General features: G+C 33.9%; 6 protein-coding genes across 7 annotated transcripts; 3 read left to right on the top strand and 3 right to left on the bottom strand.

Moving 5' to 3' along the window:
* Positions 1 to 2,316: 2,316 nt before the first annotated feature.
* LOC132717773 (putative defense protein Hdd11) lies at positions 2,317 to 5,421 on the bottom strand. The gene is made up of 5 exons (XM_060701332.1): positions 5,275 to 5,421; positions 3,992 to 4,188; positions 3,621 to 3,733; positions 3,209 to 3,297; positions 2,317 to 3,085 (listed from the first exon to the last, which is right to left on the bottom strand). Coding segments are annotated over exons 1-5 (795 nt in total). The 5' UTR covers positions 5,277 to 5,421; the 3' UTR covers positions 2,317 to 2,691.
* An 8,735-nt stretch (positions 5,422 to 14,156) lies between these two features.
* LOC132717772 (uncharacterized) lies at positions 14,157 to 17,707 on the top strand. Its single transcript, XM_060701331.1, has 3 exons — positions 14,157 to 14,822; positions 15,684 to 15,827; positions 16,588 to 17,707. Exons 1-3 carry the CDS (start codon positions 14,471 to 14,473, stop codon positions 16,809 to 16,811), a joined length of 720 nt encoding a protein of 239 aa, XP_060557314.1. The 5' UTR covers positions 14,157 to 14,470; the 3' UTR covers positions 16,812 to 17,707.
* Positions 17,708 to 18,499: 792 nt separating this feature from the next.
* LOC132717778 (uncharacterized) lies at positions 18,500 to 44,598 on the bottom strand. Of its 2 annotated transcripts, none has more exons than XM_060701339.1 (17): positions 44,420 to 44,598; positions 34,636 to 34,890; positions 33,980 to 34,080; positions 33,113 to 33,208; positions 32,666 to 32,773; positions 32,042 to 32,146; positions 31,519 to 31,733; positions 30,620 to 30,698; positions 29,942 to 29,971; positions 29,633 to 29,751; positions 29,201 to 29,333; positions 26,580 to 26,825; positions 23,766 to 23,999; positions 23,122 to 23,172; positions 21,845 to 22,078; positions 21,387 to 21,452; positions 18,500 to 20,111 (listed from the first exon to the last, which is right to left on the bottom strand). In XM_060701339.1, exons 1-17 carry the CDS (start codon positions 44,509 to 44,511, stop codon positions 19,768 to 19,770), a joined length of 2,508 nt encoding a protein of 835 aa, XP_060557322.1. In that variant the 5' UTR covers positions 44,512 to 44,598; the 3' UTR covers positions 18,500 to 19,767. The 2 variants fall into 2 exon arrangements, with proteins under 2 accessions (XP_060557322.1, XP_060557321.1); XM_060701338.1 differs by having other exon boundaries at positions 18,500 to 20,114; positions 44,420 to 44,597.
* Positions 44,599 to 48,983: 4,385 nt separating this feature from the next.
* LOC132717777 (WASH complex subunit 1-like) lies at positions 48,984 to 69,223 on the bottom strand. Its single transcript, XM_060701337.1, has 5 exons — positions 69,164 to 69,223; positions 59,528 to 60,079; positions 56,796 to 57,007; positions 53,734 to 53,970; positions 48,984 to 52,951 (listed from the first exon to the last, which is right to left on the bottom strand). The coding sequence occupies exons 2-5, from the start codon at positions 60,052 to 60,054 to the stop codon at positions 52,482 to 52,484; spliced, it is 1,446 nt and encodes a 481-aa protein (XP_060557320.1). The 5' UTR covers positions 60,055 to 60,079; positions 69,164 to 69,223; the 3' UTR covers positions 48,984 to 52,481.
* A 6,713-nt stretch (positions 69,224 to 75,936) lies between these two features.
* On the top strand, positions 75,937 to 131,618 carry LOC132717771 (A-kinase anchor protein 9-like). Its single transcript, XM_060701330.1, has 13 exons — positions 75,937 to 76,171; positions 82,126 to 82,298; positions 85,491 to 85,574; positions 87,865 to 87,945; positions 89,820 to 89,927; positions 93,492 to 93,575; positions 95,117 to 95,200; positions 96,405 to 96,488; positions 103,461 to 103,544; positions 113,538 to 113,750; positions 122,305 to 122,401; positions 128,772 to 128,855; positions 129,158 to 131,618. Exons 1-13 carry the CDS (start codon positions 75,937 to 75,939, stop codon positions 129,160 to 129,162), a joined length of 1,416 nt encoding a protein of 471 aa, XP_060557313.1. The 3' UTR covers positions 129,163 to 131,618.
* Positions 131,619 to 140,784: 9,166 nt separating this feature from the next.
* On the top strand, positions 140,785 to 143,268 carry LOC132717770 (uncharacterized). The gene is made up of 4 exons (XM_060701329.1): positions 140,785 to 141,362; positions 141,706 to 142,142; positions 142,334 to 142,400; positions 142,965 to 143,268. The coding sequence occupies exons 1-4, from the start codon at positions 140,785 to 140,787 to the stop codon at positions 143,266 to 143,268; spliced, it is 1,386 nt and encodes a 461-aa protein (XP_060557312.1).
* Positions 143,269 to 144,179: the final 911 nt, after the last annotated feature.

Raw genomic sequence — 144,179 nt, 5'->3', positions numbered from 1 at the left:
TATTTGGCCCTTGATTACGTCACTACGCGGTACTATGAAGCACTATGAAAAATAGAAGGCGACTATGAACGGATTTCAATATAGTATCGACTTTTTTTCTTCTATGAAAATTAACACACATAATTTTTAAGAAATACAGCGTTTTCATTGGATGACAAATAAAGCTGGACACTAAATTCATTAAATGAGGCCACTCACAACTGCCAGTACTCAGTAGCATCTGATACACACGAGATTCGAGAATCAAACATTTACACGGTCTTTCAATCGCTTTCTACGCCATTAGGCATCCTTGTGTGAAATGTTGTGGTTCCGTTGCTATTGGCCAATCAGAAGACTCGTTACAAAATATCGAACAGCTGATTGACAATGGCGTAGAAAGGAATCAAAAGTCCGTGGAAAGGTTTGAAATTCGAATTACGCGTGTATTAGATGCTACTGACAGTTGTGAGTGGTCCAACTTAATGAATTTAGTAACATTATTTAGGACATTCAAGTAATTTTGACCCGTACTCAGCTGACAAACATGTATTAGTCTATGTTTACTTACCGAATCGTTGTGCCGCAATTTTGTCCACGAATTCGCTCGTTTCCTGATAGATTTTTCATGAACGGGAAGGGCTAAAGACTTGGGGTCGGTCTCTTTGGAAGCTTAATATAAACATGAAATAGTGATAAAAGTTTTTTTTAATTGTCTGGCCAACTGTTTTCACAACCGCCCGGGAAATGGATCCCTTGCTCGTAGGCTCGAATCTACTGGTCTGTTAGACCATGCCATTATAATATTCTAAAAACAAATTAAGACTAATGCTTGCAAAAAAATGTAGCTTTAACTTTTAATAGTTGGGGGTGGGGGTGGGGGGTCTGCGATCCGGGTGTCTTTGAACCATATATGGGTAGTTTCAATCGTTGTATTCGGGGTACTTTGGATCAACTATAAAAGTGATCGGGGAGAACGCGGAAAAAAATGAAAAAGGATTAATCTAGTAGAGGTTTCAAACATTTCATTTAAGACTAAACATTTCTTATAAGTAGATTTTTATGTAAGACAGGACTTAATTTGACAGAGGTAGAAAACACAACTAGGCATTTATAGAACTGGTGATAGGTTTGGGACTTAATATGCCGATTCAAATTTTAATGAATGCCACTTACATATACTTGTACTTAATCAACATTTATTTAAAAACACGTTGCTTTTAATGTTCATTTAGAAAATGAGACACGATGTTTTTATATGCTATATGTTATATTTTATATGAATTATGTAAATGTTGCATAGTCTTTATAATGATTGATGCCCGAAAGACATTATACATGAATGAATAATATCGCTAGACTGTGTTGACTTGGTTTTTACATACTTGTTACGTAAAGGATACAAAGAGGTGATATTCGTATGAAGATTAATTGGCACTTAACCTGTTGGACCGGAAGTGGTTAGCATCTGTCACCAGTGTAGAGCCAGGCCAGCCTGAATATATGTGCAGTATGACAAGACTATATATTGATGGTAGCTGTATTTTTGTATTTTGATATTAAAATCCCTACAACGTTGAATGGACTGTTCCAAATTCAAAGCAGGACAGAACCATTATTCACATTTAGCAGGTTAAGGGTTAAAACATTAGCATTTTGCTGAGACATTGTTATTCGTAATAAAATTTTCATTTACTTGGACCGTTCCGAAAAAAGACCAATGAAACTGTAGGGCAAAATTTTTTCTTATTTTTGTTTTAATTGGCACATTGTGTTTCCAAATCTTGCCTTAGACGTGCTCCGCTAATATCTGTCTTGTGCTCTTGATTAGCAAGAAGTGACCAATCAAACAAGCCCAAGATAGCGTTTGATATTTGAAATCGAACTGCAAAAGAATTAACTGCTACAAATACAAACCATTCAGTTCTAAAGATGTTAAAGGTTCATAAATGAAGTTAGACATGAGCATCAAGTTAGAAAATATTTGTTTTTGTTTGTAATGATCTTGTCATGTTCCATCGTATTTATCCGAATGTCCCTTTTCAGTCTCGCTCTGCATTTTAATGTACTGGTTGTACATTATAAGTAAATTCCTTTCCCACTTCTAAGGGATGACCGTCTTAAATTTATACTACGTGGTAAGAAAAAAATATAACAGGATTAAAAAAAAAGAACTAAAGACTTGCAACAAAAGTGTCCGGTGTTTTGAAGTTTTACCGTCCTCTGATTCGTCGACTCCCAAGAATACAACAGGTGTGTTAAAATTCAGATTAAAAATCAATAAATAAATCACAATCGATTTATAAACCAATCATTTCAAATAAACCAATGCAGATCCATCCATCAAACTTTATTACTTCTAATGCTTGAGGAATTACATTCTTACAGAAGCAACCATACATATAAATTCCAATAATCATTTTCATTAAAACAGCTTTCATTCAAAACAACCATTCTGTTTAATTCGTTTTAAATACATCCTTTTTTATTTATGTGAAAAGTATTTATTGAAAGTAAAATGTTAATTCTTATTTTTAGGTTCATTATAAGGATATTGACTCGTGATTGTCGGTTTGTCTTCATTCTTTCTCACATCCACGTTAAAAGTTATATTAAACAATTTCAAAATAATGAAACACGAGTTAGCGGCTATAAACTAAAGACTGACAACAAGTAAGTATTAACTTTAAAAGTCAAAGAGTTGAAAGACGTCTACAAGATCAAAAGACACACTACAAGTGAAAGCATAAATCCCGTCAATACAGATGTTGTGTGACCTATGTTATTACCATCACTGTCTCTAGTGTCTGTTGAATCAATACCCACACCAGTATCTGTACCATGAACATCTTTCTCCTCCAATTTGTTATCCAGTTTCGTATCCGGTACTTGATCCGTTCTCGAGTCTGGAACATTGACTCTTGTGTCCGGTACGTTATCTTTTCCAACATCTTCAGTGTTAATGACTGCAGTCACTTGTTTAACATCACTTCCTGCTTGTTCGGTCGCTTCAGTTCTAGACGGTTGACATCGTGATTTAATATATCTTAATGTAGTCGAAGACACATTTGTCCAGAAGTTTAGTTTTGTTTGAACAACAGTGCAGCTGCAAAAACAAACCAAAAACATAAATGTATATCTTTTGCAGAATCTTTAATGCAGACATAAACAGAAAGATAACTTAGAACTTCGGAAAATATGAAGACGATATACAATTGACAAAACTTACACAATATTGACAGACTGAGTTGTAAGTGGTTTCCAGATGAATGAGACACTTGATTTAATAGAATTGTCATCATGCGTGAGAGACGCCATCTACAATAAAGAAAGATATCATCATCATTTAAGGGAGATAACTCCTTGGTTTGACTATTTTATAGAAACTCATTCTCTCTAAACTAGTGCCATGCAATGAATAATTTTAAGAAATAAATGATTACATCTATTTGTACATCAAGTTTTGATTCTAGCTTTTGAGCAACATCAAGAAATCGTTTTGCGGAAACATGGTTCCAGATCGTAGAAACAAATTGTAATGAACCAACTAAATGGCTATTGACCAGTTACAATGGAAAGGCATAGGTTTAGAAAATTGAAAATCACTCGTATAAAGTAACATTTTGAAATGAAACTGATACCTGGCCACATTTATTTTGTTTTTGTACTGGATCCTGTGGATTTTGTAGCAACTCTCCGGTATTTGGAACGGGTTGGCAAAGAAAACCACGAAAACTGTTACCAGTTACCGTAACTATAGAAAATGAAAATAAAAGTGAAATGTTAGTATGCACAGATTTTTCTTCCCGTCTCTTATTCAAAATACAATGTTATAGATACATGAACGACGTTGCTGGTTCTCCTATGTGACAACTATTACACAAATGTGTTTAGTTCTAAAATACAAAATACGGAATGTTATCAGCACCAAAAGAAAACATTAAAATTGAATATTTCGAGAGAAGGAAAAATATCTTTTAACTTTTAAAGATAAAAAATCTATCAATCTGACCTGTAACCGTATCCCCTGGACAACTGAAGGTTGTTTTAGTTGTCATTATTCTGTAAGGGTTACTTGTTCCTGTTTGCGCTGGTACCCCATGTCCCGGTATCATTTGGCGGCAAGCTTCAGGCGGCGCGCCTGTCGGATATCCTCGGACAAAAAGTGCCATTGTGACAAAAAGGCAACTTATAGAAACGGCAATATTCCTAAAAAGATCAGTTGTACGAATGTTGTGAAAATATATTTTAATTTTACATTCTTTTCAAAACAATTTCATAATCTTCCTTTTTGTGAACCACAGCTGTTCACAAATGATAAATCAAAGCACAGAAGGCACTGAATTTGTTTGGGTCTCAGAATGTCAGAAAGGTAAGTGTTGTGGGATTATAAAACAATTTGTTTTTGTATAGTGCCACCAATGCTTTCCAGCATTTTAATTGTAGTAGATTGGCTATAAGACTAATTGCAACACTGATATTCAATCCAATGTTTATTTGACTTAAACAATTTGAAAAAAAAAATGAGTTGCCTCAACTGGGACTTGAACTCCAGACCTCTCGCTTCCTAAGCGAGCGCGCAAACCCCTCGGCCACGGTGAATTGATATGTTTACGGCCTGGAGAAAACCATATTATTCTAAATTACGGTTTGTAACGACGCTAACTGTTGTTAAACACTTCTGTAAATAATCATGGCGCTTACTATAAGCATGTATATCTATAAAGAATAAAACAATATTAGAAATCTTCGACGATTCGGGAATTATTTTGCTTGAAAATTAATGCGCATGTCATGTGACCACATTTACGCAGTGATCTCCCCTGAAGTTTTCGGCCTTAGTGTTACATATAAAGGGAAGTAACCGCTTCAAAAAAGCGGACTACTTTCGGCATTTGCAATTAACAGCATTAGAGTCTGAAATTTCGCTACCATTATTTGTTTGGTCTGACGACCCAAACAAATAAAAACAGGAAAGGGTTCATATTCTTAAAACTTCAGTATATAATTTATATTAGATTTTTCTCTGTATTGAATTTAGAAGGTTGATTGCGGTTTTTATCCTGATGTTTTGATCATTTTAATATTAAGTTTCTATAATCGCCAAAAATTCTTCCGATGTCATTGATATAAGCGGTACAAAAACGACAAAATAGTTCACAAAGTATAATTTGTTTTTTAAAATTTACAAATTGCACGAAATATTTCAGTCATTCTCGTGAGAAATGGATTTTTATAAACAATATATTATTATCTACATTTATCATGCAAAAATATTAATATAAATATACTCACATTTTTTCCTGAAAGTTTATTAACGTACGATTTTACAAAATATTGACGGCTACTAAATTCTAGTGATTTTAGGATTGACTCTACATTCTGACCAGTGTTATTCACCAGGTAAATTGCGTTCATTTGAATGATGACATCGATTTGATATCGATCTTATAAGATTGATAACTAATGATCAGTCGCGTTAACATGTAAAATAGTCATGTACATTTGTAATGCTAATTTGAAGGTTTGTTTTAGATTTTTTTTGCTTTATGCTATTGTTTTTATTTCATGGCATGGCCAACAATAATGGTTCTAGCCTATGTATTCTATTAAAATATCATTTAAAGAAAATACATTGTTCTCAAAATTCATAATTAACAATCACAACTTTACAAGTGTAAAAAGTTGAATGTATTTTCACCAAAATTAGTTTGACTATAACTACAAATCAGATATTCATAAGTCCATTATGTGAACATTGTCCCGTATAGAATGGATATGGTCATCTGAGTTGTCCCTTGAACAAAGCTAATGCTTATGCGAGTTATTGTCAGTGAAAATGTTTAAAGCTAGAGTGTGAAGTGTCCAATGCATAATGTTCATGGCAATGTAGTAAATGTTCAGTAAATACTGTTCATGGTTATGTGAGAAGTATTAAATGAACAAGGTTCAAGGTAGTGCAAGTAGAGTGCAGTTATTAATTTTCATGGTAATGTGAACATGTTAGGTAAGTAGAGTTTAGTGAACAATATTCATAGCTTTATAAGCATTCGTCAGTGAACATTGTTCATATTTATGAGAATACAGTGTTCAGTAAAAAAAAAAACTATGTGAGTAGCGCTAATTAAGTCTTGTCCAGTAGTAGATATTTAGTGGCAGTGAACAGTGAGCTAAGCAAAAAGGCATTTCAATTTATATAGGGAAGTCAAGGATCTGCTGTAATGCTCAGCTGTTTTGGGCATCTAGCAGGGCATTCCTAAATATAGTGTAAAAATGCTCTGCTGCAATACTCAGCTGTCTTGGCAATCTAGCAGAGCATTCCTAGCTTTAGTGTAAAAATGCTCTGCTGGAACGCTCAGCTGGCTAGGCAATCTAACAGTGCATTACTAAATATAGTGTTAAAATGCTCTGCTGGAACGCTCAGCTGGCTAGGCAATCTAACAGTGCATTACTAAATATAGTGTTAAAATGCTCTGCTGGAATGCTCAGCTGGATAGCTGAGCTGGCTAGGCAATCTAGCAGGGCATTACTAAATATAGTGAAAATATGCTCTGCTGGAATGCTAAGCTGGCTAGGCAATCTAGCAGAGCATTCCTAGTTATAGTGTAAAAATGCTCTGCTGGAATGCTAAGCTGGCTAGGCAATATAGCAGGGTGTTACTAAATATAGGGTAAAAATGCTCTGCTGGAATGCTAAGCTGGCTAGGCAATCTAGCAGGGCATTACTTAATATAGTGTAAAAATGCTCTAGTAGAATGCTAAGCTAGCTAGCCAATCAAGCCGGGCATTCCTAAATATAGTGAAAAAATGCTCTGGTGGAATGCTAAGCTGGCTAGGCAATCTAGCAGGGCATTACTAAATATAGTGTAAAAATGCTCTGCTGGAATGCTAAGCTGGCTAAGCAATTTAGCAGGGCATTCCTAAATAAAGTGTAAAATTGGCTTGCTGCAATACTCAGCTGTCTTGGCAATCAAGCAGGACATTACTAAATATAGCGTTAAAATGCTCTGCCGGAATGCTCAGCTGGCTAGGCACTATAGCAGAACATTCCTTAATATAGTGAAAAATGCTCTGGTGGAATGCTCAGCTGGCTAGGCAATCTAGCAGTGCATTACTTAATATAGGGTTAAAATGCTCTGCTGGAATGCTTAGCTGGCTAGGCAATCTAGCAGGGCATTCCTAAATATAGTGTTAAAATGCTCTGCTGGAATGCTAAGCTGGCTAGGCAATCTAGCAGTGCATTACTAAATATAGTGTAAAAATGCTCTGCTGGAATGCTAAGCTAGCTTGGCAATCTAGCAGGGCGTTACTTAATATAGTGTAAAAATGCTCTGCTGGAATATAAGCTGTCTAGGCAATCTAGCAGAGCATTAAGAAATATAGTGTAAAAATGCTCTGCTGGAATGCTAAGCTGGCTAGGCACTATAGCAGAGCATTCCTTAATATAGTGAAAAAATGCTCCGGTGGAATGCTCAGCTGGCTAGGCAATCTAGCAGGGCATTCCTTAATATAGTGAAAAAATGCTCTGCTGGAATGCTTAGCTGGCTAGGCAATCTAGCAGAGCATTACGAAATATAGTGTAAAAATGCTCTGCTGGAATGCTAAGCTGGCTAGGCAATCAAGCAGGGCATTACTAAATATAGTGTTAAAATGCTCTGCAGGAATGCTCAGCTGGCTAGGCACTATAGCAGAGCATTCCTTAATATAGTGAAAAAATGCTCTGGTGGAATGCTAAGCTGGCTAGGCAATCTAGCAGGGCATTCCTTAATATAGTGAAAAAATGCTCTGATGGAATGCTAAGCTGGCTAGGCAATCTAGCAGGGCATTACTAAATATAGTGTAAAAATGCTCTGCTGGAATGCTAAGCTGGCTAAGCAATCTAGCAGGGCATTCCTAAATAAAGTGTAAAATTGCTCTGCTGCAATACTCAGCTGTCTTGGCAATCTAGCAGAGCATTACTAAATATAGTGTAAAAATGCTCTGCTGGAATGCTAAGCTGGCTAGGCAACCTAGCAGAACATTCTGAAAAATAGTGTGAAAATGCTGTGTTGGATAAGCAATCTTGCGGTGCATTCTGAATTATAGTATTAATAAGCTCTTCTGGAATGCTCAGCTGGCAGACTGATTCTGAGTTCCAGGATTTATTGTTGCCAACGTTTTATTGACATTTTCGACTTCTAGGCACTTCTGAGGCACTCGCAGACTTTAAGGAATTTTTGGTGCCAATAGAAATAATGATATTTTTGACTTCTAAGGACCTTTAAGAGACTATTTCATTTACCTGCGACTTTTTGATGGACACTCGCAGACTTTCAGGAATTTTGGTGCCAATGCTGATATTGACAATTTAGACTTCTAGGGACCCTCAAGAGTCCATTTTGTTGGTCTGCGACTGATTCTCGGACACTCGCAGACTTTCAGGAATGGTTGGTGCCAATGGAAACAATCATATTTTTGACTTCTAGGGACCTTTAAGAGTCCATTTCATTGGCCTGCAGCGTATTGTTGGACACTCGCAGACTTTCAGGAAAGTTTGGTGCCAATAGAGATGATGGCAATTTTTACTTCTAGGGACCCGCCAGAGTCCATTTTTATGGTCTGCGACTGATTCTGGGACATTCGCAGACTTTCAGGAATCTGTGGTGCCAATGGAGATAATGACATTTTTGACTTCTAGCGACCCACCAGAGTTCATTTCGCTGGTCTGCGACTGATTTTGGGACACTTGCAGACTTTCAGGAATTTTGATGCCAATGGAGATAATGACATTTCTGACTTCTAGGGAACCGCCAGAGTACATTTCTTGGGTCTGCGACTGATTCTTTGAGACTCGCAGACTTTCAGGATGTTTAGTGCCATTGCAGATCATGACATTTTTTACTTTTAAGGACCCCTTAGTCATAAGCAGAGCATTTTTACTCTAAAATGTCATTATCTGCATTAGCACCAAAAATTCCTGAAAGTCTGCAAGTGCCCAATAATCAGTCGCAGACCAACGAAATAGACTCTGGATGGTCAAAAATGTCAAAATTGTAATTATCTCTATTGGCACCAAAAATTCCTGAAAGTCTGTGACTGTCCAAGAATAAGTCGCAGACCAAAAAAATGGACCCTGGATGGTCCCTAGAAGTAAAAAATGTCATTATCTGCCTTGACATCAAAAATTCCTGAAAGTCTGTGAGTGCCTCAGAATCAGTCGCAGACCAAAAAATGGCTTCAGGAAGGTCCCAATAAGTCAGAAATATCATTTTCTGCATTGACACCAAAATTCCTGAAAGCTGAGCAAAATTCCTGAAAGCTGAGCATAACAGCAGAGTATTTTTACACTATATTTAGGAATGCCCCGCTAGATTGCTTAGCCAGCTGAGCATAACAGCAGAGCATTTTTACACTATATTTTGGAATGCCCCGCTAGATTGCTTAGCCAGCTGAGCATAACAGCAGAGCATTTTTACACTATATTTTGGAATGTCCCGCTAGATTGCTTAGCCAGCTGAGCATAACAGCAGAGCATTTTTACACTATATTTTGGAATGCCCCGCTAGATTGCTTAGCCAGCTGAGCATAACAGCTAAGCATTTTTACACTATATTTAGGAATGCCCCGCTAGATTGCTTAGCCAGCTGAGCATAACAGCAGAGCTTTTTACACTATATTTTGGAATGCCCCGCTAGATTGCTTAGCCAGCTGAGTATAACAGCAGAGTATTTTTACACTTTATTTAGGAATGCCCTGCTAGATTGCCTAGCCAGCTGAGCATACCAGCAGATCATTTTGTACACTATATTTTGGAATGCCCCGCTTGATTGCTTAGCCAGCTGAGCATACCAGCAGAGCATTTTTTTGCACTATATTTTGGAATGACCCGCTAGATTGCTTAGCCAGCTGAGCATACCAGCAAAGCATTTTTACGCTATATTTTGGAATGCCCCGCCAGATTGCCTAGCTAGCTAAGCATACCAGCAGAGCATTTTTACACTCTATTTAGGAATTGCCTGCTAGATTGCTTAGCCAGCTGAGCATACCAGCAAAGAATTTCTACACTTTATTTTGGAATGCTCTGCTAGATTGCTTACCCAGCTGAGCATAACAGCAGATCATTGATTTCCCTATATAAATCGTAATGCCTTTTTGCTTAGCTCACTGTTAACTGCTAACTTCTCACATACATATTTAGTTATGACCATGGTAATAAAAGTATGTGGTTATGTAAAATGAACCATGTTCTTGGTAATGATACTAGTGTGCATTGAATTATGTTCATGGTAATAAAACTAGAGTGAGTGAATAAAGTTCATTGTAATGAAACAAGTCTTCAGTGAGTAATATTCATAGTAGTGAAACAAGTGTTCAGTGAATAATGTTCATTGTAATGAAACTTGTGTGCAGTGAATAATATTCCTTGTAATGAAACAAGTCTTGAGTGAATAATTATCATGGTAATGAAACTAGTGTGCAGTGAATAATGTTAATAGAAATGAAACTAGTGTGCAGTAAATAATATTCATTAAAATGAAACAAGTCTTTAGTGAATTATTATCATGGTAATGAAACTAGTGTGCAGTAAATAATGTTCATTGTAATGAAACTTGTGTGCAGTGAATTATGTTCATGGCAATGAAACAAGTGTGCAGAGATTAATGTTCATGGTAATGAAACTAGTGTTCAGTGAATAATGTTCATTGTAATGAAACATGTGTGCAGTGAATAATGTTCATAGTAATGAAACTAGTGAGCAGTGAATAATATTCATTGTAATGAAACAGGTGTGCAGTGAATAATGTTCATAGTAATGAAACTAGTGTGCAGTGAATAATATTCATTCTAATGAAACAAGTCTTTGGTGTATAATGTTCATGGTAATGAAACTTGTGTGCAGTGAATAATGTTCATTGTAATGAAACTAGAGTTCAGTGAATAATGTTTATGGTAATGAAACTTGTTTTTAGTGAATTATGTTCATGGTAATGAAACTTGTGTTTAGTGAATTATGTTTATGGTAATGAAACAAGTGTTTAGTGAATTATGTTCATGGTAATGAAACTAGTGTTTAGTGAATTATGTTCATGGTAATGAAACTTGTGTTTAGTGAATTATGTTCATGGTAATGAAACAAGTGTTTAGTGAATTATGTTCATAATAATAAAGATAGTGTTTAGTAAATTATGTTCATGGTAATGAAACTTGTGTTTAGTGAATTATGTTCATGGTAATGAAGCTAGTGTTTAGTGAATTATGTTCATGGTAATGAAACAAGTGTTTAGTGAATTATGTTCATGGTAATGAAACAAGTGTTTAGTGAATTATGTTCATGGTAATGAAGCTAGTGTTTAGTGAATTATGTTCAGGGTAATGAAACAAGTGTTTAGTGAATTATGTTCATGGTAATGAAGCTAGCGTTTAGTGAATTATTATCATGGTAATGAAACTTGTGTTCAGTGAATAATGTTCATGGTAATGAAACTAGCTTTCAGTGAATATTGTTCATGAATTGAAACAAGTGTTCATTGAACAATGTTTATGGTAATGAAACTATCTTTCAGTTAATAATGTGTATGGAAAGCCTTGACTGTCTTATGATTGTAAAAATAAACGTTGTTGTGTCACTCTTTCTTTATACTATGTGCACTCATGAATATATTATGTAGATGCATCCTTATATGAATTCAACTGAACAATATATGATGTCAATGTGTCCTTATATGATGTCGACCAATCATTATACGATGTGCATTTATGAATATATGATGTGGTAGAATCATTATATACAGTCAACTTATCAATATATTATGTCAATCTTTCATTATACGATGTGCATCTATTATTATACGATGTGCATTTATGAATATATTATGTGGTTGCATCATTATATACAGTCAACTTATCAATATATTATGTCAATCTTTCATTATACGATGTGCATCTATTGTTATACGACCGCTGCTTTATATGAAGTGCAAACATCATTATATGGTGTGCTTCTGTCATTATACTGATGGGGTTAAATTTACAAGGTTATATCTCACTATGCACCGTTCGTGGCAACAGCGGGAAAACTCAAAGTAAATTAAATCATATAGTGTTAAGCTGACTCTATATAAAGACAATTCTACATACTATAGTGTTGTTTTGACTCTATATAAGAATGGTTCCACATAATATATTCGTAATTGCACATCATATAATGAAAGATTGACATCATATAAGGACGTGTTGACATCATATAATGTTAAGTTGACTCTATATAAAGATTGTTTCACATAATATATTTATTAATGCACATCGTATAATGAAAGATTGGCATCATATAAGGAAGTGTTGACATCATATATTGTTAAGTTGACTCTATATAAATACGGTTCTACATAATATAATGTTGTTTTTACTCTATATAAGAATGGTTCCACATAATATATTCGTAATTGCACATCATATAATGAAAAACAGACATCATATAAGGACATATTCACATCATATATTGTTAAGTTGACTCTATATAACGATGGTTTCACATAATATACTGAAAAATGCACATCGTATAATGATAGAATGACATCATATAAGGACGCGTTGACATCATATAATGTTGACTCTATATAAGAATTATTCCACATAATATATTCATAACTTCACATCATATAAGGACAGATTGACATTATATATTGTTGTTTTGACCTTATATAAGGATGGCTCCACATTATATATTCAAAAATGCACAACGTATAATGATATATTGACATCATATAAAGGCACGTTGACATCATATATTGTTCAGTTGACTACATATAAAGATGGATCCACATAATATATTAATGAGTGCACATTGTATAAGGAAAGGTTGACTCAATATATTGCTATATGGACATAACAACGTTTAGGTTTATAACTATAAGACAGTCAAGGCTTTCCATAAATGTGCATGGTAATGAAACTAAAGTTCAGTGAATAATGTCATAGTAATGAAGCTAGCGTTCGATAAACAATGTTTATGAATAGTAGTGATCAGTAAACAATGTTCATGGTATGATAGTAGTGATCAGTTAACAATGTTCATGGGATCAGTTAACAATGTTCATGGTAGTCAGAGTAGTGTTCAGTTAATACATGAAAATTATTTTATGCACAATATTCATTGAAATAGTAATATTTAGTGTACAATGTTCCTGGTTATTTCAGCAGTTGTCAGTGAAAAATCTGTATGACTATATGGGTATTGTTCAATAAACACATTATACTGAGCTTAGTACATTTTCATTAATTTTTTTTTTGCTCATCTTGATCCACGCAGCTTTAAAACGCATGCATATATGTCTAGCAAAAAAACAGTTCAGTAGAAAAAAGGAGAAAAAAATATACCAAAGAGTATACATTGTACATGAATATTGAGATCATCTCACCGAGAAACATCGGCTTCAAGATTACTATAATTCATTTATGATAACATTAACTATAATGATATGCTGAGATATGCACAGTGCTTAATCAAACCGAGATTTATAAAAATTGAATCTCAATGATCTAAAATCTTGAATAAATTTGTATAGCAATGCCCATTATATGCGGTTTTACATAACTATTTATGACCAACAAAGGCGAAAGCTGAAATTTACGACTTAAAATAAAACAACATATTACAGAAGATGTTAGATATTGAGCTGTAAAATGTAGATTAAAGCTATTTTTGTATCAAATAATGTCTGCTGACATACATGTAATACTGGATGTATCGAATGTATTAAATATTGATTACCTTTTGTTGTAAAAATGTTTTCTTTTTCTTAAAATTTGTTTGTTTCTTAATATTAAACATTAATAGTTTTTGTTAATTCAATCTGTATATTCACAGTATGTGTGATATTACAAGCAGCCATCGATTGTTCTAACAGGGCTCTGAGCAGTGTAATAAAATGTTATATTTAACAAAGCCATTAACACTTTTGATCTTGATAAAGTCATTTGTACTATTATTATGTCATCAACAACCTAGGAAACTTGCTAAAGCTTTCACTGAATCTATGCTCAATTACCTAATATAAGAAAATCTTTGACATTCGGCTGAGATTTTCTCATTTATAAAGCTCGTATTTTTGTGATAAATTATCATTTTGAATGCAAAGTCAACCGTTCTTCGTCCCCTCTATTTTCCTATTCATGTTCAATGAGTTGTAATCTGTCACGGATAAGCAATATTTACATGCTATTTTGAATAAATAAATAAAAGAAAAGGTACGGACCAGTTATCGATACGTTAGTCTTGTTGAATTGTCGAAACTGATACAAAAATGTTTTGGAAATTATTTTAAAAAGGGGACTGTTGAAATGTGAAACTTAACTAAAAGAGGAAATATAATATTTATCTTATCTAGAGAACCGTTAAATTGCAAAGTATTCTTGGCAAACACATATTTGTTGTATTTTGAAACAACTTTGTGATGATCATATTTAAACTTTAAACGCTTTTTCTTGCAAGTAAAGGAATAATCAAAATAGAAATGGATATTCTGGACGAGGTTTCTGAGAACGAGTCAAAGAATGGTAAGGAAGAAAAAGTAGCAGACGATAAAGTGAAAAAGAAAGTTGTTATTGACGAAAATAATCAAGTGAAAACTATTGAAGCTAGAGAAAGCAAAGAAAAGGGACAATTACGTCAAAATTTTGAAACAACCGATTGGCTGTGGCGTATATCGGTAATATCGTTCTTGATTGGTTATCTCTTTCAAGTGCTTTCTTACGGGACACCTTATTGGTTAGCCGTTACAGATGCTACTGGTGACGTCATGGCTATTGGAATCTGGAGTTCTTGTCAGTCCATTTCAAGTTGCACTTTTCGAAACGAAGCTACAGGTAAAGTATTAATTATTAGATGAGTGACATTAAAAAATTTTCGCGCGACAAATTCGCCAGTAAATATATATTTATCAGCAGAATAATGTGATTTTTATGCAACAGAGAATAAAGTTCAAAATAAGCTACGCTTTACATTTATAGATTAAATCATGCCACCCTATAGGTGCTATTGAATTTTGAATAATGATAAAAACTATATCTTTAACAATTCCTTTTTTTTGAGTATAAACTTTAAGTGAAAAAAACACGTTCACTCTTTCATTTGCATGACAATTCCTTAGAATGTAATTAAAAAAATGCCTGATTTTATTTTTCGCAAGTGTACATTATATGGATATTATTAGTTATAAAATTATATGGTTCTGTTAGCTTATATAACCACAGCCGCTAAGCAAGGGTTATATTGCTAGCAACATTTCTACACGGCCATATAACCTTCGTCAGACCTCTTTAAAACGAATCTATTTTTATTACTTTACTTCATAATGATATTGACTAGAGCCACGTTTATATAAACGCCTCGATTATCCAATGGTAAGCAATGTTAGAAACGTGCAGTGTTATAAATTCTTTACTCATAATATATTTGATACTTTTTACAAAGTTGCAATAAAATAAGTGTTACAAAAACTTAAATAAAATGACTTTTATATCTTCTAGTATTGAAAAAAAAATTCTTATTCTTATTCGGAAATGAATTACATTGTGTTTTTTTGGCAATGTTTAGCTTAGAATTTCCAATGAATGAAAAATCATTGTCAAGTTGTAAATTTAAGTTGGATAGTTAAAGTTTCATTACATTTTCGTAGGAAATAATTTTGTAATTTACGTCTACACTTTCATTTAATTTATTTTCAGACTGTGTTAATTCTGTTCGAATATTTGGTGGTGTGGGTGTGATTTGTGGACTGGTTGTAACTATTCTGTTGTACATGCACATTAAAAAACCGGACAGCAAACGATGCCTTGGCATTTCTTGTGTCACACTCTCCTTTATCTCGGGTAATGTAAACAATATATGTTGCACAGATTTTGTATTATTAAGTACATGTACAAATGAATAACTTGTAAGATAATTACATGGTATCCTTAAGAAAAACAAAAACAAAATTGACGAACCTGAAAGGTATATACATGCCTGATGTACAAAAACCAGTATCTTGTTTCATCTTATCCATTATGGCTCATACGCTTTTCTCGACACTTTGTTATCTCGACTTTTCTTCGACGGTCCAAACGACTTAGAGATAACGGGAGTCGACTGTATTGATAATGAATTATAACCATTTAATGTACTACTAGAATAACTATTGTATAATATATAATGTATTCATATGAATAAGAATATAATTAGCAAATACAGTAGTGTTGAGAAAGTGTCTTGACAGCCATAGATAACTCACACTTGTTCTTTTAATTCAATGCTTAGCAAATACAACTTTTAACATACTTGTAAAATGCACATTTACGTCTATGTTTTACAATATGTTCTTTGATAGTTATTACTGCTCTAAAAATTCTAGGACTACTTTTTGTGGTGTTCTTGACGGACTACTTTAACCATAGAATACTACACTAGATATTCTACGTTTGATAATCTTTGTTATCCAGATGGAATGTTAGATTATACGTACTGTACTGCAGTAATGTAAAGGTAGTTTTTATTTATAAAATTATTGTTATGTGTATCTCTCATTCAGAATATAGTATCCGCACTCAAATAATGAAAACAAATCTATCAGAATGCATTTGTTATTTTTAGCACTATCAACACAGATATCCACGGCTATATTTGGTAGAACAATAGGCTGTTCCATGCCGACCCTCGAAGAATACAGTTGGACCTGGTCTCTGGCTTTAGCTATCACTGCTATCATTCTCACAGTGGCTTCCGGTTTAATGTTTCTAATTATAGTATTCAAGGACATATCACGCCAAAATTATAAAGGACGTATTTGGAGAAGACGCGGCGTGAATATCACATAAATATAGATCTATATGTTATAGATGGATGTAACATAAGTATATAGATTTCAAAGCTTTGTGTTCTACAAATGAAAGTCAATTATTTGCTTGCATCGGTATTATCAAGTTTGCCTGCTGTGCTGGTATCTAGCATTCTAACATATCTAAAGTCATGGTTCATGTAGATCACGTGACATATTCAACAAATCACGTGACATATTAAACACACAACGGAACAATCAGACAGTGATTAACACAATAGAAACATGAAGTACATGTCTCTTTATAAAAAAAATCGGCCGAGATTAATCTGCTTTTAATTCATGAAGAAATGTTAAATTTAATATTTAAAAAATGTGAGAAACTTTAGGAAAAAGTTCGTTTCCGGAATTCCTTTAGATTAATTAAAATTTAGACGCCTAAACCATTTCAGAAATCCTTGATATTACTTTACTTATTTTAGAATGGCCAATGAAATTCCCAGATTACAATTTGAAATTTTGAAATGACCAATGAAAACTCTACTTATATTCCACTCTTCCCTGTAAATCTTACAGGAAGTGAAACTAATTTTAGCCGGTCTTCGGCCGAAAAAAAACATCATTATATATACTTGGTATAGTTTTGAAGTGCAAGAAATTCAAATTTTTATATTTGGAACCACAGCGAAAGGGAAATAACTACAGTGTACGTGTCAGTTATAGTAAAGTAGCTCCCTTTTTGGTGGTTCATTGATTCCTGTTAAATAAATCTGTCATTTTTCATAATTATTTTACTAGATATTTATGTTAATTTACATACCATTTTCTAGATATTTAAAGATCTGATTGGAAATAGTAAAACATTGTACTTGTAATTTCATATCATTTAAATGACATTGATTAATTTGCTTATTAAGATGATAAAGCTTTATATGCTACTGTTGTTTGTCTTTCGATGTTCGATAAGAAGTATTTGATGACTTAACATTTTAGATTGTCGGATTCTGCCTAAAGATATGGATATTTATAGTTCTTACACATTTTCAGTACCTGAAACACCCTCCTATAATTATAATGTTTGTGAGGTACTCCACTTGAGTTATCCTTTATCTCTGGTGAATTTAAATGGATTAATTGTGAATTCTTGCCGTTAAATTAATCAGGCCTCTGAAACAAATATATTTCTCACTCTCTCACTCTTTAGAAATGCAAAATGAGTTTTATAACATTAAAATAATAAAATAATAGTTTCACGGCATATTAGATGCTCCTCACTTGACGAAAGAAGCGCTTATTGTGACATTATTTGTCAATAAAGTAACAAATGTAAACAAAGTACAAATTTAGTAAAACATGTATTTATATCTTCTGCACAAAATTCTTAATCACTTTAAATGTCCTTATTGCCAAGAAGCAAAAGAAAGTTCTGGTATTTGTCCAATAAGTATCACTTCAGGAAACTATATAACAAGACACCAAAATTAAAAGGTTTGAAAAAATGACAACAAAATCATTATTGGGGAGCATAATGGGCCTTTCATAACGTGTGCTTTACTTTGAAGTAATGTGAGCAAACGTGAATACCGACTTAATACTTAACAGATTTTAGCATATACTAATTTACTACTAGTAACTACTGTCGCCTGCAATGTGCTGCCAACATTTTCCAAACACTGGATTTTGGTACTGCACTGGTGAGTTCTAAAACAAAACCAAATTACAACCCAATAGAATAGAGAACAGCTTTATTAAATCTGATAGCAAAATACACAAAAAATACATACAAACAAAATAGACATAACAGACAGAAGTTTTCAAAAAACAACCAAACAACAACAAAAAAGTGCTTTGTTTTTTTCCAAATGAATATATTCGTTTCTGGGATGATTTATATATTATTTACTGATTATTTTCTTTATATCTGAAACATCGCTAAGAAACAACATTACTATGTTTTTTTTAAGAAATAATGTAAAAATGAATTTTTAGAAATTATAAAACAGTCAATACCCTCTTAAACTGCTGGATATTATAACTAGACATTTCCAGCTTCCACTTTAAAGCTGCATGCCTCAAAATGAGCCAAATATTTTCAGGAAAATCAAACTTGAGAAAATGCACAAATATTTCATGAAAAGGAAAAAGATTCAAGTTTCAAGTAAAATTTACATGTTATATGCGATTAATGGCTGACTTTGCAGTAAATGTCACAATATTTCTACTGCGTGAGTAACGCAATAAGGGCTACGAGCATATATTGACCTCCATTTTTATGGATTGTTAGTGCCGTTTGCAATGTGTAAATTTCCTTCACAGTATTTTACTTTTGAATACATCAAAAAAGCTCAATTTTTTATGAACATAAGCATGAATCTTGAGGCATGCTGCTTTAAATTTGGAATTGTCCATTTTGAGATGTCAACAGTATAGAGCCTGGCTAGACTGAAGGGATGTGCAGGCTGGCCTGGCTCTATATACGTGACAAAGCCTGGTCATTCTCGTTTCCTGAAGATTAACGGTTAAAATTAACAAATTATTAAAGCTTGATCTTGTTTGGATAGAATGAACACTAAAAGTAATAGCGATAATGATTTATTTGTACAAGCATTAGTAGATTGTAACGTTTCTGTGAAAGTTAAAGAATGAATAATGAGAAAAAAGAATAAATGGAAGGCATGTTGCAATGACAAAAAAACGGATTGATAACAAGATTTAATCATTGAGTTCATCACTCGTATGTGTTCGGCTTTCTTTGCTCCTTTCCGTACTTATAATCAATTCCATGGGCGCTTGACTATTACGGAAACAAGCGAAGTATGCCGTATTTCGGCAGCTAACGATATGACATTAACATGCTATATATAATTATTGTCATGACATGCAAAATAAACGAATAATGGACGCATTATTTAACATAGACAGTAGATCATTTATCAACGTAGATCTATAACAGTCTTTCTGAGATACAAATAAAACTCGAAACATGTAGAATCTGTTTACGTCACAACATCATAAGCAGGTGGTCGTTCGAGAGGAGTTTCAGTTTCGTCACTTCCATCATGCTGTATGCAGGGATTTACGTAAACTTCGTCATACGTTGGTGGATCAATTGCAGGACTGTATGGTGGTGGTTTTAGTGTCGGCACTATTGGACGTCCATCTAAACCTAAAGCAGTGCTCTCATACAAAGCGTTACTTATAGTCTGAATAGGAATTTGACCTCTGTTGTTGCCAGACCTACGCGACCTTGAACTTTGACATGGTTTTGTGCGGAACCGTCTGTACAGCATGACCGTTACGAGAATTACGACAAGAATCACCACCAGACACGACACACAGGCTACTGTAATGTAAATTATCATAACTCAACTCGTGTCACCATTACATGGTTGAGGTCAGCATGCATATCCATATAATATACTGATATTTTGCTACTCAGTGCTAGTAATTTTAAAGGGACTCCACTGAGGTTAAAAAGCCGAAAAACATAACATTTGAATTTCTTACATAAATAAGCTCGGGCACTTAAAACAGAAATATATGCAAAGATAGTTAAGAAATATACTTTGAAATAAATAAAAAATCGTATTTTTATGCTTTTCTTAGCCCGATTTGAGTGAAAAGTGTTTAAACGCTTTTCATTTGGGTCATTTTTTACAATTTGAATAATCATTCTTGAAAAACGAAGCGCGCGAATGATCTGAAATTGTTCACAAAGATTAGTTGTCTAAACCTTCCTCAAATGGTACATTTATCTGGAAAAAATATTTTCAGTCCCATCATGTCAAAAAACCTCTGTGGAGTCCCTTTACTGTCATTTGCGTTACACAATTTTAGCATGCTTAAGGCAAACTGTACCTATCAATTTAAAGGGTATAAAACTATATCTTATGAGATATAAAATATTTTTATAAAAATATATCAACAAAAAATCATATTGCTTGGTCGATTCTCCAAAGAGTGGTAACGTATGATGACTCTTTTATTTAAGGCACATTAATATTTTACGTAAACAGAATAAAATGCTCCGTACTAGTTTAAGTAGGAGCAGATTCCGTGCATGCGCCATTCAAATTAAAGGCAATTTAATTATTACCATATTTATCTCATACAAGCATTATGGGAATACAACGTATTCTTTTTCTTAAATTAAAACAATATTTTTTACAGCAGACATATAGCTTTATACACCCTAAAGTAATTTGCTTAAAGTAAAAAATGGCAGAAAGTAAACATCGGCTTCCAAATTTCGAAGACAAATGTGGAACATTTCGATTTCTTGTTACAGTCAATGACGAGTTATAATGATGCCTAATTACTTTTTGAATATTTGAAACTAAGTTACTGTAACAGAAATGAACAACATTTTCGTGTTTAACCATCCAGTTCTTGAAGAAATATTAATGTAATACTGGCTTTCAAAATAATCATCATGTAATAATGTGTACTGTACTTTACTTAACAGCACTGTACTGTACTGTGATTTACAGCACTGTACTGTACTTTACAGCACAGCATTGTATTGAACTGTATTGTACTGTGCAGTAATGCACTCCACTGTACTTTTACATCAGATGATAAACGAATAGACACGCTAATAAAAAGAAATACTCACCAGTAATTCGGATAGTATTTGTCATATGAGACTCGGTAGTACTGTCACTGTCTTGAGAGTATGTATCTAAAAATAGAAATGATATTCTTATCTGTATAACTGATGTTCAATGGTTACATTGTTTTACTACGACACCAGGGCTATTCCAATTTAATTTAGTAACAAACTTTTAGAAGATAATATTACTAACAGCCTACTGCAGTGGGTTGTCTCCCCTATGAATTTCTGATGACTACTATAGATAAATACATATTACATCTACTTTTTTGGGGAACATTAAATTTTGTTAAAAGTAGCTCGCTATGCTTTAAAATCGAGTCATATGTAATTTTATTTGTTACCAAAGCACATGTACATGTATAAAGGTATTTGATATTTGCTCCCGCCTGGGGTTCTTTATTACTATTCTTGTCAGTACACATATCGAATAAGCATAAATAAAACAAAATTAGGCCTACCTTTTTCGGAGACGTATATGCTGAAGGTGCAATAGCCTTTGTTGTTGTTGTAGTCGGTAGCTGTATACTGCACAGTTGTCCATCCTACCGGAAACACCGTATACGAGTCATAGTTGCTAACAAGAAACCGGATACCACTGTGATCGTACGCCATTGGCTCCCTCCAGGATACCAGCTCACCCTCGGAAACACGTATATCACTAGGGCATGATAAAAATATTGGCTCCGTATCGTCTATTAAATGAAAAGAGAAAAAAACCTAATATTTTATATCAAGATAAAAAAGTTCTTATTCATGCCGAAAGTATATATATTAATTAATTTCTAAATACAAAGCATATGAAATTTGCAATATGAATTTATATCTTAAAGTTCAAAAACAATTTATTAAGGAAATGCTTGTATTGTTTTTGCACCTGTATGATTTCATGTAAACTCTACATGTATACATACATGTTTAGTTTATACAAATTTATTTTAGTTCGATTATGTTGGAAACTATAAGCTTATTGAAACACGTCGAATGCGTTCCTGGGTATTGAGCAATGAATGTAAAGTTTCTTGCTCTAGGTACACATACGTGTTTGCTTGCAAATTTTAAGTAAATATGTATGTATAGCAAGATTTAATTTTGAAAAATATATTTGAAAAAAAAATTAAAAAAAATAATGTTTCAGGTTTGAAAAAAAATCCCAATTTGTACGGCTTCATTAATTATGAAAATTTGAAATGTTTTATGTCAAAACTTGAAATAGTGGTATGACAATACAGTTTTTTTCCAGTATTTCACTTGGATTGCACTTGGGCTGATTTATAGCTTGCGATTCTTATGTGCGAGGACGGACATATTGCAGTATTCCATACTTGCATTCCGTATAAACACATTCAGTTTACTTTTCCAAGGCCTCATTTGGAGATGTTGTTTTCTTGACAGTTGAGAAAGACATTCACTGCATGCATGACGTCATCATAAGACCGAAATTAGGTCCCGGAAAGGACTTTGTTCAATTTTGGAAATAATGTAAATGAAAATCTGAGTGTTTAACCATCCAGTTCTTGAGGATTAATGTAATACAGGTGTTCGCAATAATCATCATATAATAATGTGTAATGTTCTTTACTTAACAGAACTGTACATACTGTACTGTGATTTACAGCACTGTACTGTACTTTACAGTACATCATTGTATTGAACTGTACTGTACAGTAATGCACTTCACTGTACTTTTACATCAGATGATACACGAATAGACAGGCCAATAAAAAGAAATACTCACCAGTAATTCGGATAGTATTTGTCATATGAGACTCGGTAGTACTGCCACCGTCTGTAAAAATAGAAATGATATTATCTGTATGAATGCTGATGCTTTACTACGATGCCAGGGATAAATCGAAAACGGGCTATTCCAACTTAATTTACTTACAAACCTTTCAGTTGAGATTTTAGGTGATAATATCTGCAGTGGGTTGTCTCCTCTATGGATTTCTGATGACCACTATAGATAAACACATATTACATCTACTTTTTTTTTGGGGGGGGGGGGAGGGGCATGTTTTTTGTTGTTTTTTTTTTTTTGTTTTTTGTTTTTTTGTTTTTTTTTGGGGGGGGGGGGTTAGTTAAGGATATCTCACTATGATTTAAAATCGTGTCATGTGAAATTTTATTTGCCAAAGCACATGTACATGTATAAAGTTATTTGATATTTGCCCCGACTGTGGTTCTTGTTAGTACATATATCGAATAAGCATAAATAAGACCAGAAGTAAAAAATAGATTGAACATTTTCAAAAGTTATAATTGATACAAATTGTGGAAATAAATCTATTGTAAATACTTGTAAACCTTTAAATTCAGCCGGCGAAATCTATAAATTGCTAGATGTTAAAACATTCATAGTTATATTAAAAGTAGGCCTACCTTTTCTGGAGACGTATATGTTGAAGGTGCAGTGGCCTTTGTTGTTGTTGTAGTCGGTAGCTGTATACTGCACAGTTGACCATCCTACCGGAAACACCGTATACGGGTCATAGTTGCTAACAAGAAACCGGATACCACTGTGAGCGTACGCCACTGGCTTCCTCCAGGACACCAGCTCACCCTCGGAAACATATATATCACTAGGGCATGATAAAAATATTGGCTCCGAATCAACTATGAAATGAATAGAAAAACAACTAGTATCTTATATCAAGATAAAAAAGATTCTTATTCCGGAAGTATACTATATATATATTAATTAATTTCTGAGTACAAATCATATTAAATGATACTGAGAAATCATCTTAGCTAAATCTTGCATTTGGCCTGCAATATGAATGTATATCTTAAAGTTCGAAAACATTTTATTACAGAATTACAAATATTTTATCTAAAAATGTGCCATAAGGAAATTCTTGTATCGTTTTTGTACATGTATAATTTCATGTACACGTATACATACATACTTGCGTGCAAATTTTAAGTAAATTACTTTAAGTAAATATGTATATAAAGCAAGATTTAATTAAAAAATGAATCAGAAAAACTACCTGAGTCGCTCACCAGCAACAACTGCTTTTCAGTGTTGGAAATTATTTTTCAAATGAACTTGATGAAATGTTAGTTCAGCTCAACTTTAACTTGCGCCTCTAGTAATATACTTTCACAACACTGGTTGTTTTTATTCTTTTTCTTCATAATAAACAATAGGGCCACTAAGAATGATACAGACAAAGTTTGGTGATTATCCATCAATAATATAAGTGGGAGATGGTGTTCAAATGTTTTTTTTCTATTTTTAACTTTAGCTGCCCCTCCTTCTTTCTCAGTATCATTTAATATGATTTGTACTCAAATTAATACGAGCAAACTTGATAAAACACTACCTAAGAATGCTACAGACAAAGTCTGGTGATCATCCATCAATTACTTCTGTAGAAGTAGATGTTTAAAGATATTTCTATTTTAAGCTTTAGCGGCACCTATTAGAGGCCAATCAAATTAGTATGAGCGAACTTGATAAAAGACCACCTAAGAATGCTACAGACAAAGTTTGGTGATTATCCATCAATTATTTCAGAAGGGAATGATGTTCAAAGGTTATTCTATTTTAGATTTAGGGGCAAATCAAATTAATATGAGCAAACTTGATAAAGGACTACCTAAGAATGCTACAAACACAAAATTTGATGACCATCCATCAATTAGTTCTGTAGAAGGAGCCTTTTAAAGGTATTTCTATTTTTAGATTTAGCGGCCCCCTAAAAGGGCCGATCAAATTAATATAAGCAAACTTGATAAAAAAACTACCTAAGAATGCTACAAACAAAATTTGATGATCATCCATCAATTAGTTCTATAGAAGGAGACGTTTAGTGATCATCCATCATTTAATGTAGTAGTAGAAGTTGTTTACAGGTATTTCTATTTTTAGCTCTGTTGACCCTTAAAAAGGGGTCAATTGAAATGGCATGAGGAAATTTAAGTGTGACTGTCACAAGGATGCTACAGTCTAAATTTGAAGTAATCTGCCCATCGGTTTCTGTGTAGAAGATGATTATTGGCGCATGACGCCGGACGACGGACGACGGATGCCGGAGTATCCCCCTTTGATACTAATAGCTCACTATGTTTCAGGTTTTAAAATCCCCATTTATACGGATTCATTAATTATAAAAAATGAAATGATTTATGTCAAAACTTGAAATAGTGGTATAACAATACAATTTTTCAGTATTTCAAGTGGATTGCACTAGGGCTGATTAATAGCTTGCGATTCTCATGTGCGAGGGCGGACATATTGCAGTATTCCGTACTTGCATTCCGTATAAACCAATTCAGTTTACTTTTCCAAGGCCCCAATTTGAGAAATTGTTTTCTTGACAGTCACTGTATGCATGACGTCATCATCTGGCCGAAATTGGGTCCCGGAAAGGACTTTTTTTTCAATTTTGGAAATAATTTAAATGAGAAACTGAGTGTTTAACCAATAGGCCTACATATCCGCAATCGTCATTGGCAATGACATGTTTGTGAACATTCCTTATGATGTAAAGGTCATTCAAAGGTTAAGGTCATTTTTGAAATACTAAATGTTTTATATTAAATATGTTGTAATTCATGTTTTTTTATAAAAAATGTTCTTGGAACCAATTTTCTATTTCAAATAACGGTAACCTTAACCTTGACCCTAGCGAGCCCTGAAATAACCTCATAATAGCTTGCTATTTACTAGGTTTGATTACAATATCTTACTCCTATCTTTAGTTATTATCAGGAACATTCTTTTTCAGTTTTGAGTAATAGCTACCTTAATTTCGACCCTAGGCTCAGATCTAAAGCGATCCAGAGCGATGTCTCAATTTAAACTTGCTTTAAACCATTTCATATTAAATGTTGTATTCTGCATAAGTCGGTGCTAAAGGGCCATTAACTGTAGCTTGCATTTTCCGGAACCGTCGATGAACAATCTTAATCAAGTCGAGCCTGCAACATTTTCAATTTTGCCGCTTTGGACTTTCTTAAGGGATTCTATTTCTCTTCATTTTATAGTTTAATTAAAAAAAAACCCTCACCTTCCTGCATGATTAGGACGTTCAAAATTGAAAACTTGTTTAAAGGGCAAATGAAATGATTTGTTAAAACCTGACATTTTTGCAAAATTTATTTTATTTCCTATGAAGAAATTCGTTAATTCGGTGTGGATGTCGTAGTAAACACCCTTAATGGTTTATTCGTGTTTGATATACTAACCTGTAGGTTCTGTCCTGGTTACATTGATTATTGTTTGACAGAACGCTTGGTTACCGTCATAGTCGACGGCTGTACAGGAGATTATATGGAGACCAGGTGGAAGTGTTTGATCCGAGGGGTAACAATATAGGTGTTGTATACCAACATTGTCACGTGCTCTTGGTTGGACTGACGTCAGTGTGGCACGGTAATCTACTTTCACTTCCGAATCCGTTGGACAATACACAAACATGGGATGAGTATCGTCTGCAATAGAGGCAAGAATCACAGTATTTTCCAATATTATTTTGGTGAGCTTTTTCGTATTTTCTTTCGAAATCGATAAAGTATTTAATTTCGTTCGAGGCATTTTGTCGTGACGAGACCTTTCCGTGACTGTCCGCGTCCGTAAAAAATCGCTCATCCTGCAAAACGTCGCGGATGCCGTCGCGGAAGCGGATGGTAAACGGACAAAAGGAATATATTCAACGTATTCTTTGATAAGTGAATCGGTAGCGGACGCGGACCACTGATCACGTATAAATGGAATAGCGGCCTTTAACTTGAGTTTTGTTCCTAGACGGACACTTTGTCACCTTAGTGCAATAATGGATTAAATCCTAAATTTAATAGGAGTTAATCACTTATAGCACTATGGTGAATACTTGCAGTATAGATAATCTGTTATATACTCCTCATATAACTTCTGCCCATTATAGCTCTCCAAATGGTTTTATCCGTTGACTATGGTGATGAATTGAAACACTTTTGTGCGTCGTGTTGGCGCAAGCGACAACAGGACAAAGCGCCGAAAGGCGCATTGTCGGACTTTCGTCTTGTCGTGCTGTCGCTATAACGATGCACGCAAAACGGCGTGTTGTCGTGCGGCGTGTTGTCGCGATGTCACATTGTCGCACGGCTCAAATCGAAGGATTAGCTTATAAGCCAAGCGACAGGGTGACATCGCGCCGCACGACAACGCGAAATTTGGCGTGCTTCGCTAGAGACAGGACGACAAAACGACAGTGCGACAATGCCGTTTGGCGCTATGTCCTGTTGTCGCTAGCGACAAGACGAAAAGGCGATAACGATATCTACAACGCAACGCGAAATGTACCAAATCAGCCACAGTAGTTGACACCTACGTATAAAGCCCCTCCCAACTAAGGGTTTAAAATGGCAACTGATTCAAAATCAATTTTGAATTGCTCTTTATGCCTCATTTGCTCGGATAACATAACATGTTTAAATATTAAAAAATACCAGCTAATGTTGTATTCTCCAGTCGGATACATTTTCAGTTCGGTGATATGGGAAATATATGACGCTAAATATGTAGAATTAGTACAGTACATACCACAGGCGCTAGTCACATAATCAAATATTTTACATAACCGGTCTATATATGTATATAAAGATATAAGGCCCCCAACGGAACAAAAACATCATGCGGAACAAACAAGAACACTGCTGCAAGAAGCGACCAGATCACGGTTATCTCTTTGTGGTCGCCATTTGAAAGCATCAATCCAAGTGCTAACGCTTTTTATTTCATTAAAATCCCTCAAATAGCAAAGAAATTCGGAAAAGTTTCGCAAAATGCCATTATTTTCAATTCATGTCGTTTTCGACGTCCATACCATTCATGTATACAAACACGATTTCTGGTCGATTTTTACGAAATAAACAAAAAACGGCTAGAATTTCCACGTACGTTCCTTAAACAAACTCTTTTCCTATCGATCTGCGGAGTCTTAACTGATCAAAAGCCCTCTACATGCGTAATTCTTTAAAAAATATACAAGGACCTCGCTTGTGACAGTATTTTATCGCCATGTATAGCGCATGTATATACTGTTCCGCTCTGAATATCATACAAGGATTTGATTGGTTAAGATAATTATCGGAATACTATTGACCAATCGTATAATACCATTTCTTTGCTTTATTCAGCTGTCACTTCAAAATCAAAATGGCGCATTTTACTTGACCTCCGCTTCTACAACCAATATTTTTAAAATATTTACGTACATAAAGGGCTCTAGTTCAATTTAGACTTCGCAGATCGACAAAAAAAGAGTTTGTTTATGAATTTTATGAGGAAATTATAGACGTTTTCTGTTTATTTCAGAGGAATCGACCAGAAATCGTGTTTGTATACATGAATATATTGGACGTCGAAAACGACATGGATTGAAAATATTGGCATTTTGTGAAACTTTTACTCATTTCTTTGCTATTTGAAGAATTTTAATGAATTAAAAAGCGTTAACGCTTAAATTGATCCTTTCGAATGTCGACAGAAAGAGATAACCGTGATCTGGTCGTTTCTTGCAGCTGTGTTCTTGTTTGTTCATCATGATGTTTTTGTTCTGTTGGAGACCTTATATCTTATTATAATTTCTAAGCGTTACAAACGCTTTTCAGGTGCACGACAAGAATAATAAAATTCTATTGGACAGATCCTGTCTATTTGGTTTCTTTTTTGATATTTTATTATCATTTCTAATAACATAATTTCATTCATTCTAGACCACGGTATCTCACAATTCTGTAAAGTTTGACTGTTTTTTGCATTCCTTTGTAACAAAAATAATGATGTAGCAAAATTGCTAAGAATAGAATGGTGTATATTCACTTACCAACGACGACGACTCGTTGATAGCACTCGTTTGTGTGACCCAAACTGTCCTGGGTGACAACTTTAACAAGTTCGATGTTTCTTCTTGATAACGGAATTTTATCAAGGATTATAAACGCCGGGTAATACGTAACCTGAGAAAAAACAAAATGCATTCATCAATTAAAACTCATTTGATAGTTATAATGATTAACAGCTTCAAATTTTAACTGACTAATTTGACGTTAAAACAAGTAAACCCTTAAATATAACAGCTGTGGCGTTCCATACGTAAAGCCAAAGAAAATTCATTTGTTCACAGCTTCAAATACTGTAAAAAGCAGCTGCAAAATAATGTGAACGAGCTTCACATGCGAGGAGGAAAGTAAAAGATCTAGTATTTGAAAAGTAAGAACCAACCAAAATCAGAGGTTGCGATGAGATATTGATGTACCTTTAGTGATGTACCATTTTCATCTTTTGCTTGTATATGCAATGTCCTCATGTAGGCGAACTTTGAAAACCTGTAGACCGGAACTTGAATGACATCAGCACTGCAGTTTAATTTGGGCGCTTGTGGTGGAAAAAGTACAGTTTCAATTAAATAAAAAAACCTACATTTTTGAGGAAACAAAACAACAATAACTGTTTAAGGAAACATTGCTTGGTTTGTTAAGGTACAAATAAAGGGCTATAAAAAGGAAACTAGCTCCAAAAAAATTGTTTAATTAGTACCATTGTCAAATTTACGAAAATTACTCACGTTGATGTTGAGTCGGCTGCGATGTGTTTCCTGAAAATGAGACAAATCTAATTTATTGAGACAAATCTAATATATTATCACTAATGACTAGTTTTTTCACACAAATCTAAAAATCCTAAAATTGCGATAATCTTTAACAACAAGAACAACGCACCATATTTGATGTACTGAATACTAAAAACTACGAACGTTAGCCACTCATATTCTGAGAGTTGTCGTTTTCCGGAGTGAACTTTTCACTTTAAATTTCTTCCAGGAGGGAAAATAATTTGAATCAATAATAGTGAAATAATAGTTTAACTTTATTTACATGTGCATTTACAATTTTTTCAAAAACATTGCAGTCTGATTTTTTTTGAAAGTTTTGACAAATATACCATATGCCGATACATGCTATATGCTAAAGTGTTTGATTTAATAAACAAAATTTATAGAAATATAATTCCATCTTTATTTACCTTTGCTATATTAAATATAATAACTAGTATTCTCGTTTCAAAAACTGGGCCGGTATGTTCTCATTACATACACACGTGTATAGTGTTTGACATATCAGACCAATACAATATCATACATGTAAATCATATTTTGCATATTGGACCCCATATGAAGAACTGCATCAACATCTTGGCCCAAGATGGTAAATAATAGACATCATGCGATGTCAAATAAAGTTACCTTCACCACAGTACAAATCCGAATCTGACACAGGATTCTTATAACATTTGGTTGTTCCGTTTTGATAACACTTACACACCTGTAAAAGATACACATTACATGAAAACATATGAAGTTTCCTATTGAATAAGATACGAAACAATGGAATAGAATAGAATAGAGCAACAGAAACATTATAAGCTGAGTTATCTAAGAAATACATGTTAGTAGTAATTGTCTCCCCTGTGATATCAAGCGTGAGAAGATGCTAATTTAAGGAGTAGTATTGTCTCCCCCTGTATTATCAAGCGTGAGAAGATGCTATTTAAGGAGTAGTAGTGTCTCCCCTGTATTATCAAGCGTGTGAAGATGCTATTTAAGGAGTAGTATTGTCTCCCCTGTATTATCAAGCGTGAGAAGATGCTATTCAAGGAGTAGTATTGTCTCCCCTGTATTATCAAGCGTGAGAAGATCGTATTTTAAGGAGTAGTATTGTCTCTCCTGTATTATCAAGCGTGAGAAGATGCTATTTTAAGGAGTAGTATTGTCTCTCCTGTATTATCAAGCGTGAGAAGATGCTATTTTAAGGAGTAGTATTGTCTCCCCTGTATTATCAAGCGTGAGAAGATGCTATTTTAAGGAGTAGTATTGTCTCCCCTGTATTATCAAGCGTGAGAAGATGCTATTTTAAGGAGTAGTATTGTCTCTCCTGTATTATCAAGCGTGAGAAGATGCTATTTAAGGAGTAGTATTGTCTCCCCTGTATTATCAAGCGTGAGAAGATGCTATTTTAAGGAGTAGTATTGTCTCTCCTGTATTATCAAGCGTGAGAAGATGCTAATTTAAGGAGTAGTATTGTCTCCCCTGTATTATCAAGCGTGAGAAGATGCTAATTTAAGGTAGACAAAACAGCAACATACCGTGCATTTATCTTTTCTGAAAATATCTAGATGTTCATACAAAATGCCATTGAACAAGCACCCTGGTGATCTGGGTTTTACACATTTCATACAGCAGCCATCAGTGCAGCACACGTGACCGGATGTGCATGTCCCAGCGTAGCATTCATCTTGACAGTTAAGATTGACACATACGGTATTATTAGGTGGTGGACAAGTAGAATCGCCAGTGTACGCTGAAGTATACATTAATGGTGGCAACTACTGTTGGATTTTACCAAGTTTTCATTTCAATCGGTACCAAACTTAATGATATTTTATATATAATTATATATCTTTTGTTATAAATATTCTGATCTATTGAATTTCTGTGAGTTGTCAATGTTCTTGTTTTACAATCGTTTGCGCTATTCCACAGCAAAATGACATAAGAAATAACTCTGGCCCCATAGGTTATTCATCTAGCATCACAAATTAAATGAAATAACATATTTTTGTATTTCATATACATGTTAGAGTTTTAAATAAAGTTGAATATACGCACAATGGGCACAAGTTCTTCCGTAGTATCCATATGGACATTTGCATGTTGGTATTGGACCATCCAAGATACACTGTCCGCCATTTTCACACTTATACCGGCAACGAACTAGAATAAAGATTTGTTAAACTTTACATTTTACTTGAAATCATGACAATTTATTTAATTGCTCCTTGTTTCCTTATAATGCTTCTTGTTTCTTTATTAAATTAAAACTTTTTTTATGATGCATGCAACGGGAAAGTACATTGCTTTAAATGGTCGGTAAATGCAAATGTTTCTTTATAAAGTATCAGTATTTGATTAGAATGAGTGAGTTTGGCTGTTTCTAAAATATTGACTTTAGATAAAGGTCACTCGTGTTATTTGGTACTTCTACACATAGAAAAACAAGTAATTTAAACTTGAAAATCTTTTTTTCATCCTTATGTGACATGGAACGGAAAATAATAAAATGGAAAAATCATATCCGTGTATAATGAAGATCAAAATTAATGATATGTGTTCATAGCAACGCTGATTTCAACAAGAGTACCTGGAAGCTGACAGTCATATGGTATATATGTATTATGACTATTATCAGAATTCTTCAAAAGTAGCTATGAAACATTACAAATCTAAACTTACTTTTCTGACAATTATCTCCGTAAATTCCCGCCGGACATGTACACACATTTTCACCGTTAGCTCCAGGTGTGCACTGACCACCGTTAAGGCATCCTCCAGGGCACAGAGCTGCAAGAAAATAACATTTGACCACTTTTCTATTCTGATCTGGATTGTGTGAACATTTTTCATACAGATTCGATGACAATGGTACCGCCTCCTTTGAATATCCTTACATGCATGCTCATTACTGAAGTAACATTTATTTAATTCTATCTGATTCTGTATTAGTTGTCAAATTTTTATACCATCACGATTCTATACCATACTGTTGAAATCTGTCAAATTCAGTGTTTCAAAAGTTCAATATTATGATTTAAAAAAAAACCTCAACGTAAGGGTCTTCGACTGTCAAATTATCAAATATTACAGATATATACATATGCATCAAGATATAAAGAAACATACCTATTTCACATTGTTGTCCCGAAAATCCGAATAAACAAGCACAGTTTTTGTGTCTCCAGTTATAAGTGCCCCCATTCTGACACCTCCCGAAGCTGGCTGTTTGATTGAAATATGAAAGAATCCACCCAGTTATTAAAGAATGTGTCGTAACACAAAATCCAACAAGTTTTTACCACAACATAACAAGTTAGAAGAAACTTTTGGAGAAAAAAACACCGTGAATTCTAGACAAGTAAAATCTAATTGAACAGAATGGCACTCATTGTTTCTTAATGCAATACGTGACCATGTCTGACAAGAATGCCGCCAATCAAATGTGAAAAACGTGCTTTGTCTAAATTTTAAAAATATCCTTATCATACTAGTAATTGGTTAAACGGGTTTGCTTTACTTTAAAGGCACATTAAGCCCCTCTAAAATATCATAAGAAAGAGCAAACATGAGTTTTATAACGTTTAAAAATGATTTTAAAATAATCTAAGATGTTCTTCGCCTGAAGGTAGTGGCGTTGAATGTGAAATTATTTGTCATTAAAGTAGCAAAAAATAAACAAAGTAGTATTTTGAATGGAATGGAATAAAAGTAAAAGCATATTGAGGAATAATGGGTCTTTAATGCACAACAGTTGTTCTGATGTGAGATCAGTGACACGTTTTTATTATTTTTCTTTCCAAAAACGGGATATATCAACCGCTTTTTCAGTTGACGCCAAAGATTAAACATATCAAAATAATCAATGGACTCAAAGTTGAAAATGTAACACTTCGCACAGCGTTGTTTGTTTTTTTTAACAAACTTTTACCATGCAATAGTATTTTCGAACTAAAAATTATTCTAAGGCATTGATTATTTATCATATATACCCACATTTAGTACACTGGCCATTTTCGTCTTCAAACCAACCCTTGCAACATGTTTTCAAACACCGTGACTGTATACAAACACCTGGTTTTAACTCCACACACGATCTGTAAAATAACGATACAATGCCGACAACTCTTTAGAACCTTAATGTCACTTTCATGAAAAAATATCATGTACGATGTTACTTAAAGCGACAACACTACGATAGCCTGTATGACTTATGGCCACTGTTTCATTTTGCTTGTTTCAAAACCCTCTGCAAAATTTGTCTTTTGATCTAATGTGAAAGAAGATCATTTGCATTTCCTAAGCCTTGTCAAAGTTCACTGGGTCTAGTCATATATATTCACACCCAATTCTATTTCTATGTCTTTTATACGCATCATATATAGATCGATTATACTTCTTTTTAACAAAAACAAACCTCATCAGAAAGAAGCAAATGGTATTCAACCAATGTTGCACATTTGTGCTTAACGTAGCTTGACTGACGAACGGAAAGACATACAACAGAGCACGTGAACATTGCACTGATACAACCATTTCTGCCTTCAGACTTGCTCAATCAAAGGCATTGCTCATGATGACGTCATAAATTAATAAATACATTCATTTGATTTCAATAAAGGGAAGAATGTAATTTAAGAAAATTAGAATACCCTATTTTTCCTGGGCGATGTCTTTCTCCGTCGTTTCTATGGTAATATGCCTGTAGGTGTGTCCAGTTAGAATACCTGCGTGCTTCATTAACGTCACTCTTATTAGAATTGAAAGTTTGCGCCTGCCTCTTGCACGCATCAAATGCAATCCTCGCGTTAAAACACGAGACGTTAGTCACTTGAGTAACGTAGCACGTGCGGGTATCTGAATGTTTACCTCTGCAAACATCATATTCAAGAGGTGAGAATCCAAACCTGTAATGTAATAGAATTTTGCTTTTTAACGCGGAAAATGATAATATAAACTAAGACAACATGACGACTTTTCGATATATTCTTTTAAATAATGGCTGACAATGAAATCGAATACCAGCATTGTCATAATTGTGATGATTGAAGATTCTGTTAATGTACTTGTACATCTTAGGTAGATTGTATTGAAATATTTTCGATTATTCGCACAGGCAGGGTCCTAGTACCAAGACTTTGTAAATACGAGAGTCAATATGTTATACAATTTGAGCTATATTTTCTAATTTAGCTCGTGATCTATACTATGCTATGCTTCAAAGCATCTGCTTTCAAATGATACCAAAATCATGTGTGTAGTCAACCGATTAAGAATTTTATTCACATTTATATATACTTTACAATAGTAACTTCATGTAAAATATGGTTGGTAAACGCTCAATTAAAATTGCTAAAATACGAGCTATCATTAAGCTCGAGCAAAACTAGTAAATTCTGCTACAAATGTTTATAATGATATTTGTAATTATAATTGCAACAATGAAATATCTAATGCAACTGTTTTGAGGTGGATACATAAATTCCAAAATAGGAACGAGTCAAGCGATTGACACGTGTCAATAAAGTTATGTACATCCCGTGAAACTGAAATCCACATTCCTGCTTCTAAAGGCCATTCTGTGACATCCAGGTATTAAAGAAATGCCGTGTTAAGAACAATTGAAAAACACTTCAATACCGTTCATGAAAGGCCTTAATTTTCAGCTCCTGCACATGAGCTACTGTAATTGATTTGTTTCATCACCGTATTCGCCAGAATTGGCACCCTATGTCTTTTTCCTCTTCCCTAAACTGTAGAAACATCTTGCAGGTTATCGCTACAAGAGTTGAAATGAACTTTGGCCGCCCATTTTTCAGTTATTGAAATGTACTTGTATACTTAAGGAGGACTATATTGAAGCATTTAAAAATTAGATTTATCGTTTGAAGTCTATGTATTTCTGTAGGAGAAGATAATTTCGATGGGTTGAAAAGAAAAATTTATTGACCATCTTGCATTTTACATATAGACCACCCTCGTAATGACATGTTCACTTCACAAGTTCAGAGTGCTGAAATACTAGCAGAAAGGGGTAGCTTTTAGATCAAAATATGAAAATCGAAATACTATGTTTTGGAATACATGCATTTATCGCGTGTAACGTTATACTTACATGAATTATTATTTCCCCAATTGCTTGAAATTGACAATTTTGTTTATGATGCATCCGTGTTAAAATTTGTTATCAAAATACATCATCAATTTAAAATACATATTTAAGGGTAATTTAAATTTGCATTATACCTCAGAAATGCTATCATTTTTATTTCTCAAAAACGTTTGATTTTGGTGTCGTGTTACAGTTTCATAAAAAAATTCTCATTTGCCATAATTATAGATGAATTACCTTTACTCCTTTTGCTTTCCTTGCAATTGGTATAATAATAGTGAATAAGTATTTTGTATATTTTTTAAAGATTTTATTACAATATACATGTGGGTTATATACCTATGAGTACACAGTATACATAAATACATACATACAGAACATACTGAAACGTTATATCAAGGTCATTAAACATATACAACATCTATTTAACATGTATAATTGAGACTAAGTTTGGTTTAATATGAACAGAATAACCATATTATAGCTTGGTGTAATTGAAGCACAAGTTTCACATAATGACATTAATTCCAAATTTAATTTACAAGTATTAAACAATTGTTCTTAATTCGAACATTTTAAAGATAAACATCGGTAGTTTTCTTATAACATTTTCATTTTGAGATGTTATAACAATTCAATAAATTTTGGTATATTTGGTCTTTTCCAAATATGTTTATTAATAAGCTGTTTTCTCACAACATTGTACAGTGGACATCCTAAGAAGACATGAAATTCACCTTCTAATTTAGAGCAAATATTACATTTTCTTTCTTTATAAGGAATTGCTTCAGGTTTATGTCATCTACCAGTTTCTACTTTTAATTTATGCGAAGAGGTCCTGAAACGTGATAAAGATTTCCTAAACTTTTCAATATTAACCATTGACAGATATGATTGAAAGCAAAAATTACAAAATAATACATAACTTCTTGCTCTTGATGAGTCTCTTAGTGTTGTATACAAATTTTGTATAAATGTATCTGTTAATCTTTGCTTTACTACTACGAAAATATATTTACATCTCCAACACCCTAATTAATCCATACTTCATTGAAACCTAAATATTGTAATAAAAACATAACAGACTTAGCCCAGGACATTGAATTTGGTTTAAGTTCTAAATCTCTACACATAAGATCATAATACAACTTTGTCATATTTTGTATTACTTGACTGAACAACTTTTAACCAGTATATCATAACGTTAACAGCCAGCATTGTTTTTAAAGATATTCTTCCTAGTTCACCATAGATAAAATTATTTTGTGGTTGTCTTTTATCTCCTCACAACTTCTTACAATAATTTATATGTTTTTATCTAACATATGACTATCAAGTAATCCCATATACTTGTGCTCCATAGTTTAGAATTGGTAAAATAAATTTATCAAACACACCCAGTTTATGTTTGACTGACATACAAGAAAATCATATTAGCTCTTTTTCAAGTTATACAATGCATACAATGCTTGTCGAAAGTCATATAAAAAGATCTGCCTACAGGAAAAATTGTCTAGATATGTAGACTTTTTAACCATTTCCAGCGATTTGCCTTTATAATACAAATTCAAATTCTTAAATTTTTGAATTGCTACCTTTACGACGCAGTACTGCACATTCAAAGCTACTTTCCTCAGCTCTTAATTATGTAGCATGCTCTAAATCCATTATTTAAACATTATTAAATACATGTTTGACATTTCTAAAGAGTTGAAAATATGAATTTCTGATGCATAATGTGCCTTTAAAGTAACAATATTTCCATCAAAGCGTATATATTGAGTGAACAGGGGAAAATCCAAATAAGATTTCCATTCAATTTTATAATGCACTTCAGAGGAATGATTACTAATTTACGTGATCCAAGGAAATTTCTGTTATCATCCTTGGGATTTTTCCTGTTCCGTTTAATATATAGAAGGACAGTTATAATAATTATAAATATATACATGTATACATGTATATATACATTAGTCCGATTTATATTTTGTCCTTAACATTTTCCAGAGTATCAACTGTTGGTCAGTCCATAATAACGATACACCCAATCTTTTGACTCAGCTGAACTTGACATAGAAAATTGAGAAGTATGTATTCTATGTGTATGTATGGGTAATTTTTATTTGTTTTAAATTATTATTCTGCTATTTGCATAAAAACTGAAAATTAGTCATATGAATCAGCGTGGGATATGGCATGTTATAGTATCTATATTAATCTTCTTGGTACCATATCCTGTTATTTTGATTAAAGTTCAGATCTATTTATTTCTTACATGTAAACGTTATTTAGGAGCTGATTTTAATCAGTTCGTATACCCTGTAATCGAATTTGCAAATGAAACATTAATAGAACTGTATAAAGCTTCCACTACTTTGGCTAGTCAGTATAGTTCTTCCCATCATCGTGATATAAGAGCGGCGGAATTCACCATAATTTTAAATAGCAGAACTATAAGTTTATTTAGGTCTAGTACATGCGAAAATAAAAAAAGTTTGCAACTTTTAAATTATTTAAAAAATAATAAAAACTTTGTTCTGAAACAATAAAATCGTCAATTAATGATGAAACATCGTCAATCCTAAGATAACTTATATACCCATCCCACTAGCCTGGGTTCCAATCTGTCGATTTTTTTATGTGCTTCTGTTCGGCAAATTGTTGATTATTATCAATACACGATCGAGTAAGAAACAGAGCGTATGTTATGTTCATAACGCCTGAATCCCAGGCTACCATCCCACCCGCAAATGAATAAAGAAACACTAACAAACATTCATTTAACTGGCCACGAACAACACAAGATTGTCCTGTGATAATGTAACCCATTTTCTAACCGAGCAATGTAGAATTCATGTTTACTTTATGATAATGCACGTATAAGTAAATGTAATATACCTGATATTAAAGTTATTTCATCTATAAAGGAATATTGACAATCTTTTGTTACCATTTTCTGTTGATAACATTCCTTCAAACTAGATAAATAACCACCATTTTAGATCTGACAACCTCACCGATTGGTAAATATAGGATTGGGACTGATTAATCCCTCTCTCTTAACTTTAATACATTCCTGTTTTGGATATTTATAAGTTACAGAGAGCTTATTTAAATACAACATACCTTAAGTACATACATATGTGTGCACTGTTTCGAAATGAGAAAACTTACTGACCCTATTTGGCTATCTAGATATCGTTCATGTAATTCATGTTTTATAATTCATCAGAGATATATAAATATAACAGCGGTTCAAATCAAGTGATCACACTCACAAACAGAAGAATTGGCGTTACCTCTGCCAGATCTTCATCATAATTTAGGCGTCCGGTCATATCAAAATACCTCAGTGGAGTCCTGGAGTCCCCTAAATTTATCTAGCCTATAGTTAATTCATAGGTGACATGAAGTTAATTTGCATCATGGGAAAGAAGATATTGATTACGTACACGGTGTTCTTTGAAATGAATGACAATGCCAATGACAACGGTATAAAGTGAAAGTAAAATCATGAAGAAAGATCACGAGAAAGCATATCTCTTTTCCCTTCGTGTTATTTAGGACATGAATCATTAGCCAGATGTAAGTTGTGAATACTCCATGGGAGCAGCAAAGTATACAGAACTACGTAGAGGCGGATATAGAAGACATTAACGACATCTTGCGAAAGGGACACGAGTAAAGTAAAGTAAAGCAAAGTAAGGTAAAGTAAAGTAAAGTAAAAGTAAAGAAAAGTAAAGTAAAGTTAAAAAGGCCAAGTAAAGTAAAAGTAAAGCAAAAAGTTAAGTAAAGTAAAAGATAAGTAAAGCACAGCAAAGCAAAGTAAAAAGGTAAAGTAAAGTAAAATTAAGCAAAAGTAAAGAAGTAAAGTATTTAGCTTCCGTGTAAATGTGAGAAAATAAGCTTCATGTCACCGGAATAAATAAGATAGTTTGTCTATTGTGCTTCCTTTACACTATTTTTGACTACACGTAAAATTCTAAAAGTGCTTTTTATTTTATGTAAAGGCCATGCTGCCATTTTTCAGCTTAACAAAAGGAAGACTGATTTTCTTCCTCTATGTCACCCTGCAACCGAAATGTGACCGGATATGGCCAAATCAAATTCTATACTGATAAGTCAACAGGCAATAGGTTCTATATCCCGAAACTATATACCTATGGGCTAATTAAGTATGCCATGGTAGTTATTTTTCACAAATAGGATTATGTCTGAAAAATTTTGACAATGACGTATGAACTTTGTTAAGTATACTGTGGCATGCAGATATGTCAATTAGTAACATAGTTATCAAATATGAACATATCGTGATTATGAACATAATGTCAGGAACAAAAAATCAAGTATACCAGCTTAATTTATTCCGTTGAATCCGGATAATAAATTTCTCAGTGCTATGGTCTCGGGTGTTAGGTATATACATGTGTGTTTTCCTATATTTCACCAATATTTAGTTGCGAGTCCGAAAAGCAAACGCAGTTCAAATAAGATCTGACCTTCGTTACAATTAAGTTACTTTAAATGGGTTCATACATATTTAATTTGTGAATTTATAGAGGATATTCAAGCTTTTTCTATAAATACATGATTTATTTTCATCGAGTGGTATGAAAATAAATATTTCATGAGTGGCGGTAGCCACGAGTGAAATATGGTAATTTTCATGCCACAAGATGAAAATAAATCATGTATTTATAGAAAAAACTTGAATTTTCTGTTTATTATATACATTTTTCTCTTTTTTGACATTAAAATTGAAAAGACTTTTCCTTAAATTTTGTGTACTGGCAGAATTTAAAAGAAAGTAGTCCGGCAAGATACCAGTGAAAATACGGAAAATATGTTTCACTGCAGTGAAAAATAAATTTTTACAGTGAAAATACGGAAAATAAAAATACGCATTTTATTTCATCAATATTTCTCAATATTTCATTTATAAGTATATAATAAAATGATTTATTTCACACCTTATAAAATATAACCAATGCACTTTCAGCAGTTGCTATACTTGATGTTCCAATATAAATAATTATTGGATCAAATCTTATCGATTTAGCCCCGTTTTCATTTCAAGAGTCAAAAAATTCCATATCAATTCTATATCACATCTCATATAGCCTCATTTTCATTAAAGAGTAATAATAATAATAATAATATCTTTATTTAAAGAAGGTTACACATTAAGAACATACAATAACAATCATATATATCTTATTTCCAAAGTGGCCTTCTGAAAAAGAAAACAACAACAACAGGACATGCATAGGTAGAAAAATGAATGTATAATATGTAATTTTTAGAATAATACAACTCATAAACTTTCGACAGGCACTCAACATTTTTTGTTTAAACATATATGTATATTGCATCATTTGTTCGTTCGTTCATTCGTTCATATATTTATTCATTCATTCATTCACTCACTCATTCATTCATATGAACATCAAGATATGCTTTGTATTTTTCTTTAAAACATTTAAGGTTATTAACATTACGAATATTTAAAGGTATATTGTTCCAAATGTTTATGCCATAATAAGAAAATGTGTCTTTAATATAATTTGTTTTAGGTCTTTTCCATAATACAATATCTTTCCGTGACCTAGATCTTAAGTTATATATTTTGTTGTCGGATAAAGTCATCAGTTCTGTCATATATGTCGGTGCCATGTTATTTAAAGTTTTAAAAACAAGCACCGCCGTGTGGTATTTACATCTGTCAAGGAACGGTAACCAATTAAGAGTTTCGAATAGATTTGTTGACGGAGATCTTTGAGGTTGCTGTAAAATGATTTTAGCAATACGTTTTTGTAACTTACAAACATTATTTATGTAGTTTGTGTTTCCTTTACCCCATATAATACAACAATAGTCCATAATGGGCAATATATATGCATTGTAAAATAATAATTTCATATCAAAGTGCAAAAAATACGATATTTTTTTCAATAAGGCAATTTTTCCGTTAAGTTTTTTACAAACATTGTCAATTTGCAAGTGCCATTTTAGGTTGTTATCTATGCAAATACCCAAGACTTTTTGATCAGTTACATTTTCAAGAGCTATTTCATTTATCTTAAGAATTAATTTTCTCATAATATTTACTTTTTGTCTTGTGCCTATTACCATACATTTTGATTTATCTGGATTTAAGGTCATATTATTTATTTTGCACCATTTGTCAATGTTATTTAAATGATCTTGAAGTTTTATTTCTACTTTTGATATATTTTCTCCGGACTCATAAAGAGTAGAATCGTCTGCGTATAAATCAATTTTCATATCATTACCAATGAAAGCTATGTCATTTATGTATATTAGAAATAATAAAGGTCCTAATATTGAGCCTTGTGGAACACCGGAAATTATTTTCATTGTCTGAGATTGTAGATCACCTATCTTAACCAGTTGTATTCTGTTAGAAAGATATGACATAAAAAACTTAACGGCATTTTCAGAAAAATGATAAAGTTTAAGTTTATGCAAAAGTATTTCATGGTCAACCAAATCAAAGGCTTTCTTTAAGTCTAAGAATACAGTCCCTATAATTTTTCCACTGTCAACATCTTTTAACCAAGTATCTATTAAACTTATGAGTGCAGTATTACATGAATGATTTTTACGAAATCCTGATTGTTTATTATGAATAATGTTTGTTTTTTCAAAGAATGAGTGTATTTGTTTGGCAATATGGCGCTCAAATATTTTGGATATAGTTGACAAAATTGATATCGGTCGATAGTTATTTGCTTCATTCTTATCCCCCGATTTAAAAATAGGTATAACTCGAGCTCTTTTTAAATCATCTGGGAAAATATTAGATTTAATACTATTATTGATAATTGATGCAATTATTGGTGTAATATAATCTCCACAATATTTGATGATGTTTGGTCCAATTCCATCTAATCCTGTAGATTTTTTAATATTCAGTTTTTCAATAATAAGTTTTACTTCAAACGGTGTAATTAATTCAATATTAAATTCATGATGTATTAGCTTTTGGTCTAAAGTTTCTTTCAATTTTGAAAAATTTGTATTTGAAAACTTTGTTTTATGTATGACATTCGAGATATTGACAAAATACTTATTTAATTCATTTATAATATTAACAGTTCCGTAAATTTCTTTATTACCTGTCACTAGTCTGTCTGGCATTGTAATACAACCTTTTTTATTTAGATTTGAAACGTCCTTTAAATTTTTCCATAAAAATGCCGGGTCTTTGTTATTTTTAATAGCATTGTTAAAGAAATCTCTTTTACTTTTTTTAATCATTGATGTTATTTTATTTCTGAGCAATTTGTATTGTTCATGTTTCCCTACTTTATGATAGTAATCGCGTTCATGTATAAGATATTTTATCTCATCAGTAAACCATTCCGGGCGGTGTTCACGTTTGATACGTTTTTCTTTTATTGGTGCATGCTTTTTCAAGATAGTATTTAAAATGGAGTAAAATAAGCTAAGGGATTCATTCGGATTTATTATGTGCTCGACTAATTCAAGATCGGATAAAACAAGGTCTGCCTGAAAATCAATTTCATTGAAGTTTTTAAAACATCTATATTTAATCGAATTATGTTCATTAATCAATCGGGTACTACATGCTTTCGTTGATCTTGAAATACCTATCGGATAATGATCACTTAATGAGGTATCAGAAACAAACGATTCAATAATATATCTGCTACTGTTTGTATAAACATGATCTATAATCTTTTGGGTACGTTTTGTTATCCTAGTAGGATCTGTGATAAGCTGTTTCAAACCATATTTCGTTATCAAATCCCCCCATTTTGTATTGTCATATTTTTTCTTTTTATTCATTGGATAAAAGTTTATATTGACATCTCCTAGAATATGATATTCTATATTTGATATATCTATTATACTTAGTTGTTTTTCATAATCGTCAATCCAAGATTGGTGTACATTTGGTGGGCGATATATAAAATTTAAAAGAAAAGGTTTGCAATTTGGGTAAATAATTTCCAACCAAACAGATTCTAATTCGTCCGTTTCTATATCGTAATAATAAGAGTCCAAAATATCTTTATCAAATGCATTTCATACTCCATCTAGACTCCAGACTATCAAATTCTTATTGAAGTAACTAAGTTCAGAAAATGGTGGTGTGAAATAAAGAGGTCATTATAAACATGGCTGAGAACAATACTGATTCTATTAGACTCGTACAACACAAAACCGAGCGCCTTGTCCAATATAGTTTTGTAAGCTGTGTACCTGTCCAAAAGAACTCAGTATTTTACTCAACAATGGATCTCATAATATAGAATTGTTGAAATAATATATCTTACCCAGCCAAACCAGAAAGAACGCTCGAATTACATCCACAGAATAAGGCCACAAATAATATCACTGAAATTGTTCTGGTGTCTTTCACCTCCATGTTTGTTATTATGTTTCTTTTTTTCTTTTTAGTTGTTACTAGTTAACATATCCCTTAGTTTATTTTAATCATTGAAATGACACGGGTATAGTGTTTGCAAAAGATAACGTGTCATGATTTTTCGCATTCTCTAAAACGTAGACCTGGTATATACATTCAATTTTCTACATTTTAACAAAATGAGTCATGCGGAGGCCGGGCTCTACATTTAGAATTCACGTTTTTTATACAAAATGTGCGAATATTATCTTTTATATATGGTACAATGATTAATAAGTGTGTTCTATAAGACGTTACAATATTTGGTCGAACACGGCCTTGAAAACATAATCATTATCAAACATAAGTAAAAGTTCTTCATTTAGAGTGATCCATTAGAAATTGTTTCAAATCACAAGAAATGAAACCTTTCATATGACGAAGTTTTAAAGCCAGCATTTAAGCAAGATATCGTATGACGGGGAATTTAATGTCAATCGCAACATCTCGGCTATTATCAATAATTGACTGACGGAAATGGCCGAAAAGTTGCGATTGATTGGATGTGTTATTAAAAGCGGTAACAATACTTGGAGTGGCCTTATCAGCAAGGAAGTGGTACAAAATGGTGATCAATATTTTGTTCACAGTGTTATCGGCGTTCTCAAACAAATCTTCGTCATTTTAAATTGAACTTCTACTTCACCTTTTATCTCAAAAAATTTACATTTTAATATCCATACAGCGCTGAGATCGAAGTCCGTTTTTGAAACAAAATTACTATCATTTAAATGTAAATTCGTTCGCTGGGCAAAATAGTAAACTAATGAAACTCTATATAGCTAATGAACTCACTATTATTTATCAAGATAATCAATCGAAACACCTAAAAGATTATTCGAAGTTTAACGGAAAGGGGGAGAAGAAATATCTTAACAAAATCATTTGTTATAGGTAACTGTCCCGGGGACAGAAATTTAAAAACAGATGCTTAATACAATAAAAGAAACATCTGAGAACTAAGCTAATAATATGACAATGGACTGAAATATCGATGGATCAACACTATACATGTACAATATACTCCAAGTTACTCATATGTACAATATGTAGTTTTAAAATGATGATATCACGTTTTAAGATATCACTTATCAATTTATGTGGAACTGATTGGATTTAATTTCAAACTAGAACTATCGCTGAATGCGATTCATACCCCCACTAATGTCCTTGACAGAAGACGACTTGGAAAGGTGGTTAAGGGAATAGCTTTAGTGGCACAAATACATATACATAAAAAGAAATTATCTCTGGTGAAAAAAAAGACTAATTGTACAGGTTATAGTATAAATATATATTGTCAAATCATGTTCGAAGCAGTTACAAATAAGCTTTCATTTTCCCAATGTACTAAACATTTTATAAGTCAATTTTTGACTTTCAAGTGTGGCCTTGACCTTAAGCTGGCACAAGGGTAAGATGGGTTTTGCACATCGCCCAGTTGGGGTGAGCATTTGAGTAAAATTTGAAGAAAATCCTTCCATTAGTATAGAATTAATAGAGCGGACACAACATTTTGTCTAGTATTGATTGTATGTAAATTTAAAGACTTAAAAAGGGGCATAACTTTGTCAAAATGCAATACAGAGTTATGAAACTGGACCTGCATATCTTATTTGTGACACCTCATATATCTTTTAAGTTTCAAGCAAATACATGTGCTAGTTTCAGAAATATTCAAGTACATGTTAAAATTTGAGAACATTTTCTAAGTCAAGTTTTGACCTTCAAGTGTGACCTTGACCTTTAGCCTGCACAAAGGTGACATGGATTCTGCATATAACCTTGTTGAGGTGAACATTTGAGCCAAGATTGAAGAAAATCTTTCAATTAGTGTAGGACTTACAGAGCGGACACGACATACTGTCTAATATTAGGATTGTTTGATATTTGACCTTCAATTGTGACCTTGACCTTGAGCTGACACATGGGCAACATGGGTTTTGCACATCCCCTTGTTGAGGTGAACATTTGAGCCAAGTTTGAAGAAAATCTTTCAACTAGTGAAGGATTTACAGAGCGGACACGACATACTGTGTAATATTTGATTGTCTGATATTTGACCTTCAATTGTGACCTTGATCGTAAGCTGACACATGGGCAACATGGGTTCTGCACATCCCCTTGTTGAGGTGAACATTTGAGCTAAGCTTGAAGAAAATCTTTCAATTAGTGTAGGACTTACAGAGCGGACACGACATACTGTCTTATATTTGATTGTGTTTGATATTTGACCTTCATTTGTGACCTTGACCTTGAGCTGACACATGGGCAACACGGGTTCTGCACATCCCCTTGTTGAGGTGAACATTTGAGCCAAGTTTGAAGAAAGTACTTCAATTAGTGTAGGACTTACAGAGCGGACACGATATACTGTCTAATATTAGGATTGTTTGATATTTGACCTTCAATTGTGACCTTGACCTTGAGCTGACACATGGGCAACATGGGTCTTGCACATCCCCTTGTTGAGGTGAACATTTGAGCCAAGTTTGAAGAAAATCTTTCAACTAGTGAAGGACTTACAGAGCGGACATGACATACTGTGTAATATTTGATTGTCTGATATTTGATCTTCAATTGTGACCTTGATCGTAAGCTGACACATGGGCAACATGGGTTCTGCACATCCCCTTGTTGAGGTGAACATTTGAGCTAAGCTTGAAGAAAATCTTTCAATTAGTGTAGGACTTACAGAGCGGACACGACATACTGTCTTATATTTGATTGTGTGATATTTGACCTTCAATTGTGACCTTGATCGTAAGCTGACACATGGGCAACATGGGTTCTGCACATCCCCTTGTTGAGGTGAATATTTGAGCCAAGTTTGAAGAAAATCTTTCAATTAGTGTAGGACTTACAGAGCGGACAGGACATACTGTCTAATATTTGATTGTGTTTGATATTTGACCTTCAATTGTGACCTTGTGCTGACACATGGGCAACATGGGTTCTGCACATCCCCTTGTTGAGGTGAACATTTGAGCCAAGTTTGAAGAAAATCCGCCAATTGGTATAGGAGCGACCACGAACGCGACAAAACTTTGTGGTGGGGGTATAATAAAGGATACGCAAGAGTAAAAAATTGAATTTAAGTTTCAAAAATCTACTGAAAGCCCCCTTACGGTTATCCTATGCCATATTGTAGTTCCCGTCTGGAAAATGGGACTCTCAAACTACGAGAAAGTATTGCTAGTGGCATGGCACCACACAAATATATAGATACTTCCGTATGATCACGATTTCCCGGTAAATGACTGAAATGGTTGGGTTTTACGTCGCACCAACACAATATAGGTCATATGGCGACTTTCAAGCTTTACTGGTGGAGGAAGACCTCAGGTGCCCTTCTGTGCATTATTTCAGTAGAACAACCGACGTTCCGTAAGCTAGCTGGATGAAAGAAACAAAAGTGGTTATACAGGTACATTTGTACTGTTCTTTTTTCAAAAATGATAACTTGTCGTATATATTACCATGATATACTCTTAATATTTCATTGCAGATATTCTATGTTAGATAAACCACAGCCGTATAACATAATATCAATGGAAATATTTACATAAACAGTGGTTACATGTTTATTTACATTTTATTTTGTTGGGTTAAAATACTGATATAATTAGGATGTGGCAACTACTCAGCTATACAAACAAGGCATACCTAAACTACACATCTCTTAAGTATCACAGGCACAGCCAGGTCGGTACAAGAATAGAAGAACTAACATTCCTTTAGCTAGGTTGAAAGATTCGTGCCAACAGTATTACGGGGTAATTTTTGCAACATCATAAGACCCAAAATTCCAGATTATAAAGGCTGGATGGGGGTTACGTAAGACAGCAGATAAACCGTGTGTCATTTGTCGACTCTCGAGTAGAACAACCTGCAATAACCTGGTTGAGTACCTTCCTCAGATGAAATAATTCATCTTCCCTGGCAGGACTAAGAGAACTAAAGCACATAGCTACCTTTATTCATCAAGGTGTTCCAAATGCAGATAAATGTCCTGAACCTGATTTCTTAAACCTCACCAGCTTCCATGTTTGGAACTGTCAATTATCAAATTTGGGGATAGCCAGGTAAATCAGTTAACAAAATACAGCTTGGACTCTGCATGGTTATTCAATTCTACAATGGAGGCAAGGGTCTTTGTCAAATACTGGAGGCAAAGGCATCCTGGCCATTTACTGGTGAAAAAGGCGTCCCAGTCCTATACAGACGAGGGGGCTGTTTTTAACTGTAGACAACTGTTCCCTGGCAACCTATGTTATGTAATAATGGCTATATGCTATTTGTAGTTTAATGCCAAATAAAATATTGAATTGATGGCAAAGGCAGTCTGACTACACCGGCAGTATTAGCGTCCTGGCTCTATGCTTCTCAATTTCAGTTACAACAGTGTATGAATTAACAAATACATGTACATATCAAATAATAAAATTCTTTATTTTCAATAAAACATATACATCATTTATAATATATACTTGAAACATTTATTAATTTGATCAACTTTTAATCAGGTCCATGAACGAGTATTTATCACAGGTCAGTAAACAATAAAGCAACAGAACAAAGCTACAGAACTACATTTGCAACAAGTATGAAGCAACATATCCATGCAGTCTGACTCTACAAGCTGCTTACATTTATTTTTATGTTTGAAACTACTGAGATTGAAAAAAATATAATGGAATTGTCAGAAATAAAGAGTGAAAAGATAATGAATTAAAAGTCCTTACTTTTAGTAAATTATCTTAAGTACTTTGAAAGAGTTGTATCCCTTGTAAACTTATTTCATTACCTACAATGGCAGCAAAATGAAAAGTACAAACATATTTATTTCTGACCAGTTTCTTTAAAAAGCATTGTACATAATCCATAACCTGCTAAATTTGTATAATGGAGTTGACCTGAAATTTTGAGCATTTTATTCATTATTTCAGTATAGAAATACACAACGTTATAGCTATTCCTTTGGTACATTTTAAAGCCTAATCAAACTCATTGTACAGACTGGCCTGGCTCTGTAACAGTGGCAAAGGTTTGTCACTTTTAAATGTAGTTTCAGCAAGGTACGAGTTATACGCAGAGAAAATCTTATTTCCATGTCTAGATTTCAAAGAATACACATGTACATGTATAAATTTTTTCTTAATTTATTATCCCAGTTATACAAAGTTCAACAGATAATTCGCCTTGGAGCAGATTTGTTAACAGTACAGCAACATAAATTGATATTACAATGTATCATACAACACAAATCTTAACTGTCTGTTGCTAATAAAAATTATAGTCAGTGTAAGAGATTAGATAGAATTTCAAAATCAGGTTACCCATTTAGGTACCCAGACTGTTCTTCAATAACGATATATCCAATAATTAAACATATCTGTTTGTGTAAAATGTCCTGATCAAAAGATGGTGATACATTATTAACAGAGAACAGGATTAATTCATTTGACTTCTAATTTACATAACAATTTTATTATCATGATGTATTCTTTGTTTTCAGTTTGAAATGGCATAATAAATAAATAACATAACAACATAAAATCATTCAGGACATAAAAATCAGTCAACCACATATATGTACATACAGTACATTTTAGCACCAGTAAAATCCAATGGTATTGTATATTTCATATAATTATGATATATATAAGATGTCTCTTCCATATTTCTGATGTATCTGAAGTGTAAATGATAATTTGTGCCTTGTAAAATAAAAGAGCATAAGTCTCTGATAATTAGCAATATACAAGGCAAATATAGGGTGCCATTTCTATTGTCCTTAATTTGAAAAAAAAAGTTTTTTCTCTAAGTGCACTTTATTACGGTATGAAAATATTTTCACCATAAAGTCAAGCAATTTTGCAGGATTAACTTTAACTCAAGCTGAAGTATACAAAGATGAGTGTGAAATTTATTTGAATGTGGAATTTGTCAGAGTAAAATAATAAGAGCATTAAAATATTAAGTTAATATTATTGCAAAGGTTTCTTTCCTGTGTCTCAGCCAGTGACCCATTGATTACAAATGTGATGCTCTCCCTTATGCTACTAAGTAGGACAGAAATCAATCAAATATACCAACAGTTCATAGAAACTTTATAGTAACTTTCTCATGGTGGCCATAGAGTTGGTGCAACTGTGTTCAACCTGAAGGTCATAAATGTAACTGATGTTTTTGAACCGTAAGTGTAATCAATGTTTGTAAACGGTATAAAATGGAATTGATGTTTTTAATCAATGTAGACAGTATATGTAACTGTCTTTTTTTGCGAACTGTATGTGTTATCAATGTTTGTAGACAGTATATGTAACTGACGTTTTTTAACTCTATGTGTTTAATTAATATCTGTGAACTATATGTACAATCAAGGGCTCACTCTGCCAGCTGCCGAAATTTATATAAATATGAATACTGTCATGACAATACGTCATGGACAATAGCATTTAAATACTGAATACTCAACAAACTTATAAATTTTTTAACCAATATTTAACACCCCATTGCTGCCTGTACATGTAAAAATCAAGCATGATATTATTTAATTTGATTACACAGAACAAATGATAAGACTACCTGGTGAGGCAATGTGACCCATGCTCCAACATCATAATTATGTTATGCGACATAACCTGTATAGCTACATAAAAAATCATTTCAAATGGCTACTGTATGTCTTGCCTATATTAAGCTGTTTTGTATGTATGTCTGCAGACAAATCACAAAAACTTGGCTCAAGGTAGACGTTAATGATTAATATACATTCAAGGGTTAATTAATATGAGCAAATTTAATAACAGACTAACCAAGAATGCTACAGACAAAGTTTGGTGATCATCCATCAATTAGTTCTGTAGAAATAGACGTTTAAAGGTTTTTCTATTTTTAGCCCTAGAGACCCCTAAAAGGGGCCAATCAAATTAATATGAGCAAATTTGATAAAAGACTGCCCAAGAATGCTACAGACAAAGTTTGGTGATCATCCATCAATTAGTTCTGTAGAAGAAGATGTTTAAAGGTTTTTCTATTTTTAGCTCTGTTGACCCCTAAAAGGGGCTAATTGAAATGACATGAGCAAATTCAAGTGTGACTGTCACAAGGATGCTACAGACCAAATTTGAAGTAAATCTGCCCAGCAGTTTCAGAGAAAAAGACGATTGTTGACGCATGACGCCGGAGTATCCCCCTTTGATACTAATAGCTCACCCTGAGTCTTCGGCTCTGGTGAGCTAATAAAGAATGAGTAACATTCCTTTCGCAATGACCCATCAAAATGTAATCCTTTTTGTTAACAAAAAATAACTTAATCATTATGGAATGTTTCAATATTTTTCCCCCATTAATTTACATATAAATAATCATTTATATCATAATAAGAATTATTAAACAATTTCAAAAAAAATCATTCTTAATCATGATAAATATTTATTATTCTACAGAACATACTGATAAAGACTCAAACTTACCAAGTAAATTACAGTTTTGTATATTGTAAGTCAGAATATTTTTCACATTATTTAGCAACATTTTATACAAATGTATATGTCAAGTAATAGTATGAAAAACTGATCATTGTGAGCCTTAAAGTGCTAGTCAAAGAGTGTATGTTTATACTGGTAATTGGCTTTAATAAACTACCGGTTTTTACATAAATTTCAAAATAAATTACGCACTTTCAGGTTGAGTTCATATCCCTAACAACAAAGATTTTATTATTGTAATCTGTCCAGACCAATATCTGTAAAAACTAAGTTACCATCAAGATAGCAAGCTTACCATTCTGATTAAAAAAAGAAAATCATTAATTATTTGGTTTACCTTAATAAACAAACAAAACAAACTTTCATACATTAATTAAAATTTAGCACAATTCAATATCACATATTGCACAAATTATCACTATCTATTTTAACTTATCATTCCCAGTCCTCTTCTTCATCACCACCCGTTGGACTGCTACTCTCCGCAGGTTTTGGTGGTGCGGGAATCATTGATGATATTTTGTCCATGGCATCACCGACTCCCGCACCCTCGCTCTTTCCACCTCCCCCTCCTCCGTCCCCAGTTTTGCCTGATCCAGATATACCTTTTCTTCTCATAGTCAACTTAGCAAATAGATCACCCATTAAATCTCCTCCTCCTTTACTAGCACCGCCTGAGCTCTGTTTCTCCTCCTTTTTCTTCTTTTTCTTTTCATCATGTTTGTCCTTTGCATTCTTAAGCCCTGCCCCTTTTGTTCCTCCAGCTTTTCTTATGGCATCCATTAAACTTGTGCGCCCTCCATCTCCACCGCTTACTGTAGGTGGAACATCAGTAGGTGGAGGTGGAGGCGGAGCTCCAGCCACACTGGGTGGGGGTGGAGGTGGGGCACCAGGTGGAGGAGGACCTGAAATATTATGAAAATCCAACTAAACAAATTGTGTAGTGATATTGGGCACATTACAGAACAAATTTATATTTAAGAAGTTATTTCCTCTATCAATATGGTTTACTTTAAGACATATCGGTGGTCTAGTGGTTAAGGTGCCTGCCTCTCAACCCTGGTTGAGTACTGCAGGTTGGTTCCAGGAAGCGGACCCAGCAGTAATTAATGCAAGAACTTGTTTTGCCATCAAGCTTAAATAAATACACTAAATTGTTTACATACGGCATGCATATGTGTTCTTAATTGTAATCAAGTAATAGTGTATATTTATAGCATTTTTACACTTAAATTTGCATACATTGTGGGAGTTTCACATTATTTGTTTAAATCTTTGACAGCCACCTACGACTCTGAATATTGGTGTGAAGATATGAGGTTTGGGAGACAGAACTTGCATGCAAATCTACACAAAACTAGGCATTATCAAGTTTACAAATGGGTATAATTCAGTCAAAATCCATGAAAGAGTTAAGGGATAATTCTTACCACATGCACAATTGACATAAACTTTTTTAAAGGCAGTATGAAACTACATGGAATCAATACGCAATGTATTCAAACAACACAATAAATAGATGATATTAAATATCTATATTTCAGAAAACTTACACCAAATCATCTGACAGTAATCTAGCCATTCAAATTAAATAAATGTTCAAATACTGTCTCTATTAAGAAATGCTTAATTTTGAGTTATATTTACATGACTGTAACTGTGTATTATTTTCTATAAGAGAGCATACCTGGTGGTGGTGGCGGTGGTGGTGGGGGTGGAGCCCCAGAAGGGGGTGGAGGTGGTGGTGGTTCCGGCGGGGGAGGTCCAGACGGTGGGGGCGGTGGTCCACCCTCTGATGCTGGACCTGCTGGTAGAGGTTCAGTTGTTGGTACAACTGAAGGCAAGTCTGGAATGTTACCACCCATCACAGTTGGTGCAATAGAGCTATCTTGGTCAGCACTGAATGTTACATCATCAGCAACTCCTATAACAAGAAATAGTATCATTTATATCTACAATATTTCCCTTAATATATACTTATATACATGTACAAAATTTCCAACTAAACCTTTAAGTTTTATGGAATAATCCGAATATTGCTGGTGGTATCATTTCATATTAGTATCAACATGTTAAAGAAATTAATGGTGGGAGAATCAGATTTGCAAAAAAGTTACTGGCAGTATCATTTTGAAGTACAATTTCTAAACTTACATGTATCTTCTTTACATTAACTTTCTTTAACAAACTTAGATACAACCATATATATAGTAAATTTTAATACTGTACATTTGTAACAGATCTTTTCATTGGCTAACTGTGATGTTTATGTAGTTTTATATGCACAGCTGAAGTCAATTTATGAAGAAATCTCATTTTTTTCTCTAAAAAAGGAAATATGTTGAATAATAAATTTTTATAATAATACTTGAAAGGTTGTATAGAAATATTGTTTTCATATACAACCCGAGCCACTAAAATATTCATCAACTACATGTATATATGACCTACATGTTCATACAACTTTTTCAGATTGAATAACAAGAGGGCCATGATGGCCCTGAGGTCGCTCACCTGTATATAGCCCCCCCCCGGCCCAATTTTTACCCAAGGGCTTTTATTTGAACAGACTTGGTAGACACCCATAAGAAGATGTTTCATGCAAAACATCTAAGTTCTAGCTCATTGGGTTTTTTAAAAGAAGATTTTTTAAGTTTTTACTATACACATATAGTTAAAAACAATGACACCCCTCGGGCAGGGCCAGTTTTGACCCCTGGGCTTTTATTTGAACAAACTTTGTAGATATTTACTTAAAGATGTTTCATGCTTAATATCTAAACTCTAGTTATTTGGGTTTTTTCAAAGAAGAATTTTAAGTTTTTGCTATGTATATAAGGAAAATCAATGACCCCCGGGGCGGGGCCAGTTTTGACCCCAGGGCTTTTATTTGAACATACTTGGTAGACACCCATTAGAACATGTCTCATGCTAAATATCTTAGCTCTAGCTCTTTGGGTTCTTTAAAAGAAGATTTTTTAAGTTTTTACTATATGCATATAAGGAAAATCAATGACCCCCTGGGGCGGGGCCAATTTTGACCCCAGGGCTTTTATTTGAACAAACTTGGTAGACATTCACTAGAAGATGTTTCATGCCAAATATCTAAGCTCTAGCTCTTACGGTTCTTTAAAAGAAGATTTTTTAAGTTTTTACTATATGCATATAGGGAAAATCAATGACCCCCCGGGGCGGGGCCAATTTTGACCCCAGGGCTTTTATTTGAACAAACTTGGTAGAAATTCACTAGAAGATGTTTCATGCCAAATATCTTAGCTCTAGCTCCTTGGGTTCTTTAAAAGAAGATTTTTTAAGTTTTTACTTTATGCATATAGGGAAAATCAATGACCCCCTGGGGCGGGGCCAAATTGGACCCCAGGGCTTTTATTTGAACAAACTTGGTAGACATTCACTAGAAGATGTTTCATGCCAAATATCTAAGCTCTAGCTCTTACAGTTCTTTAAAAGAAGATTTTTTAAGTTTTTACTATATGCATATAGGGAAAATCAATGACCCCCTGGGGCAGGGCCAATTTTGACCCCAGGGCTTTTATTTGAACAAACTTGGTAGACATTCACTAGAAGATGTTTTATGCCAAATATCTAAGCTCTAGCTCTTACGGTTCTTTAAAAGAAGATTTTTAAGTTTTTACTATATGCATATAGGGAAAATCAGTTACCCCCCAGGGCGGGGCCAATTTTGACCCCAGGGCTTTTATTTGAACAAACTTGGTAGACATTCACTAGAAGATGTTTCATGCCATATATCTTAGCTCTAGCTCTTTGGGTTCTTTAAAAGAAGATTTTTAAGTTTTTACTATATGCATATAGGGAAAATCAATGACCCCCTGGGGCGGGGCCAATTTTGACCCCAGGGCTTTTATTTGAACATACTTGGTAGACATTCACTAGAAGATGTTTCATGCCAAATATCTAAGCTCTAGCTCTTACAGTTCTTTAAAAGAAGATTTTTTAAGTTTTTACTTTATGCATATAGGGAAATTCAATGACCCCCTGGGGCAGGGCCAATTTTGACCCCAGGGCTTTTATTTGAACAAACTTGGTAGACACTCACTAGAAGATGTTCCATGCCAAATATCTAAGCTCTAGCTCTTACAGTTCTTTAAAAGAAGATTTTTTAAGTTTTTACTATATGCATATAGGGAAAATCAATGACCCCCCGGGGCGGGGCCAATTTTGACCCCAGGGCTTTTATTTGAACAAACTTGGTAGACACTCATTAGAAGATGTTTCATGCCAAATATCTAAGCTCTAGCTCTTAGGGTTGTTTAAAAGAAGATATTTAAAGATTTTTCTTTCGGTTGCCATGGCAACCAGAGTTCTGCATGGAATTAAATTCTTTGAACAATTTTTAAAGGTGACCACCAAAGGAACATTCCTGTGAAGTTTGGATGAAATTGGCTCAGTGGTTTATGAGGAGATGTCATTTAAAGCAAAAGTTTACGGACGGACGACGGACGGACGACGGACGGACGGACGCCGGACGAAAAGCGATCACAAAAGCTCACCCTGTCACTTTGTGACAGGTGAGCTAAAAACTGCACAGGAGAATTCAAATATATATGAGCCGCATCACGACAATACCAACATAATGGGTTTGCGACCAGCATGGATCCAGACCAGTTGCGCATCTGGATCCATGCTGGTCATAAACGCACTATGTTGGTTTTGTCGTGACGCGGCTCATATTTATATTAAACTAGGTAAACATAATCGAAACTAATTTACCTAATAGATTTGGCAGTGCTATAGGCAAATCAAGCTCTGGAACATCTCCAATTCCTGGAACATAGAAATAGTTATCTGCTTGTAAATGCTGCAGCTCTTCATTTGTTTTGATTGTGTTTGGTGCATCTGCCATCCCAAAATCCTCCTCTTCTAACGCTGTTCGAGTCTTTGTGACCACACCTAGAGGATCCTTGATTACATATTTCTTATACCTGTAAACAAAACAGCATTATATACCGTATTCAAAAGATTATCAATGCTTTTTGATGAATAATTCTTAACTAAGTATTTTTTTTAATGAAAATTGAAAATTTAAATTTACATATTTAACGTTACTTTTTTACCATAAATTTTCATTAACAGATTTTTACGCTAAATTTCAAAACTGACTTATAGGATCTTCTGTTACCTTCAAATTGTTTTCCCTTTCATGACAGTAACTTGTGTAAGGTTCATGAACATATTAAAAGAATTTGCAAGCAATCTGTTCACAAGCAAAATTAAATAAACATGTTTGAACAATCTAAATATATTATGTCTTCAATGTAATAAGGAATGAAAACTTTTTCTAAAGTGCTTGCTAGTTCTTTTTTTTAAATTTCATTACAAATTTTTTTCATAAATGAACTTATAATTAGATTTTAAAGAAATTTAAAACAAGATTGCATTTGAGAAAAATGCTATGCCACCGCCTGGCTCAAATTTCATAGCTGTACATCAAAGGACAAGAAAGTAGGTCACATCATCAAAATCTAGGTCAAAGTTCAATTTTACAACTAAAACTGTGCACATGGTCAAAATGTCATTGCTGTACATCAAAGGACAAGAAAGTAGGTCACTGTCCCCTTGGGCAAAGCATAATTTTAACCCAAGGGTTTAATAACAATCTTGATACAGGTCCACCAAACAACATTTCAAGTCAAATATCTAAGCTATAGCTTTCTCCCATTCAGAAAATATTTGTTTTATTTTCTGTTTTTACTACATGTACATAATGAGAATCACTGCCCCCGGGCAGGGCCAATTTTTGACATTTGAACAACTTTGGTAGAGGACCTATAGATGATATCATATATCAAACATCAAAGCTCTATGCCTTGAACCTTCAGACAAATATTTTTTTTTCTCACTATATGTACATAATGAAAATCAATGACCCCCGGGGCGGAACCAATTTTGACCCCAGGGCTATAATTTGAACAATCTTGCTAGAGGTTCACTACACAATGTTTCATGCAAAATATCTTAACTCTATCCTTTGTAAATTTAGAGAAGATGATTTTTTAAGTTTTAACTATATACATATAAGATATACCTATGGCTCCCAAGGGCGGGGCTAACTTTGACACAAGAGGCAAAATTTGAACAACTTTGGTAGAGTACCTTTAGATGATATTATTTAACAATTATTAAAGCTCTAAGCCTTGTACCTTCAGATTAAATAACATTTTTTTATTTTTTACTATATGTATATATTGAAATCAATGACCCCCAGGGCGGGGGCAATTTCGACCCCAAGGCTATAATTTGAACAATCTTGCTAGAGGTTTACAACACAATGTTTCATGCAAAATATCTAACCTCTAGCATTTGTCAATTGCTAGAAGAATTTTTTTTAAGTTTTTACTATATACATATAAGGAAAACCAATGACCCCTGGGGCGGGGCCGATTTTGACCCCAGGGCTATAATTTGAATAATCTGGGTAGAGGTCTACCAGACAATGCCTTATGCAAAATATCTAAGCTCTAGGCCTTTTGGGTCTTTACAAGAAGGTGTTTTAAGTTTTTACTATATGTACATATAGTGAAAATCAATGACCCCGGGGCGGGGCCGATTTTGACCCAAGGGCTATAATTTGAACAATCTTGGTAAGGGTCTACCAGATGATGCCTTATGCAAAATATCTAAGCTCTAGGCCTTTTGGGTTTTTACAAGAAGGTATTTTAAGTTTTTACTATATGTACATATAGTGAAAATCAATGACCCCCGGGGCGGGGCCGATTTTGACCCCAGGGCTATAATTTGAACAATCTGGGTAGAGGTCTACCAGACAATGCCTTATGCAAAATATCTAAGCTCTAGGCCTTTTGGGTCTTTACAAGAAGGTGTTTTAAGTTTTTACTATATGTACATATAGTGAAAATCAATGACCCCGGGGCGGGGCCGATTTTGACCCAAGGGCTATAATTTGAACAATCTTGGTAAGGGTCTACCAGATGATGCCTTTTGCAAAATATCTAAGCTCTAGGCCTTTTGGGTTTTTACAAGAAGGTATTTTAAGTTTTTACTATATGTACATATAGTGAAAATCAATGACCCCCGGGGCGGGGCCAATTTTGACCCCAGGGCTATAATTTGAACAATCTTGTTAGAGGTCTACCAGACAATGCCTTATGCAAAATATCTAAGCTCTAGGCCTTTTGGGTCTTTACAAGAAGATTTTTTAAATTCATTCTTATAATTCCTTTTGGTTGCCATGGCAACCAGATTTCTGCATGGAATGAAATTCTTTGAACAACTTTGGAAGCCCTTCACCCAAGGAACAATCCTGCCAAGTTTGGTTGAAATTGGACTACTGGTTTTTCACAAGAAGATTTTTTAAGTTCACTATATAATCTATATAACACACACACACACACACATACATACATACACACAGGTGAATCGCTATATGCCACCGCATCGCAGATGCTGCGGTGGCATAAAAATGAAAAAATGCCATGACTTACGGATTTTCAGAAGTATTAAATAGAAGTAAGGCACTGACTGATGGTATTTCTCTGGGCAGTCCACCGAGACCCTCTCCACGATTTTGGTCGTTCTTTTTCTTTCTACCTCCTTTAACATGATAATACTGTAGCTTCTCCTTCAACACACTCTCATCTACAGTCTTATGTTTATCCTGTACATGATAACTCTGTCTCTTTGGACTTTTCAATTTATTTTCTGGTTTAAATACGGTTTCATAAAATTCTGTTGTGTCTGGTGCAGGATATTTAGCAGAAGCGAAGACATTTGTTGCTTTTTTACTTCCGCTAATCTTACTTATTTTTGCTTCAGCGAGACTCACTCTGTCATTTAATTTTTGTAAGTTAGCTTGGTTGTTTGCCACTCTGGTGTGAATACGAGTGAAGATTTCATCGGCAATCTTGTCGAGGTATTCAAGGGAATCTACAATCTGGTGAATAGTCTCATCCCGGCGAAGCTCCTCAGCTATGCTGGGGATATTGAATGGCTGGTTACTCATCATGGGCATTTGGTTACAGAGTATTTGATCTTTCCTGAAATAAAAAAAAGTATAATTATATACATTATTATTATTATATTATTATATCTATTTTCCTTAATACTCGTAATAATTATCATAATATATACTGTGCTCCTCGTAGTTCACGGTACTTAACACTTTGAAACCAGAAAGAAACAACTAATGAAATTTATGGTACAAAAAATGCCATAAGCTATAACATTTTGGTATTTTCTGCTGTATGACACAAGGAAACAATATATTCAGTCAAGGTCAATTTTAATGGACCAAACGTAGCCCATATCTTTGCCATTTTGAAAACAGTATGTCATCATTTAAATCATGGTAATGGTGTTACATTTCAGTTTTTTTTATGTCTCAGTTAAAATTTCTTATGTTATTTTGTGTGATATTAAATATTAAAACTATCCTTACTTTGTTACTTAAATTTATTTTTTCAACAAACAAGAACATTTAGAAAATGATGATTATTTCAGACGTACACACAAATTTAATGGACTATTGTTGCTTTTTGCAGAAATTTGTAAAATGTTGTTCTGTTTTACATAAAAATCTAGATCTAGACATTTAAATTTTTTTGCACAAAAACTTTGTCGTTTAGGTGTATGAATAAAATATGTCAATTCATCTAGTGAAAAAATCAACAAAGGGCCATAATTCTGTTAAATTTGGTCGCAGCGAAAATTCCTTCCTTTATTACCATCTACACATTAAGGTTGTTCATCCCAGTAAGTTTAAGCAAAATCTGCCATCCGGTTTAAGAGGAGTTGCGTTCACAAGATTTCGGGACAGACGGACGGACGGACGTACCAACTTTTGATATTTAAGAGGTAAATCAGCTCATAAACTACACCTGGACCAAAGTCCATAAGCAAAATCAGCTCAAAAAATAAAAAAAATAGCTCTTAATTTGAATTTTATGAGCTTTTGTTCTTTATTTAGCTACGGAATGAAGCTCATAAATATCAAATGTTTGCTCGGACGGATGGACGGACAAGTGCAACGCTATATGCTCCCACATTGTGGGGGCATAAAAGTTGATAAATAATGAACTTTTGTTTTTTTATTTATCATTATGTAACAATAGTTAACCTTTATTTAGTTTAGATGTTTTCATTAAAATTATGGTAAATTATCAACTGCATAACACATTTTTGATTAGGCAATTTCTTTCATTGTTTTAAATTGATTAGTATGAAAAACATTTTTATTAGCCAATAATTGTTTCATTGATTGTATAAGTTGATAATTCTAATTGGTATATACTATCCATTGTTACAATTTCTATTGATGAAAGAGTTATAATTTAATCAAACCAAGATCACTGCCCTACTTGATTTAATTTATTTATTTATGCGTTCCACCTTCTGTACGGCCTTTACACTTAAAGTCCCGATGCAGTGATGAACTGCACCGTTCTTCTAAGGTACTTGATTGTTATAAATGCTTTAATAAAGCAATTTTAATGTGATTAAAATGTGCTAATTGAATGTGCTTTTCTGCTGAAATACTTTCTACTTTTTTATGCATGATTTACCACACAGCATAATGCAGTATGTCGCTCTCATACCCACTTTATAAACCAACAAGAGCTGTCCGTAAGACAGCGCGCTCGACTTTTTTATTGCTTGCCAATAAAAAAAGTTTTTGCAGTAAAAGGCAATACAAGAATCTCTGTATTTTTAAAGTGAACAATGGCCATGAGCATTAAGATATTTAGTGAAGAATTATTTTACTGAATTGTGTGATACCCTTGAACACTGCAGCAAAGTTTGAAATGTTTAAGTCAAAAGAGGGCTGGTAAGAAAGAAAAAAAAACTAGTTGTTTGATACCCTTGAATATTACAGCAATGTTTATATGACATAATTTATGGTAAAGTGAACAAGTGGATAGGAATGAATTTTTTTAGATTTTTTAAGTTTTTTAGTGCTTGCCTATAATACAAAACATTGACAGTTAAGGGCCATAATTCAAATAAAATCTTTGACAGAATTACCTTCTCCTGGACATGTTTGGGAATCATGATTGTAAACAAGTATTCCAACTTTCAAATTAATATCTCAAACAGTTCAGTCAAAAAGTGGACTGGTACTAAAAAACTTAACCAAGATTCTAAGTCGATAAAAGGCCTTAATTTTTAAAACAAATCCTTGACAGAGTTACCTTCTCTTGCGTACAGATGGGGGTAATGATGTGAAATAGCATTAAAAGTTTCAAAGCAATATCTCAAAGGGTTAAGGCAATAAGTGGATTTTACCCATATTCAATGTATTTTCTAAGTCAAAAAGGGGCATAATTCTGTCAAAAACCTTGACAGAGTTATGTCCTCTTGTCTGTTGATGAAGGTCGTGATGGTAAAACAAGTATGGTCAGTTTCAAAGCAATACCTCCAATGGTTTTGAAATAAAGTGAGGTGGTACAAAAAACTTAACCAAGCTCAATACACTTTCTAAGTCAAAAAAGGGCCATAATTCTGTCAAAAACCTTGACAGAGTTATGTACTCTTGTCTGTAGATGGAGGTTATGATGGTGAACAAGTATGGTAAGTTTCAAAGCCATACTTGTAATACTTCTGAAATAAAGTGGGGTGGTACGAAAAACTTAACCAAGGTGTGACGCCAACGCCGACGCCGACGCCGACGCCGGGGCGAGTAGGATAGCTCCCCTTTTCATAGAAAAGTCGAGCTAAAAATTATTCCGAGGGGGTTTTTGTCCTAGGTAGCAATTTTATGAGGGGGATTTTGTCCACTTCAAAATTTCACACATGAAGGGGATTATGTCCACCCATGGAGGGGATTATGTCCAGATATACAAAAATACATGAAGGGGATTTTGTCCTAAGGGGATTATGTCTGTACACGTCCGTCCCCTTCTGTACCCTTAGTTTGTAAACACAGAATAACAAAAGATTATATTTGTTATAAATTCATATAAGCTTAAATATTATCTTATTAAACTCATTGGTCCACTTGATGTTAAAAAATAACATACAAATTTTATTTCAAAGTAAATTATTTTGTTTTCAGAGCAAAAAAAAACTGATTTTTTTTCAAAATTAAGGAATTTAGTGTTCACAAATATTTTTTTTTTCATAAATACATCATTTCAGTGCTTTATTTCTGTCATTTCTTCATTTTTCAATGTAACTTTGGTGTTTTAGAGTAAAATTCCCTTTTCAGTTACAGTTTATGTGAGATTTAATAAGCACCTTATATAGGGGACGGATGTTACGGGGACGGATGTTACAGACAACTTTTACATTATTGTATTTTTCTTCTTATAAACATAGAAATTGGCAATTTTTGTAACATTTTCATAGTAAGGCTATCATTAAGCACCAGAAACATTGTTTTTTATGAGTATTGTTTTATAAATGGATATTATATGAGAGGGGGACGGATGTTACAGCTTTTTCATCACAAATTTTTTTTTCCACTATAATGCCTACTCTGGTAAAAATGTTTGAAAATTTGAATTGAAAACACTTAACATATGCTTTTAATTCATATTTCATTAGATTGAGACAATAAAGTACTATTTTATTTGTAATTGCTTAAAGGTGTACTTGTTTACTCAGGGCCAAAACACCATTTTTGGGGAAGGGGCCTCAGCCTTTTTCTTGGGGAAAATATGCATGATTTTGGCATACTTTGGGAAAAGGGGTTGCAAATTTAACACAAACTTTTAAAAAGTTCTTTAAAATAGAAAAGCAAAAAGCACTGGGAAATACAAAAAAGGCAGTCAAAATCCTTAATTCAACACCATCATTTAATTTTGTTCTAAATTCTATGGGAAATTTCAAAAGACTGGGGAATTTAGAGGACCAAACTGGGGAAAAAAAGAGGCTAGTTTGGTTGGGGAAGTAGCCTATATTCGGCCTCTACAAAGAAGGGTTTTTTGGCCCTGTTACTTAACAATAATTTGAATTTTGAAAAAACTGATGCATTACATAAGTCTGATTTTACTAAAATCATCTTAACGATAAAAACCTGGATGATGTATACCAAGTATTATAATTTATATATCACTGGAAAGGTTATTAAATTTTCTATGTGCATATAAAAAGATTTAAGTGATAAATTAAAACAGATAATAGTGGTGTTAATTCTAAAAACACCAAAAAAACAGATGCTAACACATTACATGTAAAATTGGACATTTTTAGGGTATAAAAATGTCTGTATTTTTATTTTGGGTAATGCTAACCCAAAAAAATTTTGGGCACATTTGCTTTATAGTAAGTCTTTTGTAAATACACAAAAAAATAATAGAAAATGCAATATATTTTTTGAAAAAGCCTGCATTAATTTACATGTATTTTTGAAAAATTGGCCCATTTACTGTGCAGCAGGCAAAATGACTTACTTCTTTATTTACATATCAGATAATTCACTTATTGGCATATGCATCATGTTTATCATGTTTTAGATTTTAATATGTGGTCTTTTTTTAAATCTTAAAATGCTACAAAAATCCTGTTGAGGAAATCTGCAGGTCATGCCGCGTGCAATAATCCATGCATTTACAGCAAATGACCACATAGATAACATATAACATAAATATAAATGTGATAGAAACTGTGATAATTATGAATCATTTCAGACTCTCAAGAACAAAGTTCAGTATCTTGTTGCCAAAGCAAAAAAGGAATATTTTACTAATACACTGGATGAGAACCAAAATGACTCAACCTCTTTATGGAAAACTGTTAAAAATCTTGGTTTGCCTTCCAAGAAGGGTTCATCTTCAACCAGTTCAAATATTTGTTTAAATATTGATGATAATGTGTGTTTTGAAAAGAAACTTATTGCTGAATCATTTAACAAATTTTATACAACAGTTGCATGTAAACTTGTTGAAAAGTTGCCAGAAAGTATGCATAAATTTGGTACGAATTTTGTTAATACTTTTTATACAAACAAGGGTGTTTTTGCAAACAGTTTTTCTTTTTCCATTGTTTCTGAAAGTAAAGTTCTTAAATACTTAACTTCATTAGGTGTCAAAAAAGCTACTGGCTTAGATGGTATACCCTCACGTTTTATCAGAGATGGATCCCCAGTTATTGCTAGTCCATTAGCTCATATCATAAACTTATCCCTTATCCAAGGTCAAGTCCCTGATGACCTTAAATCTGCAAGAGTTGTTCCCCTCTATAAAAAGAACGACAAATTGTCTGTTGGTAATTACCGGCCTGTGTCCATTTTAAATGTTGTATCTAAAATCCTTGAAAAGGTGGTTTATGACCAGGTTGAGGCTTATTTTAAGGATAAAGATCTGCTGTATAAATTTCAATCAGGTTTCAGGAGTGGCTTCTCTACTGATACTTGTCTGATTCACCTTACAGACTTTATCAGGTATGAAAATGATAAAGGTAATGTTGTTGGTATGGTGCTGCTGGATTTGCAGAAAGCGTTTGACACAGTCGACCATTCCATTCTTTTAATGAAACTGCAAGCATCAGGTCTTAGTATTGACGTCCTAAATTGGTTCAAATCATATTTATCAGATAGACAGCAGCTTGTAGATGTCTCTGGTACTTATTCTTCCAATTCCAAAATAACATGTGGTGTTCCTCAGGGCTCAATCCTTGGACCCCTTCTCTTTTTAACTTATGTAAATGATATGTCAGCTGTGGTCAAAAATAAATTGCTTTTGTATGCTGATGATTCTGGTATCCTTGTATCTGGTAAAAGTTTATCTCATTCTGTTGTTGAAAAGGCATTGACAGATGATATGGAATTGGTCAGCCAATGGTTAGTGGACAATAAGTTGTCATTGCATTTGGGTAAAACCAAGTCAATTTTATTTGGGTCCAGGCAAAAACTTAGGTCACAATCTAACCTGCATATAACCTGTTCTGGTACATCCATTGAATCAACTTCATCTATCAAGTATCTTGGGATTACTATCGACCAAAATCTGTCATTTTGCGCCATGGCCGAGTCTGTTCTTAAGAAGGCCAACTCTCGGTTAAAATTTCTTTACCGCAAGAAAGAGTTTCTTACTCAGCATACCAAGAAACTTCTGGTTATGTCTCTTATTCAGTGTCACTATGATTACGCATGCTCTGTTTGGTATAATAGCTTGACACAGTCTTTAAAAAATAAGTTACAAACTTGTCAAAACAAAATAATGAGATTTGTACTTGACTTGGACTCTAGAGCCCACATTGACCCATCCCACTTTAAGTCCCTTAACTGGTTACCGGTCCACAAAAGAGTTGAACAGATAATGTTGTGTCATGTTTTTAAGATAAAAAATGGCCTATCTCCAGATTACATGTCTGAACACTTTATTTCACAAGATTCCATTCATAATTATAGTACAAGACTTAGTCAAAAGGGTGGATATTGTCTACCTAAGGTCAAAGGCCAGGGTTCTAAATCATTTGCTTTCTCTGGTATTAAATTATGGAATGATTTACCTGTAAAGTTAACGGAGATCAACAGGTTACAAAGTTTTAAGGTTGCCATCAAAAGTCATCTTATGAACAGTATTTAAAATATTTTTTTTTAAACATGTTTTTACATATTTCGGCTCAGGATTTTAAATTGTCTGCCATTTATCTTATTACAATTTTAGCAATGTGTTTTAAATCCTAGCTGTAAACAGGAGTATCATTAACTCAAGATTTGACTGTGATATACATTTTTATGATTTATTAGTATTCTTAAACACAGAGCTCCAGATAGCATGCGTATAAGCGTAAAATACGCATAGAAAATCTAAAATACGCATCACTTTCAAAATTCGTGCGTCACAGTTACGCACAACAAAATGAAAATACGCTCGTATGTCAAAATTTATGCGTAAAAGAATAGAAGTGTAAACATTTGATATGTAGAAAGAAAATGTTTTGAGCATAAAATACAATATATTTCCATTTAATTGCATTGAAAACTAAAAATTCTGTTGTCAACAACGCATGTTAAAAACGAAAGTAGCAGGAAATACAGAAGGGAGGTAACTCCCGTAGATCTATCAACCTGTGAAATTATTGATGAAATTTGTGCCAGATAATCATCGTAGGAGTTAACACAGTATTAAGTTAGTTTAGGCATCTATTGACATACTCAATATAACCAAAAATATATTCTAATTTCTTTAACTTTAGTTGTTGGAACAAAATAACATGTTATTCACCTGCAGTTTTGTACTCAATATTTTCGTACCCAGTCTACAGTTACGGACAATTTTCTCTCAGACAAATAATTTTTTTAAGGAAAGATAAAAAAAATCTTGTTTATGTTTGTAATTGTAAAGGTTTTTCTAAAAAAAGAAAATAAACAAACAAACAAACACAACAATAAGTTTAATTTGTTTATAAAAAATGCAAAATGCTTTTTGACAGATTTTTACCCCTTAAGTTTTTCAGAATTTGCATTTTACCCAGGGCCAAAAAACCCTTCTTTGTAGAGGCCGAATATAGGCTGCTTCCCCAACCAAACTAGCCTCTTTTTTCCCCAGTTTGGTCCTCAAAATTCCCAAGTCTTTTGAAATTTCCCATAGAATTTTGAACAAAATTAAATGATGGTGTTGAATTAAGGTCTTATTAGTATTTCCCAGTGCTTTTTGCTTTTCTATTTTAAAGAACTTGTTAAAAGTTTGTTTTAAATTTGAGACCCCTTTTCCCAAAGTATGCAAAAATCACGCATATTTTCCCCAAGAAAAAGGCTGAGGCCCCTTCCCCAAAAATGGTGTTTTGGCCCTGTTACCCCTCACTCTAAATTTTGAGGGGTAAAAACCCCTTGGCCAAAAAAATTATCTGGAGCTCTGTTAATCCGAAAAGTTGAGATTTGTAGTGTTATCGGAATACACCGCCTTTTATCATTGAGTTACATTGTAAATGGCGGCGCCTAACTAGAACTGACACTGAAAATTTCATTGATAGGTATAGAATTCTATATATTTTTTTAATTTGAATTTTTATTTAAATATACACGTGTAGTCTATAGCCGGCCAAGCCAAAGCCCTAGAAAAACCTTTACAATTACAAACATAAACAAGATTTTTTTTATCTTTCCTTAAAAAAATTATTTGTCTGAGAGAAAATTGTCCGTAACTGTAGACTGGGTACGAAAATATTGAGTACAAAACTGCAGGTGAATAACATGTTATTTTGTTCCAACAACTAAAGTTAAAGAAATTAGAATATATTTTTGGTTATATTGAGTATGTCAATAGATGCCTAAACTAACTTAATACTGTGTTAACTCCTACGATGATTATCTGGCACAAATTTCATCAATAATTTCACAGGTTGATAGATCTACGGGAGTTACCTCCCTTCTGTATTTCCTGCTACTTTCGTTTTTAACATGCGTTGTTGACAACAGAATTTTTAGTTTTCAATGCAATTAAATGGAAATATATTGTATTTTATGCTCAAAACATTTTCTTTCTACATATCAAATGTTTACACTTCTATTCTTTTACGCATAAATTTTGACATACGAGCGTATTTTCATTTTGTTGTGCGTAACTGTGACGCACGAATTTTGAAAGTGATGCGTATTTTAGATTTTCTATGCGTATTTTACGCTTATACGCACGCTATCTGGAGCTCTGGATTAATAATAATCGTCAAGTGTTCCGAGTGAAAACGGAAGTGGGTATTATAATACCGAAGGACACCTTTAAAACGGAAAAATGAAAGGATTTTTTTACCGACTTCCCCGTTCATAGGCTTTGCCTAATTTCATATTAATTCATTTATTAAGTGTATAATAATTTTACAGATTGGAAATAAGCTTTTAGCTTAGGAAATGGGCAATCCTAGGGTTATACATAGAACATACTCATTAATTAATCTTATAATCATTCTTGTTGCATTTACGTGTGTGTTTTTATATATATGCAAGTTGATATATCTAATAACATTATATGTTTATATGTCTATTCCCTGAATAAATCGATACGATTACGATCAGATCCGAATAATTTTGAACATTTCCTTATTCGTGTGGGCATCTGATGCCAAATTCGGGACAGTGTGACGCCTGCAGTAAGAAAAGACTGCATATTCATGTGCAATATATTTCGTAAGCTTTACATTGTTTTACTGTAACCTTAATTCACGTTAACATTGAAATATACCTAAATTAAAGGCTAGTTAGTTCCTAGGATTTTTTCCACCCTATTCGCCATTGCGTACACATACTTTGATGACGTTTTATGGGCTGACAGATACTTCAAAGGGGGGTAATTTACTTTTACAGAAGGTAGGCCAGATAATATTAATCACTTTAAAAATATTGTGAAGCTTAGACTACATGATCATTTTTTACAAGATTGGCTTAGTACTATCGATACATCATCTAAGTGTTTAGTGAGTATCGTACATATAAAATGCTCATTGTTTTGAATAATATCAGGGACATAGACGATTTATGGTGGTTTCGTCGAACAGATTTCGAGACGTTTCGGCCCCAAGACGTATCGGCCCCAAACTACCCAAGACGTTTCGGCCCCAGACGTTTCGGCCCTTTACCAAATCGGCCCCAGAATAAGTACTGTATTTTAAACCGATAAATTAATAGCATTTCAATAAATAAATGAATCAATTAATATATATATTTAATCATTTTGTATAAAAACTAGATTATAATAGTAGTAGGGTTCCAAAAGTAATCAATACAAACAGAACAGAACAGAACATTAACTTTATTTGAAAAAATATAATACACAAATTAACAAACAATTATTTACAACATATATAGATAATATTTAATTTGAAAGATTAAGAAGCAAGGCACAAAACAATACACGAGACAGACATTAAATTATCATCAACAACTATTTAACAGCGACGAGTTTGATGAAGCGAAAACAATAACAAATGAACTATCGGTGCAATATATTAATTTTTGGGAAATCCTTTCTAAATTATCCCGAAACAACCAATTTTCAATCACAACCTAAATTCAAACACATTCTTAATTCTGTGGCACGGATGTCATGCCTGACTAAATTGCATAAAGTCACATGTTGTTTTAACTTCAAAACTTGCAGAAATGCCACACTTGATTAATTGTCAGATGTTTTCAGAAAAACAATAAGAAACTGTTTGTTTTAAGTGACACAATATAAATTGTCCAACTTTCACTACATCAATATAGTCACTTGTTTAAAATAGTGGTAACATTTTTTCTAAGCAAGTTAATTTTTTATAAAGTATTGGCAAAAGAGTTTTACCATTTACCTCAGTCCAAGGTGTATTTAAAACATTTATTTATATGATGTACCACTAAAAATTCATCAGACTTTACATGGGGGTCCTTATTAATAAAATCTTATATTGTTATCAAATTTTTTCATGTGATGATTGTAGAATAATTGTTTTGTAAGCGATACCAGCTGGCAGATCTAGACAAGTTTCCATATTTGCTAATATTTTAAAGTGGGGAAGGTAAAATGGCTGTAAAGATTGGATGCATTTATCATTTTGCACCCCAAATAGCGTACTAAGAAGTGACACCTTTAACTGCCTTTTTAAACACATTAACAGTAGTCATACCAATGCATTGTGCTGTACATATGTTATAACATTTAGTGTAAGTTTTTTAAAATCTTGAAAAAACTGTTGAAAATTGTTGAATAGACTATTGTGAAGTTTTCTACAATTTTTAGTGGCCCTGATTTATCTTTAACAAATTTTCCATGGTGATTACCCTGCTGTTTGAATTTAGGTTAAAATATTCCTGGGAGTAACCAGAGTGGGTCATATTGTTTTTATTGAATTTCTAAGAAAGATCAAGACTTGTTGAAAATGTACCAACCTGAAAATGAATAAGTGTTCATAGATGCATTAATAGCTAAAATAAATTTAAAATATAATTTCCCCTTCCATTTATAATTGGCTAAAAACAGCTTAACTGATTGAATATTGGTTTTCCCAGGATAATATATTAAAAACTGACCTACCTGTATCGCATACCTATATCGGACATTTCATAATATTTACACTTAAAATCCGATTGTAAGTATTAATATCAAGCAAATAATTTCTCTAATTTAATTTTATATATAATGCAATTATTCCAACAATTATACGCACAAACACTTTATTTTTGAATGTTATAACTTATCTATAGCAGGTACATAGCATTTTAATATAATTGGGTTTCAGTTTTTTCAATCAGTTTTATTACATCTAGCATTTATCATTATCTAATAACAATAATAATTAAAAATATTATCATGAGATGATTGCAAGCCGTTTTTCTTAACATATCAAGCAATATACTAAAGTGGGGCCGAAACGTCTCGCGGAAAAGGGCCGAAACGTCCAGGGGCCGATTTTTTGACAGGGGCCGAATTGGTTTGGGGCCGAAACGTCCTGTTTCCGTCGAACAACCGGTTCGGCGAACTTAATTCATGAAGAGGTGCGATAGTGGTTTCGTCGATCTTATTTTATGTAGTAATTAAAGGCAAAGTAGGCATGGTTCATATGTAAAGTTTTTTAATCATCAATATTTTGTTATAAATTTTAAATCATTATTCATTTTCAGGTTTTTACGGTGGCACAAAGGTGACAATGACATGTGTGTGTTTTTATTTATCTTGTGGCCACGAGATACTATGTTGTGGCCACGAGTTACTTAGCTGTGGCCACGAGTTACTTAGTCGTGGCCACGAGATAGCTAAGTTGTGGCCATGAGATACTATGTCGTGGCCATGAGTTACTTAATCGTGGCCACGAGATAGCCAAGTCGTGGCCACGAGTTTCTAAGTTGTGGCCACGAGATAGCTAAGTTGTGGCCACGAGATAAATAACCAATCAGATTACACCATTTACGTGAATTTCCCTAATTAACTAGACATGACGTGCTGTAGTACAAGGATGCCCGTATTTCACTAGCCTGTAAAAGTGTCATTTATACAACTTATTGACTTGTCAATAATTTTACATTTAGCGTCATTGTGACCCTGTTTTTTGACCCAATGACCTCGAAATTATTAGATGTCATCTACTGATCAGGTGCAATGATAACCATGGTTTATCCTTTCTAAAATTATTCTTCAGACAAGGATTTTACCTTATAGGCTATTAATTACTGTCCATGGGCAATGTCCCTTACAAACAAAATAAAACAGGACTGATTCCTTCTAAACAAGGTTAACAGGCCGTAGTACATACAAACTGACCAATTGGATCACAAACTTGCCCAACAAAGAGCTATAGTCAAAATTAATGTCTGATGGGCCTTGAAAGGTGACTTTCTAGACAAGTTCAAAGTGAATATCTTCAGTATTTTCAAAGATTAATGTTGCATGTAAAAGTAAGTTGTTGAGTTTAAAAAATTCATATTATATATAGTGTATTCTGATTGGTTAATTAACTCGTGGCCATGACTTAGCTATCTCGTTCCCACGACACAGTATCTCGTGGCCACGCCTTAGCTATCTCATGGCCACGACTTAGTAACACAAATATATATATAAACATAAGATCGAGGAAACCACTTTCACACCTCTTCATAAATTAAGTTTGCCGCACCGGTAGTTCGACGGAAACACAATAAATCATCAACTCGTCCCTTACTTTTGATTAACTGTCACTATTATGTTGTTAAATCAATGTCTTTAAATAGTTCTTTTATGTAAAATCTTAATGAATTTGATTGAAATAGAATTATTGATAAAATAACATCTTTTTTACGTGCATTTTTAGATCTTTATTATTGATTCTAATATAAATATAGATCTTCAAAGTATTTAGGTAATAAGTTTATAATTTGTTACATGATTCAGAATTAAGAACAACCCCTTATCCACTTTTAAGACCACCTGATTCAGTCCAAATTCTTTGCTGTATTCTTAATTTGACCCAACTTTATTTGAGACCACTGATATTAAAGTCAACACCTATCTGGATCTTAAATTTGTTGTTATGATGTACTTGAATGCTTTGCATGACACTTAATTTCACAAGGTGTCAAAAACTGTTATTATTGGGTTACTGTATGAAATAAGGTGAGAAGGTAAATGTTCCACTGGTTTAATGTTGCTTTCAGCAAATTTCTTTTGTGAAGAATTAATTTTTATTTGATAGGTGATTGTACATCATATAATAATTGATATTAAAATCTGACCAAAGAGAATTTAATGTTAAATTTCTTTGAAATATATTTTCCTCTCATCAGATATCAAAGCATACTTTTATAGTGTCTTTTATATTGACTGTATTTGTAGCTTAAAATGCAAACTGTTTTTTTCCCATACAAAATGACTAAAACAGACCATGCATTAAAGTATGTAAGCGATGATAAAAATATTCACAATTAAGACCACCCACAATTAAGACCACTTTGGTCCAGTCCAGATGATGTTCTTTATTAAGGGTTTTTACTGTATAAATGTAAAACAATAGTTAAACTGTTATCATGTAAAATAAAGGCATCCTTTGAGTTAAAACAGTTTCAGTAATAAATGTCAATCAAATTGTAATCATTATAAATTACTGACTGAATTTTAGCTGTAATTGATTAATTACAATTAATTTAATCAAGTTTGGGCAAGGTAATCAATTACATGATGATTACAGTGTAATCATGTAATTGATTAAAAAATCAATGATTACAATTAATCAATTTAATGATTATCCCCAGGTCTGCATACAGCAGAAAATACCTACATGTTATAGCTTATGAAAAATGTTTATACCATAAGTTTCATTTGTTGCTTTCTTTTGTTAAGTACCTTGCTAAGAGGGAGCACAGTATAAGTAGTTCTCTTTATAAATTGATGTCTCATTTATTTAAATGTGTCTTTTTTATACGCCCGAAAGAATTTCGGACATATTATGTTATTCTGTTACGAGCTAGGCGTAACGAGAAAGAAAAGCCAGCAACAAACTTGTAACAATAACAAATTTATTACAGAGAAATTATTAAATGTCACGGTTCAGAACTGTTCACTATTTAGGGGAGAAGATGTGTAAGTGGCCGGATAGCTCAGTCGGTAGAGCCGCGGAACGGTATTCCGAGGGTCCCGGGTTCGAGTCCCGGTCAGGCTGCACATTTTTCTCACCCTGTGACATTTGGCGCTCAACGGGGGACCGTGACTGCTTATAGCTCAGAGTTCAATTAGCATTGCTCTGTAGCTTTGTGAAATTCGAGGACGAATTTCAATATTGTGGTGAAGTATGTCACGGTTCAGAACTGTTCACTATTTAGGGGAGAAGATGTGTAAGCGGCCGGATAGCTCAGTCGGTAGAGCCGCGGAACGGTATTCCGAGGGTCCCGGGTTCGAGTCCCGGTCAGGCTGCACATTTTTCTCACCCTGTGACATAAAGAAAAATTAAATAACAAATTATGTTTACAAATACCTGAAGTCCAAATAAAAAATGAAATCTCAAATGTCTAGTCTGATCCTGGAATGATCCTTTTTTGAATAGCACATTTAAATCCAAGTAAAATCCAAGAACACTTTAGAATAAATTCCCACAATAAAATCCACAAGAATAATTTTAACTATTTTAAAATAATCCAAGCTCCAATAAATCACTTAATATCCAAGTTGAATAATACTCCAAATATATTGATGACTTAAAAGGTAACTGATGACTTAAAAGATCACTGATGACTTAAAAGGTAAAAGTAATGAAAAATGTCCCTTTATATATATTAACTAAGAAAATTCCAGAAAAGTCTATTATGTTCTACAGTAATCATAATCTAGCAACTTCAACAATAAAGAACATTCCGGAAGTTTCTATCTAAATATAATGCATGAATCATAATCTAGAATTTTCTACAACAGGTAAGAAACTTCTTGTTGACATGCATGTAGTTAATGTTCTAAAAATAGAACAATGATAATATTGGAAATACCAACCGGTCAGATATAAATTATATACATGTAATATGTTGCATACATGACAATACCCCTGGCATCCGTCCGTCTGTTAGCAATTTGGTTTAGCAACCTGGGTATTTTTGTGTGGATATTTTTAGTATTTAAAAAAGTTATTGCCCTTGAATAAGTAAAAATTTCCAATTTTCAACTTCTGTGACAGCTCTTGTTTAAAACCTTTCGCAAAAAACCGGCTTGGTTGATGGTTTTTATTTGCTTGGTAGATGGTTTTTCTCTGTTAGTGGAAAATATATATAAAATATGTTTATTCCAGCGTTCTTTAACTAACCCATGCCAAATTAATAAATTAGTAAAATTTTTCCTGCCGAAGGTCGGTCTACATCAGTTTGACTTCCTGAATAATTTACAGGGAAGAACTGAATATAACAAACTTTTTCATCAGTCATTTTAAAATTACAAAACAAATCTGTGCATCTCATTGGCCATTTTAAAATAAAATGTAAAGGATAGTTCTTGTCATTCTAAGATAGCTCTAAACTAAAATGTACAGGATTATAAGTTCAAAAATAAAATGTACAAGTAAGTTCTAAACTAATAGTTTAACAGGTTAAATTACTCAGAAATTTAAGTTCTGTTTAACTGTACTTCCTCCCACAAAACAATTTCTCTGCTTTCAGATCTCATTACATTTTCTGTTTTACGTAAGAACTTACTAACTTTATTTTAAATAACATCTGAGTTTTAAATTTTGTCCAAGAATAATATCAGAACTTATCAGGTACCCTAAATTAATGATGTTCAATAAGTGCGTAATACATAATATGATTATTGTTCAATTGATATATGTTTATCATTTTGATATATTTTTGCATTATTAATCAAGTATTTATGAAAATAATTGCCTACTGACAATGTAGATATTGGTATTCACTTACCAAAACACAACAGGTTTCTTTAGAAACACATACATGTTAAATTGTTCAATTTTTCAAGATTGATAACACTAACATATCATTTAACATATCATGACATTTTCAACTTTACAGATAATCATGCAGGAGATTATTGACAAGTACGATTTAGCAGCCCCTCGTGTGGTTGAAGCTGGTCCAACTGGTGGGGCAATAAATTCAAGAAGTAATAACCAGCCATTGACAAGAGTTCATTCTAGTTCAAAATATGCAAATTTGAAAGAGAGAGGTAGTTCTTTTGAAAATAAGAACTGGCCACAGGAACTGCAACATGTAAAACAACTTCTGACAGGGAATGGATTCTTTTGTAATGAAGGTATTTGTCAATTTGATTTATTATTATAGTTACCCAGTTAACGGTGTATAATCTTAAAAAATTGTTGTCAGACGATATATTTTTGATAATATTGTTGGAATTAAGAGCATTAACTTCCTTGGTACTGATATTATTTCTTAAAACAAGTGTGTTTTTAGCTCACCTGAGCTTGCTCAGGGTGAGCTTTTAGGATCGGTGAATGTCCGTCGTCCGTAGTACGTCCACAATTGCTTGTGAACACTCTAGCGGTCGCATTTTTGCCTCAATCATCATCAAACTTGGTCAGGATGCTTATCTAGTTGAAAGCTCGGATGAGTTCGAACATGGCTCATCTGGGATGAAAAACTAGGTCACAAGAGCTAAAAATAGAAAAACCTTGTGAACACTCTAGAGGTCACATTTTTGACCCAATCATCATCAAACTTGGTCAGGATGTTTGTCTAGGTGATAGCTCGGATGAGTTCGAACATGGGTCATCTCGGATGAAAAAGTAGGTCACAGGAGCTATAAATAGAAAAACCTTGTGAACACTAGTGGTCACATTTTTGAACCAATCATCATCAAACTTGGTCAGAATGCTTGTCTAGTCAATTGCTTGGATGAGTTCGAACATGGGTCATCTCTGATGAAAAACTAGGTCACAGGAGCTAAAAAAAGAAAAACCTTGTGAACACTCTAGTGGTCACATTTTTGACTCAATCATCATCAAGCTTTGTCAGGATCCTTGTTTAGATAACAGCTCGGATGAGTTTGAATATGGGTCATCTCGGATGAAAAACTAGGTCACCGGAGCTATAAATAGAAAAACCTTGTTAACACTCTAGCGGTCACATTTTTGCATCAATCATCATCAAACTTGGTCAGGATGCTTATCTAGTTGATAGCTTGGATGAGTTCGAACATGGGTCATCTCGGATGAAAAAGTAGGTCACCGGAGCTAAAAATAGAAAAACCTTGTTAACACTCTAGCGGTCACATTTTTGCATCAGTCATCATCAAACTTGGTCAAGATGTTTGTCTAGGTGATAGCTCGGATGAGTTTGAACATGGGTCATCTCGGATGAAAAAGTAGGTCACCGGAGCTAAAAATAGAAAAACCTTGTTAACACTCTAACGGTCACATTTTTGCATCAATCATCATCAAACTTGATCAAGATGCTTGTCTAGGTGATAGCTCGGATGAGTTCGAACATGGGTCATCTCGGATGAAAAACTAGGTCTCAGGAGCTGAAAAATAGAAAAACCTTGTTAACACTCTAGTGGTCACAATTTTGACTCAATTGTCATCAGACTTGGTCAGGAAACTTGTCTAGGTCATTGCTGGGAAGAAATCGAACATGGGACATCTCGGATGAAAAATTAGGTCACAGGAGCTAAAAATAGAAAACTCTTGTTAACACTCTAGTAGCTACTGTTGTGATCCAAATATTCTGTTAATTGGTCTGAAAGTTTGTTTTGATGATTTCTAAGTCAAGATCGAACATGGGTCATCTTGGATGAAAAACTAGGTCACACCGCCCAAATATGGAAAAACCTTGTTTACATTCTAGTGGTCACATTTTCGACTCAATTATCATCAAACTTGGTCAGGATGCTTGTCTAGGTAATTGCTTGGATGAGTTCGAAATCGCATGTGAAACTAGGTCACCGGAGCTAAAAATAGAAAAATCTTGTTTACACTCTAGTTGCTACTGTTTTGATCCAAGTATCCTGGAAATTGGTCTGAAAGTTTGTTTTGATGATTTCTAGGTCAAGTTTGAATATGTGTCACCTGGGTAAAAAACTAGGTCGCACTGCTCAAATATGGATAATCCTTGTTAACACTGTAGTGGTCACATTTTTGACTCACCTGTCATGAGACTTGGTCAGAATGCTTGTCTAGGTAATTGTTTGGATGAGTTTGATAAGTCAGGTGAGCGATCTAGGGCCATCATGGCCCTCTTGTTTTAATTGGGCTTTTCATGGAATGGCGCTTATGTGTCACATTGAAGGTTCCAATTGATAATCGCCATATGAACACATCTGCGGATGTTTCAAAATTCAAAATTGTACCAGTTCATGTTAAATGTTGAATTCTGCTTAAGCCGGTGCTAGGGGGTGTGGACGGTAGCCTGCAACATATTCAATTTTGCCGTGTTGGGCTTTCTTTAGGGATTCTTATTCTCTCTTGCTTAGAGATTGATTGAACAAAGTCATTGTGAATTTTGCCTAGATCACAACTTTAGCCTTTAGATCTTTGCTTGAATTTTGACACATTTGAAACTTCAAATTTGTCTTTGTCATAATCTGTGCTAACTTTCCAAGATAGACAATGCTAGCAATAACTTGGCCATTGGAAGTTAGAAAATTCATGATTTGCAAGCAAGATGAGTAATATACATGTACAACTACTCAAAGTATTCTCTTGTAGTAAAAGGTACAAGGCCTGTAATTCTAGCTTAGGTTTTGACTTAATTAAAAGCTCAAAAGCTGTGCACTGGGAAATGTTTTCCCTGTACTACTACTGAAGATTTTCACTGGGAAATTTACATATTCATTTGGGATCACTGCTTCAGGGTACTTCATGGGTTTTGATGGAAATATAGGCCTCTGTGAACTAAACAAAACTTCTGGTTTACATTTAATTAAGCATGCTATATTTTCTTATTACTACTGCAAAATGCTCTCTGAAACTGCCTGCTGTAACTATGTATTTATGATAATGTGTTTTTTCAAGATGTGTAGCTGGCAATAGAAATTGCCTGGCTTATTGACCTTTTTAGCTAGACTATTCGATAAGAATAAGTAGAGCTATCCTAGGCACCCAAGTGTCAGCGTTGGCTTAACCACTTACGTTAAAGTTTTTCTTACACCTCAATTATTTTCAAAGGCCATTGCCATATGATTTTGAAACTTTGCATACTTGTTCACCGCAACCTGTAGACAGGAGGAGGTAACTATCAAGCAGTTGGACAGAATTATGCCCCTTTTTCGACTTAGAATTTATGTTAAAGTTTTTATAACACCTAAAATATTTTCAAAGTCCATTGACATATGGCTTTTAAAGTTTGCACACTTGTTCACCATCATGACCCCAACCTGTACACAGGAGGAGGTAATTCTGTCCTGTCAAGCATATTGACAGAATTATGTCCCTTTTTCGACTGCATTAAAGTTTTTGTAACACCTTAAATATTTGCAAAGTCCATTGACATATGGCTTTGAAACTTTGCACACTTGTTAACCCTCATGCCCCTAATCTGTAGACAAGAGGAGGTAACTCTATCAAGCATTTTGACAGAATAATGCCCCTTTTTTATATGCCTGAAAGAGTTTCAGGCATATTATGTTATACCCCCTGGCGTCCGTCCTTCCATAAGCAATTTGGTTTCTGGAGCATAACAAGTTCCATTTGGCCCACAATATTCAGACTTCATAGGATGATTGTCCATATTGGGTAGAAGACCCCTATTGATTTTGGGGTCACAAAGTCAAAGGTCAAGGTCACTATTAACTTAAAGCTGAAAACATTTTCCGGAGCATTACTCAAGTGGTATTTGGCCCACAATATTCAAACTTCATAGGATGATTGTCCATATTGAGTAGAAGATCCCTATTGATTTTGGGGTGACAAGGTCAAAGGTCAAGGTCAATATTTCCTTTAAAACTGAAAAGGGAAGAGTACTTTTTGAAGGAGGTAATACTTTATTTAATTCCCATGTGTTACAAATGCTTTATCCTTACTAAAAAAAAATACACTTTTGGGCATATAATGCTCTGCCTAGCGGTGCTCTTGTTTGACATAGAATTTGCATTAAAGTTTGCATACCACCTCAGGTAAATTCATATTCCATTGACATCTGACTTTGAAACAAGTTGAAATTTATACACTTCTTGGAGAGCATAATAGGACTCTCTCCAGGCTTTAACTGTTACATAGTTTTAAAGAAAAATTTGGTCCTATTTAGTAAGGGTTTAACGGTTTACCGGTATACCGATATATTGCAATATGAAAAAATAAATTTTGAACCGCGGTACGATTTTTGGAGAACCGGTATTTTATAAAAATCATAATTTTCAATTAATTGCCTTCTAATTTTGTACAAATTTCACATAAAATCTTTAATTGGCAAATTTTGTTGGCACCAACGTAAGATAAAAGTATCCGACAACTAGTACACTTAAAAGTCAATAAGCGGCCGCATAATTTACATAAGCGGCCCAGATGTGAAAGGTCACACGCGACTAGTTTTGTTTATCAAATTGTGTGACACTACTTTCTATTTATTCCATACATTTTTATTAAGTTTCTACTAAAAATATATACATATAATAATAATAATATATAAAATTTTTTTAATGTACTCCATCTTTACATCAAAACATATACACGACAATACGTATTGCAATATATTGCAATACGCTTAACCAAAATGGCAATATATTGCAATACGGTTTTTACTGTATTGTTACACCCCTACTATTTAGTATTGTTAACTTAAATAATTTTACATTATCAAGGCTATTTAACTATCAAGCACTCGTGCCTGCTGTCCTACAGACAGCTCTTGTTTAAAAATGGGAATTTATGACAAAAGTTGGAAAAGTGCGCATCAAAGAAGGATTTGTAATATATCAACAGTATGGAAATACATGTATTAAAAAAACAATGTTATTTACATGACTAAATTGGTCTTAAGATTTTGGTATTGATTTGTGCTGAGTAAAGCAAAAATCACCAACACATCAAGAGTGAGTCTACTGTGACTGAAAATAACATTTGCTGGCATTGCTGCTTTGGATAATATAGCTTAATCGATGAAAAAGTCACCCAAGTGTTTCTATGATTAGTTTTGTAGACTCTACTTCTTTAAGCAGATTACTTGCCCATTTTTGCAGCATTATTTATAACAAACCTCGGTAAATAGCCTTGTAATTGCCATATTAAATCCCTACATGAGTGTAAATTTTAAATTATGAGAATAATCAATTTCCTGCCTGATAGTATATATTTCATCACGATCTAAAGGAAAATTTGATTTCATATAGGCTTAAAGTGATGATAATGATTCAGTTCCATACTTTGCTAATAATTCATTTGCCTCTGTTTGTAATGTATGATGCACAAAGAAAATGATTACTGTAAATTTTCACTATGTCCTTTACTTCCCATTATCTGTCTACTCGGGTTACATGCATACTGGCAGTATTTAGTTAGCTATGAATATGTGATTTTTAGCTCATCTGAGCTAACTCAGGGTGTGCTTTTAGGATTGAATCTCCGTTGTCCGTCCACATTTGTTCGTTAACACTCTAGTGGTCACATTTTTGCCTCAATTATTATCAAACTTTGTCAGGATGCTTGTCTAGGTAATTGCTGGGATGAGTTTGAACATAAGTCATTTTGGATGAAAATCTAGGTCACATGAGCTAAAAATAGAAAAATCTTGTTAACACTCTAGTGGCTTACTGTTTTGATTCAAATATCCTGGAAATTGGTCTGTAAGTTTGTTTTGATGATTTCTAGGTCAAGTTCGAATATGGGTCCACTGGGGTCAAAAACTAGGTCACACTGCCCAAACATGGAAAAACCTTGTTAACACTCTAGTGGTCACATTTTATCATAATTTATAGGGGATACTTTTGTTGGCCGCGTGGGTGCATTTGATAAAGATTATTTACACAAATAATTCTATAATTTTATCAATTATTTCTTGTTGCTTGAAAATTCATCAAAAGTTGACAGGTTAATATCATCTTAGAAAAATTTATCGGCACATAACACTTAACACTTCCTTCCCTGTTTTAACTTTAGCTCTTGGTATTTGCTACAATGTATATGGTAAAACATTGAAGGTCATTTTGCAAGTTAATTCCAATAAATATGTAATTATTTTTGGTATATAAGAGTCTTTTGTATCCTGGAAAAATTAGATTAAAATCAATTAAAACTTGAAATCATTATTATTTTATAGACCATACAGTGGAATGTTATACATGTGGAATAGAGTGGCCCTTTAAGTCCCTAAAAAGATTGAAAGGAGATGAAGATATTTGGAAAAAGCATGCAAGAGAAAATGGAGAATGTGGCTTTTTACGTCTGCTCAAAGGTGATGTGGTTGTTGACAAAGAATGTGATGCTGCAAAGGTATAATAAATTTCTTTTGTAGGAAGTATTGCATTAAAGACATTTCCTGTAGTTTATTGGCCAAGAAGTTTAAGTTTTAAACTTAAGTGGACAGAATTAACTCAACTTTGCATAACGAAAGAGATCATAAGTGTAATAATTTTTTTGATAAAAAAAAAAACAAAACAAAAAAAAACAACAGGCAAAAGCTCAATTTCAGTGGGAGATCACTCAGTAAGTAGGATTGTAACTCAAAGATTTTTATGCCTGTTACATAAAGGAATAAAGTAATTGAGTAGTTCATAATAACTGTCATTTTAAATTGCCAGACTGTTCGATGAAAGCGTTAATTCCTAAAAAATGAAACAATGATTGGCATCTGGCACATGATATTTTATTATTGAATAAGAGTATTTTTTATGCAGTAATTTTCTTATATTTTTCTCCTGTCTGCAATTAATGCCTGACATAACTGTATTGGTCAAGTATTTTAAAATGAATTGCAGGATATGGTGTTTCATTAAGTTTAAAATGAATTAAAAAACAGTATTTAAGGCAAAACTGCACTTTTTTTCCAATTAATCACACAAAATATATTTGACAACACTCTTAATACTGGATTACTCATAATGTAACACATTTTTTATAATTTAATAGTGTGAGAAATTTTATATAGCTTTTTTCAAATTATGCCTTTACATTTGGTCTTCTGTAATAGTTTTAAACTGCCAAAATATGGCCTAGAATGCAGAAAATCAAGCGCTTAATTTCAAAATTTTCCGGGGGAGCATGCCCACGGACCCCCTAGGAGGCCTGCTAGAATACAAATTTGGCCTGCTGAGCTGAAAGTTATTGAGAAGCCTGCCATGAATATATACGTAAATACATTTGGGTACATGGGTGGCTATAGGAACAATAGGTAACTGTACTTGTTTTATGATGTCATTTATTCTGTACGCTTTTAATGCCCCCGCTATAAAATGCCCAGGTCATTGAAATTTGGTCATGGTTTGATGATTTTTGACAGAGATATGCCCCTTTAACTTTGAATAAAAAAAAGAATTTTTCAGTTTCCCTTCATTTATAATCTCCCCAATAGTTGCACATATTCAACTCAAATTGACATATAGATATGCAGGTTAAGTTCGAATTTGGTCAAGGTTTGATGATCTTTGGTAGAGTTTTGCCCCTTTAACTTTGAAAAAAAGATGAAATTTTCAGTTTCTGTTTGTTATCTCCCTAACAGTTGTACACTTTCAACTCAAATTGAAATTTTCAGTTTCAGCTTTTGTAGGAATGTATGTCCGAGGTTGACGAGTGCTGCTATTTTACAAGAAAATACAAGTCGGGTTTTATTTGGTCATGGTCAGATGTTATTAGATTGTAATCCCCTTGAACTGGGAAAAGATTTGAAAATTCACAATTTCTAATCATTATCTCAGCTACAAATTTGCAATATATAATTTGCAAAAGGTTAACACTGAATAGTTTTAAAGGGCCTTGAACTTTGTATAAAAATGGTTTATGTTAATATTGAATAGTTTAAGGGCCTTGAATTTGTCGGTCAGCAGGTCCACTGCATGGTTTCCAGATGATAACTATCGTTTAAACAGAGTTATTGTGATCAAACTTCGTATATAGCAACTTTATTTGTATATGGAAACCCTGCTTGGGATATCTTTTGGACCTCTGGGTCAAGGTCAAGGTTGCTGTTACTAAAAATAGAAAAATGGTTTCTGGGCAATAACTCGAGTTAGGAATGAAATGTTATTATCAACCTTGGTATATAGCAAGCTTATATGAAGATCCAGTTTGGGATTACTTTTGGACCCCCTTTGATCAAGATCAAGGTCACTGTTATAAAGATAGAAAAATGGTTTATTGACAATAATTAGAGTTATCAATCAGATATTGTATTCAAACTTATTATATAGCAAGCTTATAATATGGAGACCTAGGATGGAATAGCTTTGGGCCACCTGGGACCAATGCCAAGGTCACTATTACTAAAAATAGATAAATAGTTTCTGGACAATAACTAGAGTTAGGATTGGAATATCGTAATGAAATTTGGTATAAAGCAAGCTTTATGAAGAACCAGTTTTTAACCCCCTGGATGTCAGTGTTACTAAAAATAGAATTCTATTAAATTCTTAACCAGCTTTTACACTGTTCTGCACTAGTATTAATTAGACTTTATTTGAATTTTACTAGAAATAATTTAGTTTCTGCCCAAGTACTAGCCTAGTTTCTTTTAGAGTACTAACAGTACTAACTTTGTTTCTGTATATTAAGTACGTATTTAGTTTCTGTCCCAGTATTAACCTGGTTTCTGTCCTGTACTATATTTATATCTAAATTCTTACCTTGTTTCTGAAGACAAACTAACCTGGTTTCTTTTTCAGTTAAAACCTGGTTTTTGTACCAGCACAATTTTTGCTTATGCCCCAATATTTGCTACAAACAGAGTGATACCAATTATGAAGATTCTGATTTTTGTGCCCCCACGATAGTGGCGGGCATTTAGATTTACCCTTGTCCGTCCGTCCGTCTATCCGTCCGTCCGTTCACTTTTGTGTCGCACGTAACTCAAAAAGTATTTGACCTAGAGTCATGAAACTTTACAGGAATGTTGATCAGCATGTGTAGTTGTGCACCTGGGTATTTTTGTCTGGATATTTTTACTATTTTCAGAGTTATTGCCCTTGACTTAGTAAAATTTTGCAATTTTCAAATTGTGTCGCATGTAACTCAAAAAGTATTTGACCTAGAGTCATGTAACTTTACAGGAATATTGATCAGCATGTGCAGTTGTGCACCAGGTATTTTTGTCTGGATTTATTTAGTATTTTTAGAGTTATTGCCCTTCACTTTTTTGCAATTTTCAACTTGTGTCGCATGCTTCTCAAAAAGGATTTGACATAGTCATTAAACCTAATGGGCAGGTTGCTCAGCATATTTAGATTTGCACCTGGGGTTTCGCTTGTGGATTTATCCAGTATTTGTAGAGTTATTTCCCTTGACTTAGTAAAAAGATTGACTGAACAGTGGCGCGGTGGGGGCACCCGTGTCCTATGGACACATTTCTAGTTATTGTTCCTATAAATTGACTTGGCAACTTCTCATGATGGACCCATTGTTTTACATTTTAGTACAGCATCAAAGAATTTGAATCATAGTGTTAAGATATTTATATTTTGTTTTACTTAACAGCATGAAAAAGTGATAAAGATAAGACACCAGATTCAAGCAGGGACAATGACGGTGAACCGGTTACTGGACCAGACTCTGGATGATGTAAGTATCAATTTCATTATTCTTTTAAGCTTATTTTGAAACAAAAGTTTTCACAGATGAGCTGTTATGTTTAATGAATATACTTAAAAAAAGTATTATTATACCCCCCGCACAACAAAGTTGTAAGGGGGGTATACTGGAATCAGCTTGTGCGTCTGGTAGTCTCCCCGTCAGGCCGTCGGGCGATTTTTCCTTTGACCCACAGTCTTCATATTTGGCATGAAGGTTAGTCATGATTAGTAGATGACCCCTATTGATTTTGAGGTCACTGGGTGAAAGTTCAAGGTCACAGGGGCCTAGACTTAAAAAGCTTGTCCACCAAATAACTTGAGATTCCTTTGACCCACAGTCTTCATATTTGGCATGGAGGTTAGTCATGATTAGTAGATGACCCCTATTGATTTTGAGGTCACTGGGTCAAAGGTCAAGGTCACTGGGGTCTTGACTAAAAAAGCTTGTCCGCCCAATAACTTGAGATTCCTTTGACCCACAGTCTTCATATTTGGCATGGAGGTTAGTCATGATAAGTAGATGACCCCTATTGATTTTGAGGTCACTGGGTCAAGGTCACAGGGGCCTTGACTAAAAAAAGCTTGTCCACCCAATCACTTGAGATTCCTATGACCCACATTCTTCATATTTGGCATGGAGGTTAGTCATGATTAGTAAAATCACCCCTATTGATTTTGAGGTCACTGGGTCAAAGGTCAAGGTCACAGGGGCCTTAACTAAAAAAACTTGTCCACCAATAACTTGAGATTCCTTTGACCCACAGTCTCATATTTGGCATGGAGGTTAGTCATGATAAGTAGATGACCCCTATTGATTTTGAGGTCACTGGGTCAAAAGTCAAGGTCACAGGGGCCTTGACTTAAAAAAAGCTTGTCCACCCAATCACTTGAGATTCCTATGACCCACATTCTTCATATTTGGCATGGAGGTTAGTTATGATTAGTAGATGACCCCTATTGATTTTGAGGTCAGTGGGTCAAAGGTCAAGGTCACTGGGGTCTTGACTAAAAAAGCTTGTCCACCCAATAACTTGAGATTCCTTTGACCCACAGTCTTCATATTTGGCATGGAGGTTAGTCATGATAAGTAGATGACCCCTATTGATTTTGAGGTCACTGGGTCAAGGTCACAGGGGCCTTGACTAAAAAAAGCTTGTCCACCCAATCACTTGAGATTCCTATGACCCACATTCTTCATATTTGGCATGGAGGTTAGTCATGATTAGTAAATCACCCCTATTGATTTTGAGGTCACTGGGTCAAAGGTCAAGGTCACAGGGGCCTTAACTAAAAAAACTTGTCCACCCAATAACTTGAGATTCCTTTGACCCACAGTCTCATATTTGGCATGGAGGTTAGTCATGATTAGTAGATGACCCCTATTGATTTTGAGGTCACTGGGTCAAAAGTCAAGGTCACAGGGGCCTTGACTTAAAAAAAGCTTGTCCACCCAATCACTTGAGATTCCTATGACCCACATTCTTCATATTTGGCATGGAGGTTAGTTATGATTAGTAGATGACCCCTATTGATTTTGAGGTCAGTGGGTCAAAGGTCAAGGTCACAGGGGCTTTGACTAAAAACAGCTTGTCCACCCAATAACTTGAGATTCCTTTGACCCACAGTCTTCATATTTGGCATGTAGTTTAGTCATGATTAGTAGATGACCCCTATTGATTTTGAGGTCACCGGGTCACAGGGGCCTTGACTAAAAAAGCTTTTCTGCTGAATTGATTAAGAATGTTTTGGTCAACAGTCTTTATATTTGATATTGATGTTGTTTATGACTAGTAGATGATCCCTGTGTCAAAGGTCAAGGTCACAGGGATTTTTACTATAATAAGCTTGTCTGCTCAAATGCTTAAGAATACCTGTCCGCAGTGTATTGATTTTGACATTTTCACATTTGAAGCGTGGAGAATACATAACTTAGAAATACACTGGCTTAGTAACCTCAGATTTGGCAGGGAGGTTGTCCTTGAGCTCTAAATGGCCACTGTTGATTCTGACAAAGTGTAATGCGGGGGTATTCACGTAATGACAGTGGCAGTTCTAGTTTATTTTAGTAATTTTCAAATTTTAAGAAATAGTCACATCCTAAAATTTATATGATCACAATGATTGCTGACTGTATTGTTGAAAATTGACAGTTTTCTTTAATCTTAGATTTCTCTTTATACGTCTTTTTATTGATGTTTATGTTTAGAAATAAATGGTCATCTGTTATGTTTAGAAATAATGGTCATCTATTATGTTTATATTCTTATTTTTAATGAAAGAAAACAGAAATTGAACTACTGACGAAGTACATCGAACGTATGGTTGGTATGTTGAAAGAGAAAGATGATATCATTAAAGAGGTAAAAATAATTTTTTCTTAGATTGCATAAGTTGCTATAACACTACAAAAATCTTTAGTGACATGTTCAGTTTTTCAAGTGGAACAAAAGAACAAATATGCCTCTTACACTAATCAGAAGAAGATTACGCATTTTTATTTCATGCTTTCCAGTGTTTTATTGTAATATATCAGATGATTATATTCTGATAAACCACTAGTGAAATTTATAAAATATAATTTTCACTGTAGCTGGACTATATCTGAATGTGGATGAAAAGAAAACAATAACTAGATGGAATAACAGGCAGAAATAAATGCCATCATGCGTACATTTTGCTTCTTTAGGAAAAGAAAGTCGATGTCACCATACATCATGTTAAAAATGTAACAAAATTAGAGAAATTTAACAGAACTATATTTCAAAATTGATGATGTGACGTCATGATGTGATGACGTCACAAAGGAGAATGCGCGACGTTACGCGGCAATACCAGTAAAAATTTCTTAAAATCACTTAAAACGCATGAAATAAAAATAAAATTTATTTGTTTTACATATATGATTGAAATATATTTCATTCGTGAACACCAGCTATGAAAATATTGCATCTGGTGTTCACTCAGTGAAATTATATTTCAATCTTACATGCAAAACAAACAAATATCCTCTATATAACCATTTATACCCTCTATTATCTGGATAGCTTTCAAACCAAAAAGGAATGATCATTCAGATCTTCATAGGAAAATGATAATGACTCAGTACTCGAGATAAGATGCGTATATGTGTAAATTACACATGGAAATAACACGTTTACGCATTTAAAACAAAATTTAAGCATATGAAAACGCACTCAAAATTCAGGTTATGCATTGAGCAACATTTCTTTCGCGTAAACGTAACCGAAAGTAAACTCGGTGATTATCTTATTTTTAATTTTGTCTGAACGCTTTGCAAGGGTCTACCGGTAACTTCCTGTAGTTCCGACCATCATTGGTTGTTATCGTATGTATAGTATGGTGGTGGAATTAACTTCGTATGAATGCTTTGCAAGGGTCTACCGGTATCTTCCTGTAGTTCCGACCATCATTGGTTGTTATCGTATGTATAGTATGGTGGTGGAATTAACTTCGTATGAATGCTTTGCAACGTCTAACGGTAACTTCCTGTAGTGCCGTCTATCATCGGTTGTTATCGTATGTATAGTAAGGTGGTGGAATTAACGCAATTTCATAAACATCTGGTACAATGTCGATGTCAAAAGTTAAAACGATTGACTCGTATTTTCAGCCAAAAAAAAATCGACCCAAAAGAAATTGTGAAAGTTATAATTAATGAAATAATTAGGGCTGCCACGTATGAGCAACAGAAACATGCCTCAGGTTCAGATAAGACGTATGCCGTTTGGAAATGCAAGATTATAAACCAAGGGTGTCCAAAAAGCAAAAGAAATGACTTTGACATATCTTGTATTACAAGTATGATAATGCAATAAACATGGAAGCATAATAAATGTTTTACTCTTTTACATACATTTTAAGGAGTAAAAATACTCCTGCCAAATTTCAGATTTCAAGTTTTACTCTTTCACAAAAAAATCAATGAGTAAATACTCATTGCCCTAAAAATTATCTGAAGCCCTGATGACTTGTATTCAACAACCACTAGTCCCTCCAATAAGCCCAAATGTGTTCAATAGAAGCATGCTTTTGTTATTTCAAATTGTATGACTGTGACAAAACGTTTTTGTTTCATATATTTTCTTAATTGAAATTTTATAATATCAGCCCTTAAAAATAGTTTCCAGTTTCTTGGACCACTGCTTTGTTTGCATAGTAGATGTGGAAGAGTGTTGTTGAAAATTAAATGTTGTTTTACTTTTTTCCTTTATAGAAAGATCGTGAAATAAATAGCTTGTATGACTACTGCAGAGATTTAGAGAAAAAGATGGACAAGTTAAAGAAAGAGATCCATCAGAAAACAATGGAAGCACAACAACAGGTAATCATGTTTAGTAGTACCCTACTATTGGATGCATAAAAGAGTTTTTGTCTGAGTCACACTCACTTAGATCATAAAGAAGTTTTAAAAGTAAGTCTTCTCATAAATCTATGTTCCTATATTTATTAGAAAACAACAGATTAATTTCTTAAATAAACATCGATTTATTAGAGAACAACACATTTCTAAAATAAACATCGATTTATTAGAGAACAACAGATTTCTAAAATAAACATCGATTTATGAGAGAACAACACATTGATTTCTCAAATAAACATCGATTTATGAGAGAACAACAGATTTCTAAAATAAACATCGATTTATTAGAGAACAACAGATTTCTAAAATAAACATCGATTTATGAGAGAACAACACATTGATTTCTAAGATAAACATCGATTTATGAGAGATCAACACATTGATTTTTAAGATAAACATCGATTTATGAGAGAACAACACATTGATTTCTAAGATAAACATCGATTTATGAGAGAACAACACATTGATTTCTAAGATAAACATCGATTTATGAGAGAACAACACATTGATTTCTAAGATAAACATCGATTTATGAGAGAACAACACATTGATTTCTAAGATAAACATCGATTTATGAGAGAACAACAGATTTCTAAAATAAACATCGATTTATGAGAGAACAACAAATTGATTTCTAAAATAAACATCGATTTATGAGAGAACAACACATTGATTTCTAAAATAAACATGGATTTGTGAGAGAACAACACATTGATTTCTAAGATAAACATCGATTTATGAGAGAACAACACATTGATTTCTAAGATAAACATTGATTTATGAGAGAACAACACATTGATTTCTAAGATAAACATCGATTTATGAGAGAACAACAGATTTCTCAAATAAACATCGATTTATGAGAGAACAACACATTGATTTCTAAGATAAACATCGATTTATGAGAGAACAACACATTGATTTCTAAGATAAACATCGATTTATGAGAGAACAACACATTGATTTCTAAGATAAACATCGATTTATGAGAGAACAACAAATTGATTTCTATAATAAACACCGATTTATGAGAGAACAACACATTGATTTCTAAGATAAACATCGATTTATGAGAGAACAACAGATTTCTAAAGCAAGGTTTCTTGCAATGAAGTAATATTAAAGTGTATAAAGCTATATATCTGATACAAAAATTATTGTTGGATTAAAAAAAATAACACTGCCAAAGTGCTTGTATGAAATAAATATGGTAATTACCTTAAAGCGAGTGGCGCTTGCACAAAATCATTGCTAAACGAATGAAACCCTACTTAAAATAGCAAAATATTATTTTGTTCCGGAACGTTTTATTCTGTTTATGTACATTATTCATGTGTGTTAAATAACAGAGATATTCTATGTTACAACTTTGTAGGGAATCAACCATATAATAATGAAGCCAATATAATTTTACTGTTTATATTTCATGAAAATATTTCATAAGATATGATAAGATTTATACCCTTTAAGGAACCATAATATTTCAGTCTATCAATTTTCTTTTTGAAGAGTTATTGCTCTTTGTGTTTTTGCATACTTATTCATATCTGTTCCATTTTCAAAATTTCATAATTTTGTTGTTTATGGTGTTCTTTTGGGTTTCTAGTTTTCGTAATTTTAAGGGGAAGTAACTCATGTTTACTAAATTGTTTGTTCTTTTCTGTATATCTTAGGTATTATATACTATTTTTATTATGCTCCCCGAAAAAATTTCGGGGGAGCAAATAGTCATCGGGTTGTCCGTCACTCCGTCCGTCCGTACGTACGTCCCCAATTCGTGTTCGGCCCATAACTTTGTTATTTGGAGTCCCATTTTAAAACTATTTCACAGAAATGATCACCATACTAAAATGACGTGTTGCACGCAACATTTGGAGCACTACCTTGAAGGTCAAGGTCACCGCATGACCTTGCAGCAAAATTGTGTCCGGTCCATAACTTCATTATTTGAAGTTGCAATTTAAAACTATTTCACAGAAATGATCACCATATTGAGACGACGTGTCGCGAGCAACATTTGGGTCGCTACCTTGAAGGTCAAGGTCACAGCATGACCTTGCAGCAAAATCATGTCCGGCCCATAACTTTGTTATTTGAAGTCAGATTTTAAAACTGTTTCACAGAAATGATCACCATATTGAGACGACATGTCGTGCGCAACATTTGGGTCGCTACCTTCAAGGTCAAGGGCACAGCATGACCTTGCAGCAAAATCGTGTCTGGTCCATAACTTCATTATTTGAAGTTGTATTTTAAAACTATTTCACAGAAATGATCACCATATTGAGACGATGTGTCACAAGCACGTTTTGGTCGCTACCTTGAAGGTCAAGGTCACAGCATGACCTTGCAGCAAAATCATGTCCGGTCCATAACTTTGTTATTTGAAGTCAGATTTTAAAACTGTTTCACAGAAATGATCACCATATTGAGACGACATGTCGTGCGCAACATTTGGGTCGCTACCTTGAAGGTCAAGGTCACAGCATGACCTTGCAGCAAAATCGTGTCCGGTCCATAACTTCATTATTTGAAGATTACTGGGTCAAAGGTCACAGGGTCCTTGACTTCAAAAAGCTTGTCTGCCCAATAACTTAAGATTCCTTTGAATAACAGTCTTGATATTTGGACTTTAGATTGGTTATGATTAGTAGAGGACCCCATTAGATTTTTAGGTCACCAGGTCAAAGGTCAAGGTCACAGGGGCCTTGACTTCAAAAAGCTTGTCCGCTCAATAACTTAAGAAGATTCCTTTGACCCACAGTCTTCATATTTGGCATGGAGGTAAGCCATGATTAATAGATGACCCATTTTGATTTTGAGGTCACTGGGTTAAAATAAAGGTCACAGGGGCCTTTACTAAAAAAAACTTGTCCGCCCAATAACTTAAGATTCCTTTGACCAGAAGTCTTCATATTTGGCATGTAGTTTAGTGATGGTTAGTAGATGATTCCTATTGATTTTGAGGTCACTGGGTCAAAGGTCACAGGGGCCTTGACTAAAAAAAGCTTGTCAGCTCAATTGCTTAAGAATGCTTTGGTCAACAGTCTTCATATTTAGTATTGAGGTTATTTATGACTAGAAGATGACCCCTTTTGATTTTAAGGTGACTATGTCAAAAGTCAAGGTCACAGGGATTTTACTATAATAAGGTTGTCTGCTCAAATGCTTAAGAATGCCTGTCCGCAGTGTATTGATTTTGACATTTTCACATTTGAAGCATGCGGGCGTATTCACCCCATGACAGTGGCAGTTCTAGTTTCTTCTGTAATACACATGCGGATATATATGGGAAGGATTTATACTTTTACAAAACTAATGTGACAAGACGGACCAATTAAATTTATAAAAAGGAAACATTAAGATTTATTTAAAAATTTCTTTGTTTGCTTTTAGAAAAAGTATAAAGTCAGGCCTTATCCTGTCCAGCAGTGGCTCTTGTTTTGTGAAGTTTTACCAAACATAGATATTGTGGTTTTGATTGTAAAGGGATATCAAATTTTAATTGAATATTTTTCTTTTTAGGTATCTCGCTATCAGAGGGGTATACGTCCTCTGGAGGCGGAGTTGCAAGATTCTAAGGAGCAGAATAGGCAGGTTCTTGAGCAGGTAGTTCTTATGTTCTGTTAATGAATATGATGTTTTTATGTTCCCTGAAGGGTGAGCATATAGTTGCTGCCTTGTCCATCTGTCTGTCTACCTGTCCATTGTGATTGTCCGGAGCATAACTTGAAAACCCTTGAAGATAATTTGTTTAAACTTCACACAGTGGTATAGGACATTGAGGCAGAGTGCAGTGTCAAAGAACCATAACTCTGTTTTGCCCCATTTTTGAATTATCTCACCTTTTAGAAAAATCTTGTCCACTCATAATAATAAATCTTAATAAAGTTAAATATACATCTTGCAATATAAATTTGTGAAGTGCACAGCTGGCTATATCATGCTACACATATTTGCCTTTATAAGTTTTACATTTTTAAAGTACATGCCACGATCAATAAATTAGCCTTTTGATTAGACCTAAGCAGATTAATTGAAATCAATTTAGATAAAACTATTGATTAAAACCTTTTCAGCTCACCTGAGCTAGCTCAGGGTGTGCTTTTAGGATCGTGAAATGTCCGTCATCCGTTGTCCGTCCACACTTGTTCATTAACACTCTAGCAATCACATTTTTGCCTCAATCATAATCAAACTTTGTCAGGATGCTTATCTAGTTAATAGCTCGTATGAGTTCGAACATGGGTCATCTCGGATGAAAAACTAGGTCACAGGAGCTAAAAGTAGAAAAACCTTGTTAACACTCTAGTGGTCACATTTTTGTGCCCCCACTATAGGTAGGGGGGGGGGGCATTTAGATTTACCCTTGTCTGTCTGTCCTTCCCTATGTCCGTCTGTCCGCACTCGCAGGACTAATAATGTGGCTAGAGGGACAATAGATAACTGTTCTTTATCTTTGATGTCATTCATTCCATTATGTGGCTATTTTCTTTTGTGTGGCTAAAAAGAACAATAGAGAGAACAATAGAGTAGCCACATAATTACTTTCCTGTGAGAACATCCGTCCGTCCGTCTGATCTCTTTTTGTGTCGCACGTAGCTCAAAAAGTAATTGACCTACAGTCATAAAACCTTACAGGAATGTTCATCTGCATGTGAAGTTATTGCCCTTGACTTAGTAAAAATTTGCAATTTTCAACTTGTGTTGCACGTAACTCAAAAAATATTTGACCTAGAGTCATGAAAACTTACAAGAATGTTGCTCAGCATGTGTAGTTGTGCACCAGGTATTTTCGTCTGGATTTATTTAGTATTTTTAGAGTTATTGCCCTTGACTTAGAAAATTTTTGCAATTTTCAACTTGTGTCGCAAGTTACTCAAAAAAAATTTGACATAGAGTCATTAAACCTTATGGGCAGGTTGCTCAGCATATTTAGATTTGCACCTGGGGTTTCGCTTCTGGATTTTTCCAGTATTTGTAAAGTTATTTCCGTTGACTTAGTAAAAAGATTGACAGAACAGTGGCGCGGTGGGGGCACCCGTGTCCTATGGACACATTTCTAGTTTTGTGAAGTTTTACCAAACATAGATATTGGGGTTTTGATTGAAAAGGGATATCAAATTTTAATTGAATAATTTTCATTTTAGGTATCTCACTATGAGAGAGGTATATGTTCTCTGGAGGCGGAGTTGCAAGATTCTAACGAGCAGAATAGGCAGGTTCTTGAGCAGGTAGTTCTTATGTTTTGTTAATGAATATAATGGTTTTATGCTCCCCGAAGGGAGAGCATATAGTTGCTGCCTTGTCCATCTGTCTGTCTACCTGTCCATTGTGATTGTCCGGAGCATAACTTGAAAACCCTTGAAGATAATTTGTTTAAACTTCACACAGTGGTATAGGACATTGAGGCAGAGTGCAGTGTCAAAGAACCATAACTCTGTTTTGCCCCATTTTTGAATTATCTCACCTTTTAGAAAAATCTTGTCTGGGACATAACTCTAAAACTATAGGAGATATCAACATGAAACTTTGTAGGTAGATAGATCTAAATAGGTAGATGTGCAGTGCACAAGAACCATTACTCTGCCTTTCCAAATTTTGATGTTATTGTTGTTGTTCATTTTACACTTTGAACTTTGTCCGGGACATTACTTTGAAACTACTAGAGGTATGAACAAGAAACTGAGTCGGTAGATAGACCTTATTGATTAGATGTCCAGAGCAGTGCAAAGAACAGTAACTCTGCCTTCCCTTATTTTGGATTTATTGCACTTTGAATTTTGTCCAGGGACATAACTCTGAAACTACAAGAGGTGCACTTTTCAAAAGCAAAAACAAAAAAAATGCGGAGTTAAACAATTTTTTTTAAACTTTAGGAAAACTGTTCTTCTAATGCTAAAAAAGAACTTCCTTATAAAGGCAAAAATAATTTGATTCTTAGCTGTATATTACACAGTTTATTTATATTTTGAGAACTTGTTTGCATTTATTACCAGTCTGCCACTGCGGCATAATGTGTTTCCTGCCCATTGTAACTTCTGTATAGTCTCATTATTGATAAAAAAGAATCAAAGAAAATAAATGAGAAGTTCTTTGAATAAACTTTTTAAGTTTTTGGGCTGTATATTTTAACATGTTATATAACTTGTTTTTGGCAACATGTCAAAGTGTATGTACATGTTTAAGTGTTGAGTCTAGCAAACGGCTAAGAGGCTAAAGTTGGGAGATGGAAAATAAAATAAAAGAAAATAAAATAATTAATGATATTTGATAATATGATTTGTTATATAAGAATTTATAAAATATTAGTTTTACATGTATGTCTCATGACATCTTGAAATGGTTCTTCATTTTTTTGTGAAGTTTTACCAAACAGATATTGGGGTTTTGATTGTAAAGGGATATCAAATTTTAATTGAATATTTTTCATTTTAGGTATCTAACTATGAGAGGCGTATTGGTACTCTGGAGGCAGAGTTGCAAGATTCTAACGAGCAGAATAGGCAGGTTCTTGAGCAGGTAGTTCTTATGTTTTGTTAATGAATATAATGGTTTTATGCTCCCCGAAGGGAGAGCATATAGTTGCTGCCTTGTCCGTCTGTCCATCGGTCTGTCTACCTGTCCATTGTGATTGTTCGGAGCATAACTTGAAAACCCTTGGGAGATAATTTGTTTAAACTTCACACAGTGGTAGAGGACATTGATGCGGAGTGCAGTGTCAAAGAACCATAACTCTGTTTTGCCCCATTTTTGAATTATCTCACCTTTTAGAATGTCTTGTCCGAGACATAACTCAACATGAAACTTTGTAGGTAGATATATCTAAATAGGTAGATATGCAGTGCACAAGAACCATTACTCTGCCTTTCCAAATTTTGATGTTATTGTTGTTGTTCATTTTACACTTTGAACTTTGTCCGGGACATTACTGTGAAACTACAAGAGGTATGAACAAGAAACTGAGTCGGTAGATAGACCTTATTGATTAGATGTCCAGAGCAGTGCAAAGAACAGTAACTCTGCCTTCCCTTATTTTGGATTTATTGCACTTTGAATTTTGTCCAGGGACATAACTCTGAAACTACAAGAGGTGCACTTTTCTGTGTCTAAAACTTATTTTGGGAGCATCACCCAGTTCAAGCTTGGCTCTTATTAAGGAGATTTTTTTCCCTACAATTGTTGTTATTATTTTGAGAATGACATGAACATGCAACATTTGGTGTTCCTAAAAAAAAATAAATTCAATTTTTGGCAAATATGCAACAAATTTGAGTTTTATCACAAAAATGCACTTAACATCAAACACTCTGGCTAGCTGAATTCAAGCAGATTAATTTAAATCGATTTAGATAAAACTATTGATTAAAACCTTTTTTTATTACCTGGTGCAAAATTTGCACAATGGCAATTAAGAAAGTAGAATAGAGTGCATATATGGATTGTTATGCTTTTAAATGCTTTATCAACTCTTTTGCAATCAAATGAATAGGACAATCAAATATATTCTCTTGCAACTTAAAAACAAAAAAAATGCGGAGTTAAACAATTTTTTTTAAACTTTAGGAAAACTGTTCTTCTAATGCTAAAAAAGAACTTCCTTATAAAGGCAAAAATAATTTGATTCTTAGCTGTATATTACACAGTTTATTTATATTTTGAGAACTTGTTTGCATTTATTACCAGTCTGCCACTGCGGCATAATGTGTTTCCTGCCCATTGTAACTTCTGTATAGTCCTCATTATTGATAAAAAAAGAATCAAAGAAAATAAATGAGAAAGTTCTTTGAATAAACTTTTTAAGTTTTTGGGCTGTATATTTTAACATGTTATATAAACTTGTTTTTGGCAACATGTCAAAGTGTATGTACATGTTTAAAGTGTTGAGTCTAGCAAACGGCTAAGAGGCTAAAGTTGGGAGATGGAAAATAAAATAAAAGAAAATAAAATAATTAATGATATTTGATAATATGATTTGTTATATAAGAATTTATAAAATATTAGTTTTACATGTATGTCTCATGACATCTTGAAATGGTTCTTCATTTTTTGTGAATTTTACCAAAAAACAGATATTGGGTTTGATTGTAAAGGGATATCCAAAATTTTAATTGAATATTTTTTCCCATTTTAGGTATCTAACTATGAGAGGCGTATTGGTACTCTGGAGGCAGAGTTGCAAAGATTCTAACGAGCAGAATAGGCAGGTTCTTGAGCAGGTAGTTTTATGTTTTGTTAATGAATATAATGGTTTTATGCTCCCCGAAGGGAGAGCATATAGTTGCTGCCTTGTCCGTCTGTCCATCTGTCTGTCTACCTGTCCATTGTGATTGTTCGGAGCATAACTTGAAAACCCTTGGGAGATAATTTGTTTAAACTTCACACAGTGGTAGAGGACATTGATGCGGAGTGCAGTGTCAAAGAACCATAACTCTGTTTTGCCCCATTTTTAGCTCACCTGTCACAAAGTGACAGGGTGAGCTTTTGTGATCGCTTTTCGTCCGGCGTCCGGCCGTCCGTCGTCCGTCCGTCCGTCCGTAAACTTTTGCTTTAAATGACATCTCCTCATAAACCACTGAGCCAATTTCATCCAAACTTCACAGGAATGTTCCTTTGGTGGTCACCTTTAAAAATTGTTCAAAGAAATTTAATTCCATGCAGAACTCTGGTTGCCATGGCAACCGAAAGAAAAAACTTTAAATATCTTCTTTTAAAAAAGCCTAAGAGCTAGAGCTTAGATATTTGGTATGAAACACCTTCTAATGAGTTTCTACCAAGTTTGTTCAAATAAAAGCCCTGGGGTCAAAATTGGCCCCGCCCCTGGGGGTCATTGATTTTCCCTATATCATATAGTAAAAACTTAAAAAATCTTCTTTTAAAGAACCGTAAGAGCTAGAGCTTAGATATTTTGGCATGAAACATCTTCTAGTGAATGTCTACGAAGTTTGTTCAAATAAAGGCCCTGGGGTCAAAATTGCCCCGACCCAGGGGGTCATTGATTTTCCCTATATGCATATAGTAAAAACTTAAAAAATCCTCTTTTAAAGAACCCAAAGAGCTAGAGCTAAGATATTAAGCATGAAACATCTTCTAGTGAGTGTCTACCAAGTTTGTTCAAATTAAAGCCCTAGGGTCAAAATTGGCCCCGCCCCGGGGGTCATTGATTTTCCCTATATGCATATAGTAAAAACTTAAAAAATCTTCTTTTAAAGAACCATAAGAGCTAGAGCTTAGATATTTGGCATGAAACATCTTCTAGTGAGTGTCTACCAAGTTTGTTCAAATAAAAGCCCTGGGGTCAAAATTGACCCCGCCCCAGGGGGTCATAGATTTTCCCTATATGCATATAGTAAAAACTTAAAAAATCTTCTTTTAAAGAACCCAAAGAGCTAGAGCTAAGATATTTAGCATGAAACATCTTCTAATGAGTGTCTACCAAGTTTGTTCAAATAAAAGCTCTGGGGTCAAAATTGGCCCCGCCCCAGGGGGGTCATTGATTTTCCCTATATGCATATAGTAAAAAACTTAAAAATCTTCTTTTAAAGAACTCAAAGAGCTAGAGCTAAGATATTTAGGCATGAAACATGTTTCTAATGGGTGTCTACCAAGTATGTTCAAATAAAAAGCCCTGGGGTCAAAACTGGCCCCGCCCGGGGGGGGGGTCATTGATTTTCCTTATATAGTGTAATAGCAAAAACTTAAAAATCTTCTTTGGAAAAACCCAAATAGCTAGAGTTTAGATATTAATCATGAAACATCTTTAAGTAAATATCTACAAAGTTTGTTAAAATAAACGCCCGGGGTCAAAACTGGCCCCTGCCCCAGGGGTGACATTGTTTTTTTAACTATATGTGTATAGTAAAAAACTTTAAAAATCTTCTTTTACAAATGCCAATGAGCTAGAACTTAGATGTTTAGCATGAAACATCTTCTTATGGGTGTCTACCAAGTCTGTTCAAATAAACAAATAAAAGCCCTTGGGTAAAAATTGGCCCGGGGGTGGGGGGCCTATATACAGGTGAGCGACCTCAGAGCCATCATGGCCCTCTTGTTGAATTATCTCACCTTTTAGAATGTCTTGTCCGAGACATAACTCAACATGAAACTTTGTAGGTAGATATATCTAAATAGGTAGATATGCAGTGCACAAGAACCATTACTCTGCCTTTCCAAATTTTGATGTTATTGTTGTTGTTCATTTTACACTTTGAACCTTTGTCCGGGACATTACTGTGAGACTACAAGAGGTATGAACAAGAAAACTGAGTCCGGTAGATAGACCTTTATTGATTAGATGTCCAGAGCAGTGCAAAGAACAGTAACTCTGCCTTCCCTTATTTTGGATTTATTGCACTTTGAATTTTGTCCAGGGACATAACTCTGAAACTACAAGAGGTGCACTTTTCTGTGTCTAAAACTTATTTTGGGAGCATCACCAAGTTCAAGCTTGGCTCTTATTAAGGGGATTTTTTTCCCTACAATTGTTGTTATTATTTTGAGAATGACATGAACATGCAACATTTGGTGTACCTAAAAAAAATAAATTCAATTTTCGGCAAATATGCAACAAATTTGAGTTTCATCACAAAAATGCACTTAACATCAAACACTCTGGCTAGCTGTATTCAAGCAGATTAATTTAAATCGATTTAGATAAAACTATTGATGAAAACCTTTTTAGCTCGACTATTCGAAGAATATGAGAGCTATTGTAGTCGCCCCGGCGTCGGCGTCGGCGTCAGCGTCCGCGTCGGCGTCTGCGTTGGTTAAAGTTTTTTGTAAAGTCAAATATCTCAATTATTGCTTGAGATATTCAATTGAAACTTTCAATACTTATTTATAGTAACAAGGTACATCTGATTGACAAGTTGGATAACTCTATCTACAATATTGTCAGAATTATGCCCCTTTTTAACTTAGAAATTTTGGTTAAAGTTTTTTATAAAGACAAATATCTCAATTATTGTTTGAGATATTCAATTGAAACTTACAATACTTATTAATAGTAATAAGGTACATCAGATTGACAAGTTGGATAACTCTGCCTACAATATTGACAGAATTATGCCCCTTTTTAACTTAGAAATTTTGGTTAAAGTTTTTGTAAAGACAAATATCTCAATTATTGCTTGAGATATTCAATTGAAACTTACAATACTTATTTATAGTAACAAGGTACATCAGATTGACAAGTTGGATAACTCTGCGTACAATATTGACAGAATTTATTTGCCCCTTTGAAACTTAGAAATTTTGGTTAAAGTTTTTTTTGTAAAGTCAAATATCTCAATTATTGCTTGAGATATTCATTTGAAATTTACAATACTTTTTTTATAGTAACAATGTACATCATTTTGCTAAATTGCATATCTCTGTCTGCAATATTTGCAGAATTATTTGCCCCTTTGAAACTTAGAGATTTTGGTTAAAGGTTAAAGGTCTTCAAAGATATTTACTTGAAACTTTACACATGTACTTAGGGTTATAATTTTGAGGGTCATAATTGTATGTCACTGACCAAGTTCCATAACTCTATCTTGCATTAAGGCTGATTCATATCCCCTTTTCTACGTAGTCTCTTGGTTAATGTTTACATGCAAGTTTTACATATCTCAATAACTATTAAAGATATTTATTTAAAACTTCACATATGCATTTAGGGTCAGAATTGTAGGTCACTGACAAAGATCCATAATTCTATCTTGCATTTAGGCTGATTTTTCTTCCCTTTTTCAACTTAAAAAATTCATGGTAAAGTTTTGCTTGTAAGCTGTTATCTCCATAACTACTGAAGGGTTTGTGCCTTTTTTGGGACAATTTTATGCATTCGTAATAATAAAGCAGTGATTTACTTGATAAAACATCATAATAACAAGCCTTTGTACCTTTTCTGTCAATTTTATGTATTCATAGGTAATTAGTATTATTATACTCAATAAAGCACCCTTGTGACATTACCTTCCAAATAGTCAAGCCAATACTGTATAATTAGACTCTCTCTAAGACCTATAACATGAATTTATAAAAAAAAATTAGCCCTTTTGTGAACTTAAAAAATTTAACATTATCAAGGCTCTTTTACTATCAAGCAATTAGAATAGTCGAGCGTGCTGTCCTACCGACAGCTCTTGTTTTATTACCTGGTGCAAAATTTGCACAATGACAATTAAGAAAGTAGAATAGAGTGCATATATGGATTGTTATGCTTTTAAATGCTTTATCAACTCTTTTGCAATCAAATGAATAGGACAATCAAATATATTCTCTTGCAACTTAAAAACAAAAAAAATTTTTTTTAAACTTTAGGAAAACTGTTCTTCTAATGCTAAAAAAGAACTTCCTTATAAAGGCAAAAATAATTTGATTCTTAGCTGTATATTACACAGTTTATTTATATTTTGAGAACTTGTTTGCCGGTTTACCGGAGGGGACTTTAGGTTTACCCTCCGTCCGTCTGTCCGTCCGTTTGTCTGTCCGAGCAAACATTTGATTATTATGAGCTTCATTCCGTAGATAAATAAAGAACAAAAACTCATAAAATTCAAATTAAGAGCTATTTTTTTGTTTTTATGAGCTTATTTTGCTTATGGACGTTGGTCCAGGTGGTGTTTATGCGGCCGTCCGTCAGTCCGTCCGTCCACAAAACTGGATCCCGCGATAACTTGAAAAGTACTGAAAACATTTTTATGAAATTTGGTATGTGGATAGATGGCAGTATGGAGATTATGCACGTCTTTTTCTTTTCTTCCTATGGTGAAAATTCTGGTTGCTATGGCAACAAATAGGCTGAAAAGATGGCAAATTTTACACATAAACTGGATCCAGTGATAACGCAAAAAGTACTGGAAATATTTTTATGAAACTTGACATATGGGTAGATGGCAGTCTTGAGATTATGCACGTCTTTTTTCTTTTCTTCTATGTTGAAAATTCTGGTTGCTATGGCAACACATAGACTGAAAATTTGGCAAATTTTACACATAAACTGAATCCAGTGATAACTCAAAAAGTACTGGAAATATTTTTATGAAACTTGACATATGGGTAGATAGCAGTCTTGAGATTATGCATGTCTTATCTGTCTTTCCTATTTTGATTAAAATATCAGTTGCCTTGGCAACAAATAGGCTTAAAACATGGCAAATATAACAATATATTTGTGATTAGTCAAAAAGAGCTGAAAATTTTTATGAAATTGCATCTTTAATTCAAGAGTTATCTCCTCTTTAAGAATTTTGCTTTTAAAATGTTATATTTTGGTAACAGGGATGTTTCAAATATTAACTTTAGAGTGTCCTCAGTCCGTCTGTCTGTTCATAAAAACTGTTTCCTGTGATCACTTTTAAAGAACTTTTCCAACAAATTTACTTAAAATAGAGAAAAATTGAAACATTAGTGAATGGCCAATGGCCCTTCAGAATGTTGATGGGGTTCTAACCGGTAGGGGACTTATGGATTGCTTGCAATACTATGATAATTGCTTGTTCATTTTAGGTATCTAACTATGAGAGGCGTATTGGTACTCTGGAGGCAGAGTTGCAAGATTCTAACGAGCAGAATAGGCAGGTTCTTGAGCAGGTAGTTCTTATGTTCTGTTTTGTTACATTAACTGTGTAATATACAGCTAAGAATTGTTTTTGCCTTGATAAGGAAGTTTTTTTTAGCATTACAAGAACAATTTTATTGAAGATATACAAAATACTTTATTATGCCCCCAGGCATGTAGTAATTGAACTGTCTGTCCGTTCGTGGTTAACCTAAAACACAAGATGGATTTTTTATGCTCCCTGAAGGAGAGCATAGTGTTGCCACCTTATCCCGTCTGTCTGTCTATCTGTCATCCGCTGTGCTTGTCCAGAGCATAATTTGAAAACCCTTGGAGATAATTAGTCCCCTACCAGTTTACCAGAGGGGACTTTAGGTTTACCCTCCGTCCGTCTGACTGTCTGTCCGTCTGTCTGTCTGTCTGTCTGTCCGTCTGTCCGTCTGTCTGTCTGTCAGTCCGTCAGTCCGTGCGTCCACAAAACTGGATCCCGCGATAACTTGAAAAGTACTGAAAATATTTTTATGAAACTTGATATATGGATAGATGGCAGTATGGAGATTATGCACGTCTTTTTCTTTTCTTCCTATGTTGAAAATTCTGGTTGCTATGGCAACAAATGGGCTTAAAATATGGCAAATTTTACACATAAACTGGATCCAGTGATAACACAAAAAGTACTGGAAATATTTTTATGAAACTTGATATATGGATAGATGGCAGTATGGAGATTATGCACGTCTTTTTCTTTTCTTCCTATGTTGAAAATTCTGGTTGCTATGGCAACAAATAGACTGAAAATATGGCAAATTTTACACATAAACTGGATCCTGTGTTAACGCAAAAAGTAATAGAAATATTTTTATGAAACTTGTAATATGGGTAGATGGCAGTCTGGAGATTATGCACGTTTTTTTCTTTTCTTCCTATGTTGAAAATTCTGGTTGCTATGGCAACACATAGACTGAAAATATGGCAAATTTTACACTTGCACTGAATCCAGTGATAACTATAATAATAATAATAATAATAATTTTATTCGGTAAAAGTGTACATGACATGGCAATGACATAATGATGCATAATGATACAATACATATAACAATAATCAAAATATTAAAGAGACTAGAAATATCACATGACATAAGTATACGACAAAATATAAATATATGAGCCATGTAGTGCCCACCAATACCAGGGATAACACAAAAAAGAGGAAAGGATTCCTCTTATTTCCATTGTGGTCCCTGATATTGGAGGCATGACACAGAAAGTCATGTTAATTTGTATGAAATTGAAGTTAATTCTTTTACTAATAAGACATAAATTGCAATAATTTAGTTGATATCACAATATATCACAGTCCAAGTTTGTATCACATTAAAATCACAGTTCAAGTTTGTATCACATCAATAAATCATGAAATAGTGCATCACAGAAATTGTCAGTCAAACTGTAAAAATTTAATAAAAATATTATAAAACGTTAAATGTGCAAGCTAAATGTGCAAGCTAAAGATGGGTAAATTACTAAAGGACACAACATATGTGTGTTGTGCTTAAACTTAAGAATAAGTAAAATCTGGGACTCTATTAAGACTATTAAAAGATTCCATACTATTGAAAAATAAACTAAAATTAACTGGCCATTAAATGGGCTTTGATGGCATGCTTGAAGGTGTGGGAAGATTGAATATCTCTAAGATTTTGAGGAAGGCCGTTCCATAGCAATACTTGCAATACTATGATAATTGCTTGTTTTTTTTATACTGCATACAGTGGTAGAGGGTATAGAGGCAGGGTGCAGTGCTTGCCCTATTCAGTTCGTGAATTATTATAGTAAAAGCTTATAAAATCTTCTTGAAAGAAGGTAAAGGCTTAGAGCTTTGATATTTGGTGGTCGGGGGTCATTGGTTTTCACTATGTACTGAGCACCAAATACACTAATCTCAACTGCATTTCGACTAAAATGTTAAAATGTATAGAAACAAACAAAAAATCTTCTGTTCCTACACTACTACTTAGTGTTGTATTAATGCGGTGACATAGCATTTATATACACCTGTTTGAAAATCAGGTCCTATTATAGTTCCACACATCACCCCTGCAGATTATGCACATCTTTTTCTTTACTTCCTATGTTGAAAATTCTGGTTGCTATAACAACAAATAGCCTGGATTTCAAGCTTTTTCACTATAAGTTCTTTATTTCTTAAGGTGTTTACTTCAAACTTTAAATATAAGTTTCTGGTCATCAACCACATCAAATGTGACAAGGTTTACAACTCTAGCACAAAAATTATCAGTATTACCTCCCTTGAACTTAGAATTTTTATGAAAAAAAATGTTGTCTTTTTAAAATAACTTCTTTATTTCCTATTGTATCTACTTCAAACTTCATATATATGTTTCTTATTATCACTTAACATTTTTGAGAAGGTTAAATACTCTAGCAAGACTATTTCCAGAATTATGTCCCCCTTGAACTTAGACTTTTTTCGAGAAATTGGTATTTTTTTACTCCAACTTCTTCATTCCTTATAGGATTTACTTTAAAATCCCACATCGTAATAATATGACAAGGTTGCATAAACATAATTGCCTTACTAGGCAGGGAAACTTAACACATTACTGTGAAATAGACAAACTTAGAACTCAAAAGATTTAAGTTCATTCGTGTCATTCATTCACTGGTAAAATTGAAATCAGAATGTTGCTGGGGTTCTAACCGGTAGGGGACTTATGGATTGCTTGCAATACTATGATAATTGCTTGTTTATTGAGGGATTGAAACACAAATTGTCATTATTATAAGTAATGGTGTGAAACATGTAATTTAGGTTAATATATGTAAGGTCAAGGTTACTAAAGATGATAAAATATAGAAATTTTGTCCACAGCATACTGTATGTGTATTTAAATTCGCGGAAGCAAATTTTCGCGGAAAGGTCAATTTTGGGGGTATATACAAATATTCGCGCTATTTTGAATTCGCGGAGGTGACTGCCGAAAATCATAAATTCGCGTACACCCATCAGGTTAAAAAATAAGGGAAATTACTCTTACATGATTAGGCAATTCGCAAGCAGCCTTCTTTCATTTTACATAATTTTTTACTGTAATCATTGTGGGACTTTACAGTTATTTTCAACACCTTGTGTCAAACAATAGGCTATTGTACAGAACAAAGACCTTCAATTTGTCTAGCGGACAGATTATGGCAAACAAAAGAATGTCCGGTAACATGCGTGATTTTTCACAGTTTTAAACAGCACTGAATGAGACCATAATCTTTTCACCAATTTTGCTAAAATGTTGACTGAGTAATTGTGTTTTGTTTTCCATGTTTTCATCAGTTTAAAAAATCGTCAATGTTTGTGTTGTTTGTATTGTTTGTTTAGAAAAACAAAAAATAATTTGATCATATGTCAAGACGTTTATGACTCAGACTATGAAAAAATTGCGTGATACAATGGTATTGTTCAAACATGTATATACTTATACAAAAATCCGATAATCATATCAGTCAAACAATAATACACTAGCAAAATGATTTATATACAGAGCTGAATGTTACATGTACAGTTTATACAACAGTAAAATCACTCTTTGAAAGTGCCACGGATACCAGACTTATAGCAGCCGTGAACACACTGATATACATTGTTCTATAGATGCGCGAAAATATGACTTTTAAGAAATTATTGGTGTAGAAAATTAATATTCGCGCTGAACATGAATTCGCGGATCGAATGTCACCGCGAAGATCGCGAAAATTTGAAGCCCGCGAATATTTCTAGACATACAGTATCTCCTCCACGCATGGTGGCATTCTAATAAAACTTCATAGAAATGTTCACCCCTATGAGAAGCAGTGTGAAGTGCATGAACCAGATCTCTAGGTTAAAGGTTAATGACACACTTTTAGGTCATTGAAAAATGCTTTTTCAAAGCCGAACTTCTACATTCATCAGGGGATTTCAATGTAACTTAATCATAATGTAATGGCACAAATGTCCACCATTGTGACGCATATTGCACACATAATCCAGGTCCCTTCTACCAAAGTCAAGGTCACATAGAGAGTTTGTGAACGGGGACGATTTAGTAACTACAATTGTGACACATGTAATTAAGGTTAGTATTTGCAAGGTCAAGGTCACTCAAGATGATAAAATATCCAGATATTTTCCGGATATTGCCCAGAGCATATCTCCTATATGCATATCTTTAATGGCCACATCTCTGTTAAAAGTTTTTGTGACGGGCCTATATAGCGACAATGCACCTTTTGTTTACAAATGCAATCTTGTTTCACTTTGAAAATAGGACCCTGTATGGTAAACCTATTCCAGCAAGTTGGATTTATCTTAAATTTCTCCTTATTACTTCATTATGTCCCCCATTCATAGAAGTGGTGGTACTTCATTATGTCCCCCGTTCATAGAAGTGGTGGTATATTGCTTTGCATTTGTCTGTTCGAAATGTTTTCCGATCAATAGCTAAAAAATAATTTCACCCCCACCACAAAATGGGGGGGGGGGCTATAATGGATTCGCTTTGTTGTGTTTTGTTGTGTCTGTCCATCTGTCCCCATTTTCGTGCCTGCTCAATAAATCCTATACCAATTGTAGGATTTTCTTCAAACTTGGCTCAAATGTTCACCTCAACAAGAGGAAGGATGTGCAGAACCCATGTTGCCCATGTGTCAGCTCAAGGTCAAGGTCACAATTGAAGGTCAAATATCACACAATCAAATATTAGACAGTATGTCGTGTCCGCTCTGTAAATCCTACACTAATTGAAAGATTTTCTTCAATCTTGGCTCAAATGTTCACCTCAACAAGGTTATGTGCGGAACCCATGTTACATTTGTGCTGGCTTTAGGTCAAGGTCACACTTGAAGGTCAAATTTGACTTAGAAAATATTCTTAAATTTTAACATGTATTTGAATATTTCAGAAACTAGAAAAGGTATTTGCTTGCTTACGTCCGGCCGTAAACTTTTACTTTAAATGACATCTCCTCATAAACCACTAAGCCAATTTCATCCAAACTTCACAGGAATGTTCCTTTGGTGGTCACCTTTAAGAATTGTTCAAAGAATTTAATTCCATGCAGAACTCTGGTTGCCATGGCAACCAAAAGAAAAAACATCAAAAATATCTTCTTTTAAAAAACTCTTAAGAGCTAGAGCTTAGATATTTGGCATGGAACATTTTCTAGTGAGTGTCTACCAAGTTTGTTCAAATAAAAGCCCTGGGGTCAAAATTGGCCCCGTCCCAGGGGATCATTGATTTTCCCTATATGCATATAGTAAAAACTTAAAAAATCTTCTTTTAAAGAACTCAAAGAGCTAGAGCTAAGATATTTAGCATGAAACATGTTCCAATGGGTGTCTACAAAGTTTGTTCAAATAAAAGCCCTGGGGTCAAAATTGGCCCCGCCCCGGGGCTCATTGATTTTCCTTATATGTGTATAGCAAAAACTTTAAAAATCTTCTTTGAAAAAACCCAAATAGCTAGAATTTAGATATTAAGCATGAAACATCTTCTAGTGAGTGTCTACAAAGTTTGTTCAAATAAAAGCCCTGGGGTCAAAATTGGCCCCCCCCCCCCGGGGGTCATTAATTTTCCTTATATGTGTATTGCAAAAACTTAAAACTCTTCTGTGAAAAAACCTGAATAGCTAGAGTTTTAGATATTAAGCATGAAACATCTTCTAGTAAGTGTCTACAAAGTTTGTTCAAATAAGCCCTGGGGTCAAACTGGCCCCGCCCCAGGGGTGTCATTTTTTTTTAACTATATGTGTATAGTAAAAACTTAAAAAATCTTCTTTGAAAAAACCCAATGAGCTAGAGCTTAGATGTTTAGCATGAAACATCTTCTTATGGGTGTCTACCAAGTTTGTTCAAATAAAAGCCCTTGGGTTAAAATTGGCCCTGCCAGGGGGAGGGGCAAGGCCTATATACAGGTGAGCGACCTCAGGGCCATCATGGCCCTCTTGTTTTTAGTCTTCAAATTTACATTCAATCAAATATTAGACAATATGTCATGTCCGCTCTATAAATCCTATACTAATGAAGAATTTTCTTCAAACTTAACTCAAATGTTCACCTCAAAAAGGCTATGTGCAGAATCTATATCACCTTTGTGCCGGCTAAAGGTCAAGGTCACACTTGAATGTCAAATATTGACTTAGAAAATATTCTTAAATTTTAACATGTACTTGATATTTCTGAAACAAGCAAAGGTATTTGCTTGAAACTTAAAAGATATATGTGGTGTCACAAGTACGAGATGCAGGTCAAGTTTCATAACTCTGTTTTGCATTTTGACAAAGTTATGCCCCTTTTTAAGTCTGAATTTTCATACAATCAATACTAGACAATATGTTGTGTCTGCTCTATAAATTCTATACTAATGGAAGAGAATGTAGGACAAAACCCCACCAGTTAAAACCCCACCACTCAAAATTTTATAGAGTGGACAAAACCCCACCACTAAATTTTATAGAGTGGACAAAACCCCACCACTTAATTTTACACAGTGGACAAAACCCCACCACTTCAGTTTTATAGAGTGGACAAAACTTTCTTGTAAACATGTTAAAAAACTAACAATTGTGCATCAGCAAAACTCAAAAGAATGTGTGAACAACTCATCAATAAGGAGAAGACCGTACCCGAGTTTCTGTAGGCTATCAGCCACAGTATCCACTTAAACTAAGAACAAATGAAGTACAATGAAGGAAAATTGACTGAACTGAATAAATTAAAAAAATGTGCTATAAAAAATGTGCTATTTTTTAATCATTAATTGATGAAAATGTGCTTCATTCTTGATTAATAGTAAGTAGTTTATCTTCTATATAAATAAATTGAAGAAATGAATTTGAAGAAACTAAAAATAATGGATATTCAAGGTCATAAATGTGGCACAGGAATCAAATAAATGACTGCTCTTTGATGTTGATTAACAGTTTGTAAATTATTTGTATAATCTCTTAAAATTGAAATTAAAAAATAAAATGTGAAGATGTGTACTGTATATTATATATTTTTTAATTCATTCAAATCTTGCCCAATAATTGGTAAGTGGTGGGGTTTTGTCCACTCTGTAAAATTTAGTGGTGGGGTTTTGTCCACTCTATAAAATTTAGTGGTGGGGTTTTGTCCACTCTATAAAATTTTGAGTGGTGGGGTTTTAACTGGTGGGGTTTTGTCCGTCTTCCATGGAAGGGTTTTCTTCAAACTTGACACAAATGTTCACCCCTACTGGGCAATGTGAAGAACGCATCTTACCCCTGAGCCAGCTTAAGGTCAAGGCCACACTTGAAGGTCAAAAATTGACTTAGAAAATATTCTTAAATTTTAACATTTATTTAAATATTTCTGAAACTAGAAAAGGTATTTGCTTAAAACTTAAAATATATATGGAGTGTCACAATTAAGATATGCAGGTCAAGTTTCATAACTCTGTTTTGCATTTTGACAAAGTTATGCCCCTTTTTAAGTCTGAATTTTCATACAATCAATACTAGACAATATATCGTGTCCGCTCTATAAATCCTATACTAATGGAAGGGTTTTGTTCAAACTTGACTCAAATGTTCACCTCAACAAGGCTATGTGCAGAACCCATGTTATCTTTGTGCTGGCTTAAGGTAAAGGTCACACTTGAAGGTCAAAAATTGACTTAGAAAATGTTCTTAAATTTTAACATGTACTTGAATATTTCTGAAACAAGCAAAGGTATTTGCTTGAAACTTAAAAGATATATGTGGTGTCACAAGTACGAGATGCAGGTCAAGTTTCATAACTCTGTTTTGCATTTTGAAAAAGTAATGCCCCTTTATAAGTCTTTTAAATTTACATACAATCAAATACTAGACAATATGTTGTGCTTTCGCTCTATAATTCTTTGTACTAATGGAAGGATTTCTTCAAAACTTGTGACTCAATGTTCACCCAGACTGGGCAATGTGAAGAACCCATCTTACCCTTGGGCCAGCTTATGGTCAAGGTCATACTTGAAGGTCAAAAATTGACTTTGAAAATGTTCTTAAATTTTAACATGTACTTGAATATTTCTTAAACTAGAACAGATAATCATTTGAAACTTCAAAAATATAAAAAGTGTCAAGTTTCATAACTAAAAAATGTGTGGGGGGATAACTTTGTATTGTATTTTGACAAAGTTAAGTCCATTTTTATGTCTTTAAATTTATTTACTATAATATTTCTTAAACCAGAACAGATATTTACTTGTAACTTAAAATTTATATGAATGGTTACAAGCAAGCTCAGATGAAGAAATTCTAAAATTCCATTGAATTATGACACAAGTGATGCCCCTTTTAGGCTTAGAAAATGTTCTGATATAACCATCAATACTTAAATGTTTCTGAAACTAGAACAGATATTCACTTGAAACTATATAATACATGAAGGGTCACAAGTAAGCTCAGTATGCAAAGTTTTTCCACTCTTAATTACATTTTGACATAATTATGCTATTTTCTTAACTTCACTGCTTTTGTTTGTTTTAGTACATTGGGAAAATGAAAGGTTATTTGTAATTGTTTCGAACATAATTTGACAATATATATTTATACTATTACCTGTACAATTTGTCCTTTTTTCACCAGAGATAATTTCTTTTTATGTTATGTATATTTATCTGTGCCACTAAAGTTTTATTCCGTTAACCACCTTTCCAAGTTGTCTTCTGTCAAGGACATTGGTGGGGTTATGAATCGCATTCATTGATAGTTCTAGTTAGGCATAGGAACTTCAAACTTGGTATTGGGATTGTTCATGAACTGTAGATGACACCTATTGATTCTGAGGTTATGGTCACATTGACCTTGTAGGTAAAACCAGTTTCCAATCAATAACTTGACAACCCATTGGCTGATGGCCATCAAACCTTGTAGGTGCATTGGTCTTGGCAAGTTGATTACTTCTATTGATTTTGGGGTCAAGGGGTCAAAGATCAAGGTCACATTGACCTTGTAGGTAAAAACGGTTTCTGGTCAATAACTTTACAATGCATTGGCTGTTAGTCCTCAAACTTCATAGGTGCATTGGTCTTGGTAAGTAGATGAACCCTTATTGCTTTAGGTCAGATGTCAAGATCACATTGACCTTTTAGGTTAAAATGGTTTCTGATCAATATTTCAATAAAGTTCAACTCATGGGTCCTTTACCTACAAACTTTGTTGCATTGGTCTTGGCAAGTAGAAAACTCTTATTAATTTAAGAGTCAAAGGTCAAAGCCACATTGACCTTGTACGTAAATATGGTTTCCGGCCAATAACTCAAGAACTCAAGTTGCCTTGGTAGATATTTTTTATTAAACTAAAAATGATTTTGATATACAAATTTTAAGGTATATTCTATTATAACGAATTGGCTGTCATTCAGAAGGCCTCCATGATTCATAAAATGTATGCATATATTATTTGGTGAGATTTATGATAACTTTGTGATAAAAATTTATGGTCTTAATGACCTAGTGACTAGTCAAGATCAGTAGATAACACCTATTTTGGTTGTCAGTCACAATAACCTGGCCACATGACTAATTTGCTGTTGATAGAGGGCATACATGTTTTACAAACATAAGAGTAGAATTTTTATGAGATATTGTCATCAAACTTGGTATATAGCAATGTTATGTATGTCCAATCATCCCATTACAACAACTGCATAATTGCACTGATCATTCTAGTTATACATAACAGCATCGCCAGTAGTGATGAAATTATACAGGAATGGTCAAATTTGGTAGGCCTTTGCAATTGGGACAAGCCAAAAAGTTTGGTTTCTGGAAGTCTCCTGAAATCAGAAAATCAGAATTGTCTGAACGAAGCCTATAACTCTGATAATCTATATGAGGCTATCATGGTCCTTTTTCTTTGCTTTAAAGCCATCAAACTTGACAGTAAGGTCGTTACTGTATGTACTGACGTCTTGTTTTGTTCATCATTTGACCATAATTTTGACTTTTTTTATTATTTTTTGCAGCAATTCAAGAACATTGAATTGGTAAAGATAGAAAAATATATTTGGAAGAAGAGTGCAACTAATCACAAGGAAGACTTACGCAAACTGATGGTGCAGACTACAAGGTTATTTGAAGAGAAGGAAAAGCTTAAGCAAGAGAAAGCTAAACTTGTTGAAATTTTGAAAATGCAGACAGAAGTCCACCAAAGGAAAATTTTGCAACTGGAAAGCCAGGTACTTTTACAAAGTTTTCATTTTTGAAATTCTGATTATGTTGTGGTTGGGCCAGTGATATAATGGTCTTTCTCAGCATGAAACTCAATTATTTCTGGCATAAAAGGGTAATAAAATGTTATAATTTGTCCCATAGTGACTAGGAACAAGGGATTCAAACCTAATATTGCGTAAGTTATGACCTGTGATGATCTATGTTGTTTAGCAAGGGGTTTATTCGGTAAATCACATAGGGTTGGCATATGGACCTGTCAACCATTCTTTTTGAATATAATTATAATTGAATAATCCAATCAAATTTATATCTTGGGGATATCTGTTTTTATTATCCCCCCCCCCCCCCTTCAAAGAAGTGGGGTGCATTTGTCTGTCTGTAGGTTGGTCGGTCCGTAGACCAAACGGTTTCCGATCAATAACTAAAGAACGCTTAGGCTTAGGAACTTCAAACTTGTTATGATGATTGTACATGGCCATTAGATAACCCCTATTGATTTTAGAGTCAAGGGATTAAAGGTCAAGGTCACATTGACCTTGTATGTGAAAATGGTTTCCGATCAATATCTAAAGAATGCTTAGGCCTAGGAACTTCAAAATTGGTATGATGAATGAACCTGACCAGTAGATGACCCCTATTGATTTTGGGGTCTAGGGGTCAAAGGTCAAGGTCACATTGACCTTGTATGTGAAAACGGTTTCCGTTCAATAACTAAAGAACGCTAAGGCCTAGGAACTTCAAACTTGGTATGATGATTGTACATGAGCAGTAAATGACCCCTATAGATTTTGGGGTCAAGGGGTCAAAGGGCAAGGTCACATTGACCTTGTATGTGAAAACGGTTTCCGATCAATAACTTAAGAATGCTTAGGCCTAGGAACTTCAAACTTGGTATGATGATTGAACATGACCAATAGCTGACCCCTATTGATTTAAGAGTCAAGGGGTCAAAGGTCAAGGTCACATTGACCACAAGTAAAAAGGGTTTTTGATCAATAACTAAAGAATGCTTAGGCCTAGAAACTTCAAACTTGGTATGATGATTACACATAACCAGTAGATGACCCCTATTGATTTTGGGGTTAAGCGGTGAAAGGTCAAGGTCACATTGACCTTGTAGGTAAAAATGGTTTCCGATCAATAACTTAAGAACACTTAGGCCTAGGAACTTCAAACATGGTATGATGATTGTACATGACCAGTAGATGACCCATATTGATTTTTGGGTCAAGGGGTCAAAGGTCAAGGTCACATTGACCTTGTATGTGAAAAACAGTTTCCGGTCAATAACTTAAGAACACTTAGGCCTAGGAACTTAAAACTTGGTTTGATGATTGTACTTGACCAATAGATGACCCCTATTGATTTTGGGGTCAAGGGGTCACCTTGTATATTCACCTTGTAGGTAAAAACGGTTTCGGACCAATAACTCAACAACTGAAGTTGCTTGGGTTGATATTTTTTTTTTAACTAAAAATGCTTTTGGTATACACATTTCAAGGTTGTATGTAATATAACAAATTGGCTGTCATTAAAGAGGCCTTCATGATTCATAAAATTTATGCATATATTATTTGGCAAGATTTGTGATAACTTTGTCATAAATTTGCTGCACGTCACAAATACCTAGTGACTATTCATGACCAGTAGATAACCCTATTGATTTTTTGGTCACTAGGTCAAAAGTCAGTCATAATAACCTGACCACAAAACTAATTTGCGTGTGGCTAAAAGAACAATAGAGAGAACATTAGAGTAGCCACCTTATTACTGTCTGGTTAGAACGTCCTTCTGTCTGTCCGTCAGTAACACTTTCGTGTCCGCTCCATAACTTTTAAACCACTGAAAAATTTTTTGAAATTACTTCCCACAAGTGATCACCATAATGAGACGATGTGCAGAACATAATAATTGGGTTGCTACCCTGAAAGTCAAGGTCAAATGTTAAAAAGTCTTCATTTCATAATAAAAAGTCTACATTTCCTGTCCGCTCCATAACTTTTTAACCCCTGAAAATTTTTTGAAATAACTTGGCACAACTGTCACCATTATGAGACGACGTGCAGAGCGCAATAATTGGGTTGCTATCCCCAAGGTCAAGGTCACACTTAAAGGTCAAATGTTAAAAAGTCCGCTTCATAACCTTTTATCTGCTGAAATTTTGAAAAGATAACTTGGTACAAATGATCACCATTTTAAGAACATTTGCAGAGCGCATTAATTGGGTTGCTACTCCCAAGGTCAAGGTCACACTTAATGGTCAAATGTATAAAAGTCTACATTGCATGTCCCCTCCATAACTTTTAAACCTCTAAAAAAATTTGAATAGCTTGGCACAAGTGATCACCATTATGAGACAATGTGCAGAGCACAATAATGGAATTGCTACCCCCAAGGTCAAGGTCACACAGTTCAAATGTTAGAAAGTCTACATTTCGTGTCTGTCCATAACATTTAAACCGCTGCAATATTTTTAAGATAACTTTGCAGAAATAACCACCATTATGACACCATTGGCAAAGTACAATAATAAAGTCAAAACCCTGAAGGTCAGGGTCACACTCAAAGGTCCAATTTAAAAACATCTATTTTTCATTTCTGCTGTATAACTTATTGACAATTCAAAGGTTTTAAAATTACTTGGCACAAAGGATCCCCACCATGACACAATCTGCAAAGCTCAACATCTAGGTTGCTACTACCAAGGTCAAGATTATAAGTTCTCAATAACTTTTTGACTTTGTGGAAGATTTTAAATAACTTTGCTCAAAAACCACCATCTTGAGATTATGTGCTTGTGATATGCATGTCATAACATCAAGGTCATGGTTGGTAAAAGGTCAAGAAGTATACATTCATGTTCACTGCGGAAGGGGATTTAGCTGTCCTTCAGACTGCCTTGTTATACTCCCGAAACAAAGTTTGGGGGGTATATAGGTGTCACCCGGTGGTCGATCGGTTGGTCCAGCGGTCTTGTCTGGAGCATAGCTTGAAGACTAATGGATGGAATTCAATACAACTTCATACAATGGTCAAGCACATTGAGAGGAAGTGCAGTGCACAAGAACCATAACTCTATCTTCATTAATTGCAGTTATTGCCCTTTGTTACTTTACCTTGTCCGGAGCATAACTTGAAAACTACTGGTTGGAATTCAAAACAACATCATACAATGGTCAAGCACAATAAGGGGAAGTGCAATGCACAAGAATCATAACTCTGTCTTAAGTTATTACAGAGTTATTGTCTTTTGTTACTTTTCATTGCTTTATTCAGTCGGGACCATAAATTGAAGACTAATGTTTGGAATTCAATATAACTTCATACAATGGTCAAGCACAATAGGAAGTGCAGTGCACAAGAACCAAAACTCCATCTTGACAAATTACAGAGTTATTGCCCTTTATTACTTTTCCTTGTCCTGAACTACCAGTTGGAATTCAATACAACTCCATCTTGACTCATTATAGAGTTATTGCCCTTTGTTACTTTTCCTTGTCCGGAGCATAACTTGAAAACTACTGGTTGGAATTCAAAACAACTTGGTACAATGGTCAAGCACAATAAGAGGAAGTGCAGTGCACAAGAACCATAACTCTATCTTCATTGATTACAGAGTTATTGCCCTTTGTTACTTTTCATTGTCCAGAGCATAACTTGAAAACTTCTGGTTGGAATTCAAAACAACTTCATACAATTGTCAAGCTCAATAAGGGGAAGTGCAGTGCACAAGAATCATAACTCTATCTAAATTACAGAGTTATTGCTCTTTGTTACTTTTCCATTGCTTTTTTTGTCAGGACCATAACCGGAAGACTAATGGTTGGAATTCAATACAAAATCATACAATGATCAAGCACATTGAGAGAAAGTGCAGCACACAAGAACCAAAACTCCATCTTGACAAATTACAAAGTTATTGCCCTTTATTACTTTTCCTTGTCCTGAACTACCAGTTCGAATTCAATACAACTTCATACAATTGTCAAGCTTATTAAGATTAAGTGCTGTGTACAAGAACCATAACTCTGTCCAGAGTAATTATTGAGCCCTTCGTTACTTTTCCATTGCTTTTTTCTTGTCCACAGCATAACTTCAAAACTACTAGTTGGAATTCAATACAATTTCATACAATGGTCAAGTATATTGAGAGGAAGCGCAGTGCACAGAAACCCTATCTCTTCCTTGACTCATTTAAGAGGTTTTGCCCTGTGTTACTTTTTATTGTCCAGTGCATAACAGTAACTTGAAAATAAATGGTTGGAATCCAATGAAACTATACAATGGTCAAGGGCAGTGAGAAGAAGTGCAGTGCACAAGAACCATAACTCTATTTGGACTAATTACAGTTATTGCCCTTTGTTACTTTTTATACCCCCGCACAACAAAGTTGTAAGGGGGGTATACTGGAATCAGCTTGTCCGTCCGTGTCCGTCCGTCCGTCCGGCTGTCCGTCCGGCTGTCCGAGCATACGAGAGCTACATTATGAGGTTTAGGTTTATGTACAGGCACTCTGTATGGGGTTCATTCCGTAGAGACATGTATTATGGGGTTAAAAATGCTCTTATGGGGTTAAAAAATTTGCTCTTGTGGGGTTAAGAGATCAAAGGAATAACCCCACAAACACGTCCTGTGAGAACGTCCGGCCGTCCGTCCGTCGGTTTTTAGCTCACCTGTCACAAAGTGACAGGGTGAGCTTTTGTGATCGCTTTTCGTCCGGCGTCCGTCCGTCGTCCGTCCGTCCGTCCGGCCGTAAACTTTTGCTTTAAATGACATCTCCTCATAAACCACTGAGCCAATTTCATCCAAACTTCACAGGAATGTTCCTTTGGTGGTCACCTTTAAAAATTGTTCAAAGAATTTAATTCCATGCAGAACTCTGGTTGCCATGGCAACCAAAAGAAAAAACTTTAAATATCTTCTTTTAAAAAACCATAAGAGCTAGAGCTTAGATATTTGGCATGAAACATCTTCTAGTGAGTGTCTACCAAGTTTGTTCAAATAAAAGCCATGGGGTCAAAATTGGCCCCGCCCCTGGGGGTCATTGATTTTCCCTATATGCATATAGTAAAAACTTAAAAAATCTTCTTTTAAAGAACCGTAAGAGCTAGAGCTTAGATATTTGGCATGAAACATCTTCTAGTGAATGTCTACCAACTTTGTTCAAATAAAAGCCCTGGGGTCAAAATTGGCCCCGTCCCAGGGGGTCATTGATTTTCCCTATATGCATATAGTAAAAACTTAAAAAATCTTCTTTTAAAGAACCCAAAGAGCTAGAGCTAAGATATTAAGCATGAAACATCTTCTAGTGAGTGTCTACCAAGTTTGTTCAAATTAAAGCCCTGGGGTCAAAATTTGCCCCGCCCCGGGGGTCATTGATTTTCCCTATATGCATATAGTAAAAAAACTTGAAACAGTTCTAATGGGTGTCTACCAAGTATGTTCAAATAAAAGCCCTGGGGTCAAAACTGGCCCCCCCGGGGGGGGGGGGGGGTCATTGATTTTCCTTATATGTGTATAGCAAAAACTTAAAAATCTTCTTTGGAAAAACCCAAATAGCTAGAGTTTAGATATTAAGCATGAAACATCTTTAAGTAAATATCTACAAAGTTTGTTAAAATAAATGCCCGGGGGTCAAAACTGGCCCTGCCCCAGGGGTGACATTGTTTTTAACTATATGTGTATAGTAAAAACTTTAATAATCTTCTTTTAAAAAAGCCAATGAGCTAGAACTTAGATGTTTAGCATGAAACATCTTCTTATGGGTGTCTACCAAGTCTGTTTAAATAAACAAATAAAAGCCCTTGGGTAAAAATTGGCCCGGGGGTGGGGGCCTATATACAGGTGAGCGACCTCAGGGCCATCATGGCCCTCTTGTTTCTTGTCCGCCCAATAACTTAAGATTCCTTTGACCCTTAGTCTTCATATTTGGCATGGAGGTTAGTCATGATTAGTAGATGACCCCTATTGATTTTTAGGTCACGAGGTCAAAGGTCAAGGTCACAGGGGCCTTGACTTCAAAAAGCTTGTCCGCCCAATAACTTAAGATTCCTTTGACCCTTAGTCTTCATATTTGGCATGGAGGTTAGTCATGATTAGTAGATGACTCCTATTGATTTTGAGGTCACTAGGTCAAAGGTCAAGGTCACAGGGGCCTTGACTTCAAAAAGCTTGTCCCCCCAATAACTTAAGATTCCTTTGACCCTTAGTCTTCATATTTGGCATGGAGGTTATTCATGATTAGAAGATGACCCCTTTTGATATTAGGTCAAAGGTCAAGGTCACAGGGGCCTTGACTTCAAAAAGCTTGTCCGCCCAATAACTTAAGATTCCTTTGACCCTTAGTCTTCATATTTGGCATGGAGGTTAGTCATGATTAGTAGATGACCCCTATTGATTTTGAGGTCACTAGGTCAAGGTCAAGGTCACAGGGGCCTTGACTTCAAAAAGCTTGTCCCCCCAATAACTTAAGATTCCTTTGACCCTTAGTCTTCATATTTGGCATGGAGGTTATTCATGATTAGAAGATGACCCCTTTTGATTTTTAGGTCAAAGGTCAAGGTCACAGGGGCCTTGACTTCAAAAAGCTTGTCCGCCCAATAACTTAAGATTCCTTTGACCCTTAGTCTTCATATTTGGCATGGAGGTTAGTCATGATTAGTAGATGACCCCTATTGATTTTGAGGTCACTAGGTCAAGGTCAAGGTCACAGGGGCCTTGACTTCAAAAAGCTTGTCCACCCAATAACTTAAGATTCCTTTGACCTACAGTCGTCATATTTTGGCATGGAGGTTAGTCATGATTAGTAGATGACCCCTATTGATTTTGAGGTCACCAGGTCAAAGGTCAAGGTCACAGGGGCCTTGACTTCAGAAAGCTTGTCCGCCCAATAACTTAAGATTCCTTTGACCCACAGTCTTCATATTTGGCATGGAGGTTAGTCATGATAAGTAGATGACCCCTATTGATTTTGAGGTCACCAGGTCAAAGGTCAAGGTCACAGGGGCCTTGACTTCAAAAAGCTTGTCCGCCCAATAACTTAAGATTCCTTTGACCCACAGTCTTCATATTTGGAATGGAGGTTAGTCATGATTAGTAGATGACCCCTATTGTTTTTGAGGTCACCAGGTCAAAGGTCAAGGTCAAAGGGACTTTGACTTCAAAAAGTTTGTCTGCCCAATAACTTTAGATTCCTTTGACCCACAGTATTCATATTTGGCATGGATGTTGATCATGATTAGTTGATGACCCCTTTTGATTTTGAGGTCACTGGATCAAAGGTCAAGGTCATAGGGACTTTGACTTCAAAAAGTTTGTCCACCCATTAACTTAAGATTCCTTTGACCCACAGTCTTTATATTTGGCATGGATGTTGATCATGACTATAAGGTGACCCCTATTGATTTTGAGGTCACTGGGTCAAAGGTCAAGGTCACAGGGACCTTGACAAAAAAAAAAGCTTTTCTTCTCAATTGCTTAAGAATGTCCTATCCGCAATGTATTGATTTTGACATTATCACATTTGAAGCATGTAGAATACATAACTTAGCAATGCACTGGCTTAGTAACCTCAGATTTGGCAGGGAGGTTGTCCTTGAGCTCTAAATGGCCACTGTTGATTCTGACAAAGTGGTATGCGAGGGTATTCACGCCATCATAGTGGCAGTTCTAGTTTGTCCAGTGCATAACTTGAAAACTAGTAGTTGGAATTCAATTCAACTTCATACAATGATCAAGCGCAATGAGAGGAAGTGCAGTGTACAATAACCATAACTCCATCTTCAGTATTTATAGAGTTATTGCCCTTTGTTCCTTTTCCTTGTCCAGTGTATAACTTAAAAACTAATGTTTAGAATTCAATGCAACTTCATCAATGGTCAATCGCAATGAGAGGAAGTGCAGTACTTTTTCTGGATTTATTACAGAGTAATTTAATAAAACTTCATCAATGGTCTACCACAGTGAAAGGAAATGCAACATACAAGAACCACAACTATCTTTAAATGCCCACAACCATAACTCTATTTCAATTCTTTTACAAGGTATTCTGTTACTTGTAACTTCCTCATTTCCGAGGCAGTCTTGAGGGGGTATTAATCACATTTAGTGATAAATCTAGTTTAAAACATGTAATGACCTAACAAGTGATAATTGTTTACCATAGTTGTCTTTCTGAATCATTTTAATCAAGAGAAATATGATATTTATAGTTTATAAATTGAACTATAAATAAGACCACATCAGTACCTGGTTACAGGGAAATGAGTTAACCCCACTTAATGCTGGTGTTATGAAGTAAGCATCTAACACTTCATATTACAGTATTGAGAGAGAATAGATAAATAGGGCATTTATCAGGGTTCTATGAAGTAAAGGGTTATTATATATAACTTCCCCTTTAACTTCTTTAGAGATTCTGATAAATGATAATAGAATGATCCTTGAAATGTTCTGTACAAAAATGATAAAAACTGACTTGGTCCATTTAACAAGCTGGCATACTACTTGAAGATATGAAGACAGATTTGTACCTTACCAATGTATTTTATCACTTATTAGTTAGAGCCAAGAACTGTTGCTGTTTCTGCTTGTATCAAGATGGGATATAGCCATGAGAATGTGATGAGAGCTTCACAGATTTTTCATGAAAGACAAGGTGTGTTATAAAGTTTTGAATACAATAATGTGTAGTGTTACTCACATTATGAAGTGTTGCTGTGAAATTCAATCAGATATATGTGATATAATAGGAATTTATTGTTAGCCAACCTGTCCAAAGTGGCATGGTGATCTTTTGTGATCGCTTTTCGTCCAGCTTCCGTCCGGTGTCTGTCCGTAAAATTTTACGTTAAACGACATCTCCTCATAAACCCCTAAGCCAACTTCATTCAAACTGTACAGGAATAGTCCTTTGGTGGGCACCTTTAGAAATTGTTCAAAGAATTTAATTCCTTGCAGAACTCTGGTTGCCATGGCAACCAAGAGAATATACTTAAAATATCTTCTTTTAAAAAAACTCTAAGAGGTAAAGCTTAGATATTTGGCATGAAACCTCTCCTAGTGAGTGTCTATCAAGTTTTTAAAAATAAAAGCCCTTGGGACAAAATTGGCCCCGCCCTAGGGGGTCATTGCTTTTCCTTATATGTATAAAGGAAAAAAAATAAAAAAATCTTTTTTTAAAAAAACCCAAAGAGCTAGAGCTTAGATATTTGGCATGAAACATCTTCTAGTGTGTGTCTATCAAGTTTGTTCAAATGAATCCCTGTGGTCAAAATTGGTCCCACCCGGGGGGGGGGGGGGGGGGCATAGATTTTCCTTATATGTATATAGTAAAACTTAAAAATTCTTCTTTTGAAAAACCCAAAGAGCTAGAGCTTAAATATAAAGCATGAAACATCTTCTGGAGAGTGTCTACGAAGTTTGTTCAAATAAAAGCCCTGGGATCAAAATTGGTCCTGCCCCGGAGGTACTGATTTTCCTTATATGTAAAAACTTACAAGTAAAAACTTAAAAAGTCTTCTTTCAAATAACCCATAGAGCTAGAGCTTAGATATTAAGCATGAAACATATTCTAGTTAGTGTCTACCAAATTTGTTCAAATAAAAGTCCAAGGATTAAATTGGCCTGGCCAAGGGGGTTTGATTTTCCTTATATGTCTATAATAAAAACTTTTAAAAATCACCTTTAAAAAAACCAAAGAGCAAGGGCTTAGATATTAAGCATGAAACATCTTCAAATGGTGTCTACAATGTTTGTTCAAATAAAAGCCCTAGGGCCAAAATTAGCCCTGCCACAGGGGGTCATTGCTTTTCCTTATATAAACATGTATATAGTTAAAACTAAAAAGCTCTTCTTGTGAAAATCCAAAAGAGCTAGAGCTTATATATTTTGCTTAAAACATCTTTTAGTGGATGTCCACCAAGTTTGTCCAAATGAAAGCCCTAGGTTCAAAATTGGCACAGCCCCAGGGGTCATTGATTTTCCTTATATGCACTGTAAATCCTGTATTTTTAATATCATATAGCGATTCACCTGTGTGTGTGTTTGTATGTATGTTTGTGTGTTATATAGATTATAAAGCGAACTTAAAAATCTTCTTGTGAAAAACCACTAGTCCAATTTCAACCAAACTTGGCAGGATTGATCCTTGGGTGAAGGGCTTCCAAAGTTGTTCAAAGAATTTCATTCCTTGCAGAAATCTGGTTGCCATGTCAACTAAAAGGAATTACAAGAAACATGGCAATGCCACGAAACCAGGTTTTCAATTATCTCCATTGTATATAAATATGTTGTATTTGTAATACAAATGCATGCAATAAACAATGTAACTATGTGCAATGTAAAACATGAATAATGTAGGAGGAATTGCCACAGAAGAAGTGTTCACTGTATATTCTGTATAAGGAAAAAATGTATTCTGTATAAGGAAAAAAAACAAAGGGCCATAATTAGGTCAAAAATTATCCAATCACAAAACCTCTACAATATGCGCCAGGGCACCTGATGACAAAGCTTCTGTGAAAAATTGAAAAAAATCTGTTGAGAAATGTAGGACTAGTTCAGCACAGAAGAATTTGTTCACTATATATTGATAATTCTGTATAAGGAAAAAAAAACAAAGGGGCATAATTAGGTCAAATATTATCCAATCACAAAACCCTAACAATATGCGCCAGGGCACTTGATAACAAAGCTTCTGTGAAAGTTTGAACAAATTCTGTTGAGAAATGTAGGACAAGTTAAGCACAGAAGAATTTGTTCACTATATATTCTGTATAAAGAAAAAAACAAAGGGCCATAATTACATCAAATATTATCCAATCACAAAACCCCGACAATATGTGCAAGGACACTTGATAACAAAGCTTCTGTGAAAGTTTGGTCAAAATCCATTGAGAAATGTAGGAGGAGTTGCGCACAGAAGAAATTGTTCACTATATATTCTATATAAGGAAAAAAAACAAAGGGCCATAATTAAGTCAAATATTATCCAATGGCAAAACCCGGACAATAAGTGCCGTGGCACTTGATGACAAAGCTTCTGTAAAAGTTTGGTCAAAATCCGTTGAGAAATGTAGGAGTTGCGCACAGAAGAAATTGTTCACTATATATTCTATATAAGAAAAAAAAACAAAGGGCCATAATTAGGTCAAATATTATCCAATGGCAAAACCCGGACAATATGTGCCAGGGCACTTGATGACAAAGCTTCTGTAAATAATTGGTCAAAATCCGTAGAAAAATTTAGAAGGAGTTGCGCACAGAAGAAATTGTTCACTATATATTCTATATTAGAAAAAACAACAAAGGGCCATAATTAGGTCAAATATTATCCAATCGCAAAACCCCTACAATATGTGCCAGGGCACTTAATGACAAAGCTTCTGTGAAAGTTTAGTCAAAATCCGTTGAGAAATGATTGAGGAGTTGCGCACAGAAGAAATTGTTCACTATATATTCTATATAAGAAAAAACAACAAAGGGCCATAATTAGGTCAAATATTATCCAATGGCAAAACCCCGACAATATGCGCCAGGGAACTTGATGACAAAGCTTCTGTGAAAGTTTGGTCAAAATCTGTTGAGAAATGTAGAAGGAGTTGCGCACAGAAGAAATTGTTATCGCCCGCCCGTCCGCCCGCCCATCCGCCGCCGACATACCTCAATCTAATAACCAGTGTTTTCCTTCGGAAAACCTGGTTAATAAGAATGAATTTAAAAATCTTCTATTGTAAAGACCCACAAGGCCTAGCGCATAGATATTTTGCCTAAGGCATTGTCTGGTAGACTTCTACCAAGATTGTTCAAATTATGGCCTTGGGGTCATAATTGGCCCCGCCTTGGGGGTCATTGATTTTCACTATATGTACATATAGTAAAACTTAAAATACCTTCTTGTCTGAAGGTACAAGGCTTAGAGCTTTGATATTTGGTATATGATATCATCTATAGGTACTCTAAACAAAGTTGTTCAAATTTTGCCTCTAGCTTCAAAATTAGCTCCGCCCCGGGGGTCACAGGTTTTCTTTTGATGTATATAGCAAAAACTTAAAAATCATCTTTTTAAAATTGACAAAGGCTAGAGATTAGATATTTTGCATGAAACATTGTGTAGTGAACCTCTAGCAAGATTGTTCAAATTATTGCCCTGGGGTCAAAATTGGCCCAGCCCTGGGGGTCATTGATTTTCACTATGAACATATTGTAAAAATTTTAAAAAATCTTATTGTCTGAAGGTACAAGGCTTAGTGCTTTGATATTTTGTATATACCGGGTATTATAATCTAAAGGTACTCTACCAAAGTTGTTCAAATTTTGCCCCTGGTGTCAAAATTGGCCCTAACCAGGGGCATTGATTTTCATTATGTACACATGGTAAAAACAGAAACTAAAACAAATGTGTTTTGAATTGGAGAAAGCTACAGCTTAGGTATTTGAAATGAAATGTTGTTTGGTGGGCCTGTATCAAGATTGCTTGAATTAAACCCTTGGGTCAAAAAAAAAGGGGACAGTGACCTACTTTCTTGTCCTTTGATGTACAGCCATGAAATTTGGACTATGTGCACAGTTTTAGTTGTAAAATTGAACTTTGATATCAGGTGATGTAGATTTTGATGATGTGACCTACTGTTTTGTCCCTTCATGTGCAGCTATGAAATTTGAACCATGTGCTTAGATTAAGATGTAAACTAAACTTTGATATCAGCTGGCCTAGATTTTTACAAAGAGTCTTACTGTGTTGACCTTTGATGTACAGTCATGGAATTTTTGCCATGTGAAATATGACTTTCACCACCAAATTCACTAGACTCAACTGCATTGATAGATTCCTACTTTGATCTTTTATTTGAATAACAATAGATTTAACCACTAGTCTGATAATAAGAATTAGAAAGGTCAGTGATCTATGCATTATGGCAATCTTCAATTTTATAGAAACAAAAAAATTATGTTCCTATATTACTATTTAGTGTTGTATTAATGCAGTGGCATAGAATTTTTTACAAATGCAATCTTGTTTGTGATGTTTTAATTTTTGCTATTTTTTATGCTATTTATTATATGATACTCCTATATTCTAGAAAATTACTTCTCACTTTAAATATTGCACAAAATTCATCATAAGTATAATAACTGAGCAAAAATATGTGAGGTCATCATATCAGTTTGATAATACCTGACTGATCAACAAATCAAAGAATAGAAAATCCATACTTTTTACACCTTTGGCCACTTCAAGCATCCTAAGAACATTGGTTTATGTACTTGTCTGGCACAATAAACAAGCATTTTAATGAATATTGCATACACTTGTGTTTGATGAAAATATGTTGTTGGTATTTTAGAGCCAATACCCATGAACATTTTTGCTCCATAGGAATTGTAATGGCAATGTAATTGTCAGTCATTCATCATTATCTACAAGTTTCTTTAAACAACATCTCCTTAACCACTTGATATTAAAATAAAAAAGGAAAAACATTTTTTTCTTCAATTTTTAGCTCGACTATTCGATAAGAATAAGTAGAGCTATTGTAGTCACCCAAGCGTCGGTGTCGGCGTTGGCGTAACCACTTATGTTAACCTTTTCCCTAATATAAGCGTCTTTCGACGTCTTTTTGCCCCCCCCTTTTTTTTTTGAGGCCTCAAACGGTGAAAGAATGCCCTATTTGGGACCCAAACACTGTTTTTCATTTGAGAAATGTTGTTGAAAAAAGTGACCACTTTAACGGCGCTGTTCCCCATCCAAATATTACATCAGGTTGTTGCCAGAAGGGGGATGTGCCCCCTTCTGTTTGGGGGGTTTGAAGGGGGGCGGAGTCCCTCTCATCGCCAAGAAAATTTTGGACATGTGACAGGCTAAAAATGGCCTCAGGTCAATCTTAGAGTAACTAGTAACCGACGCTGAAAAGCCTTTTACTCTATTTCAATTCATTGAGAAGTTGCAGCACTTTGAAATCAGTTTTTATGGAAAAAAACAATGCAAAATAGTGATTTTTGGCAATTTTGAGACAATATCCCCCCGTTGCCATGGTAACAGGAAATTTACCATTGAGCATGCTGTTACAGAGGCTATGGTGTAGTCAATATTTGTGCCAAGTTTCAATAGTATTGTAGCATTTTTCATAGTTTCATAGCAGTTTGAACTTGTTACAGGAGGCTTATCAATGAAAACGGCCATTTTTCGCAATATGCTCATGGGGTAAAAGGTTTAAGTTTTTGTAATACCTCAAATATTTTCAAAGTCCATTGACATATGGCTTTGAAACTTTGCACACTTGTCCACCATCATGACCCCAACCTGTAGACAGGAGGAGGTAACTGTATCAAGCATTTTAACAGAATTATGCCCCTTTTTCAACATAGAATTTACGTTAAAGTTTTTGTACTACCTCAAATATTTTCAAAATCCATTGTCATATGGCTTTGAAACTTTGCAAAATTGTTCACCATCATGACCCTAACCTGTAGACAGGAGGAGGCAACTGTGTCAAGCACTTTGACAGAATTATGCCCCTATTTTGACGTAGAATTTACATTTAGGTTTGCATACCACCTCAGATATTTTCATATTCTATTGAAACAAGTTGAAATTTTATACTCTTCTTTGAGAGCATAATAGGACTCTCTCCAAGACCTATAACTGTAACATGGATTTAAAGAAAAAATTTGTCCTTTTGTTATTAAAATTTTACATTATCAAGGCTCTTTTACTATCGAGCACTAAGAACAGGCAATCATTGCTGTCCTACCGACAGCTCTTGTTTTTTTTTTAAGATTTGTTTAAACCATTTATATAATTGCTTTAAAAAAAGTAAAAAAAGTCAAGCAATGTCTCCTTAATGTCATTTTAGGTTTATTGATTTCATAGAATGATTTCCTTGATCAGTTTGTTATTTATCTCTTAATTAATGGGACACAATAGGTTCACATATAGAATTTCACATGATGTAGTAAATGAATGAGCTCAGTATTTTGAAATCTGTTTATTAAGAATATATCAGTTCACCTCTCTGTTATAATAGGGTGCACAGCTGAGCATCTGATGAGAATATTGATGGAAATGGAGGAGGAAGAAGAACTTCAAGGGGCAGTTGGTGGTGGTCAAGGTATGGCAGTGGTTTTACAGATGTCTGAAATAAATTAACTATTTTCAAATGATGATAATTTTTGTAGCGCGAACTGAGCACACATAAAAGTCAAACTTTAATAAGTGAACCATTTTCTTAAAAAGTAGCTTTGATTCATTTAAAGGTTGTTTGCCTGTGTTCGGTAGAAGACCTGTGATGTTTGAAGTTTACCAAAGTCCCTTTTTACACATAACCTGTAAACCCAAGCTTGAAATATCTTCTATTTTAAACAGACAAAGACCATTGCATCAGTAATTTATTTATAATTCTTGAAATTTCAGGTTAAGGAAGTGGATAAGGAAAGTGTTGAAAAAGGAAGAAAAGTGGAAATTTAAAACTACCATCTGCTTCATGGATGCAGATTTCACTTGCATTTTAAGGGATTTATGTTAAATTATTCACAGTGATTGTACTTAATCAAGAGACAAGGCTTCCTAGCTGTGCATATAACCCTTAATTTGTACTGATATTTGAATTGTTATACGAAATGTTGAAATGATGCATATAGCTTGAAAATTGTACAGTCAAAGTTTATTTTGAGTCTGACACTATAATTGTGATGGATATATGTTGATGTACGATTATATATTAACAAAATATTTTTCTGTACTAACTAATTACATCATTTCATTATACAATGTAGATATGAAGTTTGCTTTAATTGTAATCATTTCAACTATTACATTAATCTGAATTTTGCTGCCATGGCTTTTTGGCCACTATGGTATGTTAAAGTTAAGTTCAAATGTAAAAGTAAAGAGAAGTTCAAGAAGATAGTCCTGTATCTCCACCGAGCATCAAACTTACTGAGACAGAGAAGTTGTAACCTTCTGTAATAATTTCCAGATGACAACAAGTTGATGACAATATGAAAACCATATTCACCTTCTACCGGTGTGATGAAAAGTTATTTGTTGATTAAAGAAGGGAAGTAGACAATAACTTGTAGAATCATGTAAAGAATAGCGAAGTTTACAATTTACTGTTGCTGTATGTAGGAAAGTTGTCAATTACTTGTTGATTTATAAAGAGAAGTTGCAATGAAGTGGAGAAAAAACAGGTTTGCTCTGGTACAGAACCAATCATATTTATTACTACCGGGCAGTAAATGAAATGGAGTGAAACTTAACACCATAACCAAAACTAAAAAGCAAAAAAAAAATCAGTCAGATGTCGACCAGGATTTAATTTGTAAAATCCTTGCTAGTTATGTTAAGCAAGTTTACATGTTAACATTTTCCATGAAAAAAAATCCTTCAGCTCCTTTCTGGTCATTTTGTTTGGAGAATGTTCTATAAGAAGAAATGTTCATGCAAAAATAGTTTGGATTTTTAGACAGGGCTGAATTGCATCTCTGTAGTATGAACAGGACATGAAGTATTGATGTTTCGGTGGAGATACAAGATTGTAGTGAGTAATGCCGTCTCAATAAGCTAGTCTGAACATAAACAGGATTATAAGTGATATTTTGTACAGGCTAGAAAAATTAACAATATGAATAAGATTTTTTTTGTACCAATTTTCATAAAGTACATCACTTTCAGTATGCTGTGACAACACGTGCATTTTAAACAATAATTTTTAAATGTAATCATTTGTTAGTGTTGCTTAAAGGTATAAATAAACTCAATACTTAAAAATGTGTTGGGGAGACTTTATGACTTGTTCAGAGTATATTTAAGCTGTAATTATGACCTCCCTTGTGATGAAAAAATAAAGAAAAGGCAAGGTACACTCTTCAAAAGTGTATTTTTTCATGTAATGCCTTTATTTGTTGCATCGTTATTCAGGTTGTTTTATATGCAAACTAATCTTTTTGGATGACAAATTTAAGGATACAGACTTGTTCTTTTTAGACATTATGAAAATATGCATTGTATAATTATCAGCAATAAAGCAAAATTAAGGAAATTTTTTACTATTTTATGTTCAGAAATAAGTTTTGAATGGCAAAATATAGAGGAGAGAACACTCTGAAAAAATACAAAATGTATGAACATGTAGTTATTGACACTTGTTATTGTGGTAAAGACACTTGTTATTGTTATTAAGTGTATTTATGACATGTTGGTGGAAGATTCTAGTTTGATGTTAGATATAATGTTTCAGGTTCTTTATATTTGAGCCGCGTCGTGACAAAACTAACATAGTGTGTTTGCGACCAGCATGGATCCAGCCGGGCAGTCTGATCAGGATCCATGCTGTTCGCTATCAGTTTCTCTACTTGTTATACGGTCTGTAAGCGAACAGCATGGATCCTGATCAGACTGCCCGGATGCACAGGCTAGTCTGGTTCCATGCTTGTTGCAAACGCATTACGTTGGTTTTGTCATGATGCGGCTCATATTATACTTATTCTATCTTGAAAAGCACAATGAAGAATTACCTGTGAGGTAAAGTAATTTTCAGCCTAATTTATTTATTTATTGAAAAACACTTTACATTGCAGAATTTTCTTGTGTAATATGTAATATTATATGATGAAATACAACTTACTGGGATCTTTTTACCATATATATTACATATACATAATTGAGATAACATGTTTAAGTAACTTGAAAGCTGTGTTAAGAATGAATTATGAAATTCAATATAAGTGTTTGATGGCCTATATGATTCATGCTTTTTGTTTTTTTATGGAGTATAAACAAAAACAAAAAAGATTCTAGCATAAAATGCAATGTTCCCTTATTTGTAAAGTGTGTTAATTTAAAAGCAAGATACACATGTATTGAGGAAGTATTTTTTTTTAAACCCATTTTTTGAATGTGTTGTTTTTTTTTTTCATTTTTTTAAGTAATTTTCCCTATTTTTGCCTGTCATTTTTTAGAACTTTTAAATGCTTTTTTGATATCATATTTTAACATCTTTTTTACATTAAGTGAATTAAAAATAGAAATTTCATTTTTAAAGTCATTTTATAACTAGAAAACAAAACAAATAAAAGGGTTTTTTTCCAAATTTCAATATTTTTTTATAAGCAATAAATGGTTGGGTTTTTCTACATGACTAGTTATGTAGGTTCTAATCCGTTTATATAATACTGTCAAGTTAAGCTGTAAAATAAGTTCTGAAATTTTGGCATATAATAACATATTTTCAATATAAATACTAGTAACTGGAAATTCACATATTTGTGATGTATTTTGCATTTTATGCTAGAATATTATGATAAAACCTGTGACCCTTTTGTGAAACCCTTTGGAAGTTTTTTTTTCCAAAACCATTCCAATTATTTGGGCGATTTTATTAACTAGATTTTACCCCGCTTTTTTGGTATAGAGTTTAATTTTATTTTTCTTGTAATTAGATTGTATATAGCAGATATATAGGATCTCACAGGAGTTGCCATATGAGAAGAAACTTGTTTTATGACAACGAATGTGAGGTTTAAAAGTGTTTTTGTTTTGTATGTACATAAATGTGAACTCTCCAACTTTAAGGGGGAGACTCCCACTTTCTGCAGGTATATTTTCAAAAAATTTTCTTAAAATAGGGGGTATTTTTCTCAAATTAAAAAATCTCCCTCTTTTTGATGTTAGACTTTTCTTCTTTGTTTATTGCAAATTCTAAAATCTCTTTTTTGAAGAAAAATTTGCTACTTGATCATCGAAAAAAGTTCACATGTATGCATTTACTGGCTTTTTCCAAAGAACATGATTTTTACTTTTATTTTTGTGTGAATTTTTTTAGTTAAAATTTAGGTTTTGCAATTTTTAAAGGGAAAGTGCTTAAAAAAAAAATCATTGTTTGATCCAAATTATTCAAAAAAGGTTTTTAATAATTATTAAATTAATTTTTATTTGGTCTCCGAATGTGATAATATTTTTTTAAGTATTTCTTTTTGTGTTGTTAAAGGGGGCCCCACTGAGTATTTAAACATAAAATTTTAAAATCTAAAAATAAAAAGGGAATAAACAGAAAAATTTATTTTTGTAAAGAATTTAAAAAAGGTTTTTTGAAACTCTTGATGTGATGAAAGCATTTTTACACTTTGCAATATGACATAATTTTGCACAATTCAAAAGAGATTTTTCTGGAAACATTATAAGGGCTCTGAAATTTTGCACACAAGTTATTGGTACAGAACTTCATCAAATGGAAAAAAAAAATCTTGGAAAAAAAATCCAATGCTTTCATGTAAAAAAAACCTCAGTAAGCAGGGTCTTGCAAATAGAATTTGGTAGACCCTGAATTAAAGATATACTATGCTCATCTTTAAGTTAAATACTTTTATTGAAGAATTTTTAAAACATTTATTCTTAAACAGAACATGTTGATTTTCAGTAAGAGAATAACTGTTTAAGTGTTAACTGTCAAGTTAATTTTGTCTTTTTCTTTTAAAAAGCTGCCAGTCTTTTAAATGACCCTATAAAATACTCCTACTGATGCATTTACCTGAAATGCGTAAAATTAAAGCACTACATACATGTATCTTCTCTGTGTGTACCCAAAAGATGTTCATTTTCGATTAGAAAGACACAGTATAGCAATTATCAGTATTTTCAAATATCAAATTTGGGCATAATATATCTTTAAATGACAAAACATGTATGTAAAAATAGTTAAGCAGAATAATTGTAATTTGTTAGAGTGGCCTTTGTATTTTGTGTACTTTATATATTAGATGATATTGATATTAGATGATATTGATAACAGTTTTGTATATATATAAGTAGCAATGAATTATTTTTAAGTATCAGATATACATCTACACATTCCAAAAAATTAGATCTGTTATTGTATTCAAACCAAATTTTACACTTTTTAATTTAATGTTTTGCTTTCATAGTGCTGTGAAGTGATTGTTCTGGTCAACTCTTTTTTTTTTATCTTTTTTTTAACTAATAATGCTGTAATAAAAGGTTAGTTCAACTGTTTATTGCTGTCTGATTAACTTAAAGATGTTAAAAGCATTTTCAACCATTTATCACAATTGCCTTTATCAATGGAAAGAAAAAAGGACAAGACTATAGAAATACTCTGGAGATAATAAAACCTTTAATCTGATAACCACTCTTCAACGGGTATTGTTTAAACACAGATAATAAATGTTTAAAAGCAAAATGATAAAAGTACATGCATTGATATAAAGGGAATGTTCCATATTTCTTTTTTTTGTTTACAAAATATATGTACATATTTAAAAATCAAGTGTGTAACAAAATCCTTATTACAACTTTTAAAGATATCAAAATGTAACCATTACTATGATTGATTGTTGATTTCTTCTTAAGCCGATGCTTATGTGGTGAGGTGTGGAAGGTAACTTGCATTCTCCAGTACAGTCCATGAACAGGCTAAATCAAATCGAGCCTGCAACCTTTTTAATTTTGTCATTTTTGAGCGTTGTTTTTTTCTCTTTTTTTGAATACTTGATTATCATGACATGAACACTTGTAAGAGTAGGAGCATACCCCTTAAAGCAATATTTAAGAGTTATGTCCATTTTTAACTTGCATTTTAATGATAATAAGTACCATTTAAAGTTGATTGCTTTTGATTTGATATTGTACTCTTTGTTTTTTTGCATTTGCCTTTTTATTTTTGGCATTTAAATGATATTAAGTACCATTTAAAGTTGATTGCTTTTGATTTGATATTTTACTCTTTGTTTTTTTGCATTTGCCTTTTTATTTTTGGCGTTTTTTGTTGTTTTTTTCACTTTTATAAAAATTATTGATATTTATCTTTTTTAGCATGTGTATTTTTACTTAGTCTGCAAGATAAAATCAGAAAAGCTTTAAATTTTATATAATTTTTAGTTGATTTTTTAGTATCTTTGATGTTGAATGTTACTTTATGAATATTTTAAACCAATTGTGCCTTAAATGTTAACCAAAGTGCTATTGATGATAACATCTGTGATATGCTTGATGATAATCCTTACAATTGTACATAGTACAAAACATACTTTATCTGGTGAAATGAATTTTCTTATCTTTAACAAATTGCTGTTCTTTATATATACTATACATGTACATGTATATAAATCAAGGTTTTATCATAAATTAATTGGCCATCGTAGTAATTCAAAGTCCTGTGTACAAGAAATTATGTGTTAATAATGTATTCTTATGCTGAATCATAAAGAAAACAATAGTATATAACCAGACATTTTATATTTTGCTTGTAGATTATAGAGTGGTAGATTTATACGAAAGATGTTTTGCTTTTTATAAGTAATAAATGCTAGTAGTAGTACAACTAAGATATTTATTGTGATCTTTGGCCATCTTGTTTTATAGCACGCCATTCTCCCTTCTGTCGTGTTCCAATAACTGATTTTGACTCTGACAAACAGTGGCAATAGGCAAGAAAAATAACTTAAGGTAAAAGTTATAAGGAAATTATTGAAAGATGTGATACATTGAATTGAGTTAATTTAATGCTCTAAGAAGTTTCCCTTCCTTTATACAGAAGATTTTAACCTTGACTCTTCCGAAGAATAAAAAGAAATCGAGCTATTGTAACAGTGGTGGTGTTAATATTGCCCTTCCGAAATTTTGAACGTTGATCATAGTTTGGTTTATTTCATTTATTTCTTAACGGATTCTTGTGTGTCTGAAGGCAATCCGTTAAGAAATAAATGAAATAAACCAAACTATGATCAACATTCAAAATTTCGGAAGGGCAATATTATATTATAACACCTTCAAGTAAACGTGATAATGCTTGAACTTGAACTATGAGTTACCGTGACCTGACTATACTTGAACTTGACCTATGAGTTACCGTGACCTGACTATACTTGAACTTGACCTATGAGTTACCGTGACCTGACTATGCTTGAACTTGACCTATGAGTTACCGTGACCTGACTATGCTTGAACTTGACCTATGAGTTACCGTGACCTGACTATACTTGAACTTGACCTATGAGTTACTGTGACCTGACTATGCTTGAACTTGACCTATGAGTTACCGTGACCTGACTATGCTTGAACTTGACCTATGAGTTACCGTGACCTGACTATGCTTGAACTTGACCTATGAGTTACCGTGACCTGAATAATAAAATTTTTAAAATTTGCTCAATTTTGCTATAACTGGTTATAACTTTGGTTATTTATGAATGGATGGATGTATTAACTTTCTGAATTCTAGCAACTTAAAGGAAAAGATTATCAGGAAGACCATGCTGACGTCAACTTTGTCTTGTAAATGACTTATCTTGACAATCAAAAGAATGATCTTCAGTTTGAATTTGACATTTATTTTGACCTTGATAATAACGTTCAGATATTTGCTCAAATTGGCTATGACTGTGGGGGTATATTGCTTTGCATTTGTCTGTTGGTCCCTCAGTCGGTCCATAGACCAAATAGTTTCCGATCAATTACTAAAGAATGTGTAGGCCTAGGAACATCAAACTTGGCATGATGATTATTTATGACCAGAAGATGACCCTTTATTGATTTTTGGATCAAATGCAAATGTCACATTGACCTTGAAGGTAAAAACAGTTTCTGATCAATAACTAAACGCTTTAGCCTAGGAACATCAAACTTGGTATGATGATTGTCATGACCAGAAGATAACCCCTATTGACTTTTGGGTCAATGAGTCTAAGGTTAAGGTCACATCCTTTAGGTAAAAACAGTTTCCTATCAATCACTTTAGAACACTGATGATCAAGGTCACATTGATGTTGTTGGTAAAAACAGTTTCTGATCAATAACTTGACAATCCATGGGCTGTTGATCCTCAAACATTGTAGGTGCATTGGTCTTGGCAAATAGGTGACCCCTACTGATTTTGGGTCTAGGGGTCAAATGTCAAGGTCATATTGACCTTGTAGGTAGAAACGGTTTCCATCAATAACTTGATAAAACATGGACTTTTGGCTCTCAAACTTCATAGGTCTTGGCAAGTAGATGACCCTCTTTGATTATGGGGTCAATGATCAAGGTCACATTGACATTGTGTGTCAAAAAGGTTTCCTATCAATAACTGGACAACTGATGGAGCCTTGTCCTTCAAACTTCACAGATGCATTGCGTCTGTCAGAAGATGACATAAATAAATTTTTTGGGTCAAGGGGTCAGAGGTCAAGATCATATTGACCTTATAGGTGAAAATGCTTTCTGATCAATATATCAACAACTCATGGGCCCTTACCTTCAAACTTTGCAGGTGCATTGCTTTGGCCAGTAGATAACCCCTATTGATTTAAGGGTCAATGTCTTATTGACCTTGTATGTGAAGACGGTTTTCGACCAATAACTCAACGACTCAAGTTGCCTTGATTGATATTTTATATTAAATTTAAAATGCTTTTGGTATATGACAATTTGGCACATGATTCATGAAATTTATGCATAAATTATTTGGTAAGGTTTTTGATAACTTTGTCATAAAATTGCTGCACACAACCTTGCCGGTCACAATAACCTAGTGACAAATCACGACTAGTAGATAACTCCTATTGAGTTTTTGGTCATAGGTCAATAGTCAGTCACAATAACCTGACCACATGACTAAATGGCTGCCTCTAGGGGGCATACATGATATACAAACATATCTTGTTTATTAACAGATTTGATTTATATTTGGAAGAACCAACACTTGTGACGAAACCAGACATGCTGAATGATTCTAAATAATAGCAGTGACTATCGAGGTCTTTTAAAAAATTTGTCAACTCTTATTTATTTACAAATATGGACAAAACAACACTTATGAAATGAACCAATGTGAATAATTATCCCAAACCCCTATTCAGTTCGAAGGGGGGTAAACAGGAGTGAGCTGATCGTCCGTACTTGTAATCATTTGAATGCCACATTTCCTACAATACAACATGGGTGTCATTACCAAAACTTATGTAAACTGTGAGTTCCGGTGTTTTGCCATATTTTCTTAAAACCAATATCTATGTCTCTCCTTTATACGGAAGTTATGGCCTTTATACCCGCTGAAAAGAACTTTAACCTATATCGTTTTGCACGCGGAGATCCATCAATTGGTTAGCAGTTCCATGTCTGGTCTGTATCTTTTGAAATATATACCTTTTATTTTCATACATCAGCATAAATATGTCCACAAAGATACAAAGTGATTCTCTGAAACAAATAATATAGTAATTTACTAATACATTCATTTCTCATATAATATTAACAAATGAATTATAGAATAATTAAATAATTATTTCTTATGACAAGAATCTTACTAAACAGAAATATAGTTTCAATTGAAGTAATCGTAACACTTGATTAAATAAATAAATAATTCATTAGAAAATTCTTTTTGTATCCGTAAACAAATATTAAAATTATTTAAGAGGCTATCATACCGACTATAATGTCTTTAACATATACAGTTTCAGCTTTAACGCCGCTAAATATAACGGAAGTCCTTTTAAAATCATTACAAACAATTAAGTCAAATGACGCGCTAAGCAGCAGTTAAATACATTGGTCCAAAAAAACTTTTTACGTAAGAAATATATTTTAATTAGAATCGGTAATAAACTATTCTTACAGTCATTATACATAAATAGGACATATAAAAATGTCTCAATGAAAAAAATGGAAACATCAGCACATATCACAAATTCATATTTTGATACGATGAACTGTATTTAATTATAAATAATAGTAGTTACATGTATATGAGAAGCTAGAAGTTTTAATACAATAAGCTAGGTTTTCCAGAATAATATTTTTTTTGTACTTAACAACTCTACAAATTGAATTAGATAAGATGAAAGTAATAGCAAATTTGATTTTGAATGTATATTTTGTATATCACAATGTTGAACAAAGGAGTATTGAATTAATAACAGGAATGACTGTAACTGTCACCGATGGGTAGGTCTTATTTTTTGTATTTCACAACTCTTAAAGTTTAATTAGATTAGATGTGAACAGATAAAGAAAGGAATAGCACATTTGTTTTTTTATAGATGGTAAAATTTAATGTTAAACAAAGAAGAGTTAAATTAATAAGTATTGGTAAAATGTCATCTGCCCAGGTGCGAAGAATAGGCGACTTATATCACAGATACCGCTATAACTGTGACCGTTTGTTAGGCAGAGTGAAAGGAGTATCACATAGCAGGGCAAAATTAAACACGGCACTTGTATATTTCATTTTCAAGTTTATCTATCTTTTATATAGACGATCTATTTATTACTCGCTGTGCTAAATATTGTCCTTGAGGCAAGCAAAAAATGGTGTTTGTTTCTTCTGACAATTTTATTAATATATCTAAGACGTACTTAGAAATAAAGAAATACTGGTCTACATCATTTTTCAATTTAATGCTGATGTTATGTTGCCGAAGGGGTGTCAATGGTCGAGTGGTAAAGGCCGTTGACTTCAAATCATTCGCCCCTAACCGCTGTTGGTTCGAATCCCGACAAGGACTTTGAATTCTTTCATGTGAGGAAGCTATCCAGCTAGCTTGCGGAACGTCGGTGGTTCTACTCGGGTGCCTGTTCGTGCCTGAAATAATGCACGAAGGGCACCTGGAGTCTTCCGCCACCAGTAAAGCTGGAACGTCGCCATATGTCCTATACTGTGTCGGTGTGACGTAAAACCCAATCAATCAAACAAACATGTGGCCGAAATTACATCAAAATGTAAAGTTTACATTGAAATAGAAATAATAGAAACCAGTCAATCTTATTGTTGATGGAGAAGTAATGGAGCAACTTGTACTTACACATCTCAGATATAACGAGGCTTGATTTTGGATATTCCGGGGCTGAATTTCATGATATTTTGATATTAAAAGTCGACCTTTCCCCTAATCAATATCACTGTGTCTTTTATCTTGTATTTACCCCCGCCCCCAGTGATATATTCACTTTAACATTCTTGACGCAGCTTTAGATATACATTATCATATCAATAATATTTGAAATACTAATTGCCGTCATGTTGCCATTGCTACTGGATGTGCGACTTTGGTGAGCAATACATTTCACAACGCTTACATTTTTCGATACATCGATATATTATGAAAATGATATTTTCACTGATCTTTAGCAATTTCCTCTACTCGCCTTTTTTAGAATTTCACACTGACAAAAGCAAATTAAGTGATGTGCCGTGGTTGTTTAAAGTTACTCCATTATTTATTTAAATATATATTCTATCGCATACTTGATAATAGTACTTTTAGTGGTGAACAATAAATATTGCTAAACCAGTATAAGAGGATATGTAGCACTATTCGTTATCCCTCATGGAAATATTGAATAAATTTGCTACCCTTTCCTTTATATAATTGTTTATTTTATAAGAAATGAGTGTCAGCTGGCTGCTTACTGTTACCCCGTATTTCATCTTAAAGCTGTTTTTCTGGTTATGTGACATTATTTCGTGATTTATTCCAAAGTAAGTGTTGAAAATTGAACGCTGTGAGAATCAGTGGTAGGGGGCGTTATAGGTGTAACATTTTACATTATTTTCAATTATCTAGTTCTAATCACCACTCTCTTAAAATCGTCCCAACTTCAAATTATTTATACTCAAAAGACTTAACTGTGAATTACTGTGTAGCAATTGTATAATGTTTCTTCATACCACGTTTTTATGTTGTTACGTGATTCTAATATATTTCTATAGAGGATACATCCGGTGCTGTTGGGAGTAAAATATTGCGCCAAACATTATATCTTACGAACAGATACAATCAAACCAAGTCACTAATTTTCAACTCTTTCTTTGGTTTAAACTGTTACTAAGGGATCTTCTTTATCAAGATTATTTTATCTGTATTAGTCAGTAGACATGCCAAACATTTATATATTATGTGTTTCTATTAACATGAACCAAACCGTAAATAAGTATTGCCTGAAATTAAACAGCATCTAAATTGAGTCACTATAAAAGTACAAAACCGATTCGCAGAAGAAATTGTTTCCTTTCAACCGCATAACAGATTGTTGACGCAAAAATGTGGAGCTTGCAAGCAGCTGTGATTTTAACATGTGTTGCATTTTGTGTTGCACTAACACCAGTATATGTAAACACAGCGGTTGGACATATCATGGGATTTCAAGAGCAGATTACTCTTGACGGAGAACAGAAATTAATTTATAAATTTCTTGGTATTCCGTTTGCCGAATCAACAGGAGGACGAAACAGATTTAGAAAACCGGTTCCGAAAGCTCCATTTACAAAGACGTTTAACGCAAGTAAGGAACCAGTGGCTTGTTACCAGCAATCAGAACAACACAATGCTTTATATAGATATTACGGTGTCTCTGGATTTTCCGAAGATTGTCTAACACTAAACATTTATGTTCCACATGAGCTTCGAGCCAGCGACCTACGACCAGTTATGATTTGGGTGAATGGTGTTGGTTTCGTCTTAGGCGCATCAACAGTATACAAACCTGAAGGGTTAGCATTATTTGGAAATGTAATCATTGTATCTATTAACTACCGTATAGGTATGCTTGGTTTCTTACGTGACCAAAACGGTGTTTTTCCTGGAAACCAAGGTCTCTGGGATCAGCATCTTGCTTTTAGGTGGGTTCATGATAATATTGAATATTTCTTTGGCAAAAAGGATGAAATAACAATATTTGGCCAATCAGCGGGCGGGGGGTTCCTTATGTTAAAGCGTTATACCCAAAAAATTTAAGGTTTTTAAAAAAGGTCTGGGAAAAAGTGGTTCTCATCGCACGACCTTAAGAAAGAAACAATTTCAAGGATATATAAAAAGATCAAGGGTTTGTATCTTAAAAATTGGGGTATTGTTGATAAGGGACTCTAATTCAATTTTTACAATCTGATATAACAAGCATTGGTCGGTTGTAGACGGGGGAATTTTTTAGGGTGAATAATTTGATATAATGAATGGTACCTCTAGAAAAACTGCTAGAGCAAGAGAGTTTTTCGCTTCGTTGCACATACTAATTGGTGCTAATGATAAAGATGGTTGTGGATATTACTTTTTGTACCAGGACGCACTTAATCACTCAACGCTTGATTTCAATATAACTAAGGACGACTTCACAAATACAGTAGTTCCAATTATCGTTGATTCGAACCTTTTACCTGAAGACAGCAACACAAAAGAGGCATTAGAAAAGATTTTGTCATTTTCATACACCGACTGGAATGACCCAGACAGTTACGTCAGTATACGACAAAATGCAATTGATTTACCTACTGACATAAGTGTTTTTTCACCAGCGTCTATAACAGTACGTGCGCATGCCAGATTAAATGTCGGAAAGGCTTACTTATACGAGTTTGCAGTGCAAACAAGGACACATAATCTACCCCTACCTTCGTGGATGAAAGGTAAGTTTCTAAATTTAATATCTTTGTCATTACGAATAATAACTACAATGTCTAGCTTTTTACATATACAACAATACTTGTATAACGTTGCAATATCGTCATTAATTGTTACAGTAAGCTAATTATGTAAGCCAAATACCCTTTTTTTTTGCATGTATATGAAAAATTGTGTAAAAAATATTTTTTTTCAGGATCAAATCAGGGCAAAACCAATTACAGTTTGTTTTCGTTCCGTTGCGTGAGACGTGTCATGCTTGGGTTAGCAATTATATCTTTTTCGGAAAAAAAGCAAAAAGAGAAACAAGGCGATTGGTAAAACTTTTGTATGGGGTAAGATTTTTTTAAAAATGCCAACATTAAAATTACGATTTTTTTAAGATGGGAAATAGGGAAGAAATATATTAGATCTATCGGAAAAAAAGTCTTTTTTTTTTCGTCGTTAAAAGGCTTATCATATTTTGTACGAAATAAAAAATAAAAAAAAATTTAAAATTAAGTTTCATAATGGAGAACGGTGTGTAAAAGGGAGTGGAAAAATACAGTTTTAAGTAAATAAGATTAATAAAATTGGGCTTTATAAAGAAATTCATAGAAATAGTCAATTTGTTCGTAAGATGGCGTCAATTTACAACATACACGAAAATGTCAAATTATTAAGTCCATGCACCTCATAAAGGAGACGCATTTTTAATATTATTGTTCGATACAAAATATTTACTTATTTAAGCAAACATTGATTCTTGAAATAAAATGTTAATTTGATACATACATACTGTCAGTAACGTGATGGCAGTTCTGACATTGTTTTCCTTCTATTTATAGAAATCCTAATATACCAATGGATATTAAACAATTTACGAACACTGTGTGGCCAGCATATGATGTGACGTCGCAGCGTTATTTCCGGATATCAGATCAGATGTCTCCTGCATCAGTCGTAGAAGGATTCTATCCAAGGAGAATGACCTTATGGTCTGACGTTATTCCAGAAATAAGAAGACAACATTGTCCAGACAAAAAGCAACCAGACATTTTAGTCGGGTCGGGGGCTGCGCTCTTTGAGCGTCGCTTTGCCTTGGTGATCTTTATTCTCATTCTTTTAAGGTGGATAGATGAAGAAGTTTAGAAAAAGACAATTGCTGTGATGTGCAGATTTCATACTCTTTGATCCTCTTTCAAAATTTTATTTTATTTAGTATTCTCGTTTTCAACACAGACATTCTTAAAATTGCGGCCATTTGCAGCTTTTCATTGAATGTCAAATTGAAGGTTCAATGATAAGCGCCGTACGAACACATCTATTCAACATTTTAACATTTAACAAAAGTATTGAGTACACCGGTGAGTTATTTACCGAAAACAAAATATTTGGCCGACAGACAATTTACAGTCAATCTAAACTAATTCATGTGTTGTTTTGTGTTTTTGTTTTTCTTTTTAGATTAACATTTCTTTCATATATTTGTTTACATACAGTTCGTTTCTTTCTTATCAAACCCTGCTGGAGAAGTCACCAGTGTAGAGCAAAGCAAGCCTGCACATTCGTTCCGTCTGTCTAAGCTCTACATTCCTGGCTTTCCTTCTTGATTTCTCCAACAAAGTAATTGACAGCCATAGAGTGGAAGTGGTTAACATCGGCAATGTGTCCCGAATAATAATTGCTTCGAATCTACTTGCCAACACGGCTTATTTGGGGCTTTTTAAGTGCCTTAATTAAATTTATCATTCAAAATCATAAAAAAAACTTTAAAAATTACAATTTCCATATCATTTGGCTTGGCTGAACAAGATTTAATTCATCATTTGTTGGTCGTTTCGGATGATTACATCATATCGGTCAATGTTCGTACACCTACATTTATAAAAGTGTCTGCTTATACAAGTTTTTATATACCGGCATTTTTATAAAAATTAGATATTCACCTACCTATTGTTGTACCTACTGGGGACGAATCTTCGCCGATTGTAGACATACAATGGAGAATATCCTTCGTCTCAATCGAACGTGAACTTGTTTGGCAAATGAATGATATTCAG

This window comes from Ruditapes philippinarum, unplaced genomic scaffold (assembly GCF_026571515.1).
Source record: "Ruditapes philippinarum isolate M1 unplaced genomic scaffold, ASM2657151v2 ctg4091_1_1_1_1, whole genome shotgun sequence".
NCBI lineage: Eukaryota > Metazoa > Mollusca > Bivalvia > Venerida > Veneridae > Ruditapes > Ruditapes philippinarum.
Note: the sequence above shows the minus strand (reverse complement) of the source record. Positions and strands in the feature narration are given on the sequence as shown.

What these genes read in the sequence shown, in the direction of transcription:
- LOC132717773 (XM_060701332.1), bottom strand. An exon ending in TCCAGGGGATACGGTTACAG is followed by an intron (nt 3,734 to 3,991) that starts GTCAGATTGATA and finishes CATTTTCTATAG; the next exon opens with TTACGGTAACTGGTAACAGT. An exon ending in AACAAAATAAATGTGGCCAG is followed by an intron (nt 3,298 to 3,620) that starts GTATCAGTTTCA and finishes TCTTTATTGTAG; the next exon opens with ATGGCGTCTCTCACGCATGA.
- LOC132717772 (XM_060701331.1), top strand. Translation starts at nt 14,471, where the DNA reads ATGGATATTCTGGACGAGGTTTCTGAGAACGAGTCAAAGAATGGTAAG. An exon ending in TTTTCGAAACGAAGCTACAG is followed by an intron (nt 14,823 to 15,683) that starts GTAAAGTATTAA and finishes ATTTATTTTCAG; the next exon opens with ACTGTGTTAATTCTGTTCGA. An exon ending in CACACTCTCCTTTATCTCGG is followed by an intron (nt 15,828 to 16,587) that starts GTAATGTAAACA and finishes TGTTATTTTTAG; the next exon opens with CACTATCAACACAGATATCC.
- LOC132717778 (XM_060701338.1), bottom strand. Translation starts at nt 44,511, where the DNA reads ATGGAGGTGAAAGACACCAGAACAATTTCAGTGATATTATTTGTGGCC. An exon ending in AAAATGGTACATCACTAAAG is followed by an intron (nt 29,334 to 29,632) that starts GTACATCAATAT and finishes GTTTTTTCTCAG; the next exon opens with GTTACGTATTACCCGGCGTT. An exon ending in CATATACGTCTCCAGAAAAG is followed by an intron (nt 23,173 to 23,765) that starts GTAGGCCTACTT and finishes CTATTTTTACAG; the next exon opens with ACGGTGGCAGTACTACCGAG.
- LOC132717777 (XM_060701337.1), bottom strand. Translation starts at nt 60,054, where the DNA reads ATGCCCATGATGAGTAACCAGCCATTCAATATCCCCAGCATAGCTGAG. An exon ending in TTTAATACTTCTGAAAATCC is followed by an intron (nt 57,008 to 59,527) that starts GTAAGTCATGGC and finishes TTTTGTTTACAG; the next exon opens with GTATAAGAAATATGTAATCA. An exon ending in AGCACTGCCAAATCTATTAG is followed by an intron (nt 53,971 to 56,795) that starts GTAAATTAGTTT and finishes TTCTTGTTATAG; the next exon opens with GAGTTGCTGATGATGTAACA.
- LOC132717771 (XM_060701330.1), top strand. Translation starts at nt 75,937, where the DNA reads ATGCAGGAGATTATTGACAAGTACGATTTAGCAGCCCCTCGTGTGGTT. An exon ending in ATAGGCAGGTTCTTGAGCAG is followed by an intron (nt 93,576 to 95,116) that starts GTAGTTCTTATG and finishes TTTTCATTTTAG; the next exon opens with GTATCTCACTATGAGAGAGG. An exon ending in ATAGGCAGGTTCTTGAGCAG is followed by an intron (nt 95,201 to 96,404) that starts GTAGTTCTTATG and finishes TTTTCATTTTAG; the next exon opens with GTATCTAACTATGAGAGGCG.
- LOC132717770 (XM_060701329.1), top strand. Translation starts at nt 140,785, where the DNA reads ATGTGGAGCTTGCAAGCAGCTGTGATTTTAACATGTGTTGCATTTTGT. An exon ending in CCTACCTTCGTGGATGAAAG is followed by an intron (nt 142,143 to 142,333) that starts GTAAGTTTCTAA and finishes ATTTTTTTTCAG; the next exon opens with GATCAAATCAGGGCAAAACC. An exon ending in GTGAGACGTGTCATGCTTGG is followed by an intron (nt 142,401 to 142,964) that starts GTTAGCAATTAT and finishes TTCTATTTATAG; the next exon opens with AAATCCTAATATACCAATGG.